The following is a 144,179-nucleotide window of genomic DNA, read 5'->3' as shown; positions in this document are numbered from 1 at the left end:
GACCTTCCTAGTTGAAGTTGTTAGTCACCCATTTGTATGTGTTCCACATTTTGCCCATTTGTTCTACATTATGAGGAACAATGTTCCTCATTTTAGAGATGGAAGGTTGAGAGCTATCACTGACTGTAACTATTTCTGTCTCCAATGTATCCCTAAATGCCAGTCCCTGCCTCTCCAACTTGGCTTCTTGATCCTTAATAATACCTACCTGACTATTCTTCCCATCTTATATACTGTCTCTATCCCTTTTTGGTTCCTGCTACTCCCCTGCACCCATGCTTGCCTCTCCTGTCCTCTCATCTGCTGCCTCACTTGTCAGTTTTTATCTGATTATGTTTACCTGTGTCCTACAATTTCCTGCCTGTCAGTTTTCTAACAAGTCCAGCCTAGTCCTGATTGTAGCTTTCTTCACTATAATCCTTCTCTGCTTCTCCTCATTCAAATTGACAATCACTAATGCTGTCTAGCTCTAAAATCTTTCCCTGATACTCCACAATCTCCTAGAAACCTCATATCCGTGACCACCCAGAAATCCTAAGCTAACCCTCTGCTTTCCATTAGAAACACCTCAACAACCCCTGTCCATCACCATTTTCAGCTTTCTCCTCCCTGCATTTCCTTTTAAGTCCATTTTTGTTCAATTCTTTATTTGTTCTGTTTCTAAGGCTGCTAAATTCTTAATTTTGACCCATGGGTGTAAACTGTTGCCTGTTGTTACCCATACTTCTGTGTGTGCTTGTAAGCTGTTAGCTAGGACTGGAAAGCAATATTTTACTGTTCTTGTAGCTCTGCCCACTGACTCATTCCAATATTAACTTTATGTAATGTTCTCTGAACTTACATACTGCCTGCTACACTGTTACTTTCATTCCAATGCTAACTTCATGCAATGTTCTCCAAGCTTGCATTCTGCCTGCTACACCGTTACTCTGTTCTACTGTTTAAAGCCGTTCTGTGCAATACTGGTTACATGTACTAACTGCAGATTTTTAAATGTAAGGTGGAAGAACCATGGCTAAAGCTATCAGTAATAAACCATTTGATTTGTGTGTGTGAAGACATGAATGGAGTGAATGAAAGGGTAGACTTCAAAATATGATGCTGCAATGACCACTGCCAGGAATAAATGAAGGAGTAAAAGGGTTATTTAAAGTGAAATGTCATAAGGGACAGACAACACAAGGGATACTGAGTTTAAAAATGCAACAGAAAAAGTGTAGCTGAGCATTCACTTCTAGCAGCTCTCTTAAGGGAGTCATTTCATCCTGTCAAGTCCTGTTTCATGAGGTGCTTTTTTTCAAGTTCTACTCACTAGCATTCCTTAATGGCCCATCCTGTTAAGACGGTCAATGCATTGCATGGATTGAGAAGGTAAATTATGCTTTGCAGCCTATTTTGTAAGGTCATGTAATATGGAGGAAGGGGAGCAATTAGATTATTTCCCTTTTCTCATGGTTGCAAGACCTGTTATTGACCATATACAACTAGAAGTGAGGTGTATGTGCAAAAACTAATGCATTAGTGTTTGTTTAGCATATTAATGTTGCTGGAAGTTCAATATATATGATTTATAGACAAAGTGAAATGTCATTAGGTTGAATGTAATAATATGGGACTTCACTGAGATTGCATTTATTTATCTGGCATGGATCCATTTGGAGAAAACCTTGAACTGCTGCCAGTAGTTGTATTCAGATGAGCAGTTCTTGCCACAATTCAAAAATGTATTAACCCAGACTCTACCTTAACCTATTACAGGCTTGACACAAACAAATATAAGGCTCTATCTTAACCTACTACAGAATCCAAACAAATGAATATAAGACTCTATCTTAACCCACTGGAGGATCCACACAAATGAATTTAAGTTTCTATCTTAACCTACTGGAGGCTCCAAACAAATGAATATAAGGTTCCATCTTAACCTACCATAGGATCCTCATGAAAGAATATAACGTTCTATTTTAACCTGTCATAGGCTCCACACAAGGGAATATGAGGTTCTATCTTAACCTACTGCAGGCTCCACACATATGAATGCAAGATTCTATCTTAACCTACCACAGGGTCCATATGAAGAAGGAATATAAGATACCATCTGAACCTATCATAAGCTCTACATAAAGGAATATAGGTTTTATCTTAACCTACAGTAACAAAGGAATATAATGTTCTTTATTAATCTACACAAGGCTCCACATGAAGAAGAAATATAAGATTCTATCTGAACCTACTTTAGGCTCCACACAAAGGAATATAAGCTTTATCTTAACCTATAGTAGGCTCCACACAAAGGAATATAATGTTCTTTATTAACCTACTCTAGGCTCCACATGAAGAAGAAATATAAGGTTCTATCGGAACCTACTTTAGGATCCACACAAAGGAATATAAGGTTCTATGTTAATCTATCATAGGCTCCACTCAAAGGAATATAAGTTTATCTAAACCTACCATAAGCCCATAAGCTCCACATGAAGGAATATAAGGTACTATTTTAACCTACTGTAGGTTCCACACAAAGGAATATGTGGTTTTCTAACATACAGCTTTTAAAACTCAAATTGAAAAAAAAGCTTTATATAAAATACAACTGCAATTAAATAAGAAAAACAAGAAAAAAAATAATGTGTGTGTGTGTGTGTGTGTGTGTGTGTGTGTGTGTGTGTGTGTGTGTGTGTGTGTGTGTGTGTGTGTGTGTGCAAACATTAACCAAAAACAGATGTAGTCACACATTAGTTTATGCTAGCAGTTGCCTGAGGAAAACCATGTGTTAGTGCCTCTTTATGTTAACTACAAAAATCAGTTGCCAGATCCTCTCACAATTCATAAATCAACTAACTCACTCTGCCAGAACAATTATTTAAAACTCAGAAAGAAAATTCAATAAAATAGTGCTGCAATTAAATGACAGAAGACTAAGAAAACTATTGTTGCGTAAAAAAATGAGAAATACTCCTGCAGATGTCCAAAGAAAATCTTTGAAACAGATATATACCATTTCTCTGAAAATGGAGTTTCTGTATCCTTGTTAATTGAAATAATCATAATGAAGCAGGTGATTCTGACTGATGAATAGTCTAACACACTACTCACAATCTAAGTGTAGGCATATAGAGCAAGTGTAGGCATATAGAGCAAAAGGGGCGCACACACACACACACACACACACACACACACACACACACACACACACACACACACACACACACACACACACACACACACACACACACACACACACACACACACACACACACACACACACACGCACACACACACACACACACACACACACACACACACACACACACACACACACACACACACACAATTATTACATTATTTTATGATACCCACATAGCTGTGTATTCCAGATGACAATGCTCCATCATCCACGTGTGGAGGATGTGCTCCCATACCCTCATAATTTAGTATGCAAAAAGGGTCATGGAAGAAAAGCAAGGCAACTATATATATTACACAAAAATTCACTACACTGATCACATTACTCACTTCATGTTCACAAAATTTATAAAAATAAGCTTCCTTTCACAACACACATATACCAGTGTCATACACAACATGATTAAAAACAATCATACTCAAGCACATTTTGTACTTAACAGATTCAGTGTATTTGCATTCAGAGTAATATGTTTCTCACTTCATAAAGAGACCATTGTTCCACATGATAAAATGCAGACACTCTTTACACTAATGTCTTCCCACTGCAGCTGTAGTATAGATGAATTCCTTACCACTGCAGTCACTGTATACATTAATCATTTAACCATCTGAGTTATGCATTAGCAATGTGACTTTAAAGTAGCCTGAGAGCAGCCTGGAAAACAGTTAACAGGTTAACACGACTGTACCAGTAGCTCACCTGCTGACAGGTGAAATCACAGAAACAAACAGAAAGAAACAGTGATCCAGTATGGTGACATCATACAGAACCAACCAGAACAAGTGGTAGTAATAACAGAGAGTGATGGGAAAGGATAGCATACTAACACCCTCTTTTATTGCACATTTTCAACTTCAGGTCATACATGCACTGCAGCTGCTCCAAGTCAGCGGTAAAGATCAACTGTTTTGCATTTTTATCACTGACTGGTCAGTTCACTTCATTGTCAGAATATTGATAGCAGTTCATTATTGTCAGGCGTCTCCACACAAGCCTGAAGTAGAAAAATCATGAAAATGGCTCAATCAATTGTTTAAGAGAGAACAAATGCTTGCTCAAAAATGTGGTTTGCTGTTTTAGGGACTTTTTCCTTTCCCAGCATATGACTATGGCTAGGCCCTTGGTCTCCACTGTAGATTCATTGGTGAGAGATGTGTTCCCTCATTGTCTTCCCTGGGAGAGGTAAGAGAGTATTGTCTTCTCCCATCTTTCTTTCAAAAATGGTTCTGCCAATGCTTGGGCCACCATCTGAGCCATGTGTTGCTCACCCATGGTATTATTATGTTTGAAGGGGATATAGGGAATTCCTTTGAACTATCTCCTTTGTTTCCATGTTACAGACATCTTTACAGGCTGTACAACTGAGAATTTGTAATTCAGACATTTGTGTTCTGATATTTCATAGTATTAACCTGTTAGCACCATATTGACTGTGAAGGAACTGCCTGCCACTTCACTCTATACCTTGTTCATCATTATAAGTGCATTCAGCAATTGTCTGAAAGTTGAATATTATCCATGCTGGTAAAGATTTGGCATAAAGTTGCTGGAGAGATCGATACAAATACCTATTTAGTCATCCACGTTTGGTCATTTTAATTAATTTTCTAAACTATTCACTGTAGTATTATATTAAATAACATCATCATGACAGGCATGCTTACACTTTCAAAGGCTCTCTATAATATAACTTATAAAGTAGTGGCATTATAAATATTTAAGATTAATGCTTGCAATATTAATAGGTTAGCTTATCAGTTAGATCAAAGAGGATGAAACATAGCTATTAATGGATTTATCTCAAAGTATTCAAAATAAACAGTGGAATACCACAGAATATGTCATTAACATCTTATTTTCATTGTTTCACCTTCATAGAGATGTGTCAACTACCATATCTGCTAAAAAATGCAAGCATGGTATCATAATGGTCTCATGTATAAACTATCTTAACCTACAGAGGGTTGCTTAGAACATATAATTTTGGACCTCAACCTTGCAGTTAAAATTCAGTTCTGTTAAGTGAATGTATTATATTTTTGCTTATAGTATTTCTCCTAATACTTTCTTAGTTGGCACAACTGAAAACAACTGTCATCATTTTAAAAACTTAGATATCATCACAGTTTATAATTGCGTTTTTCAAATTACATAGTTTATTTTAAACTTCTGTTTCAATTCAACCCATTTATAGTAGCACATTCTCAATTAAATAATTTCAATCAATTAAACAAAAAACATTAAATTCAATAAATCATTTAATCAATACGAACATTACCTTAAGCAGATACAAATATTGCTAAAATGCACATCTCAACAAACTATTAACTATAAACTATTTCTGCACTTTCAATCTTTTACCTTTAAAAAAACATTTATTGTTAATGGAATAATTTATTCCAGGTAGTTTATCAGCCCCCAATTTCAATTGCCATAATGTCTCCTTCTGTTCAATTCTATTTCTATAATCACCCCTTCTAACATCTTTCAGCACTTGTTCTAGAATGGCATATTAAAAATTCTTATTGTCCTTACATATAAGTGTATGTTTATATAAAGAATTGCTGTTGTCTTTATTTATTATAGAATAAAGATGTTCTCTAACACGTTTCTGCAAGCATCTCACAGGCATCCAAATGTAAAAACAATCACATCCTGAATACACACTTATATAAACAATTCCTTCTGTCCTACAGTTGTATACCCGTGGGATTGCTAATGTCCAATCTAGATGTCTTATGGTCACAAAAGGCCCTTCTAGGATGTACTTATATATAGAACACCCTCCACACTTATACATACTCTTATTTCTATCATCTATCCTGTAGACAAAATTTTACTAGAATCATTTAGCAATAACCTCTTTATGTTGTAATTATTTTCTTATACAAACTTGGGCGGAATCTCTTACCACATTTGGCTAGTCAGACTTCCCCCTCAGATATATTCTAGTTCTTTTTAATAAAAGAAAAGATACCTTTGTTATCAGTAGTCATGTCTGGACAACATACCATGGTATTGTCTATGTTTTTTTTCACTGCTTTTTATACTTAAAGGTTTAGTCAAAAATAGGTGAACAATCAATACTTCTTATTTTACACTCTTCTGCTGTTTTTAATAAGATTAAGATTATGAACATAGAGATAATAAGTTATATTTCCTCATAAAACTTAGTATCACTTGTCATTTTCAAGGCCCTTATAAATTGCACTCTGGGTATGTTCCTTTTAATAAAATGTGGATGGTTGCTATTAAAATGAAGATAACTATTAGTGAATGTGTCTTTTCTATGAATTTCACTATCAAATTTAAATTCAGTTTCATTCCAGATGATACTTCCATGAAGTTCGCAGTATTGTCCATATCACCTAAAGTACATTTCAAAAATTTTGACTTTTGTTTAACATATTTAAAAAGTATTAACATTTTCTGTATCACCCTGTATTATAAAAACAAACTGTCCACAAATCTATTATAAAACACAATTCTAAAAGTATTAATTAAAGCGGTCAGAACAGAATGTTTCCACCACCCAAGCACTATAGTAACAAATTCTAGGGCAGCAGCTGGCCCCATGGCTACCCCTCTTACCTGTTTATGAATATTCTTCTCAAACAGGAAAAAAATATTACTGTTGATAAATTGTTTGAAATAAATGATTCCATTAAAATTAAGTGTTTTTTAAAAGATAAAATAGCAAGATAAAATAGCCTATGGTTAATAGTTTTTAATGTGAGTTTTAGCAATATTTGTATTTGCTTAAGGGAAGGTTTGTATTGATTAAATAATTTATTGAATTTAATGTTTTTTGCTTAATTGATTGAATTATCTAATTAAGAATGTGCTACTGTTGGAAGTCTCTTAATAAATAAATGGGTTGAACTGAAACAAAAGTTCATTCTGAAGACGTCTGTGGTGGACAAAAGTGAAAAATAAAATAATAAATAAAGTTTTTCTTACTGATTATTATTTGTCTCCATACACCTGTGCCAGCCTTGGTGGAATTTTAATTTTAGTGGTGTTTATCTGCCAACTCGTACTGGGACTTTTTTTTTTAGTTATTTTTTTTACCCAAGACAATGAAAAAAGGTCCATGGACCAGTCCACTTATCCCGTTACTAAAAGATAATAAATAAATGCATTTGTAAAAGTGGTACATAAAAATCTTACCTTTTAGAGGGAACCAGATATTAACATCTGCATTTAAAACTACTGTGGTGTGCATTCATCATCTGAATTTTCAGTTTTGCAGTCATAGTAAAAAGACAAATTACACACATTAAAAGTGGAATTTGTTCAGTGTCAGTTCCCTAGGCAGCCTTACTTTAACTCATTAGATCTTATACTTGCAGACTAAAATATGTAAATTTATCAATTTCTTTCAGGAAAACTGTAATTCTTTGACTGGAAAGCACTCAACTCTTGCTTGAAACATGAACAATGAACTATGTTCACCCTACAGAGAATAGTATAATCCATTACTTGGAACAAACAGTAGTGTAAAGCACCCAAAAAAACCAAGAAAAAATATCCAGAGTGCAACAGCTAGAAGAGTGAATGAGCGAACTTGCCAACATATATCGAAAGTTTATTGAATCCACAGCAGGTAATAAATAAGGTTAAAACCATAAACACTTTATATAATCCATTACTTCTGACATTGTCACATGTAAAAAATCCACCAAATTGAACACTGCAGTCAGTAGGATGAAGGACCAAAACAAGGCTGTCTGAAACATGATTTATTATTCACACATAAAATACTCGACTGAGCGCTTTCATCCCCTGCCAGAGACTTCATCAGAATCAATTAAAACAGACAGCCTTCTTTTGGTCCTTCGTCCCACTGACTGCAGTGTTCGATTTGATGTATTTGTTTTTACTTGGTTCGCTGTTTCTGCACTTTTTTCTGGTGGTTGAAATGTAGAAAATCATAATCCTCTTACAAGAGATACTTAGAATGACAGTTTGAAATAAGTTGTTAAATGAAATAATTGCAGAAACAGAGGCAAAGCTCTCGCCTAGTTGATACCACAGTTGTGGAATAAATTAGTAACATCTTTGGCAACTTATTATTTCAGTCTTAGTTTAATGCATCCTCTTTAATTATATTATAATAATAGATCTCTACTCAAAAGTCTTGAAATTAATATAAATTAGTCCCCATTACCAATTAGCAAAAAACAAGTTATAACAAGCTTTATAAAACTGACCATATGTGGACATCATGATTAACTTGCAGTAAGACTATGTAATCAAGTATTATTTCTTATAGAGATTGTGTGGATTCACATGATATAAACTTTTCCCCAAGACATAGTGCTGAAATTATGTGATTCCACAACACAGGCAGATGTTCTACCTCATATTCTTACATTATGCAGAACCCAATATGTATATTTTAGGTACCTGGACTGCAAAACAAAGCTTAACATATAACTTAATAACAGACTTAGTAAGAGGGTAGGAGTGGGCAATGATCAGCTGAAAAGAGAGTTTATCAAAAGTGGCCACTATAGTCAGGATTTGCCTCCTGCCTGAATTGCAATGATTTTAGATTTAATATTAATAAATTTGAGGTATATGGAGTAAAAAAAGTATTGGGGGACTTGCCTCCCACAGAAAAAAAGATGTTTTAAAAATTATGTCTGGGATGTCTGTGTGCTTTGTAGCTATATACACCTCTAAAATATATTCACAGGTGGACACAGTCAGAAAGGATAACAAAAGATGCAACACTGTGGCATAGCAGCAGACGCAGCACTCCAAAGATACTAGCTTCACTGAAATGTATGTAAGATAATTGCTTAACCAGAATAAGCTTTCTTTGGTTCTCCTGAACCTGACAATTTTCCACCAGTCATTGTGATCTCAATATTTTTCATCCACTTTCAGTTCAACAGCTAATCAATATGCTGCCACCACACAGGTGGCAATCAGAACTACTGTTTGCAGTTGAAGCATCCATACTACATGCCATGTGACTGCACAGCAGACGGGCACACAAAAAGTAGTGTGAGGCAATTAACCACTTTTGTAAGTGATGTACCCCTCTACCCATATACATACAGATAGTCTCTTCCTCCAATCTCCAGCATATGACTGCAGAGAAGTCCTTGGTCCCCAGTGGAGATTCCTTGGTAAGAGATGTGTTCCCTCCAACCTCTGTCCTGGGTGAGGTGACAGACCATTGTCTTCTCATGCCTTTCTCTCAGAGATGGCTTTGACAGTGCTTCAGCCATTAACTGAATCCAGGTGTGCCGGGTCATATTCATCACTATATCCTTTATCCAACATAGCCAACAATCATGCTCTGCTTTTAATTTTCATGATCTTCCTCTAAGCTAACTAGTCTTGAGTACATGATACTTTATTTATAATGTAATAAAGAATCACAAAAAAGCAACTTTTGCAAACAGCCACTCGTTTTTAGTAGGCTGTCATACAGTAGGTGGAACCCCACTCCACTTGCCTCATTCTGATTACTTTCTCTTTGGTCTTCGGTCTACCCCCATTATCCCCATCCATCATTTGATATTGCCTTCAGACCTTACATAACCACACTCCCAATACTATCAAACAACCACTGCAACATATACTCCTGACACAAAAACTTACCTTAAATGCACCATAACATCACTGAGACAGTCACAATCTCACTAATCTTAATCCCACTTCACTGTCATAATTCATTCCTCATACCCCCTACATGCTCCACACATGTCCCTATCCCTCTCATTCACCTCATAGCTCTGCCTTACCAGTATACTTCACTCACTCTCTCCTCCCTCAACTAGTTTTGAGGATATTTTATTCTATTTTATTAATCAGGGTAGAGCACTGACCTCCATGGCCATCCATCTGAGGAAGACAAAGAAGAGAGTACAAAAAATTAAATTTCCATAGCAACCCTGTAAATTATGCATAAGAATGCAGTTCAAATAATGGTTACACCCAAAGAAGAAAAATCCAGTTAGGGTTATGTATTAAAGGACAGCATGACAAAATGACCAGTTCAATGTATACAATGTATCCATTATTTACAACAGCCACTGAGACTGAGTAGTAGTGGAAGTTAAGATATGAAGCCTGAAGTAGATAGTGGAAGAGAACAAACTGGAGAAGGTGCATGCGATTAGAAGGGAAGAAAGTAGCAGGAAATATTAAAGTAATGATAACTGACTAAGGCAAAATGCCCCTTAATTACAAACACTAAGCCTGGATCACAGTAACAAAAAACACACATTCACTTATACCACTTCACATACAGAAAAAGCTTTGTCCATTTTCAGCAGTGCTGCTATTCACTGCATGTCTGGTCTGGTAGGTGCTATTCTTGATCTTGTACTGTTTACTTTTGACATATGGTGCTCAAAAAAAAAAGGAGGCATCAAAGGCAAAGTAAAGTCAAAGTAAACTTTATTGTCATTTAGAACTGCACACTTGTAGCTTAAATGAAATTTAGTGCATCAGCTCAATTCTTGAGACAAAGGAAATGTGACAACACAACACATACAAGTAGAGGAATAAACACACTAAAAATACAGTGCTACTCTCAATACACCTAAGAAAGAGCAGAGTAATTTACCAACACTCAAATATGAAATACTCTCCCCTAAGTTAATTTTAATACCCCATTTAAAGTAATACACAAACACATTAGAGACTGAACAATGCCTAAGTTATTTGTTTAATATTGCACTGGGTGGATTAAATAATACTAACTATGGATATAATAAATAAATATTGCACTTACATGGAATCTATATAGATATATATTGCACAAATAAAAAAATGACTTATTATGTGTCCAGACTACTGGGACTAGAGTCCAAGTTCAGAAGTCTTATCACTGTAGGGTAGAAACTAGTTTTGAATCTTGTCCTGCAAAGGATACTGTGATATCTTCTGCCTGATGCCAGATGCTTAAACAGTCCATGGCAGGATGTGTGGTGTCCTGTATTATTTTGTTGGCCTTTCAGATGCTTCTTGCAGAATAAAGTCGATGTATCAATGGCAGACTGGAACCCGTTACCTTCTTTGTGACTCTTACCACTCTCTGTAGTGCCTTCCCTTTTGTAACTGTGCAGCTTCCAAACCACACTGTGAAGCTGCAGGTGAGGATGCTTTCTCTCTCTCTCTCTCTCTTGCACCTGTTTAGAAGGTGGAGAGGATATGAGGAGAAAGCTTGGCTTTATTCAGCCTTCTCAAAAAGTGGAGGCATTGGCATTCTTGACCAGCTGGCTGGTGTTTCCTAACCACAAGAGATCCTCTGACAGGTGTATACCCAGTAATTTCATACTCGTGACCCTCTCCACACTCCCCTTCCTTCTCAGCACCATACTCATTCAACCAAAGCCCAACACAAAATTCAACCAAACAACTTCTTAACTTCCACTAGAAAAAAATGACAGATCATCACACATATCTGGATAGAATCTACCATTAGAGAATCACTTTCAGAATGGATTAGAAAATATATTTTTCACTTCTAACACACATAACTGAAAATATCCAGGTCCAAACCCATGTAACAATCCCACTTTTTCTATACTGTATTACTCATCAAATCTCAACCCCACCCCAGCTGTGCTAGAAAATATTTACTGTAAAACCACAGCTGAACCCTCCACTTCAACAGCCCTTCTCAAATCAATTTAAGGAAATTCTTCATATCCTGCTATCCAACTACCCACAACATAAGAAACCTTATAGACTGCCTTGAGGTCTGAATTATTGAGCTTAACCTTGATGTTCATGCAGTCTCTGAATCATAGGTTAGTGAATCCACCTGCTCATCAACTAATATAAAGGAAAACATAAACCCGTACTGTAATAACAGACCTGCTGAAAGGTAGGAGGAGGCACTATGCTATTAATGAGGAAATGCTAAAAATTACAAAACAAAAATTTAAGCCAACACAGCAAGATAAAGACTGCCCAAACTAGCAAGCTTCATAGGTCACTATTAGCTCATGCACTACATTCGCTACAATCACGTTGTATATCCCAGCCCCCTTCACCCCAGTAACTTAAAAGGACCTGATAAGATGTCTTTAATATTAAAAAAGCAGTAAACTTCTCCTTCTCAGAAGTTTAACATTGGTCTTTTCAGATCTAAAAGAGTTATACACTTATTCTTCAATCTAAACCTGACAGAATTAAGGAATCAACCCAGCAGGCCAAGCCCGCTAGCTCTGTACTTGATCTAATATCAATTAACTACCCAAAGAAGATCAAACACATCTCAATACTACCCAACTAAGTTAATAATCCCCTCCTGCCCTGGCACTGATATCCTTCAGATCTTCTAAAATCATAAGTACAATAACTAACACCCATGATTTCTCTGAAGAAAGGCTGCTCCTTCTAGAGGATAAATTTCAGAACACTATCTGGTCCTTGACATATTAGAGTGACAAACCAAATACAAACCTTTTCATCTTAAACTCTGTCTTAAAAACTGTCATGGAAAATTGTTTCCTCAAAGAAAAGTCCTAAAACATTATTGCCTTGGCTAAACAGAGATAAATAAATGAAGGAGCAAAATCAGCATGACACAAATGGAAGGAAACTAAGGACAGTAACTTCAGTGTTTCATTTAACCCTCTCAGAAATCAAGACAAACAACTAATTGTGGAAGCTAAGTCATTCTACTTAACAAAAATAAATACATAAATATCATTACCCATTAACCCAGAATTTTCTGGAAAATAAATAATGGCATACAATAAATTAACAAGTATTCTACTAAATGTCATCACCAGCTATGACATCTATAAAGACAGAAACATTCAAGAAACAAATTGTGTTCTCCATGAGTCTTCAGCCCAACACCAAAACACCTCAGAGATTACACACCCCTTGTGATGATAGAAGGTACTGCCAGCTATGCCCGGAGAAGTAGGGCAGTCGATGTATGACTTGTGCCAGCACAGCTAGCTGGAATTTTGTAAATAATTATATTTGTATAACAAACTGATTTGTACAGATGTTTGTGCTGAAAATGAATTTGTAAGGTATGCTTGTGTTAAAGTGTATCTACAGTGCACTCTGCTAGAATGAAAAGAAATGTACATGTATTATTGTAACTGAATTAAATGTACATGTTTTAATAGAGGATACTGGGATAGCAGAGGTTAAACAGCTAGCTTACTTTCTGAAAAATAAGGGAAATGTAAATGAGCTGTTAAACTATTAAAATAGCACATCACAGTGCTGAATAGGACTGGAGACTGTGGGTCAGAAAGATGAAGCCTTTGATCATTTACTCAGTAAAAAGAGGGGAAGCCACAGGCACTGTTGTAAACATTTAGATGTGTATTGTAGCTGTCCATGTTAAATTCCTGTATTAGCTTCAAAGGGGGATACTGTGAGAACATGTGTGAAACTAGAGACAAGTGACCAGATGAGGTCATTCTGCAAGCCATCTTGGATGTTATATTTTACAGGGAGTAATCTCTGAGTATTTGAATATTCTGTTTTTGGGGAACCTGACTAGAAAGACTGCTCACATATTTCATTGTGCCTTGCTCTATCAGGTAAGTTATTAGGAAGTAGTAATTCTCCTAGATTCAGTCAGGAATATAGTGAAGCTCAGTTTAAAGATTATTTTTCTTTATTTCTATGAGTCTGTCCTTCAATGTTATTTTCAGTATTTCCTGTGATTTGAACTCTATGGTTTACTGTAAATATATATTTAGTATTTTATTTAGTATTTTCTTATTCTTTCATTATCTATTATTAAATATATTTAAACATTTCATTGTGGCTGATCCTTTTTAGAACATTGAGAGTATTTACACATATTTATTTGGTGATAACTATGACCACTCCAAAATGCCTTGCTGTTCGGTCAACATTACTATTTGCATTAATATTAACTTCACTTAGCATAACTGGATACCCTTTTAAGAGCCTTATAGTAACTGGCTGGTGGCAGTAAATTTATCTTATAGTCTGGCCAAGTTGGTAGAGCAGGTAATCTATGCCAGCCCTACCCAGGTGTGTGTGTGTGTGTGTGTGTGTGTGTGTGTGTGTGTGTGTGTGTGTGTGTGTGTGTGTGTGTGTGTGTGTGTGTGTGTGTATGTATGTGTGCGAAAATTAAATCTCAAAGAATGTGTGTGTCGGCTACTTGAGGCAAGGACATGAAGCACTGGTTTCACAGTGCCAGTGGGGAGACTTACTGGGTCTTAAGGGAAATGTGCTTGATGCATAGATCTGCATCTAGAAATACTGAGTGTGTCCATTTGTACTCCAGGTGCACTCCGCTCTCCAGTGTTAGTGGTTTGGATTCAGGCTCCTTGATTGCTGGAGCACCATGGGGACATCACATCCCTTCACATAAACCTCAGATAATCCCACAATTCCCTCAGTTTGTTTTCAAATGCCCTTCTCATCTACTATTCAAAAACTCTTGGGTAGCAAAAACAAAAATTAGCCTCAGTTGTAATACCATTGATCCTTACTTCTTTAACCAAGCTACAAAATATAAAGCTAAGCTGTTATGTCATGTATTAACTTCATTAATAACAAAACTGCTGGAAAAATTATACACAATCAACTCTTTGAAGAAGTTAACAAGTACAACTTACTTATCAACTCCAAACATTGGTTAAGACCACATCACAACACACTCACTGGAAAGGATACATAGATAGCTCCAATAGTAATAGGATCAAATGGGCTAATAACAATAATTTTCAAACATATTGAAATATGCATCCAGTACATGTAACCCCATATGAATGGCAGAAGCAGCCAGACATTAGTTTATTGGGAGTGCTGAGAAAAGCATTCTTGAGAAACAACAAAGTCTGAAGCAGTACTAATGCAATGAACTTTAATAATACCCTGACTTACAATGCTAGTCCATTCCTGTCACTGCATTAAAACCCTAAAAATTTGAATATATTAAAAAGAGGGCAACCATATATACTTTCTCTGATAAAGCTTCACAAATATCAGAGAAAGGGTCATCTAACAGGTAATGTGTTTTTAATGACCTAGCCAGAGCATTAGGGAGTTTAGACCATAAAACATGTCTTAACAAACTAATTCACTTGAACTTCAACAATGATGTTTTAAAAATGTTCAGGAACTACCTAGAACTTAGAACATTCAAAATTAAGGCAAGTATCATCTCCAAAGAAGAAATTTTCACCTTTGACATCTCCCAAGGATCATATCTGAGCCATATGAATTTTATATTACACATTAGTGAAGTTATCTCCTTCGCCATCCCAGGCATCATTTGGTACAGAAGTCCAGGGACTCCTATAAAAAGTTCTAAATATTCTCCATAAATGGCTTTTGCCAAACAATATAATAACAAACACATCCAAAGCTGTCAACAGCATGAAAAGCACTCCTTAAGCTAAACACTCATGCTTGTAGACCCTGATAGCTTAATATTGCTCCAGCTTGAGCAGTAAAAATACTTAGGCATCACATCGGACCACAGTCTAAGGTTCGAGGAACACATATTTAACATGGCCAGTAAGGTTAAAATCCAGATAAGAACACACTATAAAATATTCAAAGTAAAACCTTCAATATCATGAATTATTATATGAATTTGTATCAAATCTAATGTTTTTTGAAGCTTTGAAAGTTTAGGATAACTTTGCAAGTACTAGAAGAAGCATTTTTGATTATGTTGAGCTAGGAGGTTCTACCACATAAAACCTTGACTAGTCGTCATGATATTTGTGCTGGATAATTCCATATTTTTTTTAAATTTGATTAGCACAGTATAGTCACTTAACATGCACTCTGTGATATAATCTATACTTGGGAAACACATTTCTTTCACCAGTTCTTTGTTATTAATAGTTTTAATTATGGTATATGAGAAAACACAAAAGGCATTTTTATAAAACTTCTTGAATAAATAGCTTACTGCCTTTTCATGAGATGCATTCCTGTGTCTTGTAGTGTAATATCAACCTTGCACCTTTCATACTTTCTTATGATTTCTACATCTGTGTTATTCTCTTTTTCTTGTATCAGTTGTTCACTACACAAAACTATTTTATTTTCTGCATATTGAGATTCTTTTCTGCTTCATAATCCCTTTCTTTTTCTGTTATATATATATATATATATATATATATATATATATATATATATTTATATATATATTTCAGCCATCATGCGAATGTAGTCATTGCCTGCATTTTCATATATTTCCTCTTTCTTTATTGAATACACTGACTGTCTTAACATGAAAGCTGCTGCATTTTTCTCCCTTTTGTAATGGGCAATGAGCTATAATAGAAAAAATCACTGCACCTATCTGTCTGTTCTTTTTGTAATCATATTTTAATACTTTTATTGAAAACAGCAAGTAATAAATAACAGATTATAGCAAACCATACATCTTATCTACAAAATATAAAACACAACTAGATCTAAACATTAATACTGTCCAGTCTAAATCCATTATTAACATCTCTCAGAAATACATCCAGTCTTATAATTTTTACATTCATAGTGTCCATATGTTATTTACATTCAACCTGGCTTTAGCTTATACTAACCTTATTTTAAATAAAACACATTTCAAAAATTGTATCTAACAGCATTCTATTCACTTTCTTCATAAATTGACCCTTTTTAATTGAAAGAAATACATGATATGTTTAATAAATTTATTCTGTTCCTGATGTGTCCTTCTTGTCACCTTCACAAAGAATAAATTGCTATATCCACTATATGTAACCTTTCATGCAAACCTGTCTGGGGTCTTCTTGTGATACTAATATATAGAATAAGATTACACACATTTAAAAGATTTTAGCAGCATTCACATAAAGTATTGACCTAAAGGATATTTTATTAATTCTAAAACAAATATCCTAGAATCAGAATCTAATATCCAAAGTGATGAAAAACTGGATACTAACATAGAACTGCCTCCTCATACTTAACCTTTTACGAATTATTACATTATGACATGAAAAATAAACTCATATTTTTACCTCTGCATCAGCAGTGCATAACACAGCCTTATGAGCTTTGGATTCATCTAGATTCTAATCCCCATTGCCCACCTTACAGGCATGCAAAAGTCTAGCCTATTGCCCTTTAGCAATTCTTAGCTGGGAACATCATAGTCTCCTTTGTTACTCTCAAATATCAACTCTTGTATGGTCTTTCTGAGCCATCTAAAATTCTCCAAAACAATAAACTGGAGCAGTAATCAATATCAAAAAACTCTCTTTTTTAATAAAATATCTCACCCATTTAACTTCACTAGTCTCAGGCAATACCCTCAAGCACCAACAACAAATAGAATTTGCACACAGTGCTGTATTAAAGAGAGAAAAGTACCCTAAAGACAACTTCCGTTACCACACACAGCTCTCTAGGTCCACCTTTAACAAGGTCAGTGAAAAAACATTCTTATAATCAATCCCATCTTTTCCTGTCCCTTACTCTCTTTCCCTATCCCTTTTCATAAAACAATTTGCCACCTAGTCTACAATATTCTATTGCATCTTACAAACAATCAACAAAGTCATCCCTCCAATTAGCAGTCGAAGCCTATGTGAGTTATGTTATTCAGAAACTTTTATTTAATGAGTAGGACACGCCATGTAAATACTATACAATAATATCGTAGCATTTTGGCTGCTTCAATAAATTCAAGAAATTTGAAGCATAAGGAACATGACTACCTCCTGAGTATATAACTCAGTCATTCCAGTGTGTGCATCAATGATAAAGTATCAGAGAACCAGACTGACTGCCCAGTCATTCAGACAAACATTATGTAGCAATTTCTAATCTGAAGTAGAGCCAGAGCAAAGCTATGCCATTAAATATAATTCTGGAATTATCACACCATATTCTATTTTCCTACAAAAGCATAGAAACCTACAAGTCTTGCATTATAAACTTGAAATATGTGTTCCTCACTTCTTATTTGCATAAACAGCCATTAAATATTGTATCTCACCAGCATAACCTATATCAATGCTTAAAAGTAGTATTTTTAATTTGTTTTCCAAAAAGCTATAATTTCATGAGTTATTTGCCTATATAATTGTACCATTTTTTTTTTCATTATCAGTTTGTTAGTTTACCTATATTTAAGGCAACGAACCAAAGCAATCAGGCTTTCTAAATATCTACTAAGTATGCAACATCCTTCAAAGACAAATAATTTGCCTCCTATTCAAGGACAAGTTATTGTCCCTAATACTTAAGGTACTGTCTCAAATGTAAGTCAACAGATAGGATAGCAATAATACCATTTCCTCAGTCTTGGTTATTATCTATGATTATTTATTGTGGAAGAGAAAGTAAATACACCAAGGAAGGAATTGAATAAAGTCTTCACAGAGTGATTTTCCATGTAGGCATAGTGGTACGGAGCTTACACGGAAGTAAGCAGCCATGCGATCCAGTAAACAGAGCAGAGGGGCATGCATGAGCATGCATTCAAGGAAGTGTCCATGGCATACAAATTACCACATAAGCAGGTGCATTGCATGCAAATGAGGGTGCTGGAGATATCCAGCAAGCAGATAGGCAGTCCTGCATACCCCGTGTTGGTGTCAGAAATGTACATGGAAAATTTCCATGTACAAGAAAATAAAAATTGAACAGGGGCTGTAAAAGCCCATTTAGAGGGTTAGAAATTGCATAGTAGGCACAAATATGTGCAAAATTATGCCCTGTGTTTCCAAAAGTAATGCAAAATAATTTAATATAAGTTTTTTTTAATACCCATATTACATTTGTGTGTTGTGCAGCAGTGCGCAAGCATGCCATTATGCAAAAAAAAAATTTTAAAGTTTAAAAATGAAAAATAAGAAATATGTGAGAATAATGCATTATAGGGTTCTGCATGGAGTATGTACAATGGTAGATTTCAATAGTTGTAAGGAGGCAGGCCATGGAATAGTGTAGTATCCAGGTAGTGTGCACAGATCTGTATGCAAATTAGCTGGGGTTACTGAATAGAAAAAAATGGGCTACTGTGTCCGCAAATAAAATCTGTGTAGCCCCAGAACCATGTTGGTGCCCACAGAAGAGCTAGCTGACATCAAAAGGGGGTGTGTCACTGTAAGTTTAAGCGGATTGGAGCTGAGAGGCACCCATTTGTGCTGCATGCCTCTCATCTAAGCAAGGGGGTTTGTCCAGTGCCTGCTAAGCTTTGTTTAGCTTTGGGGTACTTGTTTTAGCTGGTTTGAGCATGTTTATCCACTGCTCTGCTGTGTTTAGCAGGGATGACAGTTAAAAGACAAAAAAAGGAAATAGCCTGTGAAAGCCAGTCATATATAAATTACTGATAACCCCTGTTCCACTTACACTGGGGCATTCAAACCCCTCAATGATGTACTTAGCAGGCGGAATGCATCATAGTTTGCCAATTACACAGGCTGCATCTCTAGTAGACCACTATAAATTATGCATACACCCTACAATCTTTCTCCCCCATACTCTGCACCATTGGAGTACAGATCTGATATTTTTAACTGACAGAATGCTAGGGGCTGTTGCTGCTGTGCTACATCTGTATGTGCTAGATGCTGAGGTCAGTGCTGTTGCTACTGCTGACAATAGGCCTAGGCTGAGAAGGAGAAGAGTGTTCAGGCCCAGGGTAACGTTCCACATGAGCTGGAGATTGTAGAGAGCTACAGGGTGGACAGAGACATAGTACAATAACTCACTGAGCTCTGCCTCCCTCAACTCAGACCCAGAGCCAAATAGAGGGGAATCCATACCAGTGGACACAAAAGGTATGTGTAGTCCTTAGAATACTAGCTACAACTAGTCCTCAAAGACCAACTGGGGACATGTTGGAGGTCTCACAGGCATCAGCATCCTGGATACTCCACCAGTTCCCAGCTGCCATGCAAACACATGCCACAGAGCACATTTATTTACCCCACACCCCTAAGGAGAAGGCCAGCAATATGCATCTCTTCTACCATGTATCACACTTGCCAGAGGTACTGGGTGTCATACACTGCACTCATGTACACATCAAAACACCACCTGGTGAGGATAGTAGAGTCTACATCAACCGCAAGGGATATTACTCCATCAACTGCCAGGTCATGTGCAATGCCCATGGCATTATCATGAATGTGTGTGCCGGCAGCCCTGGCAGTTAACATGACTCCCATATCTGGCATGCATCACAGCTGTACCAGATGTTTGCTGGGGGGACATCCCATATGGCCATCTACTGGGGGATGCTGGCTATGCACTGGAACCGTGGATGATGACACCCATCAGAGATGCACACGCACCTACTAAAGAATGCCATAATGAGGCACACGCACAAACTAGGAACATCATAGAATATATGTTTTTGCTGCTCAAGTCACGGTTCCTGGGCCTCAGTATATATGGTGGAGCCCTGCAGTACTCTCCACCCACATGTGCACAGATATTCACAGTATGTGCCATGCTACATAATATGATTCTGTGGAAACAGCTGTGGCAGGATTATCACAGGGAAGGGACACACAACCCCCCACCAGTGCCAAGGTCCCCACAACCACACCCGCAGGGGGACTCAGAGAAGGATCCCCCTGAGGCTGTCCCTGTAGGCAGACATAGGCATGCCCAGTATGCCCTGGCCTTGGCAAAAAGGCAATGCATAGCACATGCACTGACAACCTAAAGTTCTAATGATTGACACCTTACTCCGATTCACATACATAGTAAAAAGGATGCAAGCTACACCACACAACCTGTACCTTGTCATGTATTGGCTGTGTACTATGTGCATCAGACAGAGTCAGCCCTGCAACACAGGTATCTCAACTGCTGCATTCACAATTTAAGTCACTGTCCACTACAACAAATGTATGGGGTACTAGACTATGGTAGCATATCTATGGACCTGCTGCATGTATGCAAGGAGATAGAGTGGGCTACTGGGCTACTTGCAGAGAAGTAACAGTTATGTGGGACAACAGGTATTCTGTCCAATACTGACTGTCTCATAATATGCATTAGGCCACAAGGCAGCAAAACCCACTGCAGTATGCAAGGGAAATGCCAAACAGCAGGGTCATAGGACAGATGCAGTACTGCCAATGCTACAGTCCCCTACTCCTAATACATCAGTGTTCCCATACAACTACAGTAACACTATGTGTGGATATATCAGAAGACCACACAATCCCAGGGCTGTCCCAAACAACCTGGCTACATATTCTAATTTCCACAATAGGCAGGGATCAAAGTGTTATGTCTGTCTGCTGTTGACAGTGTGAGGAAGTAAATCTCATATTCTACTGGGATCATGGTTTGAAGCCTACTGTACCTACAACTTTTGCATGTCAGGTACTCCTATGGTAGGAGTCTCACAGACTGTCAATATGCCACAATCTATTACTGCAAGACAGCTGGAGAGAGCCAGAGACCATGGAGGGACAGAGGGCAAAACATACAGACATTATACATGCTCTGAGTAACTTAGAAGGTGGCTAGTATAACAGCAGGTTGTAACAAGTCAGAGTAGCAGCAGGATGTAAAGGCCATTACTTAACTGTGTCAGTACTTACAAAAATTCATTTGGCTCCATTTCATAGTATAGTACCAGAAAACACAACTGTATGAGGAATGGAGCAGACATATGGGGAGGAATGCTGGACATCCTGCTAAAACATGTACAGTGAGAGGTGTGGAGACTGTCACCCTGTGTGTGGTGTGACATCATGTACCCCAGTCACATCATACCTACAACCACTTAGAGCAGGAAATCTGGACAAAGCCATGAACATCAGTGGGACAAAGGCCCAAATATAAGAAGAAGGATTAATTACTGGACAGACATATGTAGAAAGTGCAGAGAATAACAGGTTGTGCAGTAACAAGGGTTTCTTGGTGTGTATGGAGTCAGTAATGTCTGGCATTATTTCCTAATGTCAGTCTATAATGATTTGCCACTGATGAATCAGAAAATCAAAATACTATGTAAAACTTACCATACATATGATGCAACACTCTGTACAGTCTATTACATTCTGTACAGTCGATAAGTTTGAATCATATAATATGTTCAGCACACAGCCGGGAAATCTCTTGGACAAAATATCAGGGAGGTGCTGGACTGTTGAATCAGGTGCAGCAGCCATTTGGCTGCAGAACACAAAATCCCGGACAGGAGTATAGGTAGGTCTACCCTGGAGTCACCTAGTAAGTACTGACAGTCACACTGGGCATGCTCCTACACTTAGCTAACACATAGCTACAAGTAAGTTGACTTAGCTAACACACAGCTACACCTAAGCTGACATTCCTGTTTTATATACATATATATATATATATATATATATATATATATATATATATATATATATATATATATATATATATATATATATATATATATATATATATATTGGATGTACGAAGGTGCACACCCACACACACAATGATTAGTTTATCTGCAGCTACACACACAACAGTCATCTGATGGTAACAATCCAAGGCCACATAAGGACATAATCCACTCAACCACAGAACCCTGTGCCTGTGAAATGTCACCCTGTAGACAGATAATGGTGAGCAGATGGTATAATGTGCAATGGCTTCAACTCAGAACTTGTATAAGCCATATTGTCACTGGCCAATTGTCCACCTAGCAAAATGCAACCAGCAAGAAATGGTGACACTCTTAACTGTACACACATAGCATGGGTATTAGCAGGTGCCCCACTGCTAGGACAGTAGATACAATAACAGCATAACTCAGCTTCACTCTTCAGGCCACATGCTGTGTAATACAAGGCCACTTTGCATAGCCCACAAGTACTGTTGCTGCAGCCACATGTGCACCAGATGTAACCGGTGATGCATATGATGAATACTGCAAGCTATAGTGTAAAATAATAGGTAGGTAGGGGTTCTAGTCTCACATCTGCCCTCTTATGTGTGTGTCTAGATATTTCCCTTACATTAGTATAGACATGCCCATCTGGCCTATGTCTGTGCAATAGTCAATCATTTTATGGCCCTGTGACTAGCATCCTCCACGACATTGGCCTCCTATACAAGGCCTGCTGATGTCATCCACCTTAACAGCACTGGCTGACAATTGCATAGCAAGTAAACACGGTGGCACATGCAATAAGTACATAGTGCTCTAGTCTATACTAATAGATATGTAGGGGTTATAATCTCACAACTGTGTGTGTGTAAATATATATGCTTGCCACAGTGTACACGTGCCTATCTCTGTGAAATAGTTATTCATTTTAAGGCCCTGTGACTACCTGCCAGCCTCCCCATTTGTCTCCTTTTCAAGGCCTGCTGATGTCATCCACCTTAACAGCACTGGCTGCAATCTCATAGCAGGAAAGCTCTGTGGTGCATGCAATAAGTATGTAGTGCTCTAGTTTATACTAATAGATAGGTAGGGATTCTAATCTCAATAAAGACAACTCTGTGTGTGTGAGTGTACAAATATATTCTCATGTAGCAGTACACATATGGCCATATGGGTGTGCAATTTTCATGCATTTTACTGCCCTGTCACTAGCTGCAGGCCCTAAATAGCCTACATCTACCTAGGCATAAATGCTATATTCCACCCCCTAAATTTGCATGTACAGAACACCCAGGTGACATGTATCGAGGGTAGCAGGCCTTGTCACAGGTATGCATGCATGATTATGCTGACTGCCCCCATTGTCCCTGACACACTGTTCTACAGATATGCATCTAGGTAACCACACATGAATACAGACATACCTTGCTGATGTCATATGTTTGCAGTGCTGCCATGCCATCCTGTGCTGCTGTATTGCAGCCAAGTCTCCATAGCTTAGCCACTCAGACCCCTGGAACAGAAACATACACAGTTCTATGAGACATTATTCTACAACACTACCACCAATCTAACATCATGCAACGAAGGTACACAAAGTTTGATGTGTACTCATGATACATGTCAGTATACAGCACTTTCATGGCATTACACTACTGCACTATAAAACTACATGTAATGTATTATAGTTGCTCTGTGCATCAGACACATATTTGCATGTCCCTGCATTGATGGTATGAATGGGCAGGGTTGTGGCACAGGTACCATCACATGCAGAGGGTGTGGTGTGAGGGTGCCAGAGGCCTAGGCTGTGCCAAACAGTTGACAGCATGTGTGTGAGTCAGAAAGGGGTGCTGGCTAGCTGGGACATGGAGAGGTGCCTTTTGTGTCTGTTGATGACCTACAAGTGACAGTGATGTTTGAGTGCATGTGTGTGTACACAGTCAAGCCCAGTGCTAACCCTACACATGTGTATGTTGAACAGCTGTGCACCATACATGGCAGAGTGGACAGTCCACCATCTCCAGCCATGAACACGGGAACTGGCTGTGCCAGGAGTGGCATTGACACCACCATGCCCAGGGTCAGATGCAATGCTAGTAACTGATGGTGACCAGTGTCTGCTGGGCCCCTGTCCCCCACAGGACCATCCAGGGCCACATGCCCATGGTTTGCCACTCCCTTCTGTAGTGCTGGAGGTACTGTCACTACAGGAGCATGAGTGTGCATGGACACATGGACTCTCAGCAGATGGTGTTGCTGACCTACATCAATGTGTCTAGTGCCTGACTTCAACCAGATGTTCCAGCACAGACAACATGCAGTCAAGGACTAGCAATGTCTCACCCCACTGTCTATTCACTACATCAGTGAAATGATCCATGGCATCACCAATGTGATGGAGGCAGTCATGGATGTCAGACTATGCTGCATCCATAATTCTGAGCACCCATCTGGTGTTGTGTTCAGAACATGCCTGTGCATTCATGATGGATGAAAACATGCATTGAATGGTCCGTGATGTGACACCTGTGACAAGTGGTGGATGTCCTCCTTCGAGCACCCCTGTCAATCTGTGTGTGTATGACCTCACCAGCTCTCTGGCTATGGCCAGTGTCTACACTTACTGATGCCATAGTTGCCACAATCTCCTGTTCAATGGCACCACACTCTGGCTGTCTGATATCTGTGGCCTCAGGGGACTGGGTATGTGTGGGCATACTGATTGTGCGCAGGGACAATGGTGGAGGAAGTGCTGTGTTAACCCATGGGAAAGATTCAGCCCCCAACAACCCCACCTGTGCCTTAGTAGGGCCACCATCATCATCAGAGTCGGATGAGGCACTGACATCAGGTTGTGAGGGGGACACATTCCAACACTCACGTTCACCTGTGAGGAGTAAGACAAAATAAGTATATTCTAGCTGCATTATCATGTATGGTAATCCACACACACACACACACACACACACACACACACACACACACACACACACACACACACACACACACACACACACACACAGAGCTGAGGAACCAGAACTGCATTACCCATACCACATCTTATTTCTGATTCCATGCACAACACACAGACTACAACATACACAGACAAGACAGGCCCTTATAACGTGCACTGCAGCTACATCCAGTTAATCTTGCCAGTACTATACACTGGTGAGATAAGCAATATGCCAGTGTATCTGATAGACATACACCTAAAACACAGTGCACCTGTCTTGAGCATACTATGGCAGTTATAGTAGCACTGCCTCAGGCATGTACCATCTCCATATTGTGTGTGAACAGGTATCTGTGAGTGATCACCTCCTGTATAGTAGACTGCATAGACCTACTCAACAATAAGTGCAAATTTGTTACTGCTCCTGCAAAATACACAGCTGTGAGTACCCATTCAAAGCTCATCAGTTAACCCCTCCGAAATGGAACGTACAAGTATTATACTCTGACTAAGGATAACAGTTGTGCCTAGGTCAAACTGGCAGCCCTTAACATTCTTAGGGTATATATGATCCATAAGACAACAGTATCACACTTACCAGGTACAGAACCTTGGACTCTGGCCACACCTGACATACCTATGTAAATGTGAGGGACAGGTATTGTCAGCAATATCAAATTTGGCATTGTTACAGGGTAATATGTGCGTATATCAGCATGTATGTTAGCTAACATAATGCTGCCTACATTGCTTGCATTTTGAGTATGTGTGCACAACTGTGCATTAAAACCTAACCCCCCACCCAAAGCAGATAGACCTGACACCAATGTACTGGTATGCAGAGGCTGCCACAATGACTAGTACAATATTACAGTGTTGAAAAACACAGGAAGACTACCTGGACGCTCCTCTGATGTTGATGCTGTGGCACCAACTCCACGATGTATGGGGTGATGGATGGTTGGGAACTAGTTGATGAACCCAGGTTTTCCAGGAATTCCTCTGTGACCAAGAGTGGTGGCTCTGCTGCAAGCCCTCCACCAGAGGCAGTGTGATCCCTGGCCACAGAGGCAGCCCTTTGCCACGCAGCATTGACCATATCTGTTGCCTGGTGTCAGACCTGCTTGTAGGTTCTGTGCTGTAGCTCTGTTTGGTTGACTGCTGTGACAAGGTCAATCCACAGTGCTGCATGTTGTTCAAGATGCTGGCCACTCCTGGACAGCAGAATGTTAGGATGCAGTCTGAGGCCATCCAGATAACACTGTTTTCAGTGTCTGAAAATGGTGGGTGCCTCCTTTGATATATCCATCCTGAATACAGATACATGCATATCCACTATGTACAGACCCTGCACAACCATAATGGCCTGGACTATCCACTGCTACATCCTCACCATACCTGCAGTCTATCAATAAACTATGTATGTGGCTATCACCAACGTAGTAGCAATACTGGTTGTGGCATGACAGATTGTGCTGTATGTCTCTACACCCATCAATGCTGTCTACTGTGGTGTGTCCCCTATGGGCAATGTCTCACTACTATGTCATACAGCCACTGTCAGGCAAATAGCTATGTGTTATTACAAGTAATGCGGACAGTCCAGCAACACCAGTGTACCACAATGACAGACAGCAATGCACACCTATAGTATATCTTCCCTGTAGGCAGTATATCTCTCCAGTACACAGATGTTTGCAGAATGTGTATGTGTGCCTGAAATATGTGGTCCTGTTGGCACAAACATGTGGATATCTGGCAAATGGTTGGCCAATAATTGAAGGCTGTTGTGAAATTATAGAGAATGTGGCTGTCACATGCCAGAACTCTCAGGAAAAATGTATGCTACAGTAATATCTGTTACTCAGTTCATACTCTTTCTTTTTATTACCAATATGTACACTCTGTCACTGAGGCTGAGCCTGTGTCCCCCCACTAATAAAGGTTATGACCTGAATTCCTGCTGTAGGGAGTTGCCAGGTATGTTAGCTATAGCTCTCAAGTGATGAAATACGAATGTCGACAAAACAGTGACCTAGCCAGAGTACATCAGGGACAGTCAGGGGCTCATTTACAATGTCAGAACTATTCCTGTGTTACATTCACAGACTGAGAGGAGCTGAATGACAGTACATCATGTGATATGAAAGCTGTTTCCACCCTTACTTTCTGTCTATAAGTCTAACTCACAATCAATTAGCTTTCATACAGGAGCCGACCATTGTAGGAGGGAGGGAAAGGGCCACAGCTGTGTTTTCATTCACAGCAGGCACAGATGAGAGGCATGCATGTAGCTGTTGGACAGCAGAGTATCAGCAACATGTCATTCCCAGACAAGTACTATACGACTGCTGTAATCCCTGTTGCCCATACCTGCATCCTCCCATCTGCATCTCATTATATGGGGACTTGGATGACATACCTGGTAGACTGACATAAACGTTTTGTGAACAAATTCTTAAGAAAAAAGCTTGCTAAATTGTACTCTGTCTTGGTAAAGCAACTTACAGACCTGTTTCCCATAGGCAGTTGTTTACCTTTTGTAGGTCATGCGCATTAACAGGTAATTGCCTGTGCACCAATTCAATTCTCAAACTTACTAATTGCATCCAAAACAGCTGGGTTTCACTTTCATTAGCCAATGACATGGCACCACAGTGCAATATTTAAGGCCTTTATGTAGACTTTGGCCCTTTTCTTAGTCTTTGAGATTGACATTAGTGAAGTGTGGAGAGTACAGTATTGCAGAGGGTAGGTACAAATACTGTCCACTGTTGAGATTTATGAGGTATGTCCACAGTTTTGCATGCTATGTTTGGCCATTGTCAAATGACAATGTGATTATCTGGCAGTTCAGTGTTAAACATTGTGGGTTGAGGTCAGTAAGGGGGAAGAGACATGTGAGTGGCAGATGTCATACCATCAGAATATGCATGCTGCTGCAGTAGCTGGTAGTCTGTGAGCTCATTATGTTTGTAGGGGTAAACTGTGAAACATGTCCCTGTCGCTCATCCTTTGCCCCTCCACCCCTTTATCTGTGGTTGTTATCTGGAGCCCTTGTTCTAGGGGGTTATGGGGTATGGTAGGTCTGTAACAGGTAGCTTAACATACAACTGCATAAGTTGCAGGCTGAAGCTGCTGCTGCAGCCTAGGACACATAGGGAGGGGTGTGAACACTTTGGAGGGCAGTAAGCTGTATGTCTCACTGATGGAGCAATGTCAACTCTGTCATTACAGCAGAGCCAGGGTGAGGGTACCTATAACAGTCTAGTCGAGACATGTGCTTAAGGTACATCTGTTATGTAACAGTGCCAATCCGAGACTAATATGTGACATATAGGTAGGCTATACGACTATGTGCAGTGTGTCCCTACCTACAGAACTTTTGACTAGCAAACATGGGTAGCAGTTAATTCAGTAGCAGCAACCTGTTTTGGTTAAAATTGCATGACTCAATCATTATTTGTTTTATTCATAAGAATATAATTGAAATGCAACACATTGGATTCGAACCCAGGACTGTGGCTGGCAAAATGTACTGCATGCAAGACATTTAAGAGACTGAGCTACTGAGTCAGTGCCATAATAGGTGTCTTTGCAAGATATATGTGGATGCCTACAGTCTGTGACACAGGATTTGTATTAGCATGTGTTTTGTGAAGATGTGCATTGTGACACTCAAATGTCTGTCATGATTTTCTAACCTCAATCTTGAATGACTTGCCAGTATTTTACCAGACAAGTATGCTTTTGTGAAACCATGCCAAAAGTAGGAGGCAAAACTGTGGACATTCTGCAACAGTCTGTACAGTTGACAGATATATCTGCTACCCAGGCCTCACATACATCCATTTTTATTTATTTGGCTGTGTAGTGGTATAGTGTCTGCATCACAGTCTTAAGTACACTCTCATTTTTCCCATTATATGTACTTGTAGTGTGTCAGTGGCAATCAGTATATGTTGCTAGAAACACCTCTTTTAATTCAGAGCTGGGTGGCCTAGTGGGCTAATGTACTGTGCTCTAGTTAAATGGGGCCTAGGTTTGACATGTGACAAGAGAGATTATTTTACAGATGTGCCGAACACATAAGATGATTATGGCACTTTTAAGCAGTGTTAAGCGGGTCTGCGTGGGTTTGCATGGAGCTCTGCTTAAACCTGTGCTAAATTTAAAAAAGGAAAACAAAAAGGGGGTGATAGGAAAGTGGTAAAATGGGGCAGCTAGGGAGACAAGATTCTGAAAGGCAGGTAGAATTGTGCAGGAAGGGTCTAGGAAAGGACCATAGCCTTCCATTTCTTGTACAGTAACAGCTGTGCAGGTTTTACAGAATTTGTAATTTGGAGCCTCACACCCCAGAGAGAGGGCTGAAGCCAACATAAATGTGTTGATTAATTAATGTAATAATTACTTGTGTCCAGTGGACATGTGTGAGAAATGAAGAGCTATGTATGGGGCAATATTTTTTTGTGGGACAGGTGCTTTTTTTTTTTTTTTTTTTTTTTTGTAAGGAGAGAGTGGAATGTTGGGGAAGGGATATAGGTCCTGTGAGGAGGGAACATGGCTAGGAGAGGTTGCATTTGCAGACAGACAAGACAGCATACAAGGGAACGTATGTGACACATGAGTGGGGTAAACAATTTGGATGGGGAGGGTGTTGTGGAATCAGATGTGCATGCGCCTCCATGCATCACCAGCATGACTGAGATTCCCACCCATGGGCAGTCAACACTGCTCCTTCACTGCCCTAAAGGTGGCTGTGCTAGAGGCTGGGCGCTGGGAATGTCAGGCCCCACCAGGTTGTCAAGTCTGCCCTCAATCCAGCACAGGCATTGTTCATAACTCCTATGGACAATCCTGTGCACCATGGCCGGTAGTTGATCCTGGGTGACAACTCCCTCCACCCCTGCTCCCGGGGGGAACAGGCCCCATCCCCTGAGATGGTGCAGGGCTAGTGGAGGGTGCACCACTGGTTTGGGTCCCATTTCAGCTGGTACCCAGTGTCACGGCCGGCTGAGGTAGGGTAGGTGGTTCACCAGGAACTGGCCTACTCAAACATGTTGTGCGGATGGAAGTAGAGCAATAAACATAGGTGAGTTATGAACAAAACCATTGTTAGTAATACCAGCATGCCAGAACATTGTACATAACCCCATTACAGTTAAATGCATTATGCGAAACACAATAATAAATAACAGAACAGTCAGTATATTAACAGCATGCCAGTAACAGTTACAGCATAAGGCCAACAGAATAGGTAATTCAACAAGATATATTACTATGCAACCATCATTATACATACCTTTAATAAAACACATGCTCAAAATACAGTATTTGGAACAATATATATTAATAATAAACCATAACCAATATATAACAATAATAAATATGTGAAGATAAGGGGTAGAAAGAGAGAGAAATACAATCAATTAATACCATCATGGGCTATATATTTGACAACAGTGATGTTATCTACTCTACAGGTCTGTCCTTTCTTTATGTGTAAATGTGCCCTATAGCTGCTGTAGCACATATATACCTCTCAAGCTACCCGCATGGGACAATATGGGCCAAGCAGTAACACCTGGAGGTACACAACTACAAAGAGCACTTGTATATTAAGTTGACCTATATAACTACCAAGCAGCACTGTAGACTAATGTACTAGTAATTTGATATTGACATATGAATCATGTCTATGATATATCAGTGACAGAGGGATTACACAACAGTAGTTACATTCCATGACAGTGTGACACTTGAGAGACATGCATATGTACAGTACAGAGAGTACACGAGTATCATCCCATGCTTAGCAAGCATGAGGATTGTACCTAATATCACTGACTGCAGGGTCATATGCATCACATGCAGTAACTGACTGCATCAACCTTTAAAAGACACTCCAGGAATACAGCCATACCTTCATTACACATTTTTGTATCTTATTGTAGCTTGTTATTATTGAACCTGTTTCCTTTATTGTTTGGATAACTACCACATTCGTGAGAATGATGTTAACAGTGTGTGACAGCTAAACAAACAATTATTTACACATACTGTAAGCTGTCTCACCCTTTTGCCTGTGTCCCTGTGGAGAGAATGATCTCTGTTATTACTCATTTTGTATTTCTTTTATTTTATTATAGTTTGTTATTATTGAACTTGTTGCCTTTATTGTGTAGATAAATAGCCCATTCATGAGAATGATTTCAATAGTCTGTAACATCTAAACAAACAAGTATTTACACATACTATGAGCTAGCTCACCCTTTTACCCGAGTCCCTGTGGAGAGAATGGATATCTGTTATTACTCATTTTTTTTATTTATTCATTTTATTATAGTTTGTTATTATTGAACCTGTTGACTTTATTGTGTGGATTAATAGCATATTCATGAGAATGATTTCAACAGACTGTGACATCTGAACAAACAAGTATTTGCACATACTATGGGCTACCCTGTGGAGAGAATTTCTGTCATCATAACATATGTAATTCAGTAATTAGTATTAATGCATGGCACTGAATTCAAACCCTTGCTATGTCTATCAAAACGTAGTTCATACACAGCATTTAGCACACTGCTAATATCTGACTGACTGATTTTGTCCTAGAGCTAACCTGGAAACAATATATGACCTGGTACTACTACTATACTCTTATAATACACTGCAGTGACAGTTGGACACACCTGCATGAAATGCAATCATGGCAGAGAGACTAGGTAACCTATATATTACTAAATAAACTGCTGGTGTACACAATATATTGTTACTGGGTTATAATATCAGCTCGCATTCCGCAAGTATTGCACAACAGTTCATTACAGATGCCTTCATGCATTTAATGGTATAATTTTAAGTTTTTATTGACCAACAGTAATGGAGGTGTTGCAATACAGCTGTATTTCCACAGTTATTGTGATAGAAACTTTATCTCATTGACTTAATCAAGGTTAATGCTTTACTCTTTCCTGCTTATTGTAGTACATTTGCCAGTGGTCACTTATTGCAGTCTAGGTCTATAACCACATTCATTACCATACAATCAACATTGTTTATATGCCTAATGGCAGTTAATGCTTTACTCTTTCTTGCCTATATGACTATAGATTGGAAAATACATCTGTACTCACCACACTCACGGTGCAACCTGGCCAGGTGCCCTGCATGCTCCTTGATGTTGCAAGCTCTCACCTCTGCAGCTATTGAGAGAGAGGCACACCATTATGCATACCAGTTTAGCAGACATTCAAGGTTACATATTGGTGAAACACGAGTAAACATACTTACTTGTGGAACACTGCCCTCCCAGAATTCTTGGACCCAGATATCCAAGACAGCCCTTTTCCTTCTTGTCAGGTCACTATGGTGGTGATGACACTGCTCACCTGTGCGGGGGATACCAGTTGCACTGATGAGGTCCCTTGCCAGCTGGTCCCAGGCCTCAGCTTTGTACTCTGAGCCCTTGTAGCTACCCTGCATTAGCCAGTCTGCATGGTTTTTAACTAGGAGTCCAACCATGACCCTGGACTCCTCAATGCTCCACCACTGAGCTCAAAAGCATGTACCTTCTCAAACAATTGCCATAGTATCCTCACAGGTTGCACTCCAATGGATTCCGCAGTATTTCCATCTATTGCACTTAATATACCCTGTTTTCCCACACTTTAATGCCATTGGGCAGTTTTTAAAAATGCAGCTCTCTGTCTAACACTGGGCAAACCAGCTGAGCTCAGGTCAGCAGTGGTTAAACTGGCAATGCTCAGCAGTGCTTGGCATCACTTAGGAGTGCGCAAACCAACTAAGTGGAGCTGCACGGTGCCAAGCAGTGCTAAAATGGATCTTGTTTAAGTGGTGCTTGGCTTGGCTTAGCAGGGCTTTAGTGGAGCTTAGCTGAGTGCAGCACGTCAGGATTTAAAAATAATTGGCATAATTTGTAATTGAAAAATAAATACTTAATAACCCTTCTGTGTACTCAAACCCTGCACATACTCCAGATAAGGCTGTCACTCTAACCATTTGGCTACATGAATGTGTAGAACGCTGCAATACTTTTACATATAGCTCTCATCTACATTTAAACACTGCTGAGCACTGGGCCAAGCCTCGCAAACCCACTCAGCTATGCTTAAACTTGACCTTTAGATTAATACTTAAATGTATCTGGTTTCTATTTTTAGATGGCTGGCATGTGTCCATTGCTGCTTGCAGTGCCACGTAGCCCAAACATTAAAAAAAAAACTTTAATACATATTCATATATTGATTTACTGCACTTTGGCAGTGCAGGGGGTGTGTTACTCATCTCTGGACACAGTAACACACTCCCTATACTGATTCAGTAACCTTGTTACATGGCTCTCCCTCAGTAATGCACCTTCATTAGTATGCATGTCATGCTACAGAAAGGAAACTGCGTACACAGCCACGGTATCTTCCATGTAGGCTCTATACTATTCCTACACAGATTTTATTAAATCCTAGGGCAAATTTTTGTACATACTTAACAAAAAATAAAACAATCTTACACAACCACATTGCCAATCCATAAATTCACACAGTCCTAATATTGTGCTAAATTTCCCAGGCAACATTATCTTTCTGCAAATGTTGGAAGCATATTTTCTTCTTTCACAGCAGATAAGTTCATGCATCTATAGGCATTAAAATTAGTGTTTGTCTCTTAAAATTCCATGACCATTTCTTGACAATTCACTCTGTAGTGTTAGTGACCCTCTTTGACATTCTTTTTTTTTACCAAGTCAGACTTTATCAACATAGCAACACAAGCAAAGCAAATATAAAAAATTCTTACTAAGGTTAAAGAATAAACATAATTCCTACATAATGTAATATAACCATTCACAACTAACATTCTATTGCTAGGCACTGATATGTTTGATAAAATTATATTCTGAAGCTATCATCCAGCTGAAGAATATAATTCTTATAAATTAGTTATGTAAGTTCATCCCAAGGAAAGAGGAAAATAGACCAAAACTCATTTATGTCCTCATAACTTTTGGAATTCCTCATAATTCATAAAACATATTTACATAGCAATGAAGCTCTATAGAAATATTTTCATGGATACTCTTCCAGTGCTTAAATAAGACAACAGTTATATTCTGACATTTTTAATTACAAACATGTATATACGACATATTCCTTTCTAGAAGTAGCCAGAGAAAAAAATGAACATATTCTTCCGCAACCAAAGTATAGTAGAGTAATATATGCATACATCTAATTGTAACACTCTGCTGTTATTCACAGTGAATACTGTCTTGAGGTAAAGCCAGAGGAAAGCCACAATTTTTTACAAGTAATGCAGACACTATGTATGTGTTAAATTAGCTTTCAAAATATAACAAATGCAAACCACATCCTTCCACTGTACTATGATTATGTGGAAGAAAAACTCTTGTATGCTATTAAGCGTACACATTACTAATATTATGCTATGATTCACAGTTAATATTCTGTTTTACAAGATTCAGAATAACAATTTTCTCTTTTTACAAAGAAAATTATAATATATTTATAAACAACAAACCCATGCTTGCCATTCTTAAACTTAGCACCTCATTTCTTTGATGATTCATCACATAACTTAATGGTGCAAGGTTTGCATAATGATTAAAGCATTTCATAGGTTCACAGGTTCATAGGTAGGTACTAGGCTATCGGCCTTGGGGCCTATATAAGCCTAGCCAAAAAGGTTCCCTGGCTTTCGCCACCCAAGTAAATTATTTTCCTGTTCTCCTGTCAAGCAGTGCCACAGAAGTGATCCCCAGGATGAAATTTTTATTTCCCATCCAGTCATCAAGATTTTTCTTAAAGAGGGCCAATGAAGAGCTTTGCTTGACATGAATGGGTAGTTTGTTCCAGAGTATGGGAAGTCTCTGGGACAGGAATCTTTCCCTCCAGCATGTTTTGTTTATTGTAGTGACAAGGATTAGGTCCCTGAAGCATATGGTTCTGAGAGATTGGGATTTCTTTAACTGTAGCATGTCCAACAGCTCTGGGTTTAAAATAGCTTTGTATGTTGGGCATTTACCTCCCAACCACAAGGTGTAGGGTTTGATTCTTGCATGGGGTAATGTGTTATACTTAAAATGGCCCTTAAGGGCAGTTAGCCTCATACTACTCTATGAACTATAGCTGCATCTTGTTATATTTACCCTACAGAGCTACTAAATCCCTTCCTATACTTAAATGCATTTATTTATAGGTTCATAGGTTCATAGGTAGGTACTAGGCTATCTGCCCGAAGGCATTTATAAGCCTAGCTGGAATGTGTTGACTTTCGCCGTCCCCTTAGATTAGTTCTCTGTGCCTCTATCCAGTAGAGCCATTGAAGTGATAACCTGGGTAAACTTTCTGTTTCCCATCCACTTGTCAAGATTTCTCTTGAAGAGGGTTAGCGAGGAGCTCTGCCTAATGTAGATTGGAATCTTGTTCCAGAGCATGGGAAGTCTCTGGGCTAGGAATCTATCCCTCCAGCACATTCTGTTTATTATTGTGGTGAAGTTTAGATCCCCAGAGCATGTGGCTCAAGGGGATATGGTTTTCTTTAGGTGGAGCATGTCCATCAATTCTGGGTTGGACATGGCCTTGTATGTCAGGCAGAGATCACCTCTGAGTAGGAGGTATGCAACTGAGTACAGCTGGAGCTTTTTCAGTCAAGCTGCATAGGGCATCTGTTTGAGGCCATTGATACTCTTGGTGAGGTACTTCTGTGGCCTTTTCAGCTGTTGCAGGTGTCTTGTACGGTACATTCCAAATGGGGCATTGTACTCTATGATGGGTCTGATGAGTGATGCGTAGAGGGGCACAATGACCTATTTTGAACTGGATGCAAACCTTTTTGTGATTAGGTGGGCCACATAGAAGGATGTTCTAACCCCTTTGGCAATGTGATTATCAGATGAGAGGTTACTATCTACTTGGGTCCCCAGATCCCTTATTACATCTTCTGTATTTAGGGGTCTACCACCTATGTGGTAGTTTGTGGGTACTTTGTTTTTTCCAAAGGAGACAACTATGCACTTTTTGGCATTTAGCTTGAGGCCATGGTTTTGACACTGGGTATCTGTCTCAGTGAGACCCTTTTGGAGGATGTCTGTGTCAACTGGAGAGTCAATTATAGCCCCTAGTTTGCAGTCATCTGCAAACTTGGTCAGCCACAGTTCTCCTGTGCTTGCCTGTACCTCTGAGAAGTATATACTGAACAGGAGGTGTCCTAGGACTGAGCCCTGGGGAACATCACTTGCAACCAGTTTAGAGTCAGACCTAGCTCCTGCAGCTCTTACCATGTGGGTGCTGTCCATGAGCCAGTTGGCAACCCATTTCATGACGTAGGGGCTTATGTTCAGGCTGGTGAGCTTGTCTATAATACCTGAATGAGGAATGGTGTCGAAGGCCATTGCTAGGTCTAGGTAGGCTGTGTGGACCACCTTTCTCTCATCTATAGCCTCGGTAACTGTCTCAAATATGTCCCCCAGGTTTAGGAGGCATGATCTGCCCTTAACAAAGCCGAACTGGGTAGGGTCCAGTGTCTGGAGGTTCCCAATGTCTCTGTTAATGAGATCCATGATGATGCACTCCATAGCCTTGCAGACCAAGCTAGTCAGGCTTATAGGGTGATAGTTCCCAGGGTCTGTTGTGGCTCCACCTTTGTGGATCAGAATAACCATTGCTGGTGCACCACTCTATGGGCACATAGCCTGTGGAGAGGCTGAGTTTGAACAGTGTGTTTAGGTGAGGGGTTAGCTCATCTTTGAGCCCATGTAGGATGCAGCCTGGGACACCATCTGGTCCCATTGATGCTGTGTTTTTGGCTTTGGTGAGGTCCATTTTAACCTGAGTGTCTGTGATTTCAGGGGCACTACATTCTTCTGGTATAGTTATAGGCACTTTTGGGGGTGGGGGGGGGGTTGCACTGAACCTGCCTGCCAGGATGTTGGCTATATTGTTTGGTTTAGTGTATTTTGTGCCATGCTGCACTAACTCCAAGCAGATCTGAGAATTGCCACTTGACATAACTAAAGAATGCCTTGTAGTTATCTTTGGAGCCCTTGGCAATGTTTCTTTCAAAGCTAGCCTTGGATGATTTTATGAGGGATTGTAGTTTCTTGCTGATACTGATCAGGGATGTCTTCCCTTCTTGGGATTTTACTCTTTTCTGAACTAGTTTTCTCCTTCTATTGTATAGATTGTTTATGGCAGGGGTCCACCAGACTGGTTTCCATTTCTTGGAGGAGTGAGTCTTGGTTTTGCTTGGGATAGCACGATCCATGCATTCTTATAGGTGCCTGTAGAGTGCATTAATAAAGGATTCTGCAGCTTGGACAGTGTTAACCTTTAGCATGGGGGCTTTGAAACTTTCCACCTCAGTCTTAAGCAACGTGAAGTTTGCTTTTGAATAGTTTTTCATGGTGGTTTCTTTGACCGGGGGTGGGGGCAGAATGTGGATATCCAGAGTGATTAGTTTATGGTCAGATCTAACCAGCAAGGGGTTGACCTCTAGTGTGGAACATCAGTTGCCCATGTTGGTGATGACCAGGTCCAATATGTTGTCACCTCTAGTGGGGGTGTTGACCAGTTGATCCAGGGTGTTTGATTTAATAAATTCTAGGAAATGTTGGGTGAGGGAGTTAGTACTTGAGTAGTTCTCCCAGTTAATGTTTGGGTAATTGAAATCACACAATATCAGGGTGTTTGGTAGGACCTTTATGTTTCTCAGTGTTTCCAGAAATGCAGAATAGAGGTCCTGGGACATGGTGTGTGATCTGTAGCAAGCTACAATTTGAATTGCAGTTTTGCCAATCGTTACTTGCACGTGGATGATCTCTGAAGTATCGTGCTATGCCACTAACCTGGAGGTGTGGGTATCCTTGATGAATATGGCTACGACCCCGCCTTTTGTATTTCAGTCCGGATTTTGTGGCTGAAATGTATGGTATGAGTTGTAGTCTGGTAGTGCTGGGGTGCTCTCTGGAGCCTTAAACCAGGTTTTTGTTACTGCACATATATCGATTTTCTCCATACTGAGGAGTGCCTCGAGTGCATGCATTTTGAAGTTTAGACTTCTGGCACTGCGTAGCATTACCCTCAGCTTTTTGTTACTTGTGCTATTTATGGCGGTGGGTTTGTCTTTTGAGTCTTGCCTAAAAAAGGCACTATGAGGGTGGCAAGAGCCTTGGCCAGTATTTGAAAGCCTAAGGGTGACAGGTGCAAGCCATCTCTAGTGAAGCACCATGGCTTGTTGAGCATGTCATCCCAGACTGACAGACACTGGATCTCCTTTGAATGACACCAGAAGCTTAGCCAATTGTTGAAATTGATATTTTTTTCTTTATACCATGGTATCATCTTTGGTGAGGGCAGGATGCTCCTCAGGGTCAGTGTCATACCAGCCTGGGCTACGTGATCAAAGAGCTCCTACATGTCTCTTTTCATGTAGTCCAAGGAGGTACGGCTCAGGTCATTCACACCAACATGGACAATGACAGAGTCGTATTTGTACCTGTTCTGGAGTGACCTGAGTGCTTGTGTTATGTGGTGGATCCTGACACCCAACAGGCAGCTAACAGTAACCTTCTCCTTGTTCAGCCTAGTGAGTGGGACATCAGTGTGCCTGACTATAGAGTCAACTATTACTAGTATATTGGGTATGTTATTTTGCCTTAAGGGCTGTGATTGCATGGCACACTGGTTTTGTGAAGTATGTGTTTCATGGTTTGTGTTGGGGGTGGAGGTTGCTTGGATGTCTGCTTTGGAGGTCTCTGTTGCATTTGCAGATTTTTATTTAGAGCCTCTGAGTATTTTTTCGTGTATTTATGTGTGTTTTTTACCAGTGCTGGTTTCATAGGTCTATGTGAGACTGGTAGTGTGATGCAAGTAATTCCCTTCTCTTGACTGCCCAGTCCAGTCTTGGGTTGAGAGAGTTTAGCCTCCAGTTTGACTGTATAATTTCATCTCTCACATGTATTAGTGTTTGATGGTAGGAGGAGAGGGTTGTCTTTGTACATGAGACAGTTGTAACATTGCCTTAAAATGCCTAGATTCACCAGTTGGACCAGAGAGTACACCTGAAACTGCCCATTAGACATGCCTGGAAAGGTACAGTGAACTGTTTTACTGATGGACTGGTAAGGTCGAATAGTTCCTTGTCCTTCTCTACAGTATAGGTGGTACTAGTGCTAAGGTTTATTAGTGCTTGCTATGAGGTTTAAGCAAGTAGTGCCGGGCTGAGAAGTGAATGGTTTGAATGCTTAAGTTGAAAGTTTGTCTAGTTCCAAGGGAAAAATTGAAGAGTAGACTTTGTGGAGCCAGGAATAGTTATACCCTAGCTAACTGATGCTGCCTGGCACGCCAAACCACGCAAATGCGGGTTTTATAGCAGGTAAATGAAAGAGATAGAAATTAGCCCAAAATGACCAATAAACTACTAATTTCTGGGCTGAAACCACTCCTCCAAGGACAGATAGGCTGCTCAAAGCTTCCCTCTCTCACAGGTGAAAAGAGAAACTTCCTTCTATCCAAGTAAGGTATGGGCAAACACAGAAACTTTTAACACAGTCCTGAATTGAGCACTAACCTGAAAACTGGACTATACTAGCTTAGAAAGGCGGGAAAACAAGTATTTTTTTTTTTCAGAAAAAGCTGAAACAAGCTTTTTAAATCACAGAAACTCTAAAAAATTGGCATTTTAGATGGAATTAGCTAAAGGCAGCAAGAAAATGCAGAAAAATGATACTTAATCACTCCAAAGTCTCTCTTTTGTCTCTCTGCTGCTGTAGAACTCTGCAGGGCACCAGGCAGGAGCTTGCTGAGCTGTATACAGGCGCAAAAACCTTGCAAATGTGGGTTTTATAGCAGGGAAATGAAAGAGATAGAAATTAGTCCAAAATGGCCAATAAACTACTAATTTCTGGGTTGAAACCACTCCTCCAGGGACAGATAGGCTGCTCAAAGATCCCCTCTATCACATGTGAACAGAGTACCTTCCTTCTGTCCAAGTAAGGTATGGGGAAACACAGAAACTTGTAACACAGCCCTGAATTCAGCACTAACCTGAAAAGTGGACTATACTAGCTTAGAAAAGTGAGAAAACAAGTATTTTTTCAGAGAATAAAGCAGATACAATCAAAAACCACTTAAAATGCATTGAAATGGCTTTCACACTTGAGTGTGTAGCCTACAACAGTTAAACAGGTAATTTAAACACAAAAACGACTTTGTTAAAGTCCAGGCAGAAAAATCAACATGTAGCTGACACAAGCTTTTTAAATCACAGAAACTCTAAAAAATTGGCATTTTAGGTGGAAATTAGCTAAAGGCAGCAAGAAAATGCAGAAAAATTATACTTAATCACTCCAAAGTCTCTCTTTTGTCACTCTGGTGCTGTAGAACTTTGCAGGGCACCAGGAAGGAGCTTGCTGAACTGTATACAAGCATAAAAAGAACATGACATGCCTTCAGTCAACAAACATAGCAAAATATAAGCTTCCCCAACCAAACTGCAGTGCAGCAATACCTACGCCATTAATGTCATATTGTTATTTGCAGTCAATACTGTCTACTAATCTATATCAGAATAACATATCTGCAAGTAATACAACTGGTCTGCCTCTTAATATTCCTTATGACATATAATAAATGCAACCTACCTCTACCTGGTGTACTCTGATGAACTGATCTCAAACAAAATTTCATATTCCCAAGTGACCACACAAGAGATATCCTTTCTGTACAAGTATCCTTAATCAGTCATTCATATCCTCCTCTGTTTCCACTGAGCTTATTTGTATTCCAATTTGGACAGTATTCTGTGGGTTAGCATCCTCCACTCCATAGCCCAGCACCAAAAGCAGTGTCTTTATACTATCCATCACTGATTGTGCATTAATAAACATTTGCATTCCAGGTGGTAAAAAAAAAAATTCAGCACCACTGTAAGTACCAGTTTATACTTTATCTCATACCTTCAGCATCCCATAATAACCTCTGTAAATTGTGATGGTTAATACAAAGTAGATATCAAAAAGTCATGATCCACATGTTGCTGTTGATCTTTCATAGTGCATCTTTTTCTAAGTTACCTAATCCAATCTACCATTAGCTCTTATCCCCATTAGCAACAAGAAAGGATTTAAACCAATATAATCTGTGATTTCGTCATCAATCTGTCAGATTCAGTCAGTAGCAACCTATATACCTTCCTCATTCCTATTGCCGCTTTATCAAAAGAAATGCACTCTCTCATCTTGTTTTTTTCTTTCAGCAAAACTAGCTATTGGTCAACATTTACCATCTGTTCATACTTCATAGCAGACATATTTGTTTTTCCTTACCTGTACTTAATCAATAAAATGGTACCACATCATTCTGTCAAAACCTCACAGCTATCATTGTCAAAACAAACTATTTGTTGATCATAAATTATTAACTTAGCTGTAATCTGTTTTAAAACATGCTTTGATTGCCTCATGGCAACCAATGTCACTAAATGTGAAGAATATGCTGTTACCCAGTCTGTTTCAAATGAATAATCCACAAAACATAGTACTGACACTAAAAGCATAGAGGGGGTGCACTGTTATCCTGGGTCTGGGTCTCCAACCTCCAAACCCAAATTAGAATCCACACTGTTCACTTACAGAGCCACATCACTCTCTCTGTGAACCAATGTCCCCCAACATTCCCCATCCACAGTAACTGCCTTTCACTCAAAGTATTATTTTTCACATTCACACACCATAGACACAATTTCCAGGGGAGGCTGTTGAATCCTCCAATTCCACACATCTTTCTTCCTGGGCCTGGTAGTACTGTCACCACTCTGAAGAAAGTCAGAGGCTTCTAGTTACTGACATGCTTTGATTATGCCACTTGATATCTCTTTTACAGGTAGTTGGCTGAAACAGTCTCAAAGACGTGATCTTTATGGTGTGTTATTCCTCAGTGCAAATGGTTATCCTCTTCTCAATTAAGCAACAGTGCATAAATACTCTTGTAATAAATAATTACCAGCCACAATAGCTTAAAGATAATTAAATAGGTCTTACTTTATTAAGTAAAATAGCATGAATAATAAATAAAGTAAACATAGGTTAGCACACAAAGAAAATTAAAGTGCATTAAACATAGGTAGAATGCATACAGAAAAATCTAACTCCAACTATTTAAGTTTCCTAGCTAGCTGCTACAAGAGTACTGTATGTTAACATGACTAGCTAATTTTAACAGTCAGGATGTTCTCACAGCAACTTCACACTAGCCTCTCAACATTTCATTAAGCCACAATTATATAACTAAAGTCCCTGTGTGGCTTCATTTTTGCTACAGAGAGTGTTCATGAACCAGCTAGACCCACACCCATCACAACAGTAAGAGTTTGTTCCAATACCTTCAAATCTGTTTCTTCTTTACTTGCATCCCAAATGAGTCTTAAAAAGTTTTAATGACCATTGCATTCCAATGCTGCTTCATCCTCATGTGTTATCTTAGGAAAAGGTGCCATCCTGTCTGTGAACTAGTCCCTCATTCTGTCCTTTAACATCTGGACAACCAAAAGTGTTTGCTAGGTAACATATACATTGCAAATCGACATGTCAGAAACAGAAAAGAAAAACAACATATCAAGAGTAATACATTTTGCTTAGTTCAGCCTAGCGTAAGCACATTTCACAATCATTCACTTTTAGGCTGGTATCACCTCTGGCTTCATACATGCATAACATTGTCTGTCATTTACTTATCTGTTGTCCTTAACTTTATTTTCTTGACTCCTTTTTAGGTGGATAAGTCCTATTCTCTTTGGTTATCTGTACTCTCCATGTCATCATCTATAATCACTTCTTCGCCTAGCTAGACTGATTTTGACATCACTGTAGACATAACATTTTACTTTAATAATTCCAACAAATGTATTTATTATTTAATTAGCTTTGAATTCTAAGCAGATACCATATAATAATAATGTTACCAAAGCAAGAGCAGGAGCCAACTAACCTCTCAAAGCACAATGAGAACTCAAAACCAAGCGCTTTATTCTCAAATGATGATTTTGATTTGGAATTATTAAAGTATCTTCTATGAAATTATGACCTCTTTTTAGCTTGACACTCTTTCCACAAAAATATCTGTGGAAATGCTTGCAAGTCCAAAATAAAATGATGGTGCTTCATTTGTGTGTCTTTTCTCCATACCAGATAGAAATCTTCTAGTAGATGCAAAACATCTGCCCTTAAGTCCCTATCTTTGGGTTAATATTGTTCCTAATCCCACAAGGCTTGTATCTCTCCCAAGACATATTTCACATTCAGGGTTTAAACTCACACTTAACTGTCTCTTACCATTTTTATCTAACTTTTAGAAAGTGACATACATTGGTGGATCTAGTTTAGAAGATTTATGTTTCAGAAAGGTATTGACCTTATGCTCGACATTCTGAAATGTCAAACTGCTCATACTGAGATTGCAGTAGACTGAGGATCGGTGAATTTGTCCTTTTCCCAACTGTAGTGCAATCTCTGACTTGGTATATAATTATTGGGGAAAGTAGGGGTGCAGGAGGGCATTGTTTCTGTTGTTAGTTTCTCTTTTAATGTTTCAAAACATTGATCATATGATCTTGACCATATAAATTTCAAATTTCTGAAATGCTGACCTTCTAAACTAGATCCAACATTATATGTGAACTTGATGCAGTTTAAAATGCAACAATTTAATAAAGAAGTTTAAGAAAGCACATATAATGAAGGTTAAAAAAGAAAGATGACAGCTGATGTTTAGTAAAGACAGATGCAAAGTGTGGTACTGAGAATACAACAATCCTGTTGTAACACTTCTTCTGGGATGAGTAGAACTAATGGCAACAAAGCAGGGAAAAGAACTGATAGTGGTGATATCACATAAATTGGGCCATCATAATCAGAGCGAGAATATACTGGCAAAAGTAAATGCAATGATGGAGTACATCCAGAAACAAAGAGGTGTTGGGGGTTGGCATAATGATTAAGGTGGTTACCTCACAAGAACAAAGTACACAGTTTGATTGTCATCTTTGTGGGAAACTAGCTAAGCTTAAAATGGCCTACAACAGTAGTTAGCATAGTACTTGCTTATGAACCTAAGATGGTTCTGTTTCACTAGGCCTTGCTCAGGCTTTAACTTGTGTACTGTGTGTTGTCCTTAGGGTTGTTCAACAAAATGGACATTAGGCAACTGGAGGGAGTCTAGAGAAAAAAAAAAACAGAAAGGTGAGTTGGATAGAGGAGAGATGATATGACCAGAAATTTAGATAAGCTACAGAGGTTTTCATGAGAGACCAGAAGACACAGGCAGGATATGGCATCAATGCCAAACATTATGTTAAATATATAGGAAGGGGTTTATCATTAACATAAAAGACACATGGGGAGGAAAGGCCACAAATATCATTAGGGACTAATTGCACCCTCGATCTACATAAGTATGTCTTCATAGAGAAGGCTGTGGGCCCATGGACTATCAGAAAAGGTGGAGGAGAAGACTCCACTGAGGTATTCAAGATGCCACAGATGAAGTGGTGAAACAGTAAGGGGGAAGGTAAAGATACAGAATTAAAATGGTAAATATACTCTAATGGTAGACTATCTGAGTTTATTGTCTCTTTCTACATTTAAGCAAATATAAGGTAATAATTTACAATATTGTTTTTCTTTACTACATTATTCTGTATTTTCTATTGTAATATTGAGCACATTCTGTTTTTCTTTTGAACCTTCCATTTTCATACTATTCATGAGTTTACTGTCTTCTCCTTCTATACTTCTACTTTGAGCTTCTAACAAATCATGTGATACAGCATACTGTAGTAACCCATCAGTTGTCGTATCTCGAATATTCAGTGCATTTATACATAGTCTTCTAGACACATTTTTGTAAAATCGACTTTTCGGTCTCTTGATTTGTGTTAGTAAAATTACAGTTCCTTGCAGTAACTGTGGTCTTGATCAAGATGTGATGAAGTGATGGGTAATTTTTTTAAAACTTGGTAAGTTACTCCAAGACTATGTGACCTTGGGTAGGTAATATTAACCAGGAGGTTGCAGAGGCTGAAGCCCCCTGCATGTGGGTGTAGAGGGATTGCACCCACATCACTCAGGGCTATATATATTTTATTTCCATTGCTTGGTGAATTAGTCTGTTGCTTGAAAGAGTTCTGATTAAAAGTACCACAGCCATTCTTTGCTAGGTTCTTTAAATTTGTATAAAATGTACCTATATTCTTATACTTTGGTTTTTTTTTCTGTTTCTGAATTTATACATTACACAAGTTCATATCTTTGAGTTGAAAACATTTAATTTCTCCTGTACATGGGTATATGTGCCTATATATACTGCTGAATGCACTTCAGCTCTTGCTCCATGGTATAGCAGTGTTTTCAGTATATCTGCTATGTTTAATGCTGTTAAATATCTTGAAATCTTGACACCCAGTTTGAAACAATCCCCCTGATTCAGCAAGCAGCTGTGCAGGAATAAGTTATTTCTGCATGGCAGGGACCGTTCCTGTTCAGCACGGCACCATGCCATGCATATGTATGAAGACGTGCTGCCGTGCTCTAAAACAGGCATGGTTCCATCTATGAGCACAAGGGGTGTGTCTAAGAGCAGAGCTTTCGCAATACACATGCCCCCTGCACTCCAGAATTGCCTTTTGGCAATTTAAAATGAATGAGTGCACTCGTAACACTCCCAACCCATCACGATAAGAAATCTGGTCAAAGCTATAAGGGCCGATCATCCCTACCAAGGCAAAAGTTGATAGAATAACACATTTAGCATAAGCACATAGCGCATACCTCCAAACCCATCAAAGAAAGGAATGTGGACAAAGCCAAAAGGGACAATCATCCCACAAAGCAAAAAGTTGATAGAATAACAGGTTTAGCATTAGCAGGGATATTCTGAAGGGTACAAATAAAAAAACACAACAAATAATTTTTTTTAAACATGCAATAAAGTTTAAGTGCAGCTGCGTGGGTGTGCCCGTTGCTTAGCTACACTTAGTCCAGCTTAAACAGCACAAGAAGTTAAATAGCAAGAGACATCCAATAGAAGCAGTTTTGCAATAGTGTAGTGGTTAGAGTATATGCTTTGCAAGCAGCCATTCCTGCTTCAATCTCCACTGTTACCATTTTACATGTGAAAGTAGTACATAAACATTTTTTTTATAAATAGCTACTAAATAACATATATTTTTTAACCAGAGTACTGTAGTAGGTCCTGATGTGAGGTGTCAGTTTAAAACAGTTGTGAAACCCCCATATAAACAAAAGTGCCCCATACAGTATAGTCACATATGAATAAATGTAATGAAAGTACATTGGGGGATGCGAAGGATAGTAAACAAATTTATACTATGTAATAAATGATGAATCAATACCATACAGCAGCTAGTCTATAAAATAAAAAATAAACAATGCTAAGCATTGCACAGCTCTGCTTACCAGGTGTAAGCATTGTGTAAATATGACTACTAAGCAATGAGTAGTCCAGCTAAGTGGATTTGTCCATTGGTAAGCAGTGCTGAACCTGTCACTTTAAGCACTGCCAACCTTAGCTAAGCAGGTTTGCTTGTAGCTTAGCCTAGCACAGCATATTCAAAACCATGCAATCACGGCAAAGGCTGGGAAATTGGCTGTATTTAAACCCCGCAGGTGGGAATACAGCTCATAAGGGGGTTGCAGCTTCCCACTGTAGGCAGTATGGCAGGTGTTGGTGAGGGAATGTGTTTCCGGGTGCGGCGCTGGGGCATACAGGAGTTCTAGGTTATGGTAGAACTCCTGGTAAATAACCATGATGACAGACTGCTGTAGGGCTAGTAACAGGGGTCCCAATATAAAGCAGAAGCCTGGGACTGTCTCACCCATTATCTCACCAGTGCCACTTGTATCCCTCGGACTGGTGAGCAGGTCTGGCACCACTATGCTGACTTGAAGTGGAGGAAGAGGGAGCTCTTAGATGAGAGTGTCTAAGAAGCAAGGCAGAGGGGTGATGTCCTAGCAGTGCGTAAGTATTCATATTAATAACTGTTTACCAAAATCCAGCCTGTGTATGTGATGGATAGGTATGGCTAAATAGTTCTCTATTCCCTTTACAGCTGCAGCTGAGTGGGCTGTGAATCAGGAAGTCCATGCCAGTAGGCTGCAAAGGCTATGTAATGAAGCTGGTGAGTAACAATCCTGCTTGTAGTAGTCATACCAAATAAATATTAAGTAGTAGAAAGTCACCTGGCAGTATAAAAACTGTGTATGGGTTGTACTGAATAAACCAGACAATATGACAGTAACAGTCCCATATGGGTGATATTTCAATAAAACCGTAACTGTCTGGCAATAAAGTTCTAAATCCTGGACTGGTTGTGTTTAGTCTGGCATTGCATGGTATTTAGTGTTGCAGTCTTTTAATAGTAATGTGTTGACCGCTGTTACCCACACTGTGTAGCACATAAAAAATATGTCTAGTAATGTCTGTATAAGACTGTTGTAAGTACAAGGTCTGATTGTACAACCAAGAGAGACTTAGACAGAAAACACTGAAAGAGCAAGCAGCAGTTTCTAAATAGCTCACTCTGATGAAACTCAAACTGTTGTATTTTTAGCACACACAGTCATGGTTCTAATCCTGGGAGTGATAGTAAGCTGTATGCATAATCATACCTCTCAACTGTACAGATTTTTGCAGAATGTCCAGATAATTGGCTCATATTTTTGGCCTGTTCTTCTATCTCCCTGGCAAATCACTGGCATGATCTCAGAATTGTAGTCACTAAATAATGACATACATTTGATTTTCAGACCTCAAATCCTTCAGGAAATGTATATTAAAACAAATTATGTTACTCTAGCAACTTTCCAAGTTTATAAAAGCAATATTAAAAATATGTCCCTATTTGTACCCCCATGTTGTCAGGTCTTTCAGTTAAAAAAACTATAACTGCCTGGCAATAAAGTTTTACATTTTGGAATGGTAGTGTTTACTCTGGTATTGTATGGCTTGGCATGCAGCATTCACCAACATTTGATATCAGAATAGTACTGTTGTGTCAACCACTGTTTCTCACACTGCTACATAAAACTATGTCTAGGAATGTCTGTATAAGACTGTTGTAATTACAAGGTCAGATTGTACAACCAAGAGAGACTTAGAAAGAAAACAACACCAAATAAGCAGATACCTGTGTCTAAATAGCTTACTCTGATAAAACAGAAATTGTTGTATTTTTAGCAGACACAGCCATGGTTCGAATCCTGGGAGTGGTAGTAATCTGTATGCATAATCACACCTCTCAACTGTACAGATTTTCTCAGAATGTCCAGATATTTGGCTCTTTTGGTCTGTTCCTCTTTTTTCCTGGCAAATCTGTGGGATAATCTCAGGATTGTAGTCACCAAATAATGACATACATTTGAGTGTCAGACTTCAAATCCTTCAGAAAATGTATAGTAAAACAAATCTTGTTACTCTAGCAACTGTCTAAAACTTTATAAGATTCAAAATATGCCCCTATTTGTACCCCCACGTTGTCAAGCTTTATCCAGATGTTGTGCATTAAGAGATTTTGAGGTATATGCATAACTACAACTAGGAATCTGGGAATATGTGTAGAAACAGTCAGGTAGTGTTAACAAACATTCCCTCCACAGGTCTACAAGATAAGAGAAGTAGAATGTAGCTATAAGACAGTTGAAGTATACAATGTGTACAAACATACCACTGCCCAAACCAAGGCCATAGGGTATTGTAATAATACCTGTACAGTAATGATTAGAGCAATGATCATTAAAGTTGTGAGCACTGCAAGGGTATATAAGTTGTTAATTGACATCTCTCTCTCCCCTTCACCATATCTGCAACAATAATCTAAACACACAAATCAATGGGTATGTTTACACCAAACCTACTATTGGGACATATGTCCTATTGTTCAACAAATATTGAAATGTGTTTCTATTAATGTTCCATGTCGAAATACTATCATTGGTGGCCTGTTGCTATCAATGTAACCTGCATGCTGTTGTAATGGCCACTGTGGTTCCACATGTGCATGTGTTCTGTTTGCTATGCAACTGTTCCAAATCTGGGTTAATGGGAATATCCATGCATGCTGTTATAACTAATCCTGGATTGTGTTGAATATTACTAACCTACATATGTTCTAAAACTGCAATACCATAGCACGTTTGCGAAGGCCGGTCCCAGCAGACCCACCTCTCCCACCTCATCTGGCCATGGCACCAGGCCCCAGCACATCTGGGACCCACCCCGAGACCTCCTTGTCCACTGGTTCTGCACTAACTTCAGGTGGTACCACCTCAGGGGATGGGGCTCATCCCCATCCCGGGAGCAGGCGCAGACAGGATACTGCCACCCAAAGTCAGGTCCTGGGATTGATGAGTAGCGAGCTCCGAAGGGAGTTTGGAGATCTACTATGCCAGCTTGAGGGCCATGTGTCACAATTAGAGGGTCAGCCTGCCCCTCCTGCTCAGCCGCCAGCACAGCCACCTTTGGGGCCATGAAGGTGCAGTGGTGACTGCCCACGGGTTGGGACCTCAGTCCCACTGTTTCCATTTGGGGGCTGATGGGCTTCCAATTTCCAAACACCCTCCCCGTCCAAGGTGTTTACCCCCACATGTGTCATATACCACCCCTGTATGCTGTCTTGTTTGTTTTCCTACCCTATCTACCTCTCCAAATATACCTACTATCCTTCCCCTACATCCCACTCTCACCTTAAAAAAAAGGCCAATCTGTTCCCCCAAAAAACTTTCACCCCATACATAGGTTCATAAGTTCATAGGTAGGTACTAGGCTATCGGCCAAAGGGTCTACGTAAGCCTAGCCAGCAAGGTTCCATAGCTTACGCCACATAGCTGTCCATTTCGCATGTGTCCACTGGACACATGTAATTTGGTCTAATTGGCTTCACAACAAATTATTGTTGTCTTCACCCATCACTCAGTGGTTTGAGTGTCCAAATGTACCTCAAAATTCAGTATATATGCACAGCTGTTGTTGTAGAAGAAATGGACAGCTATGGACCTTCCCCACACCCGTCCTACACATCCCTAGCTACTTTCCCTGTTGTCTTTCCCTCTTTGTGCCCCCTTTCTCACCACTTTCCTATTACCCCTTTTTTCTTTTCTTTCAAAGAAATTACCACTGGGGTAAGCAGGAGTAAGCACTTTTAAGCAGTAGTAAGCAGGATTAAGATGCTTTGCATGGCGCTAAACAATGCCTACACAGATTAAGCAGTTTTCAGGCTTACCACCATGCAAAACCATGCAAACTCACAACTGCTTAAAAGTGCCTTAATCACTCTGTATCCAACAGCCCTTGTTCTGCCCAGCAAAAAAAAAAAAAATCAGCCATTGCAAGTGTCAAACCCAGAAACATGCACACCCTAAGCCACTGCAAGTTACCACTAAGCCATTTGAGCTGTAGGGATGTATGATGTTTTCTCAAACATATGCAGCACAACCATTCAACACTAGAGAAATCTATTTATATATGTATATGTTTATTTATATATATATATATATATATATATATATATATATATAGACATGTATATATGTAGACATACATGTCTATATATATATATATATATATTTATATATATATATATATATATATATATATATATATATTTAGTGCATTTGGACATCGGATCCACACTCTGAACCTCTCACTGCAAAACATCTGACCAAAGACACTGTAAATGGGGGTGAAGGGACCCAAAATTGGGATCTCTTGTAATTATTGCCATTATCCCTTCCTCCAGAGCTGAACTGTTCTGCCTTGCAACACAATGACCAGCACTTGCCAGTCTTGAACCCAGGACCCTGCACAACATAGCCACAGCAAGTTACCAGTAAGCCAACTCAGCTGTAAGATGGTGGGATGATTTATCTAACATATCATGCAGAACAGTCAGTCTACCATAGGGAATGCATGATGTGGAAGAACTAAACATTCTAATGATACATATACACACACACATATATACATACACACACACACACACACACACACACACACACACACACACACACACACAGACACCCACACACACACACACACACACACACACACACACATATATATATATATATATATATATATATATATATATATATATATACATATATACACACATACATATATAAATACTTATAGATATATATAAAGACAGTGTATATATAGAAGGTGCACAGCATATCAAACAGCCATTATTCCTACAGTTGCCACCTTTTCAAATGGCCAGTGTCTGATTTTTTCCTACAAATGAGAATTATTGCATGAAACATATACCCACACACAATGCAAAGGACATGACACCACACACAGTTTGCATACATATAAATGTTTGTGTACTATTTCAGTTATTTATGCCATTTCTTATAGCATTTAGGTGTTTGAAATATGTAATAACTGATTAATGCAACTCTAAAATAAAACATATGATACAGTAATCTGCAAAACATAGCATACTTTGCTGTCTAGGCTAAAGCCTTCAAGTAGTACAACAGTGAAAAAAACACTTGCCTTGAAGATAAGAATCAGGATTGGTTGGAACATACCCTTACTCGGGAATATGAAGTCAGAAACACAAATGGACGTTGCCATGTACTGATAGCAGTCAACGGAGAGAATGCCACTGATATGTCAGGGACAAGACCTGTGTAGGGAACAGACAAAACATAACAGTCAAGCCTCCGGCCATCATGTGGATAGCCCCACAGTTGAGACCTATCCATATAAAACTAACATGTACACACAAACCCTGTAAAACTAGCAGTATTCAATGCATATAACAGCAATACTCACACTCTGTTCCTAGGTCTGGAACCTTATACAAACATGAAGTTGGACTGTGTCCACAAGTCCTGTTGTAAAAGGTATAGCTACCTGCTGTCTGTAACACAACTGCCCACACACAGAAAGGATGTTTTAAATACAGGAAAGGTAAAGGGACGATGTCCACATGATGTAGTTATTTATAGTAGTGAGTTGCTATGACAGTGGCTATTGCAAGACCTACACAGCTGTCTGCATGCAATTAGCAAGTGGGGAACAGCAAGTGGTGCAGAGGCCATCACCTGAACATGAGCATCACCTACAAAAGCCATGCTTTAACCTACTCAGACAAGCTTGATCCCAGTAGTGGAGACACAAACACACACACACACACACACACACACACACACACACACACACACACACACACACACACACACACATACACACACACCAAAAAAAAAACCATAAACAAAACCTCAAATTACAAAACAGGAAGACATCCTGTACACAGAAGGAACCTGAAGATAAAACAGGTATGTGCAATGGTATACATGCATTTGAGTGAATGGCTGATGTCCGACCGTGAACATGTCGAAAGCAGAATCCGAAGATCACAAAATGTCAATTCTGCAGATGCCGAACCCGGAATTACGGAATGCCAGCAAGGCTATTTCCCCCTCTCGACCCATGGTAGCACTTGTTGCGGTAGTTGTGCGATCGGGAATTTTGAATTCGACATTGCGCATGACATTAGGAGCATTTGCACCTATGAGTTTTGACATTAGGTTCGGAATTACGATGGATCGACATTCGGTCGTGCGACCAAATGCATGTATTCCATGTGCAACATGTAAGCATGTAATTGAATATAGTAATTGGTCTGTAAAAATGGGATAAATGCTTATGAAAGATGTATATGTGCCATCAATACTTGCTGTAACGATGTCCTGCTGAACAAATGCTATCGACATAGCATCTGGCTCTGTCTACAGTGTGCCATACCTGTCAACTGTGCAGCTCTGCACAGAATGTCAAGATTTAGCCATCATAGTGTTTGTTCTCTTCTTCCTAACATCTATAGTACTTTGGCAAGCTGAAGGTGGAAGTAATGAAGTCATGACAGACACATGAGTTTCAGACCCCAACACCTTCAGAACAGTCATGGTAATGTGAAATGAATCATGCACAAACTTCATAGGTTTGTAATAGGCATATCTATGATCTGTCCCTATATACCCCCCCTAATGTTAGGCTTTGTTCAAATGTGATGCTCTAAGAGGTGGATAGGTTGGGTTACAGCTGAGGAGGCTGACACACCCTGGGAAAGGACAGCTCACATATGGCAACCTCTAGAGTGTCTGTCAGACAGTCGAACAGTGCCACTGCTAGGCCATTTAATGGGATGTTGCCCATATCCATATGTTACCTGTGAATATGAGTATTCTACATGTTTGTATTGTAAATCTAGGATACCTATATAGGGCATGAGCATAGTAAAGCACTGTTGCAGATGTGTGTGCTAAACTGCATGTGATATACTGAATTAATAACATTCAACTGTACAGTGTTCTTCTGGACAAACTTCACAGTTGTGACAGATATCTGTAGTCACTTGCACATATACTTATGCTATGGGAGCTATATTAATATGTTCATAGGATCATAGGTTCATAGGTAGGTACTAGACTATTGGCCCTAGGGCCTATACAAGCCTAGCCAAACAGTACCCTGGCTTTTGCCCCCCAAGAAAACTATTTTCCTGTGTCCCTGTCAAGCAGAGCCACAGAAGTGATCCCCAGGGTGAATTTCCTATCTCCCATCCAATCATCAAGATTTTTCTTGAAGAGTGATAATGAGGAGCTTTGTTTGATATAGACAGGTAGTTTGTTCCAGAGTATGGGAAGTCTCTGGGACAGGAAGCTATCCCTCCAACATGTTCTGTTTATTGTGGTGACAAGGTTTAGGTCCCTAAAGTGTGTAGCTCAGAGGGATTGGGATTTCTTTATGTGGAGCATGTCCAACAGCTTTGGGTTTCACATAGCTTTGTATGTTAGGCAGAGATCACCTCTGAGTAGGCGATATATGACAGAGTAAACCTGGAGACTTTTTAAGATGGTCTGCGTAGGGCATCTGTTTGAGGCCAGTAATCCTCTTTGTGAGGTATTTCTGTGGCCTTTCCAGTTGTTGTAGATGTCTTGTGAGGTACATACCAAAAGGGGTGTTGCAGTCTATAATGGTTCTAATGAGTGATGAGTAGATGGGAACACTGACCTCTTCTTTCCTGGATAAGAAACCTTTTGTGATGAGGAGTGCAATGTAGACGGATTTCCTGACAACTGTGGCAATGTGATTATCAAAGGAGAGACTACTGTCCACCTGTGTCCCAAGGTCTCTTATCACACTTTCAGTGTTAAGTAGACTGCCATCTATCTGGTAGTTCATGGGTACAGAGTTTTTACCAAAATGGATGACAAAGAACTTTTTGGCATTGAGCTTGAGGCCATGGCTTTGACACCAGGCATCTGTCTCAGTGAGGCCCTTTTGTAGGATGTCCACATCATTAGGAGTTTTGATTATGGCTCCTAGTTTGCAGTCATCTGCGAACTTTGTTAGCCAAAGACCTTCTGTGTTTGCCTGTACTTAGGAGAAATAGATACCAAACAAGAGAGGACCTAAGACTGAACCCTGTGGTACTCCACTTGTCACTGTTCTGAAGTTGGATTTAGAGTCTGCTACTTTCACAGTGTGGGTTCTGTCAGTGAGCCAGTTGGCAACCCATCTTGTGACATAGGGATGCATACCTAGTTTAGTGAGTTTATCTATAATTCTAGAGTGGGGGATGGTGTCAAAAGCCTTGGCGAGATCTAGATAGGCTGTGTAAACCACCTTAACCTCATCTATGGCTTTGCTGACCACTTCAAAGAAGTATATCAGGTTTAGGAGACATGCTCTGCCTTTTACAAACCCGAACTGGGTAGGGTTCAGAGTTTGGAGATTTCCAATGTCATTGTTTATAAGTTCCATGATGATATGTTCCATAGCCTTGCAGACTAGGCTCATCAGGCTAATGGGGTGGTAGGTCCTGGGGTCCGTGGTGGTTCCCCCTTTGTGGAGTGGGATAACCTTTGGGTGTGCCATTCAGTGGGCACAAAGCCTGAGGTGAGGCTATGATTGCACATGGTACTTAGATGGGGTGCCAGTTTGTTCTTTAGTTCATGTAGAACGCAGCCTGGGATGTTGTCAGGTCCCATGGATGCTGTGTTCTTGACTTTGGAGAGTGTGTTTTTTACCTGTGCAGCTGTGATTACAGGAACTTTGCATTCTTCCGGTATAGAGATGGGCCCTTTAGGTGATAAAAGAGGGATAAAGTTAGCACTGAACCTATCTGCCAGGATGTTGACAATATCAGTTGTTTCTGTATATTTAGTGCCATTGTGCTGTAACTCAGAGCAGATCTGAGTATTGCCATTGAGATTCTTGACATAGCTATAGAATGCTTTGTGGTTGTCTTTAGAATCTGTGGTGATTTTTTTTGTAACTAGCTTTGGAGGATTTTATGAGGGATCTCAGCTTCTTATTGAGGCTGACCACAGAGTTCCTCCAATCATGGGATTTTACTCTTTTTTGCAACAGTTTCTTTCTTCTGTTGTAGAGTTTGTTTTTAGCAGGGGACCACCAGATTGGTTTCCTTTTTTGGAGGATAGCATCCTGGTTCAGTTAGGGATTGCACAATCCATGCACTCGTGTAAGTGCTTATAAAGTGCAATTGTATAGGATTCAGCAGTCGTACCTCTATTGTCCATCAGCATGGGTGTTGTGAAGTTTGCCACTTCCGTCTTAAGAAGCGTGAAGTTGGCTTTGGAGAATTTTTTTATGGTGGTTTCCCCTAATGGGGTGTGGGGGTGGGATGTGGATGTCTAGGGTGATTTGCTTGTGGTTGGATCTGACCGACGAGGAATTGACCTCTGGTGGTGCTCATGTTGGTAATGACCAGGTCTAGGATATTGCTGCCCCTGGTGGGGGTGTGGATAAGTTAATCCAAGGCATTGGAATTTATGAATTCCAGAAAACATTGAGTACAAGAGATGGTACATGAGTAGTTTTCCCAGTTAATGGTGGGGTAGTTGAAATTGCCCATTATTATGGTGTTAGGTTGTACCCTAATATTTTCCAGTGTATCAAGAAATGAGGATTGGGAATCCTGGGGCATGGTGGGGGATCTGTAGCAAGCTATAATTTGGATTGCGGTCTTGCCCAGAGTTAGTTGCACTTGGATAATCTGAGATGCATTATGCTAAGCATCTAGCCTGGAGGTGTGGATATCCTTAATGAATAATGACACGCCTCCACCTTTAGTGCTTCAGTCCAGGTTAGGTGGCCGAAAGGTGTGGTATGAATTATAGACTGATAATGTAGGGGTGCTCTCTGGAGCCTTGAACCAGGTCTTTGTCACTGCACAGATGTCGATGTTCTCCATTTTAAGGAGTGCCTCAAGTGAGTGCATTTTGAGGTTTAGACTTCTAGCATTAAGTAGCGTTACCCTCAGATTTTGCTTGCTTGTACCTGTTATGGTGGTGAATTTGTCATTTGAATCTTGGCTAAAAAAGGCACTATAGGGGTGGCAAGAGCCTTAGCCAGTATCCGGAATCCCAAGGGTGACAGATGCAGGCCATCTCTGGCAAAGCATCATGCTTTGTCGATCATGTCATCCGAGGCAGACAGATACTGTTTCCCCTTAGAATGACACCAGAAGCTTAGCCAATTGCTGAAGTCAATAATTTTGTCCTTGTACTGTGGTATCATTCTGGGTGATGGCAGGATGTACTCAGGGCTAGGGTCATACCTGCCTGGGCTACAAGATTGGACAGCTCCTCCATGTCTCTTTTCATGTAGTCCAGGGAGGTACATCTCTGGTCATTCACACCAACATGGACAATGACAGAGTCATATTTGTTCTTATTGTGAAGTGACCTGAGTGCATGCATTATGTGGCAGATCCTAGCACCTGACAGGCAGCTGACAGTAACTTTCTCCTTGTTTAACCTGGTGAGTGGAACATCAGTGTGCCTGACTGTAGAGCCTCCTATGACTAGAGTGTTGGGTACGTTGTTATGCTTTATGGGCTGTGGTTGAGTCGCACACTGAATTTGTGGGCTATGTGTCATTTGGCTTGTGTTGGGGGGTGGAGGTTGCTTGTGTTTCTGCTTTGGCGGTCCCTGTTGCTTGGGTAGAGTTTTTCTGAGAGCCTCCATGAATGTAGGTGTGTGTTTTGTGTTTCTATGTGTGTGTTTTGGTGGTGTAGGTTTTGAGGGACTATGTGATGAGTGTGGTGTGGTGCAAGTGTTTACCTTCTCCTCTTGACTGTCTAGTCCAGTCTTGGGTGAAGAGAGCTTTGCTTCCAGTTTAGCTATATAAGTGCATCTCTCACAGGTTGTAGTGTTGGTTAGTAGGATGAGAGGGTTGTCTGTGTACATGAGGCAATCTACATTGCCCAAGATGCCCAGATTCATCAGGTAGACAGGAGAAAACATCGGGAGCTGACCCTTGGACATGCCTGGATAGGTGCTTATTTATTACGTACTAAAAACTGTTTTCCTCTAGACAAGTGAGGAAATTTGAGTGCTGTAGTAATTTGTAGCCTATTTAGTGCTTACAATGAGTTCTGAATAAGTGCTGTGCTCAAATAAACAAATTTGAGTGCTAAAACTAGAAAATTAGCTAGTTCTAAGAAACAAAATTAAGCTAGAAGGCTTCCCTCCAACACAGAAAGGCTTGGGAGCTCAGAAGCTTTCAAACAGTCATGGATACAGCAAATCTGTATCTGGACTAGACGACTTACATGAAAAGCAGGAAACAAGCTTAGAAAAAAAAAAAAATATATATATATATATATATATATATATATATATATATATTTTTTTTTTTTTTGTAAAGGGGAAAGGAGGAGCAGAAGCTAACTGGGTTGGCCTTCTCAAATGTTTTCCCTGGATTAGATAGAATGAGTTAATGACACTAGAATGGGAGGAGTGTCCCAGATCAAATTTACAGTAGGGGTGGACAACTGCAAAGGCACCAAGTATAAAAACAAGATACCAATAGGGAGGGACGGTGGGAAACAAAAATCAGAACAAACCCAACCAGATGCTTAACAATTGTAGAAAATTCTAGTCAGTACCTCACACACAGTGAGTAAAATAAAAGTGCTATAAATAACTCATAAAGAAGCAAAAAACAGGATACTTAATGTTATATATCACAGATTAGTTAGCTCAGAGCCCTTCCTCCGACTTCCTCTGATTAGCTCAGTGTGAAATGGCAGAAAAACTCACAAGTAACAAAGTTGAAACCTGAAACAACTTTAAAAAGAAGCTTGAAAGAACCAATGAGGTGCTTACTCCAAGGCGTAGTCCAGGCAACCCAAATCAGCCAATGACCACAAACAATTCACTCTCACTGAAATGCTGTACTGGCTTTAGATAAGCTATGATGGCCTGGAACATGTGCTCAGACACACATCCTCTACTAACAAACAACTAGGCCTAAAACACAAGCCTGAATATGGACAATACTACACTACCAACACTACCTAGGTAGAAAAAATCTACAGAAATGTTTAAACAGATGAAGGATCAAGGAGACTCTAGAGAATGCTTTTAAAAGCAAACAGGTTATATGATACACTCCTAGTGGGAAATCAGAACAAACAAACCCAACCAGATGCTTAACAATTGTAGAAAATTCTAGTTAATACCTCACACACAGTGAGTAAAATAAAAGTGCTATAAATAACTCAGAAATAAGCAAAAAACAGGATACTTAATGTTATATATCACAGATTAGTTAGCTCAGAGCCCTTCCTCTGACTTCCTCCGATTAGCTCATTGTGAAATGGCAGATACACTCACAAGTTAACTTCTTAAGTAACAAAGATGAATCCTGAAACAACTTTAAAAAAAGCTTGAAAAAACCAATGAGGTGCTTACTCCAAGGCGTAGTCCAGGCAGTCCAATGACCACAAACAATTCACTCTCACTGAAATGCTATACGTTATCAAAATTGACTTCCCTGTTTTATCACCCAGTGAGGTGGACCAATGACCAGAATTCCTGGTATAACAGGTTGAGACGTATGATTGAGCTGTAAGACTGTAAATACAGTATGCCATAATGACATGGAAGACAAATGTGTACCAGGTATCCCCTGAGCATGTGTGTGTATGCATATGTTCAGTGAAAAAAGCACAAAAGTAATAACATGGGTCACAAGCAGTCTGGAAAATTGGATGTGCATGTTGCATATGTGTGTAATATCACTGTCACTGTATACAACAAAATAAAATGTGTACTGCTACTAATTGTTGCGTTGCCATGACACTGTGACACTGATATGGGTACTACAGTAGGCATACTTATCACGTAGTAATCAGAGAAGTGTACAACCATGTTATGACCCACTGTCCATGCCTACCACTAACAGTTATATCAACACCCATATACACTGGATATCAAAGTGTACACACCCCTGCTGGAATGCCAGGTCTATGTGCTGTATGCCAATGAGACCACAGGAAGACATGTCAAAATGTCTCTTACCTCAAATGTGACCCATAACCTGCACAATTCTATTGAAAAAGATACAAAGTCGTTTCATGGAAGGTGAGCAACCATTACCAAGTGAAGATGTGATATGATGTTAGAGTACAAAGACAAATGGATGCTGTAATCATCTCAGCAGGTATTTACACAACATACCAGTGTAAGGGTGTGCACACACATTCAACTTTCCTACTGTACTGAGTATTACTTCCCATATGCTAGAGGGACAGGTTCATAACCCAGAGACTGCCCATGCTATGGAATAGACTTCCCATATATGTCAAGCTGAGCACCTCACTGGCCCTCTTTAAGAGAAATCTTGATAAATTGATGGGAAATAGAAAATTCACCACAGGGATCACTCCAGTCGATTTACTCAACAGAGGCACTGGGAAGTAAGGTTGGGTGGCACAATGCCATGGTAATCCCATGGGCTAGGCTTGTAAAGGCTCCAGGGCCATTAGCCTAGTACACATTTATGAACCTATGAACCTATATGTTTCCACAGGACAGGTTGTTACATTCCTTATTGAACTCAGCAGGCTATTGGACACATCACAGGTTGGGATTGTGTTGACGTGCTTTTGTGGATTCATGTTCCAATTGCACAAGTACCATGATTTGTAACAGGGGTGTGTATACTTCATATCCACTGTAGCTATATGGAATCAGCAGTACCTTACCTGTACAACCATCCTCCACCAACGATAGAGTAATCCCCCTTGGTAGACACCACCAAGACACAAAGCAAATAATAGATTGCTATAGTGGCTGTACAGGGACACATAGGTGCAGACCACAACTTCAAAGCAAGTGCACCTCTATCTGAGCAAGCATGTAGGTTCACAGGTGACCTCCTGTAAGGCTGACTATGGCTAGAAATCAGATATATGCAAACCACTAAGGTCAACCACAACAATGTCTACACATATGTACATAGTCTCAGAGCCAGTAACACAAGTCAACCTGTACTGGGGGTAAAGCACACCTCATACACACATGCCATGGATACAGACAACCTGCATCAGACAAGACAGGTGGGAACAGTGGCACCCTGTCCACAACAGTAGTACAGGGGATATGCACATCACCCACACTCCTGCCAACATCAATGGTGACCATGGACATAATGCCAACTGATGGCAACAACAGCAAGTCTCCATGGCACATGAGAACATCACGGTTTGCCTACTACATGAACACAGGCATGTGTGCACAGTCCCATCACACACTACAGTCAAATACACTCATGCCACCATCCACACAACATCCACATGGAAAATGCACAGAAGGAGGAAACTGATGCGGAATAAGGTGAAGTCCCAAGACTGGAAAAACTCCTATTAGCCTCAACAAAAGGTTGAGATCCATCATCAAATATTCTAAAGCTAGCTATGAAAACAGAATTGCAGCAGATAGTAAAGACAACCACAAGGCCTTCTATAGTTATATAAAGAATCTCCATGGCAATACCCAGATTTGCTCTGAGCTACTGCACAATGGTACCTCCTATACTGAGCCAACAGATATTGCAAATATACTGGCAGACAGATTCAGTGTTAACTTTACCCCTCTCTCTCCCCCCAAAGAACCAATCACAATACCAGTAGATTGCCAGGCATTCGGTATTACTGCTGCACAGGTTAAAACAGCACTGTCCAAGGCCAAGAATAGAGCTTCTATGGGACCTGACATTATCCCTGGCTGTGTTCTATATGAACTACAGAGTGAACTGGCACCTCACCTGTATGCCCTGCTCAATCACAGCCTCACCTCAGGTTTTGTCCCCACCGAATGGTGCACTGCTACAGTCATCCCTCTCCACAAAGGAGGAGTGACTACAGACCCCAGGAACTATTGCCCCATTAGCCTGATAAGTCTGATATGCAAAGCTATGGAACACATCATCATTGACCTAATAAACAAGGATATAGGGAATCTCCAAACTCTGGATCCTACACAGTTTGGTTTTGTGAAGGGTAGATCATGCCTGCTCAACTTGGTCGACTTCTTTGAGTTAGTCACCAGAGCTGTGGATGAAAGTATGGTGGTTCATACAGCCTACCTTGATCTGGCCAAGGCCTTTGATACCATTCCCCACTCAGGAATCATAGAAAAACATACCAATCTAGGAATCAACCCCTATATCACTAGGTGGGTTGCAAACTGGCTCACAGATAGAACCCACAGTGTGAAAGTAGCTGAATCCAAGTCAGACTGCTGACTAGTCACGAGTGGAGTCCCACAGGTTTTGGTCCTGGGTCCTCTCCTGTTTGGTATCTACTTTTCTGAAGTCCACGCAACACGACGGGACTCTAGCTGACAAGGTTCGCAGATGATTGCAAGTTGGGAGCTATTATTAACTCCCCAAGTGATGCTGACATCCTGCAGAAAGGCCTTAAGGAGACCAATGACTGGTGTCAGAACCATGCCCTTAAGCTCAATGCCAAAAAATGTATCTTCATCCTCTTTGGGAAAAATCTAGTTTCCTTTAATTTCCACATTGATGGTAGCCCATAGAACACAGAAGGCTTTATAAGAGATCTGGGAAAACAGGTTGACAGCAACCTCTCTTTTGACCACAACATTGTCACTGTGGTCAGAAAGTCCTTCAATGTGGCACATCTCATTACAAAGGATTTTGCATCCAGGAAGAAAGAGGTCATTGTCTCCCTCTACTCTTCCCTCATTAGGCCAATCATCGAGTACAATGCCCCATTTGGCATGTACCTCACTAGACACCTGCAACAACTAGAGAGGCCACAAAAGTACCTCAGAAAGAGGATCCTGGGCCTTAAGTACTTGCCCTCTATGGACATACTTAAAAAACTCCAATGATTCCCTGTCTCATATCGCCTACTTATCTGCTTGACTTACAAAGCCATTACTGACCCAGCTCTGTTAGAAATGCTACATCTAAAGAAATCCCAATCACTCTGCACCACACACTCCAGAGACCTCAACCTCATTACCACAATCAACAGACCATGCTGGACTGACAGGTTCATAACCCAGAGACTGCCCATGCTATGGAATAGACTTCCCATACATGTCAAGCAGAGCACCTCATTGGTCCTCTTCAAGAGAAATCTTGATGAGTGGATGGGAAATAGAAAATTCATGCTGGGGATCACTCCAGTGGCTCTACTCGACAGAGGCACTAGGAAATAAGGTTGAGTGGCATGATGCCAGGGTAATCCTATGGGCTAGCCTTGTAAAGGCTCCAGGGCTATTAGCCTAGTACACACCTATGAACCTGTGAATCTAAGATGGCCACTGTCATCCCTCTACACAGAAATGAATGGTGTTTAGTGGATTATGCCATTAAGTGTCCAACATTGGGGGAGCTGGGCAGGTCAGGGCCAGGAGTGTAATGCAAGATGTACAAGCCATGGTAGCTTACAGTGGTATGGTATTGTCTGGATTATTTGCAAGTAATAGCCACTGTTGATGTGCATGTGGACAACTGTATGAGGTCCTCTGACCCTATTTCTTGTTTATGTCTTCTAGGTACAATGTTCCGGGAACACCTGCCTGCATACACACCCCTGGAAAATGATGCTATAATCCAGTTCCTCATAGTCCATCATGCCATCCTCTTTGGGCACAGGGCCTAGGATCTGCAGGAGAGGATCACCCTGTGGAATGAGCTCATCCACAGGATAAACAATGTCAGCCTGCACAATCCCAATTATGAGCAGGTGCGGCATCGCTGCACAGATCTGATCCACCACGCCCATCTGCGGTTAGGAGAGACCAGCTAGCCACAGGTGGGAGTCATGCCATGCACCCCCCACTGACACATGCTGAGGAGCTCCTAGCCAGCCTTGGGGCACCCACCCACCAGCCAAGCCAGCAAGCTGAAGACAGCATTGTGGAGGTGGGTACCACCCACACAATGGATGAGGAGAGTTCAGGTAAGGCCCCAGGGCACATTAGTAGACCACTGTTGCTTATCCATTTTCATCTGTAAAGTATCTAGATGCATATGTCAGGATTATAGGATCATAGGAGGTTACTAGGCTAAAGACCCTGGGGCCCTTACAAGCCTAGCTAAGAGTTTATCCCCAAAAAAGAAACATCAGTCAGCACCTGTCATCCTTTCAGTGAGGAGCACAAGTGGAACCTCTTGGACAAATTTGTGGTTTCCCATCCACTCATCAAGGTTGCACTTCAAGAGGGTCAGCGAGGTACTCTGTTTGACGTGTATGGGAAGTCTATTCCAGAGACAGGGCAGCCTCTGGGAGATAAACCTTTCTCTCCAGCAGGTTTTGTTAATGTCACATATTAGATTTAAGCCTTTTGAGGGGGCAATGCATGAGGAGTCAGGCCTACGGATATGGAACATCTCTAGTAGGGCAGGGTCCAAGATTGCCTTGTAGGTAAGACACAGATCATCTCTGAGCAATCTGCCTGATACCAAGTAGAGTGATAGTGATTTGAGCCTGTCCACGTCCACATAGGACAGGTTTTGGATGCCATGGATTTTCTTTGTAAGATATTTCTGTGGCCTTTCCAGCTAGTGCAGGTGTTTGGAGAGGTACATACCAAATGGGGCATTGTACTCAATTATTGGCCTAATGATGGAGGAGTACAGAGAGGTAATAATCTCTGTTTTTCTGGATACAATCCCTTTACTTATGAGATGAACCAAATAAAAGGCTTTTCTGACTACTGCCACTACATAATGGTTGAATGTGAGATTGCTGTCATCCTGACTACCCAGGTCTCTCACCACAGGTTGTGTGCTTAGTGGATTGGCATTGATGTGGTTTTGCCGAATGGTATGATAATACATTTTTTTGCATTTAACGTAAGGACATGACTTTGGCACCAGTCATTTGTTGCTGTGAGACCCTCTTGTTGTATGTTAACATAATTTGAGGAGTCAATGACAGCAACCAACTTACAGTCTTCTACAAACTTGGTCAGACATAGAATGTTTGTCTTTCCCTGGACCTCTGAGAAGTAGATGCCAAACAGTAGGGGTCCCAGGACAGATCCCTGGGGAACACCACTAGTGACAGGTCTGCTGTCAGAGGTGGAAGCACCTATTTTGACCTTGTGCATCCTATCAGTGAGTCAGTTGGCCACCCATCTAAAGAAATAGGGATTTACACCAAGTTGTGTTAGCTTTTCAATGATGTCTGAGTGGGGGGTTGTTTCAAAGGCTTTGGGCAAGTCAAGGTAAGCTGTATGTACTGACTTTCCCTCATCCAGGGCCTTGGTGACAGTCTCAAAGAAGTCAACCAGGTTCAACAGGGAAGATCTGCCCTTGATGAATCTGAACTGGGTGGGGTCAAGTGCTTGGAGATTGCTTATGTGCTTGTTTATGAGATCCATAATAATATGCCCCATGGCTTTACAGATCAGACTTCTCAAGCTAATGGGGCCATAGTTTCCAGGGTCAGTAGTGACACCACCTTTGTGCAAGGGGATGGCAATGGCAGTTCTCCACTCTGTTGGAATGAAGCCTGTACTTAGGCTGTGATTGAATAGGGTGCTCAATGGTGAAGCTAGTTCTTGCTGAAGATGGTGCAGAATACAGCCTGGGATACTATCAGGTCCCATGGAATATGTGTTTTTTGCCTTGGATAGGGACTTTAACACTTGATCTATGGAGATATGAAGTGCGGAACAAGTATTGGAAAGGTCAAATGGGTCTTTGGGGGGGCAAGGGGTGAGGTTTGTGTGGAACCTATTTGCTAGAAGGTAGGGTAAGTCAACAGGATCAGTGTAAGTCATACCATTAAGTACTAATTCAGAACAAGCCTGGTCTTTGCCATGGAGGTTCCTGATGTAACTGAAGAAGGCTTTGTGGTTTACCTTTGTTTTGTAAGCTAGTTTTGATTCATAACTGGCTTTGGAGTTTTTCACTAGTGATCTAATTTACTTGTTGAGGCTAAGGAGGGTTTTTTTTACCCTTGGACAACAGTTTCTTCCTTTGGTTGTAAAGATTGTTGATAGAGGATGTCCACCAGATAGGTTTTTGTTTCCTTGAGGAGCAGGGTTTAGTTCTGTTGGGTATGGCTGAGTCCATGCAGTTATACAGGTACTTGTATACTGCATTGGCTTATTGTTCAGCATAGTTGTCTGCACCATCTGAGGGGGGGTGGTGATGTGAAGCTACTGATATCCTCCCTTAGCAGGTTGTTGTCAGCTTTTGAGAAGTTTTTTAGCCTGGTTATGGTTGGGGAAGTTAGAAAGGATAGACACTTCAAACGAGAGTCCATACCTCTCAACTGTCAGATTTTTGCAGAATGTCCAGATTTTTGCCTCATATTTTTGGCCCATTTTTACATTGTGGATTTCTGGCAAATTTGTGGCAAATAATTAATGACAAAAGTTAAAAGATTATGACAGACATTTGAGTTTCAGACTTCAGAGGACCGCCCTGTCAGATAAGATAGTCTGTTGCTGCATTGTAGTAATGAACAGATGTGCATAATCTCTAGTATTGTGGGTTTGTACTGTTGATGTGCTGAAATTCTGCTCCCACCCTGTACCAATGCCACAGTTGTGGCTACTGAAATTACGTCTCTCTCACACAACTATTTAGGTCCCCCTGGTATACAACTGGGTCAACAGCCTGTAGCTGGTGAGTATGGAGTTGTTTTGTTCAGGTTTGCCAATACACCAGCCATGTTATGCCCATGCTATTTGCCAGGCACTCATTTAACACACCTACCCATAATGCATGCTGTACATGTTCACTTATTGTTGTTGTTAACTGCACTGCATCACAGTGGTCACCATGGTGGCATATCTGAAAGGTATGTAAGAGTCCTGCAGTATACCTAGCAACCTGTCAGTGCAAGATATGTGGACAGAGATGAACATAATGGTGGGACAAATGGCCTACAGTAAGGACATGTCTGAAACATTGCCCTTATACAGTGGCTACAACAGTGTATACACCAGTATTACAATAGCAACTGTTCCTGATCTAAACAATTGCAAATCACAATACCACATTCCACACCTTTTACAGCCTGTAATGTGATCCTAACATGAGCAATGAATGTGTAATATGGAATCCTATGTTAGGACAATCAATATGGGGAATACATACCGTAACAAACACTGCAAACATATGTGTGCACACACTCCAAATAACATATTGTGGACGCAGCTTGTGAGGTACTGACAGCATTCACTCTTCTTGAGTACACACCTTCCATCAAGTACAGGACCTCAATGTCACACCAAGTAATGGTCTGATGTCCAAGAAGTATGTCCATGACATTTGCCCACTCACCTGCAACAGAGGCAGCCATGGCTTGCACACATCTTACAAACCATGAAATGGATCCCATATCCAAAAGGTAGCACTTAGGAGTGGGAAAAGTAGCCTTACCTCACCATTGCATATACACTGGCAAACAGTGCAGACAGTCATGTTTGTGTGCATGAAGTATGGGACAACATTAATGTAGAAAATAAACAGATGCCCATCCAAAACAGATGACAAGACATGTTGCAAACTGGTCATGGAGGCTGTCCAGAAACATGCAGCAACACTGAGGGACTTGCAGGAATGTCTAGCAAGTACTGCCTGTGCAGTACCTGCGTCGACAATCATCTGGAATCTGCATAAGTGTGGCTTATGGGTTAGGGTAATCAGACAAAAGAGTTGTTCTATGGGAAACATCATCCAGGGCTCTCTACAGGTAGCATATGCATAACATCAGGTCTCCCAAAGGCATGTATTTCAATGTGTAATGGTGTCATGAAATGAAGGCTGAAACCTACAGACAGTATTCATAAAGATACATGTGGTGCACAAGCAACACCTCACTCCACCTCAGGACCACCATCCCTATTTTTACCTTGCTGGTGCCAGGGTACAACTTTAGGTTTGCTGTTCATTAGCAAGAACTAGGCCGGTAGACATGGTGTTTAGAATTTGGAACACTGCAAAATAACACTCATGTGTGGCCCATAGTTATCAAGCATCTGCAATAAGGCTGAGGATGGGGAGGGGTGTCATCCTGAAACACAACAGTGAACTGAAGCATACATCCAAAGCTCACTAAGAATGGCTGTATCTGAACACAGTCAATGTCATGAATTGTGCCAGACATAACCCTGACTCCACAGCAACAGTGAAGGCACTGGGTTACCTCCAAGGGCTGTGCACATGAGCTGACCCTGCAATCCGGCGGAGTGGGGGAAAATTGTAGGGTGGAGTGACCAAATAATGGTAAGTGAAGATGGGCCATGCTAGTATACCCCCTTCCAGGAATAGTGATTGCTGTAGTTCACTTAACAGGTGCTGCAACAAACCATTGTGTTAAGGGCATGCACACTTATGCAACCCACATATTGTATGCATCTCATTCAGCATCTGCATGACTAACACATTTGTTTGATACTGCATTGGATTGCACAGGTCATATGTAACATATCAGGTGTGTGTAATGTTAACATATGCAGTATTGTGGCCCCACTGCATATCATGGAAGAGGCTGGCATGTCAACAAGGGTGTGCACACTCCTCATATCCACATTAAGCTTTGAATGTTGTCAGTGTAATTGGATTTTATTGCTCATACATGCACTGCTGATGATGAGATCTGCAATTCAGAAGTCAGGCATTAACTATTGACATCAGTCCTCATATCATCCCAGGTATGTATCAGACAAACACATAAGGGCTGTGAGCAACAGAGCAAACATAACTGCCACTCATATACACATTCAGCAATGCTGTGTACACTTGTGAGGTATGGTGCACAGTACATGCCAGTGTGCTGTACAGGTGCACAGCAATACTGTGTAGATTGGTGCAGTGTGTTCCAAGGGAAGGGGCATCACCTACTAACACAATTCATGCATCACAGAGATGTATAATGTTGGTAACAAGGATTGAGTATGGCTGCAGTACATTCTGTTGAATGCCATATGTCATGCATGTTGACTGTTGGGTAATGAGAGGGCTGTGTAATATCTTTGTGCCACCTCACCTGTAAGTAAGTGTGTGTGTGTGTGTGTGTGTGTGTGTGTGTGTGTGTGTGTGTGTGTGTGTGTGTGTGTGTGTGTAGAGGTAAACCATAATGTACAGGTCTTAAATTACATTTTTGTTTGCCCCTCACAAGTGGCGAGGTGGGTCAGGGTCCCACCTGCAGGCAAACTGATGTTAGTGTCCATACAGACTCTGACAATGATGATAGGCATGGTGAGGCACAGGAAGGGTAGTCAGGGGCTGAACCTGTGCCATCGGTTGGCATACCACTTTTATCCACCCCATCCCTGCACACAGTCTCAATGCCCATACATACACCATCACCAGTGGCCATAGATGAGGGATAGTTGGCGGATGGTGGCATGAGACAGGACAGTGTGGGAACTATGAGAAATGTGTCTGTACACAGCAGCCATAGCCAGATGACTGGCGAGGTACCACACAGGAAGATGTACAGTGGTGTCGTAGGAGTGCTGCTGGCCATCATGCCCCTGATAGAAGTGCCACAGCAGGTGTCCCCAGATGCATGTCTCAGGCCGTCATGGAGGCACAGGCATGTATGGAAAGTTACACCAGACAGAGTCTGAGGCTCCAGAGGGCTACTCATTCTGCTGTACTTGACAACATCCATAATCTTGCAGGTGCCCACTGTTATTTTGCAGAGGTCCTGGATAAATGGTTGGGTGAGATGGTGGGAATCCTCGACCATGTGGTGTCTGTGGTAGAGCATGTGGTGGGAGTAGGGCGGTGGCCTCATGGACGTAGAACAGCAACACCAACAGGTGGTGGTCTATATGGGCGTGCAACAACTCACGGCCACTCCCATAGTGGCAGTACCACCACCAGCACTGCAGGGGGGTGCTGTCCACACCACAATGCAGCACATGGTCCTGGCCAGTCCCAACAGGGAGGCGGATCCAGTGGACAATTGTCATCATCAGGGGAGACATATCTGGGCTTTTGCCTGGTAGTGCCTGTGAAACCCCTGGCAGGCACAGTTCCTGTGTCCATGGCTGGAGACAGTGAACTGTACACCCTGCCATGTATGGTCTACAGCTGTCCAACAAACCCCTGTATAGGCAGCCACATGGCAGACATGTGTGCATACATACACACACACTTCACCAACACAGCTAGGGCACCTCCTTACCTACACACACCACATCTGCACAGCCCATTTAATAAATAACCCCCTAACCCACACACATGATGTCAACCAAATGGCTCAGCCTAGGCTTCTGGCAAACCCGCAAAACACCCTGTGCATATGATGATACCTGTGCCACATCCCTGTCATCCATACCATCGATGCAGGGACATGCTGATATGGTTCTGATGCACAGGGTGAATGTCCTATTAATGTGTTTTCAGCTGGAATGATTAATGCTTACACGTCAGGGTGTGTTGCTGTCCAGCCATGATGCATTATAGTTTTTATTAACACTGACTGATTGTGGTCTCCATAATGTATTCTGTTTGTGTTCTAGGTGTTTATGTGTCAGGAGGTTGGTCTGCTGTCCTGTCCTAGAAGGGGTGTAGCACTATGGTGACACATTGACTGTGTCATATCCTGGGTACAGCTGAACACAGGTAACAGGTCTGTATAAGAGTTACTGCATGTGCCACATGGCTGATAGGTCTGACGGGTGTATACAGGTGAGTGCATGATGGCTGATGTCAGCAGCTCTTCTACAGTGGACAATTGCAAGTGTACTGGGTGGCACACACCAAATGGCCGTGAATAACACACACACACACACACACACACACACACACACACACACACACACACACACACACACACACACACACACACAGAGGTTTTGGTGTTGATGCAGTACACAGAGAATACTGTTCACATAGATGTACTTCATTTTGCAGTGAACTCATTTTGCCCTATGTAATTCCACTCACACCAAATTGCCAAAACATCACATCAAGAAATAATCAGTTCACCAGTTTAATGTCATTAAAGATGGTACTGGCAGGGTATATGTCCTCTTCCCCAATGTCACTTCCACAGTAGCACAAACAAAATAAATCAAAAGTCCAAAAAACGTTGTCAGGCTCCAGATAAACAAGAGCAAATTTATTGTAGAGCAGTAAAACAAAAAGATAACCCCAGTTAGCACTTTCATCTCACTCCTATTAACTTTGAGACTTCTTCAGACTGATTTTTTCTGGGTGCACCCAACACTTTACATACTAAGAAATCACATGATCAAACCTGTCACGTGACTATTTTAAAAATGTAATTTTTTTTTTAAACATATACATTTTTCATGTATAAACACTTACATCTATTAATTAATGTTTAAGCCTTTTCCTTTTCAAATACATTACAAATTCCTCCCTGTTGTTTAGACCTGGTGGAAAGCAGGCATTAAGCCTGGCTTAACAACAATATTCTAGCCAGCCTAGCTAATCCTCAATATTTACTATGTTAAGGCTATTAGAAAGTGCCTCCAAAACTATAAATTTAAACTCAACCTTACATTTATTCATCTTATAGTGTTTACTCCATGCATTCTTTTCATCCCCAGTTTGAACAGCATGCTTGTGCTCATATATCCTTCTATATAATGCATGAGTAGTTCTTCCCACATAGAAGGATTTACATTCTACATAAAAACTCAAGTATACCATATTTTTAGACTTACAACTGAATAACCCTGGAATCTTAATTATTTTTCCTCCTATCTCTACTTCATCAGTGTCTGTGCAAATATATTTACACATATTAAAATTCAGACACTTAAACATTCCACATTTTTGTTTCTTGTCTTTGGGTTTATTCAATTTGCCTTGAAAATAATTTTTATAATTTTTAGCTCTTTTCTATGTAAATTTTGTCTGATCCCCTAGCTTCTGAAGCAACTCACTATTAGCTCTAAATATACCCCAATTCCTATTAATTACTTTCTTAATAGCTTGAGAATCTACACTATTTTGTATAGCCATGGATGCTCCATATACCAGGGTTATTCAGTTCCACCAGGTCTCAACATCAGAATGTGACCAGAAAAAAATCAGTCTGAAGAAGTCTTAGAGTTAATAGGAGTGAGATGAAAGTGCTAACTGGAATTATCTGTTTGTTTTACTGTTCTACAATAAATTTGCTGTTGTTCATCTGGAGCCTGACAACGTTTTTTGGACTCTTTCCCAATGTAGAGCAATCCTGGAGTTGGTAAACATATGTGTGCTGGTGTGGGTGGCACAGCCCCCCACTTTGGAGGGTGTGGGGTGGCATAGAACTGCACATATTGTGATTAACAACTACTTAACCTGTTAACATAAACTGTACAGAATAACAGCACACTAAGCTGAGGGATACCCACAACAATAACCCCAATGTGGGTGGCTGTGGCCACAACAACCACACCCATGTATATATACCAACTCTTGTATTGCTGTACAGCTCTACAGTGAGGAAGAGGGCATGTACACATCTACTACCAGTTTTGCTTGAATGTATTTCCACAAGATGGTTGCTTTGAAATGTTACCTTTAGCCAATTAGTTCTTGGACAAATGATCTCCTGGGACATATATTTTCTGCAAACTAAAGTAGATCTCTTCACATACACACACACGTACTTGGCAACAAAGTAGAAACCCTACCTAGGTACTTATTGCTACTAATGTGTTTGGCTTTAATTGCACACACCACAGAGCTTTTAGGGTGAGGTGTGTCCCAAGTTTCCAGTTAAGTGAAGAACATTACCAGGCTTTGTACAGTATGGTAATGGGGGATGTACTGGGTGTTAATGAACAATACATAGTTTGACATACTGTCATATACACATTGATAAACACATACAGTCATAGATGCATTCGACAGACCTAGTCTTAGTAGTGCTAACTACGTTGTCAGTGAGTCCATTCTGTTACAGAGATTTTGCACATAGCACATGCATCATTGGGCTGGATAGTATAATCAGTTACCTGTATGGTTGATGGTGACAGCGGTCCTCATACAGTGGACTTTGGGACATGTACTGGGGATACCATGGTGTAAAGACCGTATACCCAGCACCCACACCCCACATTGGATATTGTACTCACTGAAACCCACGATAATAATCTGACATACCCACAATCACACATTGACCAGGACTGCAATACAACCCCTTGTCTATCTAATCAGGGCTACTACAGGGATATGCATTTATTGCACATGCCACAGTGATAGTAGGGTGAGGGTTTGTCATAGTTCTCCTAATGTCAGCAACATCACTATCCCTTATAATGTATGGCAAGGTTTATTGTATTTGGAGAATGTGGCCTCAGAATGCTGTCTCCTACAAATATGCACACTCATACACATACACTTGCCAGGACTTAGAGGGTAACCATGCCTATCTACCCATTTGTAGAAAAGTGTTATGCTGGTACTGCAAGCTCCAGGTAGCCCATAGGGTAAAGAGTGTAACAAAGTACATCTAATGTCAATTACAGCAGCAGCCATTTCTAAGTATGGCAGTGGGGGGTGTAGTCGATGAGAAGGCCCTCAGAGTATTGTCAACTACAGGTTTACAAACACAGAGACACTTTTATTCTTAGTAATGCACAGTGACACATCTGTTACTACTGGGGTCCATAGGTACAGGTGTTCCTAGGTGTGTACCAGGCTAATGCCCATGGAGAGATGAGAAGAGTTGGGCATGTGATACATGGGTATCATGCCACCTGACATTTGTCAGCAGGCAATCTATCAAACAATGCCACTTGAGTGATCCCCAGGGTTACAGTTAAATTCAACATCCAGTCATCTGGTTTTCTCTTGCAGAGGGCCAGTGAGGTGCTCCAATTGACATGTATGCAACATATATTACATAACATGGCCAGTGTCTGAGTTAGAGACCTGTACCCAAGCATGCTCTGCTGACTGTGGTAGTCTGGTAGAGGTATCCATGGCATGTGGTGCATAAAGGGTGGGGTTTCTTAGCTATGCCATTAATAACACAGCTGGGCAGATATGTTAGTGTCAGTCAATTATAGACTGCCTGTAAGCAGCCAAGATGGATACCTGACATCTGCACATCTTTACAGGGAAAAGACAGAAATCAGCTAGCCAACATGTTATGCATTAGGATGAATGTCTTGACAGATAGACATCTGACACTGATAGGTATGTCATTACTACATGACAGCAGCCCTCAATGACATGTCCTAAACACACAGTAGTCTACAGTTAATATCCACATATCAGATCAATATCCAGTAATAGATATTTAATAACATACACCTCACACACCAAGAACATGATAGTCAGTACTCAGAGTCCAGCTTTGCATGCAGGTGTGTATGGTTCCAGTACTACAATCTGCAATCTACTCTTACTCGGAAAAGCACTGTCAAAAGTAGTAACATAATGACACAATACATGCAAGTGTGACTGCATATAAATTGGGATACAACCCATGTATGCAACACATACAAAAAGAAAAGATTGGTGTACTAGCCATGTATACTCAGGTGTCCCATACAGTATACTCACACCCTTTGCTACTGCAATGACAGCACATAGAAGCATATTATGTACATGGAATTAAATACACTTATTAAAGATGTTATTACCCTGCTATTTTATCAGACTAGAATGTGATCACTGGTTATCAGGGCTGAGCTATGCTTAGTAGGTGTAAGCATTGCTTAAATGTAAATGCTAAACACATTTGCTCACTGGTAAGGAAAGCCTATTTATTTAACCATACATTAGCACTGCTTACCATTGTGCAAACCTGCTTAAAGCTGCTCAAAACTGCCTTAACCGTTCTGATCCAACAGTCCTTGTTCTGCCTAGCAGCAAAATAATCAACTCTTGCAGGTCTTGAACGCAGGACCCTGTACACTACAGTCACAGCAGTTAATTACTAAGCCATCTGAGCTGTGAAGATATCTGTTGTTTTTTTTCAAATAGATAATTCAGTACACATACTGAATAGTAGTGAACAACTGCTTTGACTACTACAATTGTTTAGTACTTATAAGTGAAAATAGTGTTGAATCAGTCATGTTTTTATATCTAAATATGCACATATCAGATAAATATGGTGGGATATATCTGGGAATGTATATGCCACACTCATGTTTACACATAACAAGGATATGGATATATATATATATATATATATATATATATATATATATATATATATATATATATATATATATATATATATATATATATATATATATATATATATTACATATGTAGATATATGTATACATGTACATACACACACACATATATATATTTATATATATATATATATATATATATATATATATATATATATATGTGTGTGTGTATATTTATATAAATATATATGGATTCCTATTACAAGAATGAAAGTTCACTACTTCGAACTTGCAACAGGAAGCCTCACTTCTGCAAAAGTTCACTTTAATGAAAGTGAACTTTTGCGTAAGTGCACTTCACTGAAAACACTGCAGAACAGTGGAGGACATAAAAAAACAAGCTATGTCCTCCACTACGGTGCGATAGTCACGGACCTTAGGGTTAGGGCATGGGTTAGGGTAAGGGGATATTTAGTAAAGCTATCCCCTTACCCTAACCCATGCCCTAGCCCTAAGGTTCGTGACTATCGCACCTTAGTGGAGGACATTGCTATGTCCTTCACTGCACTGAAGTCGTCATGGACCTTAGGGTTAGGGCACGGGTCATGGTAAGGGGTTAGCCCTATGGGCTGTCCTCTTACTATAACCCATGCCCTAATCCTAAGGTCCGTGAGTACTGCACGGAAGTTCAGTACAACACCCGTTCATTGTACTGAACTTCGTGTAAGTGCACTTTTGATTAAGTGCACTTTCGCTGCAGTGAGCATTCCATGCACTATTTCGAATTAGTGAAAATTCGATCTAGTGTATGGATCCCATATATATATATATATATATATATATATATATATATATATATATATATATATATATATATATATGTATATATAACATATGCCCATAACATGTAGTGGAGTCATACCTCAGCACCATAAGTCACAACCTCTTAGTGCAAGGGAATGGAATGTAAGTATTGCAGGTATAAATGTAGAATGTTGCTACAGTAACAGGGGTTGTGTCAGCAGACATGTTGTGTAGAAAGTCACTTCTGATAGTGACATGGACACCATCAGTTACTGACAGACATGATAAAATCATCGTAGTGAAGTACCACACAAATCACAATAATGATCCCGTGAAATACAGTAGAAATATGACCAATAAACATGGACAGCCTGAAACAACCTGGTCAGTCCCAAGGTATACACAGAACTCCTTAGTGCAAGACGTGTGGACCAAGCCTGACAAAGAGGATGTTTACAGCCATGAAAATGGGGATATGACACAAATACTGGAATCGATAAGTTCACACAGTTGATGCATTCACACCCTCCTGTCTGTTCTAACACACATTAACTGGAGGGGCAGAGGTCCCAAGCCCACATACTTTCCACTAGTTGTAGTGACATACATCTTCACAGCATCCCACTGCTTTTTCAGAAATGCACTACACATATGGTGGCCAGGTAATAGTACATCTGATAAATATCTGGACATAACATCACACTAGTAAATGCAATGAGCTGCTAGGCATGTCACAAAGCACTGTGTACTACAGGAAGACTGCCACAACACCGACCCAAGTTTCCTATGGGGGAATATGCAGGTACTTGCAAATATAGCAGGCACTACAGGCATGTAACAGCATGGAATAACAAACACCAGTGTAAAAGTGCATACCCACAACCAATCTCAACACAGTCACAGTCACATTACGGTAAGCCTAATTAATAGTACAGTATATGGACTGTTTGAACAAAATCATCCTCATATTTGCCACTCACACACTAACCCTACATATAATGGCCGAATTTACAGTGTAGTCTGATGCCTGACTGTGGTATGGGACATGCCTCAGTCTGGCCCTACAAACATATATGCTGACAAGGTACCAGAAACTGGAGCAGCATACATCAGATAGAACAGGACCAAGACCACTGACATCTGCCACAGTCTGCACACAGGCCAAGTAACATATTCACAATAAACTGTTACACAATACTGACACTCTATCAACAATCACCATAAGTACACAGACCTCACTACTGTGCAGACTACAACAGAATGTCCAGGTTTTGTCCTCAAATATAAGGCCTACTATACATAACATGTCTAGCAGTCTGAATATCACTGGCTTGTTATCAGGAATGATGTCAGTAAATAATGCTATACTGTACATATGCACCTCTTACTGCATGATATATGGACAAAGGGTGACATACTTGGGGGACAGAGACCCAAACATAGGGTCAATATTGACATATTGCTGTGATAAACCGAGAGAATTCTTGATGTAACAGAGTTTGTTGTGACATATCTCTTCTGAGGGCTATGACGTCAGTAACACACATGGGTGTCACCATATACTGACTGCAATCATCAGAGTATGTTGCTGCATTTCTAATGATAGGAAACATGTGAGTAACACACCACATTTAAGACTCAAATCTCTAGCCATTTTGCAGATAGCCCTACAGGTGAGACTTTCCTCAACCACATAACCCTGTCATGCCAGACTTTAAATCGTGTAAAAGAGCTATATCCACACAAACCCTGTTAAATCAACATTACTTCAAATGTAGAACAGCAATACTTACATTCTGTCACCATGTCTGGAACATTCTCCCTCCTGTTTGTTGGCCTGTCTCCACAGTGTATATTGTAAGAGGTACTTCCAACTGCCCTCTGTAATGCTGTTTGTCAGACACCCATTTGAAGTCCTGCTCACATTGAAGGAAAAGGGCCAACACCCAGATGAAGTGCTTAGTTATAGGAATGTGTTTCCATACAGTTGGCTATAGGAATGATACCACAGCTGTTCCACATGCAATTAGAAAGTGGGGGACTCCAATTCGTGCACAGGCCATCAGCTGATCATGAGCATTACCTACAAAAGTCAAGCTTCTGCCTATGAAAACCAGATGTACTTTTCCACATCCACCAGAGAGGGAGAGAGAGAGAGAGAGACAGACAGAGAGAAAGTAAGAAAGGAAGGAAGTAAGAGCCAAGTGTGTTTGCATATGATCTATGGGTGTAGAGTGGTATCTGGATATTATAACGGTTGCCTATATTGTTTACTAATCCATATTGTCACATAGTAATTGCACATGGCTATACACATTTATGGCTGTGGATTGTCTACAACAACCTCTCCAGTGTTTGAAAATTGTTGGCCTTGTAATGTGGACATTGGGACATACAGGTCCTCAATATAATGATGTAGCAAAAGTCACACTGTAATGGATGTTGTCATTACACAAATGCCTCAACACCCACGCATACTTACAGTACTGAGTTTCAATCCCCTACCTGACTATGTATTGCTGTTACAGTGTTACACACTTATTGCATGCACCACAGAGCTTACATATTGGAGAGCTGTCCAAAGGTATCTTTGAAGGTGAGTGACAGTGACATCAGCAGCAGTGTTAAAGGAGGGGTAAGGGAAGTGTAGTAAGTGTGAATGTCCACAAAATCAGGTGTCAACAAAGACACACACATACTCTTTCACAGAAATACACACATTATCACAGTTGGCAGGATCAGGATTAGAACTCCTACCTACCTAGTGTCCTACACTACAGTATTACATAGTTATCACAAGCACCATAGAGCTTATAGAGCTGAAACATGGCCAAATGGTTATTTCAAGGTGACTGACATCAGCAGGCATGCTAAAGTAGGGCAATGGGAGGTGTAGTGAGTTAGTGAGTGTGAATGGTTTCAAAATCATTCATCTCCACACACACACACACACACACACACACACACACACACACACACACACACACACACAGACACACACACACACACACACACACACACACACACACACACACACACACACACACACACACACACACAATTTCCAGTACTGAGATCCATAGGTTTATTGCTTCACAAGTGAGTAGTAGGTGAGTGGGCCTGAAGGCTGTACAAGGCTAGGCCAAGGGAATACCTTGGCATCAGACCACATGACAATAGTCCACAGTGTGGCTCAGGTGTGTAGTACCTGGAGTGTTCCTCAGGGGTGAGTGCTGTATTCACTATCTACTCATCTGGATTACTATTGTGAGTGGTCAGTGATGTTCATTGCTTTCCATGTATGTCATCTATATTCCATAACATGGACAGTGTCTGGGTTATGCACATTTTCCCACACACATGTTCGTTGACGTGTGAAAGTGTACTTGAGGTCTCTGGGGAATGTTGTGTGGAAAGAATGTTATTTTCTGATGTAGCATTCTTGACCTCATTTGGTGAGACCTGGCTATGTAACTGAGGCCATGCTTGCACCTACATTGTTAGCATGATACGGGTATTCAGTGGAGTTCGTGTCATCTGTCCATACAGGGCATGTGTATAAGGCATGATATTCCCTTTGTGGGTTACGTTTGCATACTCTACAGTTGTTGCAGTCATCCAGTGGGGAACATAACAAAAGGGCCACTGCACACATTTGTTTGCCTAATGAGGGGATGGAACAGGGTGCCATGTCCTTTTTACTTGCTGGATAACACACAGTCAGAAGATGTAACCCATCAAAGTACTTTCAGATGTCAGTGGCACTGTTGTGGTCAACAGGCATGTAGTCCACTGCAATCACATGGTTACTATCTGTGAGGCAATATACAGGGAACTACCAATATACCCAAGTGTGTTTGTGTATGAGACATGGGTGGAGAGTGTTCTCTGCGTAACAAAAGGGTTGCCTATATTGCCCACCAATCCATAATGTCACATGTAGGGCTATGGATTGTCTTCACCAACCTCTCCGGTGTTTGACATCTGTTGTTCTTGTAAGATGGACATTGTGACATATACTAGGTCCTCAACATAATAATTAAGCAAACCCGGCCCACAATGAATCCTGTTATTACACAATCACAACAACCTCCACACAGGATACTGATGACAGACAGACACACACTTGTCAGTACTGAGATTAAAACCCCTACCTAGCTATGTATTGCTACTATAGTGTACTGCATTTATCGTATGCACCACGGAGCTTATAAGATAGATGTTGTCCCAAGGTACTTCTATGGTGAGGAGCATCACCAGCCCTTGTAAATACTGGCATTGGGTGATGTAGTGGGTGAGAGATCCCAAAACTAATTTTACCCTACACACGCATTTACATTTGTCAGGGGCGAGGTTCAAACCTCTATCTAACAATCTTTATGGACCATTATGTTACACATTTACCACATGCACCACTAACCTTGCATGGTTTAGGGTTGGCAACAGGTACTTCTAAGGTGGATGATATATGCAGGAATGCTAAAGTCAGGCTCTGAGATGTGTATTTGTAAATGGGGCCAAAATCCTTAGGTACATACTTGCATATGTACACACACAAACACTTGCCACAGATGAGATTCAAACCCATACCTATGTAGTTACTGCTACTACATTGTTCTGCATTTATGGCAAACACCATGGAGCTTACATGTTGAAGAGCTGTGCCAAGGTATCTTTGGAGGTGACTAACATCAGCAGCAGTGCTAATGGAGGGGTATGGGGAGAGTAGAAAGTATCAATGTCCATAAAACCAGGTATCATCAAAGACACACACACTCTCTTACACAAACACGCACAGTTTCACAGTTGCCATGTCTGGAATTAGAACTCATACCTAACTAGCATGCTACACTATAGTATTACACAGTTATCACAAGCGCCACGCAGCGTATATGCTGGAAAGATCCCCACAGGTATCTTTGAAGGTGACTAACTTCAGCAGCAGTGCTAAAGGAGAGGTAAGGGGAGAGTAGTAAGTGTGAATGTCCATAAAATCAGGGATCATAAAAGACACACACACTCTCTCACAGTTTCACAGTTGCCATGTCTGGGATGAGAACTCCTACTTAACTAGTATGCTACACTATAGTATTATGCAGTTATTGCAAACACTGTGGAACTTATATGTTGGATATCTCTCCAGAGGTATCTTTGATGGTGATTAACATCAGCAGCAGTGCTAAAGGAGGGGTAAGGGGAGAGTAGTAAGTGTCAATGTCCATAAAATCAAGTCTCATCAAAGACACCGACACTCTCTCACACAAACACACACAGTTTCACATTTGCCATGTCTGGGATTAGAAATCCTACCTAGCTAGCATGCTGTACCACAGTATTATGCAGTTACCACAAGTGTCACATAGCTTATATGCTGGAGAGCTCTCCAGGTATCTTTGAAGGTGACTAACATCAGCAGCAGTGCTAATGGAGGAGTAAGAGGAGAGTAGTAAGTGTCAATGTCCATGAAATCAGATATCATCAAAGACACACACACACTCTCTCACACAAACACACACAGTTTCACAACTGTCATGTCTGGGATTAGAACTCCTACCTAAATAGTATGCTACACTATAGCATTACACAGTTATCGCAAGTGCAATGGAGCTTATGTGGTTGGCACTTGTCCAAAGGGTTATTTCAAGGTGACTGACATCAGAAGGCATGCTAAAGTAGGGCAATGGGAGTTGTAGTGACTAAGAATGGCCTCAAAAGCATTCATCTCCACACACACACACACACACACACACACACACACACACACACACACACACACACACACACAGAGTTTCATAGTTGCCAAGTCTGGAATTCAAACTCCTACCTAATTAGTTTTCTACGCTACAATATTACACACATATCACAGCTTATTGGGCTGCAACTTGGCCAGAGGATTATTTCAAGGTGACTGACATCAGCAGGAGTGCTAACATAGGCAATGGAAAGTGCAGTGTGTGTGTGAATGGGCCATAAACCATTCCTCTGGAAACAAACACACACACTCAGTCACACACAACTTTACATTTGACAGGACTGGGTTTACAAATGCTAGATGAATACTGATTTGTACTATCATGTTACACAGTATCACAAGCATCACAGACACTGTTGGGCTGAGGGCTACAAAAAGCAATGACTACAGTGATTGACATCAGCACATCATGTGATATTGGCCAATTGGATGTTTGGTGGGTGGGACAGGCCTCATGGTGGAAATGCCTCTGTCACTGTCTCTCTCCCACATCTCTGTGTGTGTATGTTTGACATATTATATTGTGTTGGCCTGGGATATGTGTGAGTATTCCTATCCAATGTGTGTGCAAAGCATGAATGGTGTACAATGTGGTGTGTGTGCACAGACATCTGCAACTGACAGATATGTATAGTCCACTGTGTTGTCAGACATGGACTTAATTTCTCTAAGTGTAGGAGCATTCCCAGTATTACCTTATGTATTGAATGTGTGAATCCATTCCAGGTAGGTTGTACTCCAGTCCAGGGTTTGGTGTTCTAGATCTACAGCTAGCAACCTGTTTCTGCACGATATCTGTAGATTGGTTGACAATATGGAGTCACAATGGGTGACAGATAGTGGGATACTGTAACTACTGTGCCTGTGCTGCTTGTGTTACATGGTTGGTGTTAGCAGAGATATTCAGACATATGCACTGTTTTACTAGCAACCACACAAAAAGTATAATAAATAAAAAAAAAACAACAACAAATAGCTAACGGTATAAAAGAGTGTAAAGTTTTAATAAAACTCCTTAGTGCCTCGGCCAATGGGCTTTCAAAGAGTGATTTTATTACTTATACAAACCAGCTTAAATAATCATGGAGAAAATACAATTAGCAAGCACTTAAACAATTATCCAATCACAAATTTCTGATTGCACTCTTTGTTGAGCCCAAAATGCTCTAAAGTGCCATACTTTAAAATAAACAATGTCTCCTTCATTAAAAGTTTTTCCTTTAAGCTAGTGCACTCACCCATACATGCATCAACCTTTTCCAACACACAACCTTTAAGAAATTTAGGATTAGCATGATGAAAGGATAGAAAATGACCCCCTAAAGAGATATCCAATTTCTTATTTCTTATATGCCTAACATGCTCCTGAAACCATACCTTAAAACTCCTAGTAGTTTCCCCAATATAATACAAATCACATGCACATTTCACGACATAAACATCTCCTGCCATATTACACGTATATTCACTATCAGCCATAAACCTGTTGCCATTAATATTTGGAAATAACTTAACCAGATGTTTACAAATAGAACATTTGCCACAAGGTACAGTTCCTTTAGTGACTGTAACTTTATTGCTCATACTAACATCTGGTGGAAGAAAATGGTTATGAATAACCATATCAGACAAATTTCTAGCTCTTCTATAGGAGATGTTTGCACGGCTAGGGAAAAAACCTCAGATCTTTATCTCATAACAACATGGGCCAAAATTGTCTAACCTTCTTAACTACTAAATCAATGATTACATTAAAAGTAGTTATGAAATACGTTTCAGTCTTATTTTTACCAGTATTAATTCCCAAATTTTGTAAATAAAAAGTCTTATGTCTAGACATATTAGTAGCAATTTTCTCCCTGTATTCATAACATTGCATAGCTCACTACTACTCTGATTAATATTTGAATTATTCTTCTAATTTCTTATTTTCATAATTTTTGTTTAGCTTGTGCCACAACCCCTCTGTCATATTGTCTACAAATAAACATTTGTTCAGCCCCCAATATTTCCTAGCAAATAGGTGATCAGTCCCACACAACCTGTTAATCCTTAAAAAATCATAAGAAAGTGCAGAAATTAAATGGAGTGGATGACAGCTCGTCCCATATAAAAAATGTTTTTCTGGTTAAATTTTCTATGGGTGCCAGTCTTCAAACCATTAAGTTGTATATCCAAAAGCTTACCTCATGACCAAGCTGTACTCCATCAAACTGGAGCCCCATATGATTAACTTGCAAATCTTTAACAAAAAGCTGGGCCTCTCTACTGGTTCCATTACACAAAAAACTCAAATCATCTATAAATCTAAAGTAAACAATTACCCTAGATTTATAGAACAAATGGGAATAAATGTATTCTTCCTCAAATTTGGCCATCACCAGATTCGCATACATGGGGGACAAAAACCGCCCCCATAGCTGTTCCCTGTAAATGATGGAAAATCTCCCCATTAAAAATTGAAAAATATATATATATTCTTTAAACAAAAAATAACCAAATCCATCACAAAAAAGGGGCATGGGAGAATCACACAGAAAAAGAAAAAAGGCCTGCATACCTATATCATGCATGTTTGTATAAAGACTCTTAACATTCATACAAAGCCAGAACATATTATCATGCTATACAATATCCTTAATTTTATTCAAAAATACCTGGCTATCATGGATGTAGGACAGAGTGTTAAGGACATAATTTTTTTCAAATATTCATATAACAGGATAGAAATATTTTCAAAAAATATTTTTCAGCTGACACAATTGGCCTAAGATGCAGAATAGTGATACCTTTACATGTTTTAGGAAGGCAATAAAACGCTGCTATACTTCTATTATCCACAGTAAACTTTTTTCCTAAATCAGTAGTTGTAAAATAGCCTAACCTTAAACATTTCTTCAGTAACAATTGATATGCATCAATAGCTTCATTATACTTAGAAATGTCACATTTCTCATACACTCTCTCATTATTCAAGTGAGCATAACACGTTTCTAAATATTGCCTATAATGCAAAATCACAATTTGGTTTCCCTTGTCCGATGGTTTAACCACCAAATTTCTATCCCGACAAAAATCAGTGAAGGCAAGCCTTTGTTCCTTACTCAAATTATAACAAATATTAGATTTGTTATTCTCACATTCCCAATATGACTGTTCAATCTCAAAATTTAAGATGGAAATATAACTTTGAATTGTGGTATTGGTAAAATGTGGAATATAGCAAGTCTTTGTCTTAATTGTATTTGTGTATTATAAAATCAGGTATCATCAAAGACACACACACTCTCTCACAGTTGCCATGTCTGGGATTAGAACTCCTACCTAAATAATATGCTACACTACAGTATCGCACAGTTATCACAAGTGCCACAGAGCTTATATGCTGGAGAGCCCTCCACAGGTTTCTTTGAAGGTGACTAACATCAGTGGCAGTGCTAATGGAGGGGTAAGGGGAGAGTAGTAAGTGTCTATGTCCATAACATCACAAATCATCAAAGACACACACACTCTCTCACACAAACACACACAGTTTCACAGTTGCCATGTTTGGGAATAGAACTCCTACCTAAATAGTATGCTATACTATAGCATTACAGAGTTATAGCACGTGCCACAGAGCTTATGGGGCTGGCACTTGTCCAAAGGGTTATTTCATGGTGACTGACATCAGCAGGCATTCTAAAGTAGGGCAATGTGAAGTGTAGTGACTGTGAATGGCCTAAGAATCATTCATCTCTACACACACAACCACTCACAGAGTTTCACAGTTGCCAAGTCTGGGATTAGAATTCCTACCTTACTAGTTTTCTACACTACAGTATTACACATATATCACAAGCGCCATGCAGCTTATAGGGCTGAGAATTGACCAGAGACTTTTTCCCAGGTGACTGACATCAACAGGAGTGCTAACATTGGCAATGGGAAGTGCAGTGTGTGTGAATGGGCCATAAACCATTCCTCTGGAAACACACACACACACACACACACACACACACACACACACACACACACACACACACACACACACACACACAAACTCAGTCACACGCAACTTTACATTTGACATGAGTGGGTATACAAATGCTAGATGATTACTGATTTGTACTATTGTGTTACACAGTTATCACAAGCACCACAGGCACTATAGGGCTGAGGTCTACCAAAAGCAATGTCTACAGTGATTGACATCAGCACATCATGTGATATCGGCCAATTGGTTGCGTGGTGGGTGGGACAGGCCTCATGTTGGAAATCTCTCTGTTACTGTCTGTCTCTCTCTTCTCCACATCTGTGTGTGTGTGTATGTTTGATAGATTATAGTGTGTTGGCCAGGGATATGTGTGAGTATTCCTATCCAATGTGTGTGCAAAGCATGAATGGTGTACAATGTGGTGTGTGTGTGTGCACAGACATATGCGACTGACAGATATGTATAATCCACTGTGTTGTCAGACATGGGCTTCATTTCTCTTAAGTGTAGGAACATGCCCAGTATGACCTTCTGTATTGAGTGTGTGAATACATTCCAGGTAGGTGTACTCCAGTCCAGGGTATGGTGTTCTACACCTGCAGCTAGCAACCTGTTTCTGCAAGATATCTGTAGATAGTCTGACAATATGGAGTCACAATGGTTGACAGATTGTGGGATACTGTAACTATTGTGTCTGTGCTGCTTGTGTTACATGGTTGGTGTTAGCAGAGATTTTCAGACATATGTACTGTTTTACACTGTGATGTATTATATCATCAACTATTGACAGATACACTTATTTGCTCACAGTTATTTCCTGGGAAATACAAGATGAATGAAGCTGTGTCCAGTATTGTGGTCTGCAGCCTACATATTTTTGCACACTCATGCCATTCTGGAAGGGTAGCTGCAGACACTTGCTTATGGGTCTGTGTAAATGGTCCAGCACCTTGGTACTGTGGTAGCTGAGGATCCCCTTCTTGTACATATATTGACGTAACAGAATGGCCATATCCTGCTGTGGCCATACTCTCAGCTGTACAGATTCACCAAGGTTACACAGAGGCAGGGCTCATATATCTGGTCAGTTCCCCTTCACATTGTGGTTTATGAGCAGGTTTGTACCCACCCATTACTGGGTTTGCAGGCAGGGGTAGTATGGGCACACATCAGAGTTTCAGACTTCATACACTCAATGATGTCCATGCTTCTACCCCCCCCCACTCTGTTATTCTATCCTCTTCCTAACATTATGCGAGTGATATCTGAGAAGTATCCCTATAGTCGTCCCTTCATTACAGCAGTATTTAGGGGTTGGTCCACAGTTCATGCAGTAGGACATGGTGGGCATGCTACTGGGATTTGTCAATATGGCCTTGCATTTGTGTTCTTTTGACTGTGTTATGTTGTTAGATGGGACCCTATGAGATAACATACAGTGGGACTATGGGTGAGGCACAGGCCTTTGACAGAGGACTGTAGGACATTTGGTAGTGATGCAGACCATCTGTAGCAGGCAAGTGCATTCTGTCACTCCTACATTCCCAGGCTGTGAGCAACTGGATTTCCCTTGACTGACAGGGTAAGTGTGCGAGGTGTTAATGGCAATAGTTCCTGTTCGTATTAATCCATTAGTCTGGATGCTGGCAGGGTGCTGCTTACAGCTAGGGATACACCTGCATGGGACACCTCTTCAGCATGCTGCATTCTGTGGGTATTTCCATACAGAAGTGGGAGTCATACTGTACTCATTCCCAATAGCAAGGATATGGCCTGTGATAAACCTGTGGCTGATGGTGGAGTGAGCTGAGTGCATGTGTGATATGGAAGCTTCTTGCAGCTGACTTACAGATATACCTGTGACATTCCCCTTATGCTGCCTTGTGCAGGGACATAGGCAGTCTCTCATTACTTCATAACTGTGCCTTTTGTGGTCTGCCACTGACTGGCCAGACTACATGAGTATTCCATACTAACAGACAACTAATGTGCTGCTAACCTGTATGTACAATTCCAAACGTGTGTGCAGTTGACAGTTACATTCTCTGTCTAGGGTACTTCCACCTGTGTACTGTGTGTATGTCTGGGCCCACATTCATGGCATGTCTATCTTTCAGACAGTGACAAATATTGACATCTGGACAGTGAGTATCAATGACTGCTGACATGGGTATTGCTGAGAAGCATTGTGGTTGGCACTGCAGTTGTCAGAACATGGCCCTGTCATTAACAGTACTGGCCGTAGGCCACCGAGACACAATCCTCCATGCCTACATGCTGACCACTTCCAGACAATATTGAACACACAACAACCTAACACACAGACCCCTGCATATTGTACACATGGAGCAATCTATCCTGTAAATTGGGCCAGCTCAGGTAATCTGTGCTCCACTGTTATTAAACCCACAGGTGCATGTTATTGCATTTCTACATAGGACTGTGGGGGGTGGGGGGCAAACCTGATGACTTTAAACATTTGCTATGTCTGTACTGGTATTTCAGGTACTCTGTTGGCTCCCATTTCATTTTGAATTCTGACCTATCATGCAGACTGGTGGCATATCAGCAGAGTACAGATCTTAGGTTTTATTGACCTACATTTCAGTTTCAGACTTCTTACCATTCAGAACTAACATACAACTGCCAGACCTGTTGCAGTCTGTCTGTGTAGGTCTGGAGGGGAGCTGTTCACCATTGCCATCAATTGGAGGCCTTATCCCAGCCTTTCTTTATGGTCATCTACACCTATCCTGCTGGCCGAGGCTGGTGTTGAGTACATGAACCTCACTGACATGCATGTGTGTGTCCTATGGACACACATTTAGGCCACCACATGTACTGCAGTGGGATTTGTCACCTTGTCTAGTACTGCCTAGTATGTTGACACCAGTATTTGTTATGGATTTCATGCTGCCCATATATGTGTCTACTATCTGCTGCCATCCCATTCAGCCACCCGATTCCCTTGCATGCTCAAATCCATACCATAGATACAACTATCAGAACATACTACTCCATTCAGCAATTGATAGGAAGAGTGACTTACCTTGTGGCTGTGCCAGTATTGAGGACGGTGCTGGAGGGCTGACTATGTCGGATGCACATAGTACACTCCCCATACATGGTAAAGCACAGATAGTGTGTCATGTTTGGCATCCCTTTTAATGTATGTGCGAGTCAGAGAAGTGTAATTTCCTGAATCCCTACCATGTCAGTGTATGTGCTATGTGTTGCCTCTTTGCCAAAGTCTGGGCATACTGGGCACACCTCCTTCTGCCTACATGGGCAGGCTCAGGTTACTCCTCATCCGTGTCCCTCTATGCCTGTGATGACCTTGGCAATGGCGGGGGGCTTTGTGGCCTTGCCCTGCACTGTTCCTGCTGCAGCTGTTTCCACAGGATCATATTGTGTAACATGGCACATACTATGAATATTTGTGTACATGTAGCTGGAGAGTACTGCAAGGCTTCACCAGATATGTCCAGGCATTGGAACCATGACTTGAGCATCCCAAACACACGCTCTATTATGATTTTGGTTTGTGCATGTGCCTCATTATGGCGTTCTTGTTCAGGTGTGTGTGCATTTCTGATGGGTGGCATCAGCCACAGCTCCAGTGCATAAACAGCATCCCCTACAAGGTGGACATATGGGATTTCCCCACTGGCAAATGACAGGTACAGCTATATCATATGCCAGATGTGGGAGTCGTGATAGCTTCCAGGGCTGCCTGCACACACATTCAAGATAATGCCCTGGGCATCGCACACGACCAGGCAGTTGGAGGGGAAGCCTTTGCAGTTTATGTAGACCCTACCCTACTCACCGGGTGGTGCTTTGATGTGTACATGCTTGCAGTCTATAGCACCAACTACCTCAGGGTATTCTGCTATTTGGTGGAAGAGATACATATTGCTGGTCAATGCCTCATGGGTGTTGAGAAAGTATATGTGCTCACCGGCATGTGCTGACATGGCATCAAGGAGCTGGTGGAGTACCCTGGATGCTGATGCCTGTGAGATCCCCATGATATCCCCAGTTGCCATTTGGAGACTACCTGCGGCTAGTATTCCTAAGCCTACACATACCTTGGTATCCACTGGGATGGCTTTCCCTCTGTTGGTTCTGTGTGTGAAGCGTAGCCAGCAAAGCTCAACAATTTGCTGTAGAATGTCCCTGTCCAACCTATAGCGTTCCACTATCTCCAGCTCATGTAGCCCCTGGTAGGTTACCCTGGGTCTGTACACTCTCCTCCACCTCACTGTTGGTAGGTCATCAGCATTCACATCCTCACCACCCTCAGCCTCTTCCACATACTGATGTATGAAAGCAACAGCAGCCCCTAACATTTTGCTAGTTTTTTCAGGTAAAATTTCCCCATCTGTGTACACCGGTGGTGTAGGGTTTGTGGGAAAAAACGGACTGGAAGGTGTTTGCATAGTTTATAGTAGTGTGCTAGGCTGTTCCATGTGTAATTGGCTGATTCTGATACATTTCACCTGCCAGCTATGCTAGTTGCCCTTGATTGTCTTCCTACTGCTGTTTTCCCTTCCCATTGCCTTCCTGTTTAAGCCCCAAGGTGTGGCGCACATACCCAGTGCTCAGATGTGAACAGAGCTGCTATTTCCTGGGGTTTTTTTTGTTTAAAACTAGGTGTGTGGCACGCACACCTGATTAGGCAATGTAAACAATGCTAGGGAGCCTCAGACACACCCCCTTCCTTAGCTGTGCTTAGCTAAGGGCAAATACGGGCCAGAGAGCTCCAATACGCTTACAGCATGTATGACACTCCCCTTATGAGGTCATCTACCTCTTATACTTATATCATGGTGTTGCTGCATCTACATGGTTGGGTGCAAGCTAACAGTGAGAGGAAATCTGTGATTCAGTATCAGTCCCCTCATTTGCATAAAACAGAATGCTAATTCATAGTTACCACACTCACACTGAGCCGCCCCCATTAGCAACCACTATTCCCTGGTATTGTTGTCTTATGCATGTCATTGACTATCATAGCAAAATGCTGATTTGGGTTTAAAAGCTTATTTCAAACTTTTTTTTTCTTATTTTCGGGCCGATCCCGTTTGCGCACCGCTGCCCTACACTTAAATGGCCGAAATCAGGGGAAAAAAATAAAAGTTAATTTTTTTATAATTTTGCAACTAGTTCTCATGCCAATGGCCATATATTTAGCCATTGGCATGCCTACTACATTGAACACATGCTTTCTTTGGAGCTGTCATGCATAGTAACCGAATACATTTCTGCAGGTTACATTATTCCTGTACAGACGCCTGCCTGCTTCCTTGATCGCTAATTCACCCCATCTGCATGGTTTTTACCAGCAAATGGGGTAATTAGCATATAGCAGTGGTGTCCATGCAGAAATAGTGTAGGAGCGCTCGTGCACATCCTGGAAGCTCATTGGCCATATTGCATGCTGCAGCTCTTGCACTATTCCTGCACTCCATGCAGAGCTTGCTGAATCCGGGGGAATGACTATCCATATAAGTTGAAATGAAGTCAAGCTTGGTATTTGTACAGACAGTATTTAATTTTTTGTCATCATTGCTATGTTATTATATAGTATATTTACTTATTTACATGCCTAAGAATTATGTTTAATTTCTTTGTTATTCTTAAACATATATGTGTCATCATTTATATGTATTTTACTGTTATTTAATTTTTTGGGCTGATTGTTCTTAATTTCAGTTTATTACAGATTTTCCTTCTTCATCTTTGGGGTTCAAACATTCATATTCTGCTATTTGAACTTGCACACTCATGTCTTTTTAAAATAAGACAGTTTAGGGTACCTGGATCTGTTACACCAGTTGTCTTTGCTGTTGCTCCTGTTTACTTTATATTTAGTCAAATACAGAAGGGCTCTATTACAGGTGTTTGCTTGGTAGTAGCTTATGACATACTTACTCTCTGCTACTTACTTGAAAATGCAAGTGCTCAAACTCCCACTAGGCCAATCTCCCATTTCTACAGGGTCCTCCCAATGCCTGACCCTATAAAACTGTATAGCCCTACCAGAACCCTAATTATAATTCTAACCCTAAAACTACTACCCAGCTGCCAGTCTTAGTCCTCTTTCTCTTATCCTAAAACTCCACTCCCCCTCCATAACCCTAAGGCCCCCATTCACTCCCTAATTTGAAAATTCCAACCACCCAGTCCTTGAACCTAAATTCCCTGATTGCTCTCTAACACTAAAACACCCCTTCTGCTCCCTAACCCTAAAACTCCTTTCCTGTTCAAGAACCCTAAAAATTCCCCTTCCACTCCTTAATCCTAAAATCTCTCTCCCAACTCCTCCCCATGGCTGTTGCACTTACTTTGCTCTGACTCAAATTATAGGTTTGGAGTAACTATGGAAGTTGTTTGCCCAAACTCATATTCATGTTCAGGTGGAAGCATCATCCTACACACATAAGACACTCATGTCCTTAACTTCAAGACAGTGGTTTATGAGCACTTGTGATTCAGGCACTTGTAGCAGAACCCTACAGAAGATCAGGGGTGGCTCGTGCTATAGGACTGCAGGACTGCAGCCCTCCCATCTAGAAAACAAATAAAAATAAAACTAAGAACCACAAAAACAAACGCTGTAATTCCCAGAAGTCTGCACATGCGTGCATGCTGTAGATACAAGGGAACACTCTCAGACTGCTTTCTCAGCAGTCTAGATAGGAGGAAAGGCATCTCAGCCCCAAGATGCCCAGCAGTCTGTGCAGTGGTGACATCATGGAATGGAGGCACTCCAAACTGCCGCAGCAGCAGGCGGGACTAATCAAGATGCATGTATCAGCTAATGAGGTGCACTGGACCAGTTGCAAGGAGTACTTGGACTGTTCAGATATCTAGGGTTGCTCGGTGGCAGCAAAGGGGCTGTTTGGATATCAGTGGCAGTAAGGTGAGCAGTTATCTAGGCAAAGGGTGAATTTGGCTCATTGGCAAGGTAAGCTGTGTGTGTTATCTAGGCAAAGGGTGGATTTGGCTTGTCAACAAGGTAAGCTGTGTGTGTGTAATGCCCCAGTTGCTATATACTGGTGGCTAGAGCAAACTCATGATGGTGTGGTAGGGAATACCTCTGGCTTGAACCCTGTACCTTGAATGCAGTTGGTAAAGGCCTGAATTCCCTACCCACCACCATTTGTAAACATTTTGCAGATTTTTGCCTTATACTTGATCTGCTCTGTTCCTCATAATATCTGTGGTTTCTAAATATTTAAATGCTTAGATATTTGAAGGTGCAGTGGTAGCATTGTTGCTTCACAGCTACAGGTTCTCAGGTTTTGATTCTTGGCTTGGGTGCCTTTTGTGTGGGGTCTGCATCTTCTCTTTGTGTGGGTTTGCTTTTGTGTTCTCCCATGTTACAAAGACATGTGTCTGCATTATTTCTTCCTGGGTCTCTGCTGAAAATTATTTTTTTTGTTCCAAGTCAGACTGTTCTGGTTAACAAATGTTAAATAAAATTGACAGGCATTTGAATTTCATACTTCAGGTTTCTGAATGTTTAACTCCTTGTATATTTGATGGTGCAGTGGTAGCATTTTTGCCTCACAGCTATAGATTTTTCTGGTTTAATTCTTGGCTGTGGTGCCTTCTGTGTGGAGTCTGCATCTCCTCTCTGTGTTTGTGTGGGTTCGCTCTGGTGTCCTGCCATTTTACAAAGACATGTGTCTGCAGTATTTCTCCCTGAAAATTGTTTTTGTTCCGTCAGACTTTCCTGGTTAACAAATGTTAAATAAGTAAAATTGACAGGCATTTGAATTTCAGACTTCATATTCTTCAGAAAATGCATAGTAACACAAAACCTTTTATTCTAGCAATGTTCTAAGTTTATAAGATGCATATTTGAAATTTGTCCCTATTTTTGGGACTGTATTCCCCCATTATTGGCTTTGTCCAGGTTTTTTGTGCTAAGGTTGACAGCTATGGCAAGAACAGAATTCACTGAATATGTTTGAGGGCTGTATTCCCTCATTACTAGGTTTATCCAGGTGTTTTGTGCTAAGAGGTTGACAGCTATGTTGAGAACTGAATTCACTAAATGATAGACAATTAAGTTTCAGTCTTCCTCTCTTTCACAAAGCAGCTGATTTGCCATAGTGGTATGTTGCTCTGACTGTTTTGCACAGGGACCTTGACAGTAAAATGTATGGTGGTAACACAGCATTTTATTCTAGCAACTTTCCAAGATTATACAAACAATGTTTAATGTGTCCTTGGTTTTTGGGCTTTTGACCCCCCCCCCCATAAATTTTGTCTTTTTCCAGATTTCTTGTACTGTGAAGTTGAGATGCAATTGCGTATTGAGTAGATTTTACAAGGAGCTGAGAGCTGCAGGGGAAGAGAAGTTTAGTGCTGCTTATGATGTGGCTGCTTGCATTGTTAATAGCACAACAGGTTGTGTACTTGCTTTTGATGCAGAAGGCTGTGGGTTCTACTCCCACAAGGGGTGGATGCTGCAGTACTGAGAATGTCCTCTTTGGCGAAAATACTAACTATGAACCTGTTATCAGTTTGCCATCCATTTCCTATTGCAATATTACTAACTTATCATTTTTTTTTAATGTAATATAGGCAATTTATTCCTCAGGGGCAACAAACACTTTATTTTTTGATGAAACCATGAAATATAAAGGTGTTTGCTAGCAGCAACCTCTTCATTAGTTATAGATTTCTTTAATGTGGAATTATTTAGATGACTTTTACTTCTTCAGAAATTGTGTATATTTGCTGATAATGGTGGACTGTAGAAGTTTGAGTAGACTTTTATGATGGAAATGTTCTGAACTGGGCAGTTTTGTCATCATTGGTGCATGCGTTTTGTTTCATTGTTTACTGGAAAAATGTTCAAAACAATAAATTTAAAATGCCCTCTAACAACTGTACTGTATTGTACAAGGAATATAATTTAGTACAACCAGGAAGGTGTATCAAAGAGCACATGTATGTTTCATGTGCAAGGGGCCTATGATTTGAAAACAGCCCAAAGTTAATCTTTATCAGCCACTGGCAAAATGTATTTTCTTTGAACGTGGGTTTTAATGCTGTTTCAATGAAGGTGAGTTTCAAGGGCAGAGAAGTTTTAATGCTAAGTCTGTTTTCATTGTGAGACTGCATTGCTTTGTTTAGCAGATGTCTTAGTGTTTGTGCTGTAAAATGCAAAATAAAACTTTCAAATGAAGTCCAAATCATAATAGAAGTAAAGCAGTATGCACATTAGTATTTATGGTAAATGGAGTGAAATAGCCAAGTAATGGATCATTGGAATGGCAGCAGGGGGAGGCTCCATTTGACCATGATTTTGTGAGGGGGAAGGGCGGCAAACTCAAAGACAGCCCCAGCTGAACTATACCTCCCAACTGTCCAGATTTTCACAGAATTAATAGATTTTTGCTTCTTATTTTTGGTTTGTTCCTCATAAAATGTGTGGTTTTCTGGCAAATCATTTAGGAATTAAGTCACTAAATAATGACAGGCACTGAGTTTCAGACTTCATAACCTTCAGAAAAATGCATGCTAAAGTAAGACCTGTTATTCTATCAACTGTCTCAGTTTATACAACAGCAATTTGCAGTACTGTTTATATGTTCCCAAAATATATTTGGCCTTGTCCAGATTTATTGCATTAACAGGTTGAGAGGTACATGCAAATAAATTGCTTTATAGAATTAGGCATAGCCAAACCTCTCAACTGTCCCCGATTTTGGCTCAAAATGTTGCTCTTCCCCTAATAATCCCTCCACAAAATAGCAATTTTGGAAGAAAACATGGAGGGTTTATAATTAAGAAATAACTGCAATAATCAGAGTTATAGATTACTTATATTTCAGAAATGCATGTAGATTCTTTTATTTTGTCAGCTGCTCAAGTTAACAGTACTAATATTAAAAAAGTGTCCCTTCTTTGACAGGTTCCCAGCTGTATTGTGTGGCTATTTTATATTTTTGCATCACATTTTTGGTCCATTTTTCATAAAATTGTGTTTTTTTTGGCAAATTAGTGGCATATCATTAAAGACTGAATTTAGAAAATAATGACAGACATTTGAGTTTCAGATTTCATACCTTTCAGAAAATCCATACTAATGCAAGACCTACTATTCTATTATCTTTCTAAGTTTATAAGAGCAATATTTAAAAATTATCCTTATTTTTGGGCTTTTGCCCACTTCTATGTATGGCGTTGTCCAGATTTCTTGCTCTGAGGTTGAGAGGTATGACAAATGTGTCAGGGCCATCACAGTCAGCTAGAGACATTTCAAATTGTGACTTACTTGTTACATCCCACTCCCCCATGTAGTGACTCTGGATGTGTCCAAGCAAAGCAAGGAGCAGTTATGCAGTGTAAATGTATAGAGTATCCCCCCATCCAAGGTAGGCACAAGTACTACAGTGGCTTTTCATCTGTCCCTGATTTTGCATAACGGTCTGGTTTCTCTCATATTTTTGTACTGTTGATTTATGCTTATTACTCAGAAAGTGCCTGTTGCTCTGTGTTTAAGTAGCAATGCTTTAGTGACCATCAGATAAGCTTGTCTGAGATCGTAAGATGCAAGTAAGCTTTAATAAGCATACTATTAAAGAATTGCCAACACTGAAAGCCTTTCTGTTGTTATCATGCAAAGAATACTTACATAACTAGATAACGTATAAGCCTTGGGTATTGAAGTGCATATGGCAGTATTTGTAGTAAAGGACAGGATTACATTATTTTAAGAAGCTCATTACACATGTTGGAGACTTCCAGTCATCTCTGCAGGCTTTACCCGTAAACTAAACAGAATGCCAATCTATCATGTGTGGTCCATAACCTGTACAGTAATCCTTTAAGCAATGCATCTTGAGCTTGTTTCTTATTTGCTTTTCATTTTTTACTTTAATCATGTTTTCCCCATGAAACAAGTAGGTAGTTGTCAGGCAGCAGGTCTTTTTTGGATAAGAAACATTTTTACAAGTGGGGGCATCACAGAGATTGCTACTTTCAGCATGTTACTTGGTACTTTAATAAAGCTGAATATAAATTATAAGTAGAACTGCAGTGCAAGGAGAAGTGGTTTGAATTGAGTGCTGCTTGTTTTTCTTATACTTGATTTTGAATGGCATTCCAATAATGTATTTAAAAAGTAATTTATTTTTTCATGCCCACAACCTTTTGTTTCCATCTAGATATTAAGTAAGCTGTCATGCAGCCAATGCATTGAAATATTTTTATTCTTCTGCACTTCATTTTGTCTTGATTGGACTGTCATAATGATGGTTTGGCACCCAAGGCAGCGTATTTAATTAAAGTTATTTTGTGTGGTTTTGAGCATAGCTCCTCCCCTTTCTAGTTGGCCACACCCCTTCTCATTGACCACATCCATTCCGCTGTCTCCTGCAGCCCCCCTTTGATTTGAAGTCACCAGCCGCCACTGCAGAAGATGTAGCCATGGGAGTAGACAGACAGCAAGGATAACAAAACCTTGCAGTGCTGCAACAAATTAGCAACCGTAGCATGTAAAGTTACTTTTTTCATATTTTCAATAAAGACATATAATGTGACAGCCTAACCAGTCTTATCTTTTAACATTCATAAACTTAAACTAAACTAAGTGGCTCTGCAGACATGGTATTTACAACTACACTGACACTGCAGAACATCACCTCTTGACAGTACTCTTTTCTATACAGTTACTGAGGAACTAATCTAGAACATTTTAAATAATAATGATTTAAACAGCATTTCAATGTTTTTACAGTGAAATGTCTGTTCACTCAGTTCTGTAGCAGTAACAGAAAGGTGCATACATAATGCTGACAACTTCAGTATGAAGCATTCCATTACTATAATAATATTGATGCCTATGCCTGCTCTTCAGTGTGTACTGGGTCACAATAAATCTTACTGGAGCTGCAATGAGATATGCAATGTGCAATAACCTATGCTATTTGGAAGGCAAATCTGCTGCAACAGAGTCTTCCTCTGACTTCTGTCAAGCTAAGATGGTCACACTCATTACTGACTTTCCTAGAAGCGTTTTAAGTACATAATTATACAATGACCCCCCCCCCATTAATATTCCAAAATGTGCACGCTGATTAGCCAGCCTTGTAAATCCGACAATATACCAAAGGAAAAGGTCTGGTAGCCCAGACTTTTTTTTCTGTTGGTATATTGTTCAAGTTTTAATTTTTTTATTAAAAAAATAAATAAATAAATAAAGCTGTACTCCTAACTCCTCAGATACGAGAAAGACAGCTTGAAGAAAATTCAAGGGGAATTGGGTACGTGTTAACTTACCCGATTCCCCTTGTATTTTGTTCAAGTTGTCTTTCTCGTACCTGAAGAGTCGGGATTGCAGCTCTACCCCTAAATTGCCCCAAACTATTTTTTTTTTAATTTAAAAAAAGGAAAAGGAACAAAACAGAGCAACAGAGATCTTCTTTTCTCCGTTGCTTACTTTTTGAAGCACTGATGCACAGGGTATGCGTGGGGACGCAAGTCCCATACGCATGCTCAGTACATCACAAATAGGAAGAGGATATTTACAAGCCACAGAAGGACAGCAAAGAAGCATTATAGAATGCCGTTATTTAAGAAAAGTAAGTATTTTTTTCTTAAATAATGTCATTGTATAATAGCAATAACCCACGCCTTGGTATGGGTAATGCTGGATTTACCCACTGTTGTCTTTGTTTGGTCACTCGGGCTTCGTCCTCATGACCAAACCACACCAATCGTGGGTAAATCCAGCATTACTCCAAACGAACAAAAAATCCACCACAGCAATGCAAGAAAACAGCTACAGCAAATACGAAGCGAAATCCTTTATTGCAACAAGATACAGACTAAGCGCTTTCACCAGTAAACTGGTATCCTCAGAGTCTGTTCTAACACAGTTAGATATGTGTTAGAACAGACTCTGAGGATACCAGTTTACTGGTGAAAGCGCTTAGTCTGTATCTTGTTGCAATAAAGGATTTCGCTTCGTATTTGCTGTAGCTGTTTTCTTGCATTGCTGTGGTGGATTTTTTGTTCGTTTGGATTATCGTTGTGGATCCTTGGCTTGGTATCCAATTCTTTTTACAAATCCAGCATTACCCACACCCAGGCATGGGTTATTGCTTAAATATTATATTGAAAGCCTTGCTATGATGAATTATGATGTGTTTATACACGTCACTGTTGATCATGGTTTTGTAATCAGCATTTTTTTATTCAAATAGAGTTACTATTCTGCCATGAACTTATATTTTCATTTAGGTTTGCATTTAAAGTATCTTAAATATTCTTCATAACAGGTATGATTTCACTTTTTAGCATTCTAAAAGGGTATATTTTGTGTTTCATTATGATGAGAGATATTTATGATTTTCAAGAAGAGATTTATTCTTACACTGACATGTTTTATTTACAATCCATTAGCTGATGTATTTTTAAAAGAATACTCTGCCTAACACATAGTTATACAAAGATCAACAACTTACACTTCAGCAGAAAAAAACACTACAACTTGAAGTATGCATTCTGATTATTAACTTAAAAGGCACTTACAGCAGAACTGTTTATAAACTGAGAAGAAAGTATATATGATACCACAACTGTAAAACTCCCATAACAAAGAATATGCATCACATGCTTCACACGTCAGAGTCATTAACAACTTTTTTTTTATACAAATAGTTACTTTAATTAGTTACTTGAAGTGTATTCTGAGCACCTTTAATATAAATTGTATGACCAATGCACTTGTATTGTAATCTGTAAAAGTTGAAATACAATTTTCTCATTAAGGGAGTGCAACATGAAGTATGGGCGATGTCTCTGGTTTCCTCCCATGTTACAAAGACATACATCTAAAGCATTTCTCCCTGGGCCTACGCTGAAAATTGGCTTTGTTCCAAGTCGGACTTTCCCACTAAATAAATGTTAAAGACTGAGGGCAGGATTCAATAAACCCTGCAGGGCCACTACACGCACATGAAAGCACACTGATTTGTAGTCAGTAAGTGGTTCTACATGTTGTTTAGAGCCATGCAAACAGTAAACATCATGGCATGCTAATTACTCTATAAGTAACTGAATTGTATACTAATCAACAGATTCAAGATGGCAAAGCTATTCAACAAGCTATAAAGCAATTGTGTACACTTAGTGTAGCCTTTTGCCTTGTATTCCAAAACCTATTGGAATACAGGCACATAAACTACACTGGAGGGAAAGAATGTTAGGGGCTGCTGCTGCTCTTCTTCATGTAAATGTGCATCAGGCTCAAGTCTATGTTGCTGCTGCTACTGAAAGGCCTTGGGGAAGGAGGAGAAGGGTATTTAGATCCCATTTACCTTTTCATGGTCTGTTTAGTAGAGAACTACAGGGTAAAAAATAAATAAATAAATAAAAATAAAAAGTAGAGGCACATTTCAGGTACTCTGCAACATCTATTATCCTCACCTGAAAGCAAGGGTAAACTGGGAAGAACTGAAATCCATGAAGACTAAGGTATGTGTAGCACTTAGAATATTTGCTACAGGAACATTTCAGTGACCCAAAAGGGACATGATGAGGGTATCACAGGCATCAGCATCCAGGATCCTGTACCAATTCCTCAATGCTATGCTACTGCATGCCAGTGACTATATATATTTCCCCCTACAGCTGAGGACAGAGCTTGAGCTGTTCGGGAGTTCCAGCCCATAGCACACTTCCCTGAAGTCTTGGGTGCCATAGACTGCATTCACATTAAGATCAAAGCATCACTAGGGGAATAGGGAAGGATCTACATCAACAGAAATGGATTCCACTCCATTAATTGCCAGGTCATGTGTAATGCTAGAGGAATCATCTTGAATGTGTGTGCTGGTAACCCCAGCATTTACCATGACTCCTATATCTGACACACTTCACAGCTCTACCAGAGGTTTTCCAGGGGTGATGTTCCACAAGGCCATTTACCGGGGAATGCAGGGTATGCACTTGATCCATGGCTGATGACGCCCATCAGAAATGTACACTCTCCCACAGAGGAATGCTATAATGAGGTACATGGTCAAACAAGAAATATCATAGAGTATGTGTTTGGGCTGTTGAAGTCATGGTTTCTGTGCCTAGATACATGGTGGGGGGGGGGGGGCTCTGCAGTACAATCCTAGCACTTGTCATCTTGCGAAAACTGCTGGAGCAGATACAACATGGGCTAAAAGCAAAGATTCCACCACCACTGGAAGGTCATCAGTATCTTTCATGTCTACCTCGTTCTGATGAACATTCCTCATTTGGGGTCTTAAAACATTCATGTTCCTCAAAGTTGCACATTTTAAGAGCATGTCACACATTTATTTTTGGGAATTTTTTAATTGATGTCCATGGAAAATAGAAGTGAATCATATTAATTAATTAAAATAACTTTTCTATAACTGAAAATAACAAATGTTAATCATTCTATGAGCTTCCTAATTGAAGTTGCTACTAAGTCATTAGTAAGTGTTCCACATTTTGCCCATGTGCTCCTCATTCTAGAAATATAAGGTTGAAAGCTATTAGTTCACCATATCCTCACATAAGTGGGGAGTCAGAGGGAAACCTACAGCTGCTATGGGTGTAGATAGACGTAGGTGTGCACAATATGTCCTTGTCCTGGTCAAGAGGCAATGGATAGCACGCATGCTAACCACCTAAGGAGTACACTTTTCATCCTTTGCACATACATACAGTAAAACTGATGCCAGTCAGTGTTCACAACCTTTACTTTCCCATGTAATGGTTTTGTATTGCTAGCATCAGACAGAGTCAGCCCCGAATGACAGCAGTTATAACTGAAAGGCTATCAAGGTTAATATTGAACCTGTAATAGAAAAATAAATGTGTAAGAACATGAATGAATGGCAGATATCTGCCTAACTGTTGCTTGGAAATATAGCTAAGTAGAGTGTGTGTATGTTGTCCAGCAATGCCATCAATATCTGACATGACTGAATCTGTAACATATACTTATGCAGTTAACCAAATAACTTGGCCCATGCAACTGAAATACCCACCATAGAAGAAGAATTCCAAAAAGTGTACTTATCCCTACACTCCCACAAGTGGAGCAATAAGCATGATTGAAAACAGTCTCCTCCCATTCAAGTTCCCTTACTATATGGTTACCTTTCAGTGTCGATTCAGTTCTCTGATCACCCTGATGATGCAAATGAGGTGTGAACATATTAGAATTGCTGAATACCAAACATTTGAATTTGTGTAGCAAATGTAAACATAGTGTAGCCTGTGCTATGTTATAAGTGTTACTGGCTTACAACTGTGAATGATTACTCTAACACAGACACCCTTCACTGAAGTGGGTCTGTCAGTGAGGATACAATTATAAAGTGTGGAACTAACTTCAGTGAGCTTTTAAACAAAATCAGATATGCCACCTGTATTTCCTTGGCATAATAGCATAATATCCTGCCTTTGCCCAAAACTGTTGTTGATTGCTATGTATTTGTATCACACCTTGAAAGAAAAATGAGAGAATATGCACTGGAGACTGCATGTCTATTAGTAAAGGAATATAAGGGAATGATTTCCAGAATACAAAAAGAAAGCAGAGCTGACGTTTTGCAGATATATTCATGAATAATGTGTGATCACTCATTCCATTAAATATGTTATGTACACATTCACAATCAACTGAGAATGTCCAGCTGTATGTATCATTTATAACTGGGTATGAAATGTTAATTGCTTGTTTCTACATAATTTGATTGCTATTGCAAGGATTATTGCAAAACTGTGTCTGTAGTAAAGAGAGATAACTCACTAAAATTGTGTAAGTACAGTAGTTTGATAGTTCCAATCTGGTGCTGTCTACTTATTTAACCTTTGTTTTCATTCTATGTATCTTTTTTTCTTTTTTCATGTGTACGGCATGTGGCATAGCACAAACACAGCTGCTTAAAACTGAAAATTTAATTTCAGTTGCTTTACAAAGTGCAAACATGCTTAGTAGCATTGACCAGCAGTCAGTGACACGGATAGTAACAACTTCAGAAATTCAACCTCTATTTGACTGTCTCTGTGACACAAGGTGTAAATGCATTCAGCTAAGAAAGAGACAATATAGGTAAAGTGGAGTCCCACAGTAATTATTTTTACTGAGGAATGGTCATAATGACTATTTAGACAAATAATATATGTTCACTATCACCTTTAAATTTGCTCGTCGCTGAAGTGTGCACAAACAGGGCTCACGACTGAAGGAAAAAAGAGAACATTTTAAACTTGTTTGCCTTCTCCTGCACAAACAGGCTCAGTGGCAATGAACAGCCATCAGCACTCTGGACAGTACTCAGTGTACCTGTGGCACAAGCTGTAAGTGCAATGAGTTTATTGTCATAACACAGCTGTGTCAGGGTTCAAATGCAGCCTACTCCAACCTTTACTAAGAGTATCCCCATGTAATTTTTCACAAAACTTTGTTTATAAAGGTAATATTACATAACAACAGCTATGTATAGCAGGTTGATTGACAGAACAGTATCATTACTTCTTGCATTCACATACTTTTGTAGGTATCATATGTATTATGTGTGCAACTGGTTTAGCATGACAACAATAATTATGTAATAAAAATGCAGTAGCATATCTCTGATGGATACAATAGTTTACTGACAATCATCTACATCCAAATCATAAGGGTCTATATTATCTAATCGACTGCTTAGCTTGCCAAATGCCTAAACGTCGACAGCTAAGGGTCGAAAGCTTACAATCTCGAATGGCCATATAAGCAAATTATTTCATTGGGAAAGAATTTGTTTGGCCATGCCACACTAAGATAAACTTCCAAGCCGTAAAAAAGTGGGGGGCTGTGCCCCCACACACCACCAACTAAATATGGCAACTCTGAGATCACTCTATATTGAGGAAAGAGCAAATTCCCTATAATGGCCAAGCAAATTCTTTCCCAATGAAAGATTTGCTTACCTGACCATTAGAGAGTGTAAGCTTTTGACCCTTAGCTGTCGATGTTTAGGAGTTCAACAAGCTAAGTGGTTGATTAGGTAATATAGACCCTCTCATAACCCAAGTATAATTGTTAAAACATAATTTATTGTGATGTATATATCATAACTCCAAACCCTATTACTAAAGTCATGCAAGTCTATCCATTTCCAGTATATTGTCAGAAAGTAGTCCTACATTACACCTCAGAATGCATAAAACAGGACCTTTTAATCGCACATATATAGGGCTAATTGAAGTATAGCACTAGTCAATATTTAAGCTGGAAATTTATAATGATCATGGTTGACAAGCATGCCTTCTGTGTCAAATGAGGGATAATCACTTGTGTAGAAACGTATGTTTTCCTTTTATATAGGTTTGAATCCCACATTGTACAAATTCCTTTTAACAGTGTGTAAGTCCCCATAGATTTTGTACAAGTTATTCCATTGATCCCTCCAAAGTCATGGCCTAAAAGTCAAGTTATTTAGCATTTTGGTTTTGACCACTGAACAATGTGTGACCAGGTGTAGCAGCACACATGCCATAAAACAATGCCAGATATTACATTATCCTTGCTGTTTCACAAACTCTCTTCCTCTTTATTTGGCAATGTTTCTCTTCACCTTCCATCATGCAAACATGGTTGGCATGGTTGTGGGTGTCTGTACACTGGTTGTAAAATGCAGTATCACAAATTGGTGGGAAAACATTTCAACTGTTTTTGGAGGACCTTTGTAGACATGACAGGAAATGGGAAGGATGGTGCCAAATTCAGGGCACATAGGTGGGGTGTGGAGGAGACAAAAATATGTGTTGCACTCATCATGAACTGCTACAGCCATAGGCTGCTGCAGGTGGACTATACTGGGTCTCAGTATAAGGCTGAGGCTCAGAACACCCCCGCCAAGGCTGTCTCTAGTGTGACTGGCATACCACACACTAGGGAGCAGTGTAGGCATCACTACACTAACCAAAGGAGGCACAAGCAGGCACAAGTTGACCAATAGCTGGATAAGTTTAGAACAGCTGACAACCTCCAGTTGTGTAAGCATACAGCACAAGAAACTTTTAATGATTTGGAAAGCTATAGATAGCCAAGACTGGTATGCACAGTTCTTTTATGCCTCTTCTTTAATTTTCTATTTTACAGCTGTAGAGGAAATGTTAGCAAACAGGGAGACACATGCTGAGAGATTAGAGTGACTCAGACAGGCAAGGCATATGTCTGCAGCACAACTAACTCTAATTGTAATAAGTATATTGCAATTCCAAAAATCAGTATCAAATTTACCATGCATATCTTAACTGTAATTACAAGCATTCATGCTTTGTTCTATAGCTATCTGGACTTACTTGAATCCATCAAGATTCAACCCTCTACCCTGATCTGGTGGACAACAGCAATAAACAAACTCTATGATAAAATGAAAAAACTGCTGTCCAGGACCAAGAAGGAGCAAGTGCCAAGTTGGAAGCAATCTGTCCTTTGTCTGAACAAGCAAATAAGGTAACTGTTGAAATCCTCTAAGGCTCACTTTGAGTCCAGATTGGCCAAATCCACTAAGGACAATCACAAGGCCTTCTTCACATATGTCCTCAATCTCAAAGGTAACACCGAAGTCTGCTCTGAACTGGTGGTCAATAACACCACATAAACAAATGTCGTATATATAGCCATCCTGCTAACAAACAGGTACAGTGAAAACTTCACCCCCCATCCTCCTATCAGTAAACCAGGACATCCCCAGCAATTGCCCCCCCTCCCCTCATCACCAGGGAGCAGGTCAATAATGCCCTCTCAAAGGCAAAAAATACAGTCTCCATGGGACCAGACAATGCCCCTGGCTGTATCCTACATGAACTCAGGCATGAGCTCACAGCTCCATTAGGCACCCTATTCAACTAAAGCCTGAGCACCGGCTTCATCCCAGCTGAATGGAGTATAGCCACTGTCATCTCTCTACACAAAGGTGGAGCGTCCACTGACCCAGGCAATTATATGAACATCAGCCTAACTTGCCTGATTTGTAAGGCCATGGAATGCATTATCATGTACCTTATAAACAAGGACATTTTCAGCCTCCAAATGCTTGACCCCACACAGTTTGGTTTTGTCAAAGGGAGGTCATGGCTGTTAAAATTGGTCAACTTCTTTAAAACAGTCACCAAAGCCATGAACGAAGGGAAGACAGTGCACACTGCCTACTTTGACCTAGCCAAAGCCTTCAACACTATTCCCCACTCGGGCATAATAGATAAATTCTCCCAGCTAGGCATCAACCCATATGCTACCAGATGGGTAGCTAACTGGATCACTGATAGAATCCACTCTGTCAAAATAGGGGAAGTCACCTCTAGTAGTAGACCTCTAATGAGAAGTGTACCCCATGGATCAGTCTTCGGGCTTCTACTACTTAGGATATACTTTTGTGAGGAGCAAGCCAAAACCAGTGGTCTGTGGTGGACCAAGTTTGCAGCTGACTGCAAGCTGGGTACTGTCTTAAATTACCCTAGTGATGTGAACATCCTCCATGAGGGCCTTACCCAAACTAATGACTGGTGCCACTCCCAGAAGCATAGCCTCAAACTGGATGCCAAGAAATGCATCATTATTTCCTTTGGGGAAAGTGGCATCCCCAATAATTATCACATTAATAACAACTTACTAAGCACACAATCAGTCGTGAGGGACTTGGGAACCCATGTTTATAACAACCTGACTTTTGGCCACAAAGTTGCCTCCATTGTACAGAAGGCTTTCTACATGGCCCACCTCATAAGTAAGGGTATTTCATCCAGGAACAAGGAGGACATAGCATCCCTGTACTCCTCCCTTATTAGACTCATTATCGAGTACAATGACCCTTTTAGCATGTACCTTGCCAAGCACATGCAACAGCTGGAGAGACCACAGAGGTTCCTGATCAGGAAAATCCAGGGTCTCAAACACCTATCCTATGCAGATAGGTTAAAAGCCCTGTCCTCTATTCAGTCTCATGCAGACTGCTCTGAGGTGACCTGTGTCTGGCATACATGGCCATCTCAGAGCCAGCCTTAATGGAATTGCTGCATATCCACAAGTCAAACCTCACTTGCACAACCAACAAGCAAGGCCTCAGCCTAGTCTGTGCCATTAATAGAAGTTGTTGGCAGGATAGATTTGTGTCCCAAAGACACATCCACCTGTGGAATAGACTCCCTCCCCATGTCAAGCAGCGTACCTCTCTAGCCCTCTTTAAGAGGAACCTGGATGACTAGATGGTAAACAGGAAATACACCCCTGGGATCCCACCTGTGTCACTGCTGGACAGGGAAAACAGGTGCTGACTTTGTGGGAACATGAGCAAATTTCTTGGCTTGGCTTATAAAGGCCTCCAGGCCAATAGCCTAGAATCATCCTATGAACCTATGAACCTATGAATTTTATTAGTCAAGTATAATAGTGTATTCAGATTATGTGGGTTCAATACCCTCAAGTAACCTACAGATTCACATTCAACATGTGTCATTTTTACATTTAAAATCCAGAAATATTGGCTTTAATGCCATATTGTTAAGTTAATATGTAGTATCATTAAAAGCATATATTGAATATGTGCATATTCCAAGGATTACTTGTAACAACTCACAATAATTTCTGGGATTGTGAAAAGTCTATAGCTACTATAAGAAAAGCATATTTATTGTAATAAAATAGGAATGTGCAGTTCATGGTTCTAATCATCTCTTTTCTTTTTTAATTTTTTTGTCTCATCCTACCTGTTATGTCTCTTTCTTTTTTTTTTCTTTTTTGTGGGTTAGCTTGAATCACACAGTTCTGATGTCACACCTTTCTGTCAACAAACAAAATGCTTTTCAGCATAGGAAGTTAGGCCAGCTGCTGTGGCTCAGCCTGTCAACCCCCACCAACTTCTGCACCAACACCCAGCATCTCTGGTATGCTACTTGGCAGTATTGCCTCCACAGCCCCTGCACTACTGTGGTTACTGTACCATAATCCTCCACAATATGTAGCAATGCACTTGCAAATGATATAGTAGTATTTGGGATGTTGTCAAACAGAGTCTAGAATTACAGAGTGTAAATACATTGTTACATTTGGTATAGGGGTTTCCAAAGTGTGTGTTTGCATGTGTGTGTGTCACCTACAAAACATCCTGAAAAACAGGTACATGTCTGTCTCACTTCTGCAAAATGCATCATGACAGTTTCTTTCACCTAGGTGACCAGGATGCATTTATATACCCTTTTCCAAACTGTGCTCCCACAATCATATCATCAGTCCTGGCTTTAAAAACAGGTTTTAGCAGTATATGTTACCTGTGACATTATGATGATTATGCCATCCCATTATCTGTGACATAATGATGATGATGCCATTCCTTATAAAGTGCAACCTGACACTGTTAAAATCAGACTTCTGCAGTATCATTACATACTATGTTCTCAAGATTATGTAATTAGATAGGTAGGGTTTCTAACATAATGGTCAACTTGTATCTGTCTAGTCAGAAGATCATGAGTCCAGGTCCTGCTGCCTCACTCAAGTAGCATTCAGAAAATACTTTCACACTGCTACATGACTCCGCAGCAATTCCATACAGCCCTCACAACATCATCTTCACAACAGACACTGAGGACATCATCCCCTATATAGTGAATTCTGGCATTGCTAAAATCAGACTTCTGCGGTGGCATGAATGTTAAGTACTGTGCTCTGTAGAGTTTATAATTAGATAGGTATGGGATCTAATCTCACAACAGCCAATTTGTATGTGTGTGTCAGAGGACCATGAGTCCTGGTCCTGCTGCCCTCAATCAAGTAGCATTCAGAGAATTGCTACAAGACTCCACAGCAATGTCATACAGACCTCCAAACATCCTTTTTTCAACAGACACTGATGATGTCATCACCTATAAAGTGCACTTTAACACTACTAAAGACAGATTTGTATGTTCGTTCTAGCATTAAATACTTTTGTTCTACAAACTGTGTAACTAGATAGGTAGGGCTTTTAATCTTGCAGTAGTCATCTTGTGTGTCTGTGTTCCTTCAACTATCAAACTGAAGACAATTTTACACCAGGGTGTGAATTCATATCTATGTCCCAGACATCTTCTTAGCAAACACTGATGATGTTATCCCCCTATAAAATTCACTCTTGACAGTGTTAAAATCAGACATCTGTGGTGGTACTAGTTTTACACTGTATGGATTCCAGTTTCTATGCCTATACAGGTGTGGTGTTCAAACCTGGCTCCTGTCAACAGGTATGTGTGTGGTTGGTGTTGTATTACAATAACTGTATGATGTTTTGAATCTATTTTCTTTTGAGTCACACTCAGGAGAATCTTTTATATAGACCCTTGAATCAAACATCCCCTTTTTCTTTCTGTCGACATAAAATATATTCTACAGAGCAATAAGGATGTCATCATCTCAAAGATGCATACACACATTGTGAAGCAGAGCTCATTCATGACTCTCTGCAAGCCATCTCCTGCTGACTGGATGTGCGGTTGCTAATTCTGTTATGGAGTCATGCACATGTCACATATAGGCAAAGGCAATCCATATTAAATCAAATGTACACACACACACACACACACACACACACACACACACACACACACACACACACACACACAAGCACAAGCACATATCCTACTATCTTTCATTGCATACATATAGCAATTTATGTCTAAATGGTATAATAATGTTTACGATTTTTGGGCCCTTGGCCAGTAGCCTAGTAATATCCTATGACCCTCTGAACATTGCACATATCAATGTTGAGGTGTGGATGTACTGTATACCTACAACAGTGTATTTCAGTTTGTGATCTGAGCTACCATATCGATGGCCACTGCTACCATTTGGTTACATGTTCCTTCTATAGCAGGTGTAGTAATATGTCTCTTGAGGATTGTTAACATCAGTTGATGCTTGCATATTGTTTCCTTTCTAAGGCTGCTCTTGTACTGCGGTATATCAATATTCAACACAGTTGTCATGCAACCATCACAGTGACAGATGGAGCATGGCACAGGTGTGCATGTATATGCCTAATATCTGGAAATGTTATCTGACATACAGCAAAATTATGCTGCACTGGTTACATGGGCACATATGCCCAGGTTCATGCATATGTTACAATGCTGCTATATACACAAACATATGACATGTTGAGATTCACTTGCAACCTTGGGGAATTCATTGTATGCACAATTGTGTTGCTCATCACAAGGATTATACAGGAACCATTAATTATTCTGCATGAGCAGTATCCACCTCAGTTGTCATGTGTCCACATAGGGTGTCAGAGACCTCACACACACATTTCCACTGATACACACATAGACATATAATTTACAAACAATGCACTGAGGTGAAATAGGTAGAACTATATGACTTGTCTTAACAGTTCCACTGTGTCATATGCTATTCAGACCAAACATTACAATTGGAGATGATGTACCAGCTTGAAGTCCAGTTGTAGCATAGGTACAGCTGTAGTGTGACTGTACTATGTCATGAACGTACAACTACATCACATCAGTATTACTACCTGATATCTTAAATGAACACATATGGATGTATGTCAGGATTTCATGGCAAACAACTGGTTGTATTTGTAATTGTTTACCACGTCTCAACTGGTTTTATTGTTGTATACTACTGCTTATCAGACTGCTAGCTCTTTTGCCTCTGCCTCTGCATTGTTTCATGTTGTCTGCTCACTTGATAACACATATGTGGCTCAGTTTGCTTTTATAAGGTTCATTATACTTACATTTATTTTTGTTACATTTCTGCAACTGTGTTAGTTGAGATGCCATCCCCATATAATCACTGTTTTATCTATTAGCAAGGCTTTACTGCTGTGCGACTTCCATTTAGAAGCTAAAACTGTGATTTTACTGCATTTTATTTTCAATGTAACTGCACATAGATGCTATCTCCATGCTTAGTCCTACCTATTGTTTGCTGAATGTTTGTTTGAATCAGTATTTGTTTTTGCTGTTACATTACTGATGTACCATTCATTTAATTGTTACTGCACATTTTAATTTATAGTCACTGCTGCTTATATGACTCTGCACATTTATCACTACATCTCTTCCCTCATAAGCTAACCTGCATTCATTCCCTCTCTCATAAACCAGAGGCCCTCCTGTACATTCAAATATCAGACTTCTTCCACACATAGACTTCTTTCACATATATTAGAAAGCTCACTCTTTCATTCACTCACACAGAATTTCTACTCCCGCACTATACAAACGACCACTTATTCCAGCTATTTACTCATACTGGTTGTTTCCCTGTCTCCTAATCCCTCTCCTCTCTCTCTCTTTTCCAGGTTAACATTAGCTACACTACCAAGCTCATAGACCTTACCCTGTCTGGAATTACCTCGAACTACAATCCCTTCAATGCTGCTTCTCACATATAACCTATAATTAAAGTATGTCATAATAATTTCAGTAGCTTGGTGTATATCTCATACCATTACTGCTCTCCCACAGATTGCTACTGCTTGCAAATCACCATGACACTCCTTACCTCTACACATTATGCTATTCCCCACCCTGCTTTCTCCAGCACACTATACCCCATATATCTTGTTTTGCTGCTCTCCCCCTGTCTATTGCTGTTCTCTTTCAGCCTAACTTTCCTTTTCTACCCCATTCTCTCACCCTACACCAGTTTCTGTGCTCTGCTTTGTTACCTCTTTCTCTTGAGGAGTACTCAGGAAGTCTCTCTAGTCCTGATCTATTCCCTCCTGCCTCTCAGAGTTTTCAGTCACCATTATTACATGCTTCTTAGATTGTTTTTGTTGGCATTTTCACAGTTTCTCTGGGGGCAGCCCTGCTCCATTTGCCCTTACTTCACTCTGGCTCACTTCACTCCCCTACCCTACCCCCATTCCCACCGACTCTCACTTCACTTTTATTCTGTCCTGACATGCCCCTTCCTTCTAGCATGTCAAATCATAACCCACTTCCCCCTGTAACTACTCATAATCAAACACTTCCATGCGTAATTACATCACTTCCTATTTTATAGCTATCCCCCTCTATCCCATCTCATAATTACACTCTACACACCTCACAATGCAACACATGTATATTACCATCACACTTTTTATCCTTTTCTCAGCCTTAACCCCTTAATAGACTAACCTCTCCCTCCCATACATACATTCTACCACAACAACCACCACTAAAACAACCAATACCTCTCACTCTTTTATAATCTCCCCAACTCTGTTTAACTTCTCCATCTGCCTTGACAAATGTATCATATTTCAGTACAACCCTCTCATCTGTAAACCCAAATCTAAATATTACAACTTTTACAAACTGCAAACTCTACTTAATCTATACACTAGTAACATACTTCTCTCTGGGGACATCCAGCCCAACCCTGCCCCCACACTCCCCCCACTACACACCCTATACCTCTTCTTCCCCCAACCCTTTCCTCTTCAACCACACCCTCCCCACATCCCCAGTCATCTCACCTCTTCTTCTCAAAATTTAACTATCTACTCTTTAAATATCCAAAGCCTCCGTAACAAAATCACTGAACTCCACACTTGGATAGCCCATACCTCCCCTCATATTCTAACTCTATCTGAAACCTGGCTAAACCCCCATATTACCAACACTGAAATACTGACACCTGGCTATAATATTTACTCCACTGATAGATTTCCAAAAAAGGGGTGGTGCTGCCATCCTCTACTCTGACAAACTCAGTCTCTCACCTATAACCATTTCTATTCCCAACTTCCACCCACCTGAACTAATTATCTTAAACTGCCACCTAACTCACACAAGAAATTTGTCATTGCTTCCATATATATCCCTCCAGGGAATAATATTTAAACTCTTGAACTTATCCTGTCCTGGTTGTCCCATAATATACCCTATGAAACACTCACCATCAGAGATGTCAACATTGACTGGTCTAAACTGACAGTTGAATCTCCACAACTCAGTATCAACTTACATGGATTCCACCAACTTGTTACATCCCCCACCCGCATGCACAAAACCTCTGCTTCCAATCCTATTCTTGACTGGATCCTCACTAACTCCCCTAACCTGTATCACAACCCCTGTGCCTTACCCAACAACTTAAGCGATCATCTTTCCACCTTCATCCAAAGACACTCTTCCCAAGTACCCAAATCACACTCTTATAGAGACTGCAGTGAACTTTCTAATGTTAATCTCAACACATTCAACTCCACATTATCCAGCATTAACTGGTCCTTCCTCCAGCAGCTCCCTCTCAATGAAGCCATGCTAAAATTCAACCACATTTTCCTAGATATTCGTAACTCCTTTGCCCTAACCAGGAAAATTAGAATTAAGGCCAATTATGCCCCCTAGCTGACTAAGGAAACCCAATCTGTTATACACAAAACAGGTAGTGTTTGGAAAGCCTGGGCCAATACCAAAACACCATCCCTGTTCCAAAACTACAAAGAACTCAGGAATCTTGCCAAAAAAAAATTAACAAAGATAAAAGATACTACTACAACTCTCCTTAAATCAACTGTAAATCCAATCCACGAAAATTCTGGACCACCCTTAACAAAACTCTCCATCCTGGTTGCCCTTCCACTCCCTCCCCTTTCCCAAATAACACTCCTCTATAAACTGCTACCCTTCTCAATAATTACTTCATTGATATTGTCCAAAAACTTACTAACACAGACAATGTCAACCCCTCTCTTTCTCCTTCCAACCCACATAACAAAAACCCTTTCTCCCTTCAACCTGTTTCCACTGGTTACATCAAATCACTTCTGCTTAAGCTCAAACCATGCTCTCCCTCCACAGATAACCTTCCTCCTATCTTCCTCAAACTAGCTGCTGAATCTATTGCCTACCCTGTATCCCTGCTAAACAGTAGATCCATTCAAGAAGCCACGGTCCCAGACATTTTGAACGCCTTCTTCACCATCCCATTGCATAAATGGGGAAATTCTACTGACTCATCTAACTACATACCCATAGCCATCCTTTACCCTCTCTCAAGAATATTTGAAAAATGCATTCATACTCAGCAGCTGAATTTTCTCCTTCAGGAAAACTATTAACACTCACTTCACATAGCATTCAGCCCAACCACAGTACTACCACTGCACTCTTATTTTTTACTCATACAGTAGCTGAGGCCACAGATACTAACCAATTTGTTTCCTGTCTTTTTCTTGAACTGTCCAACACCTTCAGTACTCTCTCTCTCTCACCCTATACTTTTATCTAAACTAGCTAACCTCAATCTCTCTGCTCCTTCCCTCTACTGGTTCACTAGTTACCTCTCCAATAGGCAACAATCTGTCAGACGGCTCACTTCCTGTTCCCCCACCCTACCCATTACATCTGGTGTTCCCCCAGGCTCCATCCTGGGCCCCATCCTGTTCAATATTTTCACCAAAGACCTCCACACCTCTTTCAAACAATCCTCCCTTATTCAATATGCCAGTGATTCTAATTAATCTCCATTGCCAACAATATCTCTGACGTCTATGCTCATACCCAAGACTCTTTCCTATCCATTGAAAAGTGGCTCTCTGATAATCAGCTCATCTTAAACACTAAAAACTCTAAACTGTTATTTCTCCATCGTTCTCTCTCTCTCAGCATAAATCAACCTTTGCTATCATATCCTCTAACAAGACCACCATTAATCCTGAACCCCACACTAGGATCCTTAGCACCAGCATAGATGATGAGCTAAAATTTAACTTGCAGATCCTTCAAAGTATTAAAAAAAACAAAAACTTGGTCTACTATATCGAAATAAAAAATTTATCACTTCTAACACTAGAATCTCTCTGGATCAGGCTCTCATCCTCCCCTCCCTTCTCTATGTTGTCCCAATCCTAACTAATATACAATCTACTGCTTAATCTAAACTCCAACAAACATACCACAAAATAACTAGATTTGCCATTAACTCTTTTTATAACTCTCACCACTGTCTTGCTCTTAATGACTGGAATTCCCCCCAACAGCTCCTACTATCACAATTTCAAATCGCACACTCATTACTATGCAAACTATCTTCTCGCCAATCCCTCTCCTTCCTTGTATCCTTTTACACTGCAACTTGCCTTCGCCGCAAATCCAATCAGCAACTCCTAGATATTTACAAACCTAACAAAAATGTTGGAAAACTACTATGCAAATCCACTGTAGCCCAAGCCTAGAATAAACTCCCCTCACACATAAGCTCCATCCCCCACCTTAATCACTTCCAAAAGGAACTTAGACTACACCTACTCAACACAAAGTCCTTCCCCTGTCAGGATCCTACCTAACCATATACCCTTCTGTGTTACCACGATATCTCTACACAGACATCTCATGTCACCATTTCATAATTTTCTTTTTTGACACTTAGTTCTCCCAAAAATTTACACTCATTACTTTGACTTCTACATCACATGTATACATGTATATATTTGTAGCTCTACATTAAGTGCTTCTCTGTATTAGAATTATATCTTTGTACTAGAATTATATCTCTGTATTAGAAAATTAATTGCTGTACGTAGTATATAAGACCTTCAAGTTCTTTTTCACTGTACTAAAAAAAGTTTATGTTCTGTATTTCTCTGTATTGGAACTTTACTCCTCAGGTCTCCATTGAAAATGGGCTCCTGGCCAAGTTGGACAAATCTGGTTAACAAATGCCAAATAAATAAATAAAGTATAACATTTTCACTAACAATATCAGAGGGGCAACGATCATGTGACACATGTACTAAGTGTTGACATGTACTTATACAGGGTGCTTCGAGTATTGTTTGGTATATGTACAATATCACATTGACAGCTTCCTTGATCATTGACACAGGACTTTGCACTGCTGTATTTTCTGTGCACATGGGCATAGTTGATGCATTGCCATCAGTGTAACATACTACTGTGCCATTCATTATAATGGATCACTTCTTAATTCACACATCCATTGCAGATGCCTCAGACAATATCCATTGCTATTACATGTGGCAGATGCATGCAATACACAGCTGTGTATAGGGATTCCACTCATAATAGTGTACTTTTAGCCATATGGCCAGTACCTATGTCAGACAGTGATGTTCATTTAAGTGTATCACATTTGTCACAGTGAGCTCCCACACATACAGAACTATTCTTTGGGATGCATACCCATTAGAATTTGAATTCCCTTCAAGGTGAATGCATGATTCATCTTTCTGTGTTCTACCCAGTAAATACACAGCTCAGTGACAACATTGATGGTATGGGTTTGAGTCTTACAGGTGTGGATTGTTGCTTAAATGTCATGTAAATCTCACAGCTGACCAGGATTGCCCCTGATTTCAACTCCATGCTTAACACTGCCCATGCTAACCCCTCCAAGAAATGGTCATTTTTAGGGATGAGGTGGTGACTTCCCCTTATGGAATACTGATAATCATTATAGTTGTGCATGTCTGTTCCTATAGAATACATGTAATAAGTTACACTCACATATTCTGTCAGTGCTGCAGATTAATGGTTGTAATGTTTTAAAAGTGTCCAAGATTGTGCTTGCTTCTGACTGCATTTGTTCAAGAGTCTGTTGCTATGTGTCCATGATTGGTTGAGAAGTATGTTGACATGTCAGTTATATTTAAGCAAGTCATTTTGCAGATCTTCACACCATGTACATAGCTCCTATTGTATATACTGTTATTACTAAATGTTCTCTCAAGTAAGCAACTCAGTGATGTTTATATCACCATGATTAATCTCCAGTGACATGTAAATTTATGTGACCATCACATATATACGATTATGTGTAATCATGTAATATACTTGCACAGGAGGTGTAAGTACGTGCTTAATGTTATGCTACTGACAAGTGTACATACATTGACATATCCTATCTTGGGGACATTGTCATATTTAACATGCCCTCTTCCTCTTTCTTCATATCATTCATGTCTGTGCCCATTTTCATCAGCACACTTTCCCTACCAAGTGTATGCTTCATTGTATTTGCCCTTGCTGTCCTCCCTCTGTTATTTCATTCTGCAAATAATTGCTGTAGTATACACTGCACTCAGTACACCTTACTTTAATGTGATAATACTGCTGAAATAGCAGTATTTTCACCCCTGGTAGTCCTTGTGGCTTTCTGCACAATCTTGCCTAGCAGGTTTGCTTGTAAACAAACCTGAATGTTTCTGGTTTCTCAGCTTGTGCTGCACCTCACAGTTTCCGAGAAGCAGCACTATTGCTGGCCATAAAATCATGCTTGTTTACTTGGAAGCACGATGAGCAGCATGAATATCTGATTATTGCCGCTGCTCATTGCACTAAAATGTAGACTCGATGTAGGCTTCACACAGCCTAAAAGGAGTTTATTGAATGCCCGGTTGACTGTCAGACAGAAGGATTTGAATTGAAATGCAAAATCATAAATGTAAGAAATGTCTTCACAAAATGAGAATAAATGCTTGAAGTTCCCCAAAAATTAGGTTGACCTGTACTTTGTTTGAGTTCAAGTCCTTATTATCTGTTATTAACTTGCATACAATGCGTACAAATATCATGCTTCACTTTAAAGAGATAGAAGGTAGAAAACAAAAGCAGACTAGTAACTGTAATATCAGCAAGATGTCTATGTACTCTTGAATTTGCCCAGTGTTTAACTTCTCAGCTCTGCTTAACTTATTTGAATATCTCTTTCCTGTCTGTGATCTGGCAAGGCTTCTTCCAGAATATTCTTCTACTTTGTTTTCACTTGTCTTCTATTCAGCAATGAAACAATCTGCAATCATTCACCAAAATGGGACAGACTGTATGGTCAGGGGATGGAGGCGTCGGTGATCCAGTTTCATCTAGAGAGCCTAGGTACTGGAGGACTGAGCTTAGGAGGTGTGGCAGTGACTGGCTAATGCTGGTGCATGTGCTGTGGAGGAAATGATGTTCATACTTGAGTGAGCATCAGCAGTAGGATGACGTGTCAGTGTGTGCATGCATATAAAATGAGAAAGACCCAAACTTGTCAACCAGAGTTAGTGCATTTGTGCAAGTATGAGCTTATCCATTAACTGATTTTGCATTTCAGTTCAACCTGGATTATGTTTTAAATTGCAGTTGCTGAGACCCTGCGTGTTGTAAACGCTTTCCAATGGTGGTCTGTTACTTTTCTAAGCTCTACAATTAGTCGCTAGTGATTCTGATGACACAACCACTGCTTTTTTAATGTTTTAATGTTTTACTGTTTTAAATTGCAGTAGCTGAGACCCTGCGTGTAGTAAACGCTTTCCAATGGTGGTCTGCTACTTTACCAAGCTCTGCAATTAGTCGCTAGTGATTCTGAAGACACAACCACTGCTTTTTTACCAACTAATGATTTCTAACTCCTCATATTGTAGTCGCTGAGGTTCCAACCTGTTGTGTATTTAGTATGAGCTGTTTTTGTGGCTGTTTATGACTGTCTTATTCCTAGCAATCAATTGTTAGTTAGTACTATAGCAATAAGCACTGTATACAGTTACTAGAGACTCTTAAAGCCTCCTATAGCCTGTTTAGTGTATGTTATTCACCTTTCCTACTTCCTATGTCCATTGACTAAAGTACTTAGTTGATAAGGTGTCTTATATTACACATTTTACAGCTTTGATTTTAGTAAACTGCCTTGGTTTCTAGTGTCTGGACTAGCCGCCTGATATTACAAAGTAGAGATGACTGTATTACCTGTTTTTGGCTCTTATTGGCCTCGTGTTTAGCTAGTACCTATGGCTGCTACAAGGTCTTATACCCTGTGTATCATTAACACTGGTTAGCTGTGCATTGCCTTTGATTTGGACCTCTGCTTCAGTCTCTAAGAGGTCAACTGTTGTTCTTGTTGCATATTATCTTGTTACACATGTTAGAGTACCGTTGCAGATGTTTGTTTTCCCTCTCTCTGCTAACATACTTCTTAGTCTGGTAACTCTCTACCCACTCCTATGCTTTACCACCTATGCTATTACTCTTTCCTTTAGTCTTACTAACCCTTTATCTCTTTGTTTTGTATTCCAGCATTGAAAGCCTAGTGCTCTTCAACGGGTTGCCCCCCTCCCTGCTGACCTACCTCACCTGGTATCCCTGGAACAACAAAGCAGGCCAAGTGTGTTGGCACTCAAGAAGCACCCTTATCTCCTATTGAATTGACTGTATACTGGTGCTAGAACTTTCCAGTACTGGCTGTATGTCATTTTTGCCTAAATATTTTATTTTAAGTTTTGTCCTCCTGTGGGCAGCACACACGTGATATCAGCTAAGGTTCTTTCCCTTCCCAGGCCATCATCTTTATAATAGTTACCCTTCTCCACCTCTCCTCTTCTTTGCTACTCCCCTGCCCTGGCCATTTTACCATCCCTTGTCAGCCTGCCTTACTACGGCTGAAACACTCCACTTCACTTGTCTTTCCTGTTTCCTTACTGTCTTTATTTTACTGACCTGTCTGCTGCTCTCCTTTCTCTTTCTTTCCTACCTTACTCCTTACCATTTGACTCTATTTTGTATCTGCTTGCCTATTTTCTATCCTTACTTATCACTCTCCCTCTGCTAACTACTACTGTCCTTGTATACCTGTGCTTGCTATATTCTTGGAAACTACTGCCTACTCTTTTCATCCTTTTTATGAGAAAAGAAATAACTCTCCTTATTATTTGGCTAAACTACGTAGCATATGAAACACTAGTGTTCAGCTACTCTGCTTGCTGATACACTTCACTCTCCTCTCTGGCTGTTTCTGCCCCGCTTCGCTCCCCTCCCTACCCCCTTATCCCACCCACCCCACGTACCTGTAGCCTTATACCTAACAGACCACACCCCTCTACATCTACACCTATCCTATACTCCTACATACCACACCTCCTCTTTATCCACACCTACCCTAATCATCTATCTCACTTGCTCCACCCTCCTTCTGATACCTCCCTCTACCTCTCCTCTCTCCCTCCCCACTTAAAACTACACAGATACCTTGATATCCACCTGTGTTATTTACTCACTCTATATACTAAACCCATATCTAGTCTACTCCTCTCTGTCACATCTCAACATGTCTACCAAAACTCACAAACCAATATCTAAAACCCCTGTAACAGGAACTACTCTGAATAAGCTAACACTTCTACTTATTATTTCTCTGGCCCTCACACTACCATACTTCCTAACCTGTTATGAATCGAATTCCAATTACCACTTTAATTTCTCTCCCAAACATACTGCCTTTGAATTCCTAACCGCAAATTTGACTCATTTAAACATTACATCTACCCCTAGCTACCTCCTTGCCAGATATCACAGACTGTTCCACATTAAAATTCTAAATCTCTTGATTAGGAAACCAAAATACTCACTGTACTCCCCCATCACAGCCTACCTCAAACATAAGCATTCTACCTTAGCAGATGGGGACATCCACCCCAACCCAGGGCCCTTAACCACTTCATCTGATGAGGCAACCACTTTACTAAACTCTTCCCTTCCACTACCAACCTCTAATCCAAATACTTTACTCATAGGTCACCTTAATATCTGGCGTCAATAACAAAATCACCCATCTCCACTCCCTTCTTCAACATCACTCCTTTGATATTCTCTGTTTAACTGAAACCTGGTTGAAACCCTTTACTAAAGACAATGTAATCCTACCTCCAGGCTATAACATCCTAAGACTTGACCGCAAAACTAAAAAAGGCGGAGGAGTTGCAATTCTATTCAAAACAGAACTTAATGTAACATTAATACCCTATGATAACCCAGACAGTAATAAGACTGAACTTCTCATCTCAAGCTGCAACTAAACCCTAAAAATCCATCTATATTATCTGTATATATCTACCTCCGGAAATAATTCCACCACTATAGAAAATATCCTAAGTTGGCTCTCCACCTCCTATCCTCAAGAAACCATAATTCTTGGTGACCTCAACCTGGACTGGTCCTCTTTAACTACTAATAACCCAGCTTCCCATATCAACCTCTCTGGCTTCAGTCAAATAATAAACACCTCTACCAGGATGAATAAAACTAACAACAAAGGAAGTACTCTAGATTGGATACTTATTAACAAACCTCAACTTAAATATCAGTCTGGAACAGTACCTGATGACTTTAGTGATCACAATCTAACCTTTATTATTAGGCAAAGAAATGCCTCTAACAATACACCTATCTATAGGACCTTACGCAATCTCAAATGTTTCAACCCTACTCAATTTAGAACTGAACTAAAGGCCTGCAATTGGAACCCACTAAAGACACTTCCCTTGAAGAAGCTGTGCTTTTCTTCAACACCACCTTCCTAACTATTCTTGATAATCATGCACCATCACGCTCCATCCGAATTAAATCTAAACCTGCCCCCTGGCTATCTAAAGACACAAGACAAAAATGATTCTTAGAAACAAAGCATGGAAAAAATGGCGAACTAGCAAATCTAGCGTAGACCAACAGACCTTTAGACACCTAAGAAACTCTACCAAAAAAGCCATTTTCTCTGATAAAAGAAGTTATTATAGTAATCTCCAACAAGCTAACCACAACAACCCTCAAAAATTCTGGTTAACCCTTAACAGGCTTCTACACCCTGGACAGACTACCACTCCTTCCCCTACCGGATCTGAAAAGAATTCCACCCTTGATACTGCCAACACTTTCAACTCTTTCTTTATTGATACTATTAACTCTTTGGCCTCACACCTCTCTAGTGACAACACTAGTATCCCCGATCCTGCCACCTCCAAACTACCAGCCTTTAGGCTACAACCCATCTCCACTGCCATTATACAAAATGTATTCACAAACTCAAACCATGCACCCCTCAGCAGACCAACTCCCATCTGAATTCCTTCAAAATCAGCCTGAAATTGCCTACCCCATATCTATTCTTATTAACAGAACCATAAATGAAGAAACCATACGTGACATCTGGAAAATCTCTCACATCATACCCTTACACAAAGGAGGTAACTCCTATGAATACTCTAATTATAGGCCCATTGCTCTCTTGTCCCCACTAGCAAAAATCATGGAAAAATGTGTCCATTATCAGTTAATGGACCACCTAATAAAAAATAACATTCTCACTCCCTGTCAACATGGCTTTAGGCCTTTTCATAGCACAACCACCGCTCTCCTCACCTTTACAGACCTTATTAACAAGAACCGAAATAATTGTACCCTGTCTTCAGCTCTCTTCATTGACCTATCTAAAGCCTTCGATATGGTCAACCACTCTATTCTCTTAAAAATTCTTGAATCTCTCCTTAGAATCTAAGACTGTCCAATGGTTTTGTTCCTATCTTACAAACAGGAAACAAGCTGTTCTCTGGGATAATAAACTCTCATCCCTTCTCCCAATTTCACTCGGGGTCCCCCAAGGCTCCATTCTTGGACCACTTCTTTTCTCCCTCTTTATTAATGACTTACAAACAGCTATCCCCCAGGCTACTTGTATACAATATGGATGATTCCACATTAATTTGCTCTGCTAAATCCATCTCTGAACTTCAAACTATTACTCAAGCTGTTTTCTCTAAAGTTGAAACTTGGTTCTCAAAACGCTGCCTACTCCTAAACGCTAAAAAAACCAAACTCCTACTCTTTAAGCCCAGTACCAGATCCCTCTATTAGACTTTACTATCCTATCTAACAATGGAACCATTATATCACCTGACCCCGATACCAAACTGCTAGGTGTCACGATTGACAACAACCTTACCTTTGATTGTCATATCAACAATACCATTAAATCTGTAAACAGGAAACTTGGCTCTCTTTATAGAATTAAAACTTTCTTAACCTCCCAAGCCAAAGCTACTCTTGCCCACTCTCATCTTATCTCGACTCTTCTCTATGCCTCACCAATCTATACGAACCTTAAGAAAAATAATCTCTCAAAATTATGTTCCACATACAATAATATAGCTAGATTTGTCACTGGTCAACCCTTCAGAACTCACCACTGTCTGAATCTGCAGCAACTTAACTGGCTTGAATTGTCTAACATGCTGCTACAGTCTCAACTGACATTTGTCCAAAAAGCATTCTACCAACCTCAAAACACACCTATACTCTCTAACCTCATAACCCCCTACTCTAATCTGAACTCCCTCCGTTCATCAAGTAAGCTGCTAGTTACCGTAACCAAATCCAATAACCTAGCAGGTGATTCCCTTTTCTCTAACACTATTGGAAAACACTGGAATCAATTACCTACTGAACTTACTTCCATTGCATCTACTGTTCTGTTTAAACAAAAACTTAGAATTTACCTTAAAAGCCACTGGATGTGTCCCTGCTCTAATCCTGACTAAAGTAATTTGCTCCATCTAATCCATCTCTCTCTCCCTACTTTTCTTTCCATCCTGCTTCCTCTCTTTTTCTTTCTATCTCTACCTCTGTGAAGTCCTCCTCTTCATCTATCCTCCTTATGGCTACAAATCTCTTCCACACTAGTATTTCTCTTTATTCTTGCTCTCTCATTTTTCGCTGCTTCTCTCTCCTTGATCTTTGAGCTCTCTTCTTGGTATTAAAACATGTTAGTTTATTCATCTGGATGTTACTTTTTCCCTAGATTGTCAACTTCCTCTTCTTTCTTTTGACAACTTTCTGTCATTTCTCTTGCCCTGCTCTTACTCTTACTATTCTTGTTTTTAGAAATAGGTAATAATGTGTATTATGATTTATTTTTTGTGCTTAAAATGTATTTCCTTTTTAAATGTGGAGCTTTTCTCCCCGGGCCTCTGCTGAAAATGGAAATATATCCAGTTGGACTAGCCCGGTCAACAAATGTAAAATAAATAAAAATAAAATAAATAAATAAATTATCTAAATAATCATGAGTTGGTTTGTGATTTATTGTGCCGTAGCCTGGTAAGAGAAGTTTTTAGTTGAATTTGTATTTTATTTTTTCCACTATTTTACACTGTTTGTAGGAAGGATGGGATAGCTTGTAGAGAATATTTACTTTAATTAATATTTTGTTATTTTACCTTTAATTTTAACTGTTTGCTGTTAGAAACAGACAGGTTTTATACAGGCAAACTATAACCATCCCAAGAGGCCTAGTCAACTATAAATTCACACACACACTGCAGAGAGGACAATCAAGAGCTTATAAAAACAATCTTGTCTTGGTTTGTGATTTATTGAATTTTACTGTTAATCAGAGGTGTGACTGCAAGCAATATTGAGCAGAAGCTACTGCTTACATCTGTGGGTGATGCAAATGAATTCCAGCTTTTGGGTGACTTTCACAACTTATATGGTCAGAGCAACAACTTTACTGTACTTAATTTAAAATTTAGTTGTATATTGTTTGTGTGATTTTTCTCATAGAATTTGATTTAAATTCTCTTTGAATTCTGTGGTAACTAATTTTAATTATTCTTTTCTTATTGGATTCTTTATTCATTTGCAGCTGAATATGCATTCCTTAAATGAATATGCCATTAATGATTTGCTAAAGCACGTTTGTTGTTGTTGTTGTTGTTGTTGTTGTGTCTTTCGGCTTTTCCCGGTTAGGGGTCGCCACAGCAGAACTCCGGTCTGCTAATGATTGGTAGTTGATTTTTATGTGCCAAGTTACCAGCCCTGATGCACAACCTTCAATGATGGAACACCCATTCACGCATGTCTCCACGCAGAAGACACTCTAGCTGAGAATCAAACCGTTTCTTGTACAGTGTAATAAATGTTATGTATATTTAAAGGCAACACCCGATAACACTGGTGATGTATGCTCCTCATGTCAAAAGTTGGATAATCTGCTTACCATTATTAGTAGTAAATATAGACTTACTGATGATGATTGCACTTGTGCAATTGGCACAGCTTGGAGAACTGTTGTTATTTGCATTTATGACTGGACTGATGAGAAAAATAATGTTAGGCAAAGAGCAAATAGAACACATTTAGGAAAGGAAGTGTCTCTTGTCTGTAAAGATCACGCAACCCCTGTTGAACAAGATACCACTCACAACTTTGGAATTCTGGATACAGGTATTCATCAATCTGTGGATTGAGAGTGTATAGAAGAAAATTAAAAACAAAGAAAGGAAGGAAGGTCTTAACAACAAATAACAAGGAAGAAAAATAAACTGATAAATGTCTGTAAAGCGAATAGCATACATATTAAATGGGACACTGCTATGTTAAGTAACATGCAGCTTACAGGGAATAATACATTTTTTCTATCAGAAGACCTTCAGTCTACAGAAAAAGGCATTGTTTTTTTTTTTCCAAAAGAAAAGATAAGAAAAGAGATAAGTAGCAGGATAAAAGGAAGAAATCAAAATTGAACATGGAAGGACTGAAGAACATCATTTAAAAAAAGAGGAGAAAGACAGACATTGACAACTTGACTCAAGATGTGAATGCACAAAACCAGCTGGAAGAGATTTGTATGCTTCCAAATGTAATAAGCAATAAAAACAGTGGGATTAAAAAGACTAATGGCAATGAAGATTATTCCTTTGTAACAACTGATAGAGCTGATATTGCTGAATTAGAAGTTGAAGATTCTTCAGATCTGGTCAGAAAAGATATTCTTGTAATTGGAGATTCAATTATTAGAAGAACTGATACTTACATTTGCAGATATGATAATGAACATCAAATAGTGTTATGCTTACCAGGAGCAAAAGTTGAAAATGTGAGACAGGCCTTAGAATGCCTTAATGTAAGGAAGTGCAGATCTGTTTTTATTCATGTTGGTACAAATGATCTCATCCCCAAGGACACTCTGACTGTAAGTAGGGAACTTACAGCCCTCTTACGTAGCATAGTGTTACAACATATTTTTTCACAAACTGCATATATTAAAAAGGAGAGTCAGGTCACTGAGAATAAAAAGATTTTTTTGAGTAAATACCTTCATGAAAACAAAGTCTGTTTTAAAAAATGGAAATGTGTAGATCATCTGTGCCTAATTTTGGACACTCATGTTCAGACAGGATGGCATGCACATGTCAAGATCAGGGAAGACAATTTTTGCATCAGATATTTTACATTATACAATGACCCCCATTAATATTCTAAAACGTGCACGCTGATTGGTTAGCGTGCACGTTGTAAATCAGACTTATACTAATGGAAAAAGGTTCGGTCGCCTGGACTTTTTCCATTAGTATAAGTCTTTTTTTACAGCAACGGAGAATGCAAGATCTCCGTTGCACACTGTCTCGCTATGTTAAAGGAGTTTAACATAGCGAGACAGCTTTAAAAAAGCAACGGAGATTCTCCGTTGCTTTTTTTAAAGCTGTCTCGCTATGTTAAACTCCTTTAACATAGCGAGACAGTTTGTAAAAAGCAATGGAGATCTTGTTTCTCCATTGCTTCCACCCACAGCTCTGATGTACTGCATAAGCATATGCATGCGCAGTACATCAGAACTGCTGCAGAATACCAGACAGCTGCAGAAGGGCAGCAAGGAGGCAGTATACAATGTCATTATTTAAGAAAAGTAATTATTTTTTTTCTTAAATAATGTCATTGTATAATAGCAATAACCCACTTCTGGGTGTGGGTAATGTTGGATTTACCCACGGTTGTCTTTGTTTGGCCACTCGGGCTTCACCCTCGTGACCAAACCACACCAACCGGGGGTAAATCCAGCATTACCCACACCCAGGCATGGGTTATTGCTATAATATTTGATAAACACAAGACAGGATTTTTGCCAAGTTGAAAATTTAACAGTTCACAGGTAGCAATATTTGATGCATTTCTGATGGTTGTTAATGCTAGGAACATTAATAATAAAGTTATTTTAACTGAAAATTGTGTTACATTTGCACAAGATTGATGTTGTTGTTTGTGAAACATGAATAAAAAACAATGACACGAAATTAGTTCTGTCAGGGTATAAATGTTTTTATTGTAACAGACATTCTAACAAAACAAAAACAATGGGGTATTATAACAGAGATTAAAGATAGTTAAGAGACCTGTGATTATTACATGTTCAATGATAGCACCAATACTATAGACTGTGTACTTGTGACAACAAAAACAACCCTAGAACATATAACAATTTTTGGAGTATACAGACCATCAAAATCAAATGCTGATGACCTAGAGGAATTCAACAGGGGAGAATAATAGTGGATGGGAACTTAAATTTGTCAGAAACAGACTACAATAATATTGATTCAACAACATTCATCAGGAAACTTTTCACAACCTATGTTCAGGAAAAACAATTGCCTCAGATTGTGACAAAGCCTTCCACGGAACAGAATATACTAGACACTGTGTTCCTAATGAAATTACTTTTACTCCATGTCAAGTTTAACCACTGTCATATGCAGTGGTCATGAGGTTTTAAAAGTTAATTCGTTGCTACATAATTCTGCCAAATTGAAATCTAAACCAATGCACAGAAAATTTACTGTCAGTATATTAAACTCATTGGAGTGATGCGCTCAGCAGAAAAAACTGCAGAAGGAATATAAAAAGTTTTAAAAGAGAAAATGTTTGAATAAAAAAAAAATAAAAAAATGATATCATCAGGATATAGGCATACAGTGTCAGGAGGATATAGTTCTATAACAGTAAGATACTTGATTAAGGTGAAAAGCAATAAATTATGCTTTAAGACTTGGAAAAGAGATCGAACTACAACTTTAAAAACTGAAATAAACAAGCTGGACAGAAAAGTTAAACCTAGTATAATAGAAGATCGAGAAAATTTTGAAGACAATTTACATAAAGATATTGAGTATAATAAGAAACCATTTTACATAAACAAAAGATGTGGAAGGATTAAAGACATACAAACTGATAAACTTGTATGTAGATTCTAAAATTTCTTTTCAGAAAGAACTCATTATAGATATATTTACAAAATATTATACAAAACAGTGTGGACCCACAAAGGAGCTAATTAATTGTCTTAGTGACATCCAGGAAACCTCAGATGCTGAAATCAAATTAGATTATATTGAAAAAGAACTAAATAAACTGGATCAAAACAAAGCACAGGAAGGAGATGAATTAGTAATATTGACTTCAAAACACTTCAGCAAGAACTTACAGTATTATTATATCTATTATTTATTAGGTACTGTATATAAATATGGGAAGAGTCCTCAAGATTGGAGATAGGCACTTGTTAAACCTATCTTTTAGGGGAAGGGTAGTAGGACAAATCCAGAGTCATACAGACCCTTAGATTTACTTTCATTCTGTGGAAAATAATGGAGAAAGTAATATTGAATAAGGTATTGTCAAAACTGGAAAGTATGGGATGTGAAATCATATAACAACATGCATATGTTGAAAAGAGATCTATTACCACCTGTAACATGATATTCTATCACAATATAATCTCAGCTATGAATGAAAAATTGTGCTGTAATATAATTTATATAGATTTAACTTCAGCATTTGCCAGGATAATTTATAAAACACTGATCAATAAACTAAAATAAATGGGCATTGATGTACTCTTGGTAAGATGGATAGCTGCATGGCGTACAAATAGGACAAGGCAAAGTATCATATAACAATTGGGCAGGTGAAATTTGAGGTTACAGTCAAGGTGTCTCACAGGGCTCTGTCCTATGCTCGTACCTGTTTAGATTGTAGCTATTATATCTATCTTTTTCATCTGTGGTGTTCTACATTCTATATCCAGGGGACTTGAAATTGGATAAACTGATTACACATGTTACAGATAAGGCATGTCTGCAAAAGAACTTGCCTAAATTGATCATTTGGGCACAGGAGAATATGTTGATAAATCCATCAAACATTAGCATATGAGGTTTGGGAGACATAAATTGAAAGGTAAATATTTAATACAGCACACAGTGATTGAAACTCTAGACCATTTAAGGACCTAGGAATACAGACATATCCAGCTTTTGAGTTTGAGTTTTTCTAATCATATCAACCAATTAATTAATTATAGTCATAGATCTCTAGGTTGTATAAAAATGTTCTAAAGTCTAGGAAATCTGAAATTATGAAGTCATTGTTTGTTAGTTACTTTAGACGCAAACCTTTTGTACAGAATAATAATATGGAAACCTTATAAGAAAACAAGCATGAATAAAATGGGAAGAATACAACAAAACTATAACAAGGGCATCCATGGATGTGAAAATGTAAGTTATTATGAAACATTAAAATATCTGAATTTGGATAGTGTCTCATATATATATATATATATATATATATATATATATTTTTTTTTTTTTTTTTTTTTTTTTTTAAGAGGAGACATTATTCAGCTATATAGAGCATTTAGAGACAACTACATCTGGGAATGTAGAGAATCATCAGACAACCTATGTAGAAGATTCTATAGGAATGAAGAGTATACAAACTGGTTCTCTGCGATAGCATCTGATGCAATGAACAAACTATCGAATTATGTTAAGGCAAGCACTAGTTTAGTTAGTTTTAAGAACAGCCTGGACAGTTATTATGAAAAACAGCTGTTTTGGTATATTGGCAGGCTAGAACGGCATTTATGCTTGTGCTTGAAATATTTGTATGTATGTATGTATGGATGGATGGATCCCTGATACTGTAAGGTCTGTTATGCATGCTCTGTGCTAACAGACCCTGAAAAAATCCAGTAAGTACTAATAAAGATGCCACAGTGGGGCTACCACTCTCTCTCTCTCTCTCTCTACCTAGATTATAAAATTATGTGGTCCATGGGCTGACCATGGTCTGGGAAGGGTGAGCTGGATTTGTGGGCTAGCGGAAAACAGAGCACTTCAGATGTGCCAGATAGTCTAGTACCATTGAGTCAGAAAAATATTTTGAAAAGGTTAAGTGTGAGAAAGGGTTGTTTACTTTGTCACAAATTGCAATACATTTTATCTGTGGTCTTATGTAAAAAAAGAAATGAACATTGTCTACCTTTGTTACATTGCTAGAATGGATTTTGATGCATATTTGACTTTCTTCCGTGTACCCAAAAACTAATGTTACTTTAACTCTAAAACACGCCTTTCAAATTTTGTGTCAAGGTAAGACACTGCCAGCAAACTGGCGATTCACTTTGTTCCAGTACTGCAGTCTGGGCCAGGTTACTTACCATACACTGACATATCATGCCTTAGCATGTTTTGAATGTTGAGCATAACTTTTTATGTGTGTGTGTGTGTGTGTGTGTGTGTGTGTGTGTGTGTGTGTGTGTGTGTGTGTGTGTATATATATATATATATATATATATATATATATATATATATATATATAAATATATATATATATATTCTTTGAAATTAATTATTTTCCCATTATTTATCCTTGGATTTTTTTTTTCATTTATTAATTGGGTAAGCATACAGGGCAACCTGGGAGCATTATCTAGTTAACTGACTTACTCTGCGTCACACAGTAGGCAAATGAAGGTAGAAGGAATCAAACTCTATACTTTGGGTAGAGGAATTAGCTTATTAACAGCTCAGAGACTTAATCTTCTGCACTAACTGCCAGATTTCTATCACCACTGCCAGTAAAACACTGAATTAATACATTTGCTTTGTTCATGACATTTAAGATTTTGTGAGTATAGTTCTATGGCATCACATTATATGTTTTGTTTTGTTTTTAAAGAGTTCACTTATCTTTCTAAACGTAGACAGAGTGGTGGCATGGTGATTAGTATGGCTGTCTCGCATCTCGTATGACCAAGGATCAGTCTGGCCATATATTTACTGAATGTGTGGGGTTTGTATGTTTTCCTCATATCACTGTGTGTATTGCCTTTGTCCTTAACACTCTTATGTCATAATTGAAAAAGTCTACAACAGTCAGTCTACTTATGAAAAAAAAAAAACTCATGGTTAAGTAAACAAAATGACAGTATTTACTCTGCTTACACATCTATCATTAGTTATATTGATTTTTTCGTCTATCTTACTGATCTAACACATATTTCAGGACATACAATATACAATTCCTTGCCTTTCTAATTATTCTTACAGGCATCATTAGAACTAGAACTGGGAAAAAGGTTACATAGTAGTATACATAGTAAAAAACAGAAATACTTTAAAAATGTAACATTTCTTGAAGACAAACCTAAAATGCACAATATTCATGAAATGATATTCTCTATGCATGAAAATTTTAAACCATTCTTTACCACCATACCATACTATATCATACCATATCCTTACAATACAAAACAATACCATACCATACCATTCCATGCTATCCCTACCCTGCCATAGCATACCTTACCATACTATATCATACCACACCATATCATACTATAACATACCATATCATGCCCATGCCACGCCATCCCTAATATGCCCTACCATACTATAGCATGCCATACACATACTATATCATATCACAACTTGTCATTCTATAGTATCCCAATCATACCCATACCATACCACACCATGCCATGCTGCGCCCTATTCTGCCATACCATTCCTTACCATACTATAGCATAACATACACATACTATGTCATACCATATCATATCATTCTATACCATGCCATATCATACCTATATCAGTTTGGCGGAGCTGCTCAGAGTTTGGTGTTCTAAGCCAGAAATCTGAAGTGCATCTCAGAGAATCCAAGGCATCCACTGAAATCTTAAAAAACATAAGTAGAATCTGAGCCTTTTTCTTGTACTTGTGTACTGGTTTTTACTGTACCGTTGCTTCATTTTATACTGTTGTTTTGCAGTTGTGACTGTCTTATTCTGCACTTGTTTTTTCTTTGTTATTCAGCTGCCTTAAATAGCATAGACTAGATTCAGACTTGCTGAATCTAGACTGATATCACTGGAGCACTAAAACCAGCTATTTTACATTAAGATGGTCCCCTGCACCCTTGTAGCAGAAGTGTGTAGTTCAGGACCCATCTGAGTTGGAAATTGCTTGCATAAAGGCTCAGTGAGAGGCTTTTCTATTGGTAGACTGTGTTAGAGCTGTTTAAATTCCCTTGTATTTAAGCACTATGCTTGTGTGGGTTTGAGCTCAGTTTGGCAGAGCTGCTCAGAGTTTGGTGTTCTAAGCCAGAAATCTGAGTGCATCTCAGAGAATCCAAGGCATCCACTGAAATATTCAAAAACATAAGTAGAATTTAAGCCTCTTTTCTTGCACTTGTGTACTGTTTTTTACTGTACTGTTGCTTCATTTTATACCGTTTTTGCTGCTATGACTGTTTTATTCTGCACTTGTTTTTTTTTTTTTTTTTCATTCATCTGACTTAAATAGCAAGTCTGAATCTAAACTGTTTGATATCATTGGGAACTAAAACCATCTATCTTACATTAACAGGGCATCCTGCCCCCTTATAGGTTCATAGGTTCATAGGTTAGTACTAGGCTATCGGCCCTAGGGACTATACAAGCCTAGCCATAACAATTCCCTGGCTATTTCTTCCCACAATATTCACTTCCCTGGACCCCTGTCTAGCAGGGTGACTGACGTGATCCCTGGGGTGAATTTTCTATCTCCCATCCAATCGTCAAGGTTCCTTTTGAAAAGGGCCAAAGAGGTGCTTTGCTTGACATGTATGGGCAGTCTATTCCAGAGTCTGGGGAGTCTCTGGGTCAGGAACCTATCCCTCCAGCATGTTTTGTTCAATATGATGACAAGGTTTAGATCCCTGGAGTGTGTGGCTCTGAAGGATTGGAATTTCTTTAAGTGTAGCATGTCCAACAGCTCTCTGGGTTTGACATGGCCTTGTATGCTAAGCAGAGATTGCCTCTGAGTAGACAATATGCGACAGAGTACCGCTGGAGTTTTTTTTGATGGTCAGCATAGGGCATCTGCTTTATGCCTGTGATTCTTTTAGTGAGGTATTTCTGCGGCCTCTCCAGTTGCTGCAGATGTCTTGAGAGGTACATACCAAATGGGGCATTATATTCTATAATGGGTCTAATGAAGGATGAGTATGGTGGGACAATGACCTCCTTTTTTTCTGGATGAAAAGCCCTTAATGATGAGGTGTGCCACATAGAAGGATTTCCTGACTGTTGTGGCGATGTGGTTATCGAAGGTGAGACCACTGTCCACCTGTGTCTTTAAGTCTCTTATCACACTTTCAGTGTTTAGTGTACTGCCACCTATGTGGTAATTCATGGGTACATGTTTTTTCCCAAAGGGGATAACTGTACATTTCTTGGCAGTGAGCTTGAGCCCATGTCTCTGGCACCAAGCATCTGTTTCTGTAAGGCCCTTTTGTAGAATATCCACATCATTTGGGGATTTAGTAATGGCTCCCAGTTTACAGTCATCTGTGAACTTTGTTAGCCAGAGTCCCTTAGTTTTGGCCTGTACTTCAGAAAAGTAGATGCCAAACAAGAGCAGTCCCAGGACTGAACCCTGAGGTACTCCACTTGTCACTTGTCTGGAGCTGGATTTGAAGTCGGCTACTTTTACAGTGTGGGTTCTGTCAGTAAGCCAGTTGGCAACCCATCAAGTGACGTAGGGATTAATGCCCAGCTTAGTAAGTTTATCTATGATTCCAGATTGGGGGATGGAGTTGAAGGCCTTGGTGAGGTCCAGATAGACTGTGTTACCCTCGTCCACAGCTCTGGAGACTGATTCAAAGAAGTCAATCAGGTTCAGGAGTCAAGATCAGTCCTTCACGAACCCAAACTGGGTGGTGTCCAGTATTTGAAGGTTCCAGTGTCTAATGTTCCATGATAATACATTCCATGGCCTTCCAGATAAGACTCGACAGACTAATGGGGCACTAGTTCACAGGATCCAAGGTGGATCCCCCCTTGTGGAGTGGGATAACTGTAGCTGTGCGCCACTCAGTGGGCACAAAGCCTAAGGTGAAGCTATGATTAAACATGACACTTAGGTGAGGTGCCAGTTCATTTTGTAGTTCATGTAATACACAGCCCCGGATGTCATCTGGTCCCATGGATGCTGTATTCTTAGCTTTGGAGAGTGCGGTTTCTACCTGTGTGGCCGTTATTACTGGAATTTGGCAATCTTTCGGTATTGAGATGGGACCTTTAGGGGGTGAGGGGGGGTGAAGTTAGCACTGGATCTATCTGCCAGGATATTGGCAATATCCTTGGGATCAGTATATTTAATGCCATTTTGCTGTAATTCAGAGTAGATCTGAAGATTGCCATTTAGATCCTTGACATAGCTATAGAATGCCTTGTGGTTGTCTTTGGAATCTTTGGCAATTTTATTTTCATAACTAGCTTTGCAGGATCTTTTGAGGGATCTCAGCTTCTTACTGAGGCTGGTAAGGCAGTTTTTTGCATATGGCCAAAGTGTGCAGCTTAGGACCCATCTAAGTTGGAGACTGCTGGAATAAAGACTCAGTGAGGGGCTTTTCTATTGGTAGACTGTGTTGGAGCTGTTTAAATTCGTTTGTATTTAAGCACTGCTTTTGCATGTAGCTGTGCAGTGCACAACAGTGTTTAGTACTGCCGTGTATAAATGCAAATGGTTAGAAAGACAAATTTTCCCTAAATAACAGCTAGGGAACCTTCCTAAGCTTCCCTGTTTCTCATCACACAATGCAGTTGCACACTGCTGCCCAGACAGCAATGCAGCTGCACACTTTGAGGGGTTGATGCTGCTTTCTACTCCTAAACCCCCCCCCACACTAATTAGCTGATTTTACTAGTCCTACATTAGATCCTTGTTGTTCAAACCCACTCCCCACTACTTATTACAGAATGCACCTGTCATAATGGATGGACAGTTTCCCACCATTTGTCCAGCCAGCCTGATGGTCATGGGCATCCTAAGGCAATGTAGCAATTGCCTCAAGTATACTGGCAACCTATTACTCCTAAAACTCCACAAGTCAAGCGCATAATACATAAACCCACATACATGGAGGAACTCACTAGTAGTTTACCAAAAGAGCAGAGACCTCATAAGCGCAAATCTTCTGCATGCAATACAGTCCCAAGAGAATCCAGTACACATAAAAACACATTTATCAGTGTTTCACTCAATAAGCCTCTAAGGTAAAACTCCTCAAAACCAAATGTATTGGTCATAGGTGACTCCATAGTGAGACATATAGATGTCCCCTCACCAGGTTGGACAAGGAGAAGGTCAAGGTCAGCTGCCTGTCAGGTGCCAGGACCTGTCAAATCATGCACACACTCAAGTCTTTCAATAGCAAGCACTTTTATGACTCTGTCATAGTCCATGTTGGAGTGAATGACTCGAGACATACCTCACTGGGCTATATGAAGAGATATATGACTGAGCTTTCAGATTAATTGTCCCAGGAAGGTATGTCCCTAGCAGCATTCTACCTTCACCATGGATGATTCCTCAATACAAACAATAAATGATTGACTTCAACAATCGACTTAGCTTCTTGTGTCAATCCAGGGGGATCTAGTATCTGTCAGCCTGGGAAGATGTGGTCGACAGACCACACTGTTTTGCCAGAAATGGTCTTCACCTGTCACCTCTTGGCTTTTGGTTGCTGGCAAAGGTACCTGCCTCCCCCATAGTGCCTTTTTAGTCAATGTCATAAGAACAAAATTCTCAATGTAAAATATCTTCTAGAGACAAACTCAAGGTTATGCTGCTTAATGTTAGGAATCTAAATCAGAAACTGCCCTCACTGGAAGCACTCTTTACTCTGGAAGGTGTTGATGTCTGTGCAGTCACAGAGACATGGTTCAAGGCCACAGAGAGTACTCCAGCTATGCATGGCTAAAATGCCTTCCACACATTCAGACCACAAAACGAACATGAAAGAACCAAAGACGTTGGTGTACCCATCGTCATTAAAGACAAATACACCTTAAGACTGGTTAAACAGTACGACTCCCTAGAGTTATTCCAAGTCCAGATAACTGTAAGAGAGACCCCCCCCCTCCATGCCATAGTTAACTATAAGTCTCCCACCATGAACCACAAAAACCACAATGCCTACCTGGACCTACTTGAGTCACTGACAAACACGTTGGTCATGGGTGACTTTAGCTATCCTTCCATCGACTGGGAAACATATACGAGCACAAACACGCTCACCTTAAGATTCCTGGACTTTGTTAACACAAATACCTGGAACAGATAGGCTGCCCCCCCACAAGAGACTCTAATGTCCTTGGCCTAGTACTGACCAACATGGGGGAATTGCTGCACCATCCTATGTGTGGGACCCTGCGTGATAAATTCAGATCATGCATCAGTCTCATCTGAAGCAAAGATCATCCTCCTGAGGAGCAAAACGTTTGAAGAAATTCTCCAAAGCAAACTACAGCCTCCTAAGTGATGGCATAAATAGTTTCAACCCCCTGCCACCACTGACAGCAATGACTCCTGCAGTATATGGAGGTGTACACAAATGCCCTGTATAAACACCTATACAAATGTATAGACTCAGCTGTGCCAGAACGGATCAAAACAAGGTCCTCACAAAAACACAAGCCACCCTGGTGGACATCTAGCATAAATAGGCTATACAACAAGAGAAAGAAACTGCTGTCAAAGAACAAGAGGGAATGGTCTCAGCAGAGGAGGAACACCCTCCACAGCTTGAACAAGCAAATTAGACATCTTGTAAAGTCCTCTAATGATAATTATGAAATTAAATTAGCATACCTAGTTAAGGATAATCACAAAGTATTTTTTTGCTATGTCTGAAATCTAAAATGGATAGCCCAGCTTTACCTTCTAGCAGACAGGTTTGGTGAAAACTTCACCCCCCCCCCAATCCCCACCAGTCATACCCCAAAGCATACCTGTAATCAGTACTCTACCTAGTATGTCCAAAGAGCAGGTCATAACCACCTCTACAGAACCAGATAACATCTCAAGCTGCTTACTAAATGGTCTAAAACATGAGTTAGCAGAACCACTGGGCACTCTCTTCAACCACAGCCTAAGTACTGGCTTCATTCCATCAGAGTGGAAAACAGCAATCATAATCCCCTTGCACAAAAGGGGTCCTTCAACTGACCCTAGGGCCTATAGAACCATAAGCCTATCCAGACTCATCTGTAAGGTCATGGAAAGAATCATCATGGACCTTATCAACAAGGATATAAGAGACCTTCAAAGTCTTGACACAATCTAGTTTGGGTTCATTAAGTGCAGATCATGCCTGTTAAACCTGGTGGACTTCTTTGAGAATGTAACCAAAGCCCATAATGAAGGCAAAACATGCTGCATATCTCAACCTATCCAAGGCTTTTGACACAATCCCCCACTTAGGCATCAGTGAGAAACTCACTCAGCTGGGAATTAACCCATACATCATTAGATGGGTTGCTGACTGGCTCACCGACAGAATGCATACAGTCAAAGTTGTGGATTCCACCTCTACTAGCAGACCTATTACCAGTGGTGCACCACAAAAATCTGTTCTAGGCCCCCTGTTGTTTGGAATCTATTTCTCAGATATCCAGGTGAAAATAGATCACCTGTGGCCTTCCAATTTGGCTGATGACTGCAAACTGGGTACAATCACTAAATTCCCCAAACATGTCAACATACTACAAAATGGGCTTACACTGATAAATGATTGTTGCTAAAGCCACTGACTTAAAATTAATGCAAAAATGCAATATCATCCTCTTCAGCAAAGGAGAAGTCCCTACTAATTACAATATTAATAATACCCTCCCCCTCAAGTTCAAACCCAGTGGTGAAAGATCTTTGATCATCAGGTATCCACAGTGGTAAGGAAGGCCTTCTATGTTGCACATCTCATAACTAAGGGCATAGCATTCAAAGCTAAGGAGGTTATAACTGCACTGTACTCATCCATCCTCAGACCAATAATAGAGTGCAATGCTCCCTTTTGCATGTACATCACTAGACACCTGCAGCAGCTGGAGAGACCTCAGAGGTTTCTCAACAAGAAAATTCAGGGCCTTCAACTCATGACCTATATAGACAGCCTGAAGGCTCTGTCACTCTACTCTGTATTGTATAGACTGCTTACAGGCAACTTGTGCCTGACCTACAAGAGTAGTCTCGGACCGTGCCTTAATAGAAATGCTGCACATCCGCAAATCAAATGGGACAAGACTCACGCACTTTAGGGACCTTAACCTGTTACATTAACAGGACATGCTGGAGAGACAGATATGTCTCCCAAAGGTTGCCACTCCTCTGGAAAAAACTCCCAATTCATGTTAAACAGAGGTCCTCAATGACCCTATTTAAGTGTAAGTTGGATAATTGTATGGCTTACCATAAATTTACCCCGGGGGGGGGGTTCACCTATGTCCCTCTTGGACAGGGACAGCCAGTGCTGATCTTAGATTCACTTTGCAAATAAACATTATATATCTTGATCTATAAGGGAACAAGGGTATATCATGGCTAGACTTGTAAAAGCCCTATGGCAAATAGTCTAGTAACTTCCTATGATCCATACCATATAACACCATGCCATGCTATACCTTACCCTGACATACTTTGCCTTACCATACTACATCATACCACAAGATATCATACTATATCATGCCATCCCATCCCATACCTTACCATACTATAGCATACCATGCACATACTATATCATGCCACACCATGTCATTCTATTCCATGCCATATCATACCCATCCCGAGCCCACACACCATAACCTACCATAATATAGCACATAGTACCATACTCTACCATACAATACCATACAGTATCAAATTCTTCACTGTCATAGCATAACATAATATACCACACCATAATATACTAATACAAGGGTCCACTATGAATAATTATGTTATATTGACACATGATTATTCTATCCCAAAGCATCTAAAGCCTTGGGAGAGCATAGATGAAACCATACCTCGCAACTGTACAGATTTTGCAGAATGTCCAGATTTTGGCCTCATATTCTTGGTCTGTTTTTCATATACCTGTGGTTTTCTGGCAAATTAGTGGTAAATCATTACAGATTGCAGTTAGAAAATAATGACAGACATTTGAGTTTCAGACTTCATATCCTTTAGAAAAGTCATGCTAATGCAAACCATGTTATTCTATCAACTTTCTAAGCTTGTAAGAGCAATATTTAAAAAATGTCCCTATTTTTGGCCTTTGCCTCACTTTTATTTATGACTTTGTCCAGATTTCATGCTCTAAGAGATTGAGAGGTATGGTTGAAGCAATGACAATCCCAAGATTGCAAAACGCACTAAATTTTTTCATGTGGGGAGGCAATCCTCTTTGCATCCCCTGATGTGTGTCTAAGCCTCAACACCCCAAACTATACACAGTATGTACCAACATTGAGATTGCATAAAGAGAAGCGGGAGAAGGTAAGAAAAAAATACAACATTCACTTTGTTGCTCTTCCTTGAGTCTACATGCAATGACAGGATATCTACAATCTTTTATATTTGATATTTTAAGCAGTGGTCACATATCCTGCAGCAAACAGTGGGGCTATCCACATACAATACCCTACTATACCATACTTCACTGTATCATATAATACCTCCATTGATGGAAATCTTGGAAATAAAAAAAAAAAATCCAAATTGTCAGAATTATCTGATTTTTTATTGCCTATGTAATCATCTATGCCTACTTTAAAACCTTCAAGACATTCTTTTGACAAGTTCTGCAGCTGGGTTTCCTAATTGCCAGCAAGCTGGACTGCATTTGCCTCGTACTGTTAGTCAGAAGAAATATTAAATAAAGAAAATATTTAAATTGTTTCAAGTAAAGAATATATTTTTTTTAATTTCTAGTTCAAATGAAATGATCTTTCCAAGATTACTATGCTTATTCTCAGCACTAAGTACTGTACATTCTGTACGAGTTTAACATAGCGAGACAGCTTCAAAAAAAGCAACGGAGATTCTCTGTTGCTTTTTTAAAGCTGTCTCGCTATGCTAAACTCCTTTAACATAGCGAGACAGTTTGTAAAAAGCAACGGAGATCTTGCTTTCTCCATTGCTTTTTTCAAAACTGTCTCGCTATGTTAAATGGGTTTAACATACTGAGACAGCTTTAAAAAAAGCAACGGAGATTCTCCGTTGCTTTTTTTAAAGCTGTCTCTCTATGTTAAACCAATTTAACATAGCGAAACAGTTTGTAAAAAGCAATGGAGATCTTGCTTTCTCCGTTGCTTTTGCCCACAGTTCTGATGTACTGCGTAGGCATATGCATGCGTAGTACATCAGAGCTGCCGCAGAATACCAGACAGCTGCGGAAGGGCAGCAAGGAGGCATTATACAATGCCATTATTTAAGAAAAGTAATTATTTTTTTTTCTTAAATAATGTCATTGTATAATAGCAATAACCCACTTCTGGGTGTAGGTAATGCTGGATTTACCCACGGTTGGCTTTGTTTGGCCACTCGGGCTTTGCCCTCGTGACTAAACCACGCCAACCGTGGGTAAATCCAGCATTACCCACACCCAGGCGTGGGTTATTGCTATAATAACTCATGATCACCACTTCTAAAGCTTTGCTAAAATCTCTGTCAAGTGCATCTATTTTAGTTTGACAAAATAAGATCACTGGTGAATTTTGAAATGTTGGAAGTCTGAAAGATAAACATAATTTGCTTTAGAAAAAAAGGGCGGCAGAACAATTATATAAAAAAACATGAAGACAGTCTAACTGTCAATTTCTTTTCTGGAAACAGTGACTAAGAGACAAATCTGGTTATTTAATTTGGCTAAGGGAAAAACAAAACCTATAATAATCATTAGTAATATCACTGTGTCATAGGCATTTAACATGTGATCTGATGTATGTGAGAATGAGTCAAGGAAAAGCTTCAATTTAATTCACATGACAATAAAAGCACTGCAGACAGAGTAACAACATGATTTTTAAGCAGCGGATGTCTAAATAGAACATTACATAGCACGTCAGATAAGCCTTTAATTCTAAGTACAGTTTAGAGCAAAAACAAAATGTAATATATTGCTTTTTACAAAACTGTAGAAAGCAGTCTTAAAAATGATAAAAGAATGACACTTCCAAGATATGTAATTAATAAATATGTGCATTATTCTAATAACATTAACAGATGTGTAAGTCTTTAGGGAACTTAATCTCACACCCTGGAAATCAAAGATAAAATGTACATTTGTGCATAAATGTTTTCAGAAATTAAAGTAAGAGTGAAATAAATTAGAAGTGTCATTATAGGTAAGTTATTGCTGTATTCATGATCAACATTTTTATTGAAGATGTTACGGTAAACAGTTAATGCTATTATTTTCTAAGAAAAGGAGACATTTTGAATCAATTTGTCAGTCTTATATCTATCCTTTAGCAGTATAATGACGTCTAAGAGATGTTGTCTTACTAGTGCTCACTTTTACCTTTTCATGCACTTGTACTATATTTAATAGGACAAACAAGTCAGGGGTATCACCTATTTACAGAGTGCACATATCACCTCCAGAATTACCTGTTCAGTAATTACATCGTATAACTCTCTTAATGGCTAAAATATTGAAATTAGTTCTTGTTAACCTCCAGGATCTGCCAGATCACATATGCACGCAAGTCCTTGAACAACAAGTAACAGAATGACTTTGTCATAGTTCATGTCGATGTCAATGACTTGAGGTGCTCCACCCTAGATTATATGAACAGAGACATGATGGAACAATCAGACTATGTGTCCAAGGCAGGTATGAGCCTAGCATTGAGAAGCATTCTACATTCTACAAGGATGATGCCGCAAAATAAGAAAAAATTAATTGACTTCAATAACTGCCTTAGTTTTAGATGGAATTCAAAGAGTGTCTAATATTTGTCATTCTGGGAAGATATGATCAATAGCCCACAGTGCTTCACCAGGGAAGGCCTGCATGTAACCCCTCTAGGGTTTCAGTTATTAGCAAAGACATTGCCCACCCCCATAGTGCCTTTTTTTAGGCAATGCCAACCTGATAAACCTACCAACTTAATGAAACAAGCAAAGGAAAATATGAAGGTGTTACACATCAATGCTAGGAACCCGAACAAGAAACCACACTCAGTACAAGGTTTTCTCACACTGGAAAACATTGACATTTGTGTAGTGACTGAAACACCGTTTAAAATAGTGAAGATCACTCCAGATGTGAGGAGCTATAATGTCTTCCACACATTTAGACCAACTACTGTGCAGGAGGGGAAAAAAGGTGGAGGTCTATAAGTCTACATTCAGATGAGACTCACATCAAGGCTGGTAAAACAGCAGGATGCACTACAGCTTCTTCATGTCCTAATAACCATCAGAAAGGTCCCATGCCATATATTAGTTAACTATAAAACTCCATCTATGGCAAAAGAAAGCCACAGTGCCTATCTACAAGAACTAGAATTACTCAGTATTAAACCCAGTAATGTCTTCTTAGGTGATTTGATTTATCTGGCTATATACTGGGAAACTTACACCACCACTAGTGCACAAGCACAGAGATTCATGGACTTTGTCAGTACAAATGCCCTTGAACAATTAGTCAGAGTACTAGGGGGGGAATATACTTTCATGGTGGTGCAGTGGTAGTGTTGCTGCCTCACAGCAAGAGGTTTTCCCGTTCGATTCTCGGCTTGGGTTGGGAGTGCCTTCTGTGTGAAGTCTGCATGTCCTCCCCGTGGTCGAGTGGGCATTTGAAAGACATGCGTTGAATGGGCTGCCTTCGTTGAAGGTTGGGCGTCGGGCTGGCAACTCGACACCATAAAAACTAACTGCCAATAATTAGTGGACTGGAGTTCTGCTGTGGTGACCCCTAACTGGGAAAAGACAAACAACAGCAACCCACTAGGGGGGAATAACATATTGGATCTTGTCCTTATTAATATGGGTGCATCTTGCCCAATCCCTTGTATATCTTCATCAGCTGTTAGATCTGACCATTAAACAGTCTCCTTGAAATAAAACTGAAACCAGGGATCTCTTCCACCCAAGGTAGCTTATAAACTTCTTTAAGATAAATACCTATTCCCAAGTAATACACTGGCAAGCTTCAGATCTCCCAAAAACCTAGTTAGCTTTAGTTAACTCCACTGAATATGTAGAAACATATACCACAACCCTATACCAGCATTACCCCATAGGAACAAGTATGAGGTAAACCCCAAAAACAAACTCACATGGTAGAAACATAATATCAACAAGCTTTATAATAAAAGGAAAATAATTTTCACCAAAATTAAGAAGAGCAATTCTCAGAACATTAGACCCCTTGTCACTGAAATAAACAAACAACTTAGGAGCTTAATAAAATCCACCAAAGTCATGCTTAAGGCTAAAATAGCTTCCTAAGCCATAATCACAAGGCATTTTTAGTTATGTTTGTAATCTTAAAAGCACAATGAGCAATGCTACCTACACTGAGGCTGAAGATATAGCTAGCCTACTGGCTGATAAAGTTAGCTATCACACAAGACCAAGTCCTAAAACTGCTAGCAAAAGCTAAAAATACTGTATCGATGGGGCCTGAAAATTTCCCTAGCTGCATCTTAAATAGCATGAAGCACTATTTAACCACACTCCTAACAACACTATTCAGTCTCAGTCTCCATATGGGTTTTGTACCAAGCAAATGGATAACAGCTACAGTCATTCTCCTGCATAAGGGAGGACCTTTCACAGAACAAGGCAATTACAGTCCCATAAGTCTGGCCAGTCTCATAAGTGTAGCCATGAAAAGACTTTTCATGGAATTAATCAGTCAGGACATAGGGATCCTCCAGATACTGGGCCTGTCTCAAGATGAATTTGTCAAGGGCATGTCATGCTTACTCAACCTGCTGGACTTTTTTGAAAGGTCACCAAGCAATGGATGAAGGCAAATGGTCCACACCGCATACCTTAACCTGACCAAAGCTTTTGACATAATTCCCCACTCAGGCATAGAAGTAAAGCTTAATAAATTGGGAATAAACCCCTATGTCACCCTCTGTATTGCCATCTAGCTCATAGACAGGATGCATATAATCAAAATAGGGGAAGTTACCACCACAAAAAGACCAGTCACCAGCAGAATCCCCCAGGGTTCTGTAGTGGGACCTCTTCTGTTTGGCATCTTCTTTTCTGAAGTAAAAGTCAATACTAAAAGGCTCTGGCTGACTATGTTTGGAGATGACTGCAAGCTAGCAGCAGTCATTGAACCCCCAAATGACTTAGTCATCTTTCAGGAAGGTTTGTCTCAAATAAATAACTGGTGTTAAAATCATGGTCTGAAACTAAATGACAAAAAAATCATCATTGCATACGTTGAGAAGTCATCTTCCCTAGTGAACTACCACATTGACAATATGCTCTTACTTAGGTTTCTTAGCTATTAAATCTTAGTTCATTCGGAAGTATGCTACTTTACCCCCCCACCATCAAACCTTTCTGAATGTATTATTATAAAATAACTGCCTGTTGTTGCCTTCATGCTTACCCTAGAATCTCTGCTTTTCTCTTTTCCTAGTTGAACTCTACAGTTCCTTACAAAACGGAGTCTACAGGACTGCAAACAGTTTCTCTCAGCATTTAAGCAGAGTAGGTTGCACACAAAAAGCATTTGTTAAGCTTTCACGTACAGTGCTGTGTAATTAAGCAGGTCACCATTTTGGTCAGCCATAGGGCTCTTTTTCTACTTGAGTGTTTGCCTCCTTCCCCTGTAACTTAAGTAAACTGACTCTTACATTAAGAACTATAATACCTTATAGCTTTAGGACAACTTAAGAAACCTTATAAACTGCAATAGCCCCGCTACTTTCGCCCTCGCTGTGCTAGGGCTCTCTTCACTCCCCTCCC

This window comes from Protopterus annectens, chromosome 4.part0 (genome assembly GCF_019279795.1).
Source record: "Protopterus annectens isolate FY-2018-M chromosome 4.part0, PAN1.0, whole genome shotgun sequence".
Lineage (NCBI taxonomy): Eukaryota > Metazoa > Chordata > Ceratodontiformes > Protopteridae > Protopterus > Protopterus annectens.
The sequence above is the reverse complement of the archived record's forward strand: the minus strand, read 5'-3'. Positions refer to the sequence as shown.